Below are 137,630 nucleotides of genomic sequence, written 5' to 3' on the forward strand. Positions count from 1 at the left end.
GTTACATTGTTTTTCATCTCAGTTGTTTACATAAATCGCTGCTGCATCTTTATCCTGAAAAATAGTGTAATCTACTGTGATTTTTCGAGTGATTTCTAGAGTGATTTTTTCAAGCTGTATGCAAACGATACAGCTTGCGTTCTGTACCCAATTTGTGCATACAAAATGACAATAAAGATATCTATCTATCTCCATGCGACGGACCCTCCCCAGCAGGTGTCAACGTTATAGCTGAGGCAGTAATTTTTGGTAACTTTGAGAGCAGCTTTCTATTTTCCTCCTCCTTTCTTCTCTTTTCAGCTCGTAAGGGTAGCTTTTTTTCATCTTTTTTTCTCTCCTCTTCTCGTCTCACCTCTTTGCCCCATTTGTTTTCAAATGGTTTGCTGCCGTCTGCCTGGACATTCTGCACATGTGCAGCAAATGGACTGATCGAATGTAGTGGAGACTCAAGGGGGTGTCCCGAGAAACACTTATTATAATAAGCATTCTGATGGTATTTTAACGAAAGTATTTTAATCAAAAACATAATTAATGTGCACAAATGAGTAATACCTGCATTAACCACATGTGTATAAGGAATTGTATGGGTCCCCAGGAACTTAGGGGCCCTAGGCAACTGCCTAGTTTTGCCTAATGGTAAATCTGCTCCTGGATGGAACTCACACAAATATAACTATTAAAAATTACTGTTTTTATATGGTTTTATGTCTTCTACCCATTGTAAAGCTAATAATATTGCTTGGCTCATTACCTCATTCTCCATTTACATGTTGTCATCCTTCTGCTCCTGCCAGTTCATTGCCCCTCCTTTCCTGCAGCTGATTGTTTTACTCTGTTCACCTGTGCCCAATTATCCGCCCATTGTCCCCCCCCCCCCCCCTCGCATCCTGGGCGAGACAACTACTCAACTCATCAAGCCACAGTTGCCTGCTACCAGGCAACTGTGTGCAGCAGGACACAGTTGCCTGGTAGCAGTTGTCTGCTACCAGGCAACTGTGTGCAGCAAAGCTACCAGATAGCCTGCTGCTGAGCACAGAGCCCTGTTATGTTCCAGTGCTCACGATTATTGTGTCACTTGTCAGGTTCCCCATCCATTTTTACCAACATGTAGAAAAAATGTTTGGAGATAAAAAAAATGTAACCATGTCAGCACAAACTCTTGAGTAGAGGCCTAATAATATGGGCTTGATTTGCATCCACAGGACCTGGGCACCTGGTGCCCAGGTCCAACAAGTTATCCATGACTCAAATATGAAGACATTTATCTAACTTTTGAAGTTTAGATCAGTCAAATGAATAATGAAGGAAGTTGTCAAACTGGAAAGCGAAGGCTGAATTGTTTCTTTGGAAACTGTGACAAAGAGCAGGTGGGGCAGACATGAGAAAATTTTATTTAACACGCACAGGATCCCTTTAACCTTTTTACATTTAGAAGCATTCACTGATTGACACACTAAAATACAGTCATAATTTCTAAAAACCTTACTTTAAATTGAATTTTTGTTTGAAAAACTAAAGAAAAATATATTTGCTGATGTCATGGCGCCTCATCAGAGATGGAAAAGTGTCTTATGATCTGAAAAGGACATACATGCACATGAAGCTGAATTACTTTTACTGACATTTAAAGCAGTAAACAAGCAATCTATCTTTTCTGCCTTCAGTTGAGTGACACAAATCACTCCTTTTCAATTTGACCCAAAGCACAGCAGTAAACATTTTCAAATGTTTCAAAATACACATCAAAAACATGAAAGATTTGTCCTCGCATTTTAATTAGTGAGAGCTAAAAAAACCTGATTTCAGACTGAAAAATGCAAATATAGCAAATATACAGTACATTTTATCATTTCTTCATGATAAAGATTTTATTTTTTTGAATCACAGTTCCTCGTTATTTAAGGAGAAAGTTCTTTAGAGCGATCGGTGAGAGTAGCAGGAAAGAAATCCCTCGAGCTCCTGGAAAGGAATTGTTTCCTGTGTGAAAGTCATCACCTTCTACTTTCTCTTGTGCAATCTCGCAGCGACACTGACAAACCGGGTTGTTCAGGGTGTGACCCGAGTCTGTCTGTATAAAAATAACGCAAAAATCCACATCAGAACAGAATCATTTGGATCATCTGACAAAAAGATAGAACTTGAGTCTACAGAGATTTTCTCTGAAACCAACTAAGACCAACAAACGGTAAGATGGGACATCTTCCTCACATCCATCCAATTTAGTCCACCTCTGTGTTCCAAATTTAAATCTGCATGGGTTCCTGCTAATTCCCTACCTTCTTTTTCTTCTCCTGTGCAGCTTAACTTTTAAAATATTATGTTTATATTTTTAAACAGTCTTGTGTCTATTTTTGCCGCCGTCACACCTGAATTTCCCCGCTGAGACAATAAGGGTATTTATTCCATTCTATTCTATTACTCTAACATGCTGAGTCTGTACACCTAAAGTTGAAAAAATCCAATATCTGTGAATTAAGTTCTACTTTAAACTGAACATGAAATGTTGACAAAAATCCAGAACTTTGGAGTTTGACATAAAAAAGGTATGAGAAACAACAAGATCTCTCAATGATCCAGAATTACTATTATTGTGATAACCAGCACAAATATTTCCAAATTATTATGTCAGCAAAGTTTTTGTCTTTGCTTTTTCACCACACTTGGATGTTTCAGTTTCTCAAAGTAATGTACCAGACGAGTCTAACCTAAAAACAAAATATAGCTTTCAAATATTAATTTCACTAATCAAGGTAATAAATCTCTCCAATGGTTAAGGTAAATAAAGATCTTGGAGTAGCCTAGCCAATGTCTGGAGATAATTTCACTGAGATCCTTTGGCATTAGCTTCAAAAGGCCGTTCATGATGGAAAACCTTTTTATCGGTGCTAATTTAAAACAATTCTGCAGAGCATAGGAAGTCAAAACTAGAAAATCACAGGAATGGGAAAAGACTTGTTGCCAGTTTTGACAAATGTTTGACAGCATGTGTTGCTGCCGATGGTGGAGTCATCATAAGGTTCAGGGGACAAAATCTTTTCCGTGTAGAGCCAGGCTGCTTTCAATAGTTTCCTCCCTTATTGAACACAATTGTTTCTTTAAAACAAATAAATAAAAACAATATATATATATATATATATATATATATATATAAAATATATATATATATATAATATATATATATATATAATGTAATATATATATATATATATATATATATATATATATATATATATATAGAGAGAGAGAGAGAGAGAGAGAGAGAGAGAGAGAGAGAGAGAGAGAGAGAGAGAGAGAGAGAGGTTCTGTCTGCCTGTGAATATTTCTTTTTCAGTGATTAGAAACATTAAGTGTGCCCATAAATGGAAAGTAATATATATTTCTAAGGTGGTAAATACTTTTCACAATGTATGTAGTTTTGTTTGGTTACATCTTTAAAAAGAAGTGAACACACCGCCCCCTCCACACGTTATGCTTTATGATGCTGTCTCTAAGTTGCTTGTTTGTGCTGAGGTTTTTCTTGCATTGCAGTGCAAGAAATGCATCTTTCCCCTCAACCATCCTGATGTATTCTTTTCTCTACGCTGTAAAAAGGTGCCCCCTTGTGGCAGCAGCTGTCTACACATGTTTGTCTTTCTTGATGTGATGTACTGAAATGGAGTTTCCCCACTGGGGAACAAATAAAGCAATTCAATTTAAGCACTCAAGATAATGTTCCCTCTTAACAAAACCTTCACAAAAAAAATTATCAAAACTATATAAAATGTTTGAGGAAGAAATGAGGGATGGTGTGTCCATAGGGAGGTTCAGGAGGACTCCCGACGGGCCTGTTTTTGTTTTTAGGCTTATCCCAAAATAAAAAGCATTATCCGTCTCTGCACAAAATTAACTAACAATTTATTTATTTTTTACTCTGGGACCACAGCTCTTACCTGAAGAAGAGATTCCAGTCAGCCAGACAGCAAGCAACACCAGACCGAGCAGCATGGAAGAAGAAGGTGAGCAAAGACTCCCTACATGGCCCTTCCCAGACTTGGTATACATTATGTTTGTGTTTTGGATTATCCATACTGACTGACCTGGAAAATTAAGACATTACAGGAGAGAGTCTGTGTTCAGATGATATTTAAAAAATTCCAGGCTATATCCTGTTTTCAATTCAATTTAGTTACATTTTATTTATATAGTGCCCATTCACAACACGTCATCTCAAGGCACTTTCCAAAGTCAGACTCCATCAAATCCTCCTGATTGGTCAGAAAGTTTCCTCTCTAAGGAAACCCAGCAGGTTGCATCAAGTCTCTCCAAGCAGCATTCACTCCTCCTGAAAGAGCGTAGAGCCACAGTGGACAGTCGTCTGCATTGTTGATGGCTTTGTTTTCCTGTTGTGCTTCTACATCAACTAGTTTTTAACAAGCCAAAGACAAATAGAAATAATTAGAGTAATTCCGTTACTGTGTTTGTGTGTGTAGCCCTTTCCCTATTTATTTATTTTTATTGTATTTTTGTTCTAACAATGTAATTATAATGTTTGTGATTGTTGCTGTTATTGTTAGTTGTAGCTGAAGACGCCAGTTTCAGTCGTGAAGCTGATGCAGAGGAAGTGAATAATGGCAGTTATAGGAGTGAAGATGAACCAGATGAGGAGGGACAGGAGAACGAGGAGGAGAACGTGATGGAGGAGGAGCAGGAACCACCTATAATAGAGCCTCAGGTACAGGTGCAGGGATGGGTTGGTAGTATGTGTTTTGCATTGAATTAAAATAAACCTCTTGACATCTGAGGATTGCTGTCCAAACCAAGACTTTTTAACACAAAATAAATAACAAGTTATTTATTTTGCACATTTAAGAATAACTGCTTTGACCAAGGTTCTGCACACAAAAAGAAAAACAATCCACGATAATTAAATACAAAAACTGTGTAAATAATGAAAAACTATAGAAAGATTCTCACTGTGTAAACGCCAGTGAGTATAAATGTGTTTTAAGAAGAGATTTAGAAGCATCAAGAGTTGAGTTTTGCCTAATGTGAAGGAGCAGCTGGTTCCACAGTTTAGGAGCTACAACAGAAAAAGCCTGATCACCTCTGTGAGTTTTTGTTCCTTTAGATTTGCTTTGATTTTCATGATAAGCTGCTTGTTTAGTAAACTTTTTATGAACTGTAAACAGTTTTATTTATATCATTGAATACATACACACATCATGTTAATTTTTTAGTGCAAATAAGGTATTCATGTCAACATTATTGTTCCACTTGCATCTGTCATGTAATCGGATGAAAGGCCTCTCCTAACCAGGCTCCTGGGTTAAATCTCAACCCCAGCCGCCGCTGGACAAATGCCTTTTTTCCATTTTCTTGAAAATACAGTTGAAATCTTTTTCCAGATTTCCAAACAACTTATTGGATTACATGCAACCCTCTACACGGAGGGACCCTAAAATACTCTATCATCCAAAATGGGGGTGGCAGAATTATGCTGTGATGTTATGCAAATCAGAAGATAAAACAAACGTAAACCAGATGGGAAAATTCAGCAAGAAAACTGGTAAGACGTGGAAACTGGGAGCAGATGTTCACTCGAGGACCAGAGCTTCAATGTTATTAATTTATCTAGTTTTGTCTAATACCTTGAGATAAAAATCTCTTTTATACAGGAGCCAAAGTAGCCATAAAAATTACAATATAAAATAGACATCTAAAAACAATATAAAGGTTCACACAATAAAAATCAAATAAAAGATTGAAATTAAAACAAGAGTAAACTCTAAGCACAAACATTGAGGCAAATGTTTCTCCTTTACTTAATAAGAGTTTATATTATTCTTATTTATACCATGGTCTGGGTGAAGACTCGGTTCTGATTGGCTGCAGGTTGTCAATTAAAAGGTTATAGGACACCTATAAAAAAGTTCCGGTCAAATTGCCTCTGTTGTGCAATTATACACTGTTTTAAAGTTATTTATTGTTTAATAAATAATCTAATAATCTGATCTAATCTAATAAATAACTCTCTGTTAAGTATTGTCTGGTGACAATCAGCTCTTAAGCTGCTATCAGGACAATGTTTGAAAGGGATGAATTCAAGCACTAGCGATCTTTTAACAGCAAACCCTGCACACACATAAAATAAAGGAGTGAGAACTTCTTTTCAAGTTCAAGAATTTAATAACTAAATAAAATGAACATCCAGAGAACATTACTATGTAATGCTGTTTATCTGAATTAACACAATATTTCGATTAACAAATCCTCTCTACTAGGCTAGTGAAACTTAACTAAACTACTAAGCAAAATGAAGATAAAAAGAAGCTAAGCTAAGGAACTATTTACACGTAAAAACAAACAAAAGACAAAACAAAAGTTGTTGACCATAATCAGACTAATTCCGTGAATCCTTGTTCACTGCAGATCTGATAAAAGAAAACATTTGGCATGTATTTCAATCCATTCACAATGCAAAGCCCAAGTTAAAAAAAACATTAATTGATGAAATAATATTTGTTTAAGTTAAAGAACCAAAGTTCACCTTAGAGAATGTGAATCATGGTTAAATTAGCTTAACTAATTCAGAAAAACATTTGACATGTGTTTCAACTCATTCACAACGCAAAGCACAAGTTAACCACAACATTATTTTGAGAAAATAACATTCTGGTTACTGATTTGCCCAGTAAAATCATTTAAACCCTTACGACCGAGTTTGTTAATGCGATTCTCCCTCCGGGCGTCTGGGGTCGCTGTAGCAAATCGGTGGTTAAGAGGTTACAACATAAAGTTATCCAAATTGCCTTTACCAACATTAATATTCGATATTAATGCAGGGATAAGGCTCATAGCACCATCGAAGGATGGCGGAGCCGAATGATTAAGCTTTGTGCTTTAAACAAACTTCTTTTGAAATGTCCGGGACCAGATGTTAGCGAGGCTAATAGCATTAAGGCTAGCGTGAGCTACCTGTTAGCCCTTTTGTTCTAAACACCATGTGTCCAACAGTTTACAAAACATTTCCCAATAAACCTTTTACTTCACCTTCAGCTCCCTGTCGAAACCTGTCTTTTGTCTCGTGTCAGTTCTGTCCAGTTTGGCCATTCACGGAAGGAGCGTTGAAGGAGGGAAGTTGTTGGCTGGTTGTTGGCGGCCTAGAGTTAGCTCTGCAGCAGCATGTGGGCTAACCACAGCGTGTGGAGGGAATGGAGGCCTGTAGGTCCTCCAGGCAGCCTCTGACCCGGTTGCAGTCCGATTTGAGCAGGGGTTTTTTCTCAGAATTCCACAGCGGGTCATTCTGCTGGCTTTTCAGCGGAATCTGGGGTTCTCTTCCCTGTACAGGCTGAGGAGAAATACAACAAAACTGTTTTTGGCATGCAGGATCCTTCTTCCTGCATCTGATTATGAGGTTAAGACAGACAACTTAACTCTGATCTGCCCGGACATGTTCTCCGGGCGACGAGAGGCTCTCTCCAGATGCTGGATGTGTGTTGGTCAGGCCTGACCAGGGCCTCATGGTCCAGGCCTTCTCCTCTGTCTCAACAGTAAGGAAGGTCCAGGGAGGTGAGTTCCACAGAACGGCTGTTGTGGGGAGCATGTTTCTGATGTGGGTTCTGGTTGCCTGGCCTGTTAAGTTCATGTTGGCCCCTTCTCTGGGTGGATGAGCCCGTGGGTCATCTGGGCTCGGATTGGGTGGGGTTTGGGGTTCGGAGTATGGCCCCTGGTAGGTTGAGTTATGGTCGGGTGCTCCTTGTCCTCAGGTCCCTGTGGCCTATGGCTGGAGCTCCAGTATAGTTGGCTGCCGGCGGAGCCTATTGTCCTGTCCCCGCAGCTCCAGGGGGGCTTCAGCGTTGTAGCTGAAAGTCTCCCACAATAATTAAACAGTCATAATCAACGCATATCACAGACAGGAGGTCACTAAAATCCTTAAAAAAGTTTGATGTGGACTTAGGAGGCCAGTAAACATTCAAAAACATAGTTTTTATCGGGCTCTTTACCTGGAGAGCCACATGTTCAAAAGAGTCAAATTTTCCCAAAAACACCTTTTTACCCAGATTCAGTCTTACTGTAGTAAGACTGAATCTGGGGGGGAGGAAGACAGGATAAATTAGAAAACCGGGACAACAACAGGAGAACTAATGCTCAGACGCCTTCCTTCCGTCTCTGGTCGCCTTAAGTCTTCCTCCAATTAGGCTGATGAGGAGAAACAGTCGCACCCGGCTTGAGACAGGAGAGAACTCCACACCTGCCCTGAACCACATACCTGTATGGTGAAAAAAACAACATAAAAATTAAAGATGAAGATGTAAATAAGTTACTTGCAAACATTTTGATGCATTGTGACAATTATTTAGTTTACTAAATTCACCACCATGACACACATTTCTTAATCCAGCCCAGTTGGTTAATTTCTCTCCTTTGGTTACTCGGAGTACATTTGTGTGTTTTTTTTTTCCTCTGTAATTTTTAAATATAATTCTACCAGTTGCATCTCTTAAAAGACAGCATCACAACTAACAATAGAGTCAACTACACCTTCTCACTGAAAAAAAAATTCTGTCATCTCTTTAATGAATCTTAGGACCTGGAAATTCCCACAACTAAAAGGGAAAGTGTAGCCGAACTGAAGAAACTCTGGGAGCAGCCCAGTGGACGAGAGAGCCAGGTAAGTGGCTGGGAGTTTGCACAGGAAACTTTTAACTACACTGAAGGGTCAGGAGATGTGGGATAACACAGAGGTAGTCCAAGGTCATGCACAGGAGATCGAGAAAAGACTGAGGCACAAAAGGGGAAATCCAGCAGGTCAATCCAAGTCCGTATCCAAAATCCAGTATACGACAGGCTGAGGTACAGAAAGGACAGGGGAAAGTCCAGAGACTGAGAACCACAGGAGTAATCCGACACGGGAATGCTGTGACAGTGACAACAGGACAATAATTACAGCAAAAGCTTTGATCATTACAGTCTCCTTACTCAGAGTCTGTAATGTACTATCAGAATCTGGAGACTAATAATTGAGCCGACACAGAATGAACATTTAAAAGAGTTTATTAGAATTCATTCTAGAATCGTGACGCTGAGGGTGGCAGCATGTGAAAGTAGCTCTTTAACTTTGATTGAGATTTTTATTTTTTTTATTTCACTCCTGCTTTTCTTGGAAATAATTATTTCTTTGGACAGCCGTTTCCTCTTGTATTGGATGCTGTGCAGCTGGATTGACTTTTCTGAATACTTTTCTACATTTTGATCTTTTTTGTTAAGATGCATAACCATAGCAACAGGATAGTATTACAACAGGGAGCAGCTGATTGACATCGCAAAGGCAGAAGTTATATGACAACCAAAGCCAGAAATCCTACAGGAGTTGAAAAGGAGGCCTCGTGGTTGCAGAGCAGGAGCAAAGAGGAGAATGAAAAGGAGAAAGTTCAAACCATCTGGGCCATCCATCGTCATGGGCAGAGTGAGATCATTATCTGACAAGATGGATGACCTTCAAGGCCTGACAAGGACTCAGCTAGAGTATCAGGAGTGTGTGTTTTACTGTACTTGTTGTGGAAGCTTAGATCCTTCAAGGTTTCAAGCAACATGTTGCATGCCTTCTATAATCTGCTGGTGAGAGCGTCATCTCCTCTGCCATCATCTGTTGGGGCAGCAGCATCAGAGCCAGGGACCTAAAAGGCTCAACAACCTGATAGAGAAGGCTGGTTCTGTTCTGGGGACGACTGTGGAACCTCTGGAGACGATGATGCAAAGAAGGATTTTTGCTTATGCTATATGAATCACTAATAAGCTAAGACTTCTGGCTAGGAATCTTTAGGCTATGATAGGAGCTCTCTGAGAGGAGTCTGAGAATCCTTGTGAATACAGGTACAGGGATTTTTATTGATTTTATTTACCCAGGTAAAAGGAATTCTGGGTTATTTATGTTCTGTTTCCATAAAAGCTGCAGAAGGTTTATTTGTCATAGTTTGTTCTGATGAACCCGAACACAACCACACACTAAGTTTCGTTAAATGAGTTTTATTGAATGAGATGAGTTGTGGAAGAAGGAAATCAGGGAGGCTGTAATAGACTGGAACTGGAGGTTGAAGATGGGTGCAGGAGCTGGAGGACTGGAGGGCTGCTGTAGATCCAGAGGTGGGGCAGAGAGAGTTATTGGGGGTGCAGGAAATCTAGCAACAAAGCAGAGAGCAAACTGGGCTGACAGACGTGGAGTGAGTGGAGACTGATGACAAACCGGCGACGAGGAGCAAACTGAAGTGAGCTTATATAGAGAGGCTGGCAGGTGGAGTGAGTCTCGACTGATTGCTGAGGAAGTGGAGGGTGAGCTGGAAAAATAATAGAGGGAGATAGCCAGGAAAAAACTGAACCATGACATTATTTAGATAAGTTTAATGGCCTGTGGTAAAGTTAGAAGGAAACTTTACTGCCCCTCAGTCTAAGAAACAAATGAATGACAGAAATCAATAAGTTGAAAAACGGAAGGAAGGAAACAATGAAGACAAAAAACCTGTAAACTTGAGACTGTAGCAAAAGTAGAGAGCAGAAATAAAGGGCAAAAGAAAAGAGATCTCAGAGACTGATGAAGGAAAATGAGAAAGCTTTCATATGTTCATCATCGTTTCTCTTTCAGATCCACACGTCCACCAACACGACCTCAGAAAAATCCTCTACTACACACAAAACATCCTGTGAGGAAATCACTACTTCCTCTAAATCGGAGAAACATGTCACTGGTTCGAGCATCGACAAATCAGAGGTCTATAGATTAAAACAGCTGAATGATCGCCTTTACAAAACGATAACTTCCCTGAAAAAGCAGAACGACTCTCTGAAGTTTACGGTGGAGCGTCTGACAAGAAAGGAGAGCAGGATAAGTTCCATATCATTGGACGAGGAGAAAAGGGTTCTTGAGGAGAAGAACAAAAGTTTGCAGGAGATGTTAACAGACCAAAGAGAAAGGTAGGGCAACAATAAAAGCTTTTTACTTTCACCAGAGATAATACAATATTTCCAAAAGTATTCACAAAATTTAAACTTCTTACACATCTTACATTACAAACACAAAATCTAATTAGGAATGCAAGCAGGGACATAAAAACTGTTCTTGACTCTCCTCCTGTGGACCAATTTTATCATTTACCTTTACAGGTTTACTTTGACAATCATGCAAAATAAAGTGTTGCACTTTTAGCTTCAGCAGTATTGACATAGGATCACAGTTTTTCATCTGCTAGATCAGCCTGAAATTCCAGAGCTGCAAGTGGCTCAGGCTCACTTAATATATGAAGTGATACGATTTTAACATATTAGTTTGTTTTTGTTTCATTCTGTTGTTCTGTGCCCCCATGAAAAGACGCTGGGCCACCCTGGCCCCCTGCTGAAATTTAATGAATGATAAATGTAAATGCCTTTCTTCTGTTTCTGTATCTAGCCTGGAGAAGGAGAGGAAAATTAGAATCCAAGCAGAGGACAAACTTTGGACTTTGGAAAGGGTAAGTGCAGTATAGCTTCTATTAAACATATTTTGTTCACTGTGATTAGTGGGTTTTTCTTTCATGTTATTTTGATGTGTGAATTTTTAGTAATAGTTTCAGCCTTCGTTTCTAAATATGGAGAAAGAAAAAAACACTGAACTGAGCTGTTTATCTTAATATGAAATTCATATTTTCTAGCCTAAACTCAAAGCTTTTTTTTTTTTTTTTTTTTAAAACGAAAGCTCCATGTGAATTGTCTCTGTTCTGGGTCATCCGTCTGGTATTTCTTTGGCTGTAAAAGCTGGAATGCTAAGAATAGAGACTGGAAAAAAAAACTTTTTTAATATATTGTCATTATTTGAGATGAGTGGTTCAATGACTGAAGATCAATAAAATGTATTTTCATGTAGAAATTTGCTGATCTTGTGAATTATGAAGATAAAAACAGCTTAAGTTGGGCCTTTTAAATCAAATCATAACAGCAGATTTTTCTTTTATTGTCAAGTTATTGCTGTAAATTTACCTGAGTTTGATTATTTGTACACTGAGCTAGTTTTACTCATTACAGGAGCAAAAAGAGCTCAAGCTGGAAAACGAAGAACTGAAAAACAAAATTACCATAAAGGAGAAGACGATTTCTCAATTAACAGAGATGCATGAAAGGGTCTGTATCCTGTTCTTCCTTCTCTCCTCTCCCTCTTGCTTTCATCAGGCTGAAGTACTTTATATACTGTATATAAACAGTGGAAGAAAATGAGACACAGTTGGGTAACCTTAAGGTGTAGCAGAGACTCATTACTGGGAAGAAATGTAAAAAGGTCAAGTTACATGATAGAATATGAAAACTTGTGCAAAGAATGCTAAAGCAGAATGTACTACATAAAACTACATCCATCCAACGATCATGGGAGCAACAGGTATAAGAGAATGTCCAGCTTTTTGTTCCCATGCAGCACTCTCTAGCTCAGTCTGGGGAGCCCAAGATGTTCCCAGGTACAAATATATACACTATGTACACAATTATTAGGCAACTTCTATTTTTGGGGATTGATTATCACTGTCACTCAAAAATAATAAACGTCTCCCCCAAATTCTTTAGAAAGATAAAGTGAGGTTTATAAGGGAGTCAACTTTAAGTGTGCAGATTTTAACAATCAAAAATTGTTTCCATATCACTTTTTGATTTTTACATTAAAAGGTAGAACAATATACAGACAACTTAAACTATGTAAAACTGCCTACATTTCTGACACACAAAACATTGACAAACATGAAAATCCTTTCATACTCAGCAACCTTGGGCTGCAACTCAGTAGATGAGCTAGTAGATAACTTTCATTCTAAAGTCTCAGACATCATTGACTGCAATGCTCCAGTTAAATTGAAAGTTGTTTCTGGGAAGAAAAAATCTCCTTGGATAAATGCTCCTGCAGTTAGAAGTGAAAAAAAGGAATGTGGAAAAGCTGAACACAGACTTCTTTGGCTTCATGGACCTCATTTTGGTGTGTAAAATGCTTTTTAAATTAAGTCAGACTTATTGATTGATATCTGCAACTTGAACCAAGGACCTTGTTGCTAATGACTAAACAACGTACAGCCCTGCTGTGAATCCAGTCTTTTTTAAACTAAGATGTGTAAAGCAAGGAAGGATGTCTCTAATATGTTTCCCAAGTTAAATTAGTAACACTAATATAAAAATATATATTCATTCATCGTTTCCTGCCTCATTGTCCTTCTGCATAACCAGGAAGAGGAACAGACATTGGAGACAATGGAAATCACTAGGAAAGGGGGCTTCAATGTCGACACTGTTGATGGTGTCGGGATTGACGTGGAGGAATTAAGGAAGAGGATCTTCAAAAGTGCTGAAGAGAAATTCACTGACATTGAAAGGAAATACAAAACCAAGGTAAGAGATGGGGAGAATAGATTATCTCATTGATTGTCAAATGTATGGTAGGAGAGTGGAAGCAAAGAGAGGCAAACCAGCGAGTGCAATTCCCTTGAACTTGCAAAATGTTAAAGTAATGTTCTGATTGATGTTCTTAACTAGCATGAAGACTTTCTCTTTTTAAATAAAGAGAATAATGTTAGCTGCAGTAGCCTGGCGACCTGTCCAGGGTATTCCCCACCTCTCCCCCATTGACAGCTGGAGATAGGCAGCAGCACCCCTCGCGACCCCATGAGGGATAAGAAAATGGATGGATGGATCCATTTTCTTACTAGTTTATCCGTAAGTAAATGGACGCTGGTGCCTATCTCCAGCGTGCAATGGGCGAGAGACGAGGTACACCCTGGACAGGTCACCAGGCTACCAGACAGCACAGAGACAGACAACCATTCACACACACACTCACACCTAAGGACAATTTAGAGAGAACAGTTAACCTAACAGTCATGTTTTTGGACTGTGGGAGGAAGCCGGAGTACCCGGAGAGAACCCACGCATGCACAGGGAGAACATGCAAACTCCATGCAGAAAGACCCAGGGCTGGACCTGAACCCTGAATCGTCTTGCTACAAGGAAACAGTGCTACCCACTGCCCCACTGTGCAGCCCTGGATGGAGAATATTGTTAGTCAATTTCATCAGATTTTTGAGAAGATGGGAGATTAAATATATGCAATTACATTTATAATATGTCGGACCAAGAGTAGTCACTTTAAATAATGGTCCTATTACAGCAATCTTAAAATCTTGTGATTGTTATGATCTTTGAGATGGATGCTGGAGCAAAACCGACAAGAGCTTGGAACTTAGACAACTTTGGACAACTTTATTTGTCATTTTGTATGCACAGAGTGCATACAGACAGAAATTTCGTTGCATACAGCTTTGTAAATTGCAGTGATAGTTAAATTACAGTTTTAGGTGCAGCAGAGATTTAAAAGTAAACAATAGATTTAAAATACAACATAAAAGCAATTGAAATGTAAACAGTGCAGGGGAAGGTCACAGTATACAAACCATTGTATGAACAGAATTGGGTTGTGCAAGGGCATTTGTGCAAGAATGCATTTAAGGACTAAGAGTTCAGTAGCATTTATAATGCTAGATGGAGATGCAATGATGCAAAATGTGCAAATATGCAAATTTTGTGCAGAGTTTGTGGGTTGTAGTTCAGCCGTCCAACAGCTGTTCAACAGTCTGATGGCGACAGGGAAAAAGCTTTTGCAGAACCTGGTGGACTTGCAGCGGATGCTGCGGAACTTCTTCCCAGAAGGCAGCAGGGACAACAGTCCATGATGATGTTACGGGCTCGGGACACACAGCGCTGAGATGAAATGTCTTTTATGGAGGGAAGAGCAGCCCCGATGATCCCTTCTGCTGTCCTCACCATTCTCCTCACGTTCTTCCAGTCTGAGGCACTGCAGCCTCCACACCACACAGAGACAGCTGGTCAGAATGCTCTCTATGGTGCTTCTGTAGAAGGTTGTGAGGATGGGCGGGGGCAGGTGGGCTCTCCTCATCCTCCGCAGGAAGTACAAGCGTTTTTGTGCCCTCTTCACCAGTGACATGGTGTTCACAGACCAGCTGAGGTTGTCCGTGATGTGCACCCCCAGGAACTTGGTGCTGCTGACCACCTCCACAGCTGAGCTGTAGCTGAGTTGTTGATGAGCAGTGGAGCGTGGTGAGGCTGGTTCTTCCTGAAGTCGACGATGATCTCCTTCATCTTCTCCACGTTCAGGATCAGGCTGTTGTCTCTGCACCAGCCCACCAGCTGCTCCACCTCCCCTCTGTAGTCCTGGTCGTTGTCGTCTCTGATCAGGCCCACCACCGTTGTGTCGTCCGCAAACTTCACGATGTGATTGGTGGTGAACCTGGGGACACAGTCGTGTGTCATCAGGGTGAACAGCGGGGGGCTCAGGACGCAGCCCTGAGGGGAGCCCGTGCTGAGGGTGATGACATCAGAGGTGTTCTGTTTGACCCGGACTGACTGAGGTCTGTTGGTGAGGAAGTCTAGCAGCCAGTTGCGAAGGGGTGTGCTGAAGCCCAGATGTTCCAGTTTTCCCACCAGGTGTTGTGGGATGATGGTGTTGAACGCTGAACTGAAGTCCAGGTACAGCATCCGCACATGCATGTTCTTCTCCTCCAGGTGTGCCAAGCTCAGGTGAAGAGCAGAGGAGATGGTGTCCTCAGTGGAGCGGTTCCGCCAGTAGGCAAACTGGAACGGGTCAAGTGTTGAGGGGAGACTGGAGACGATATGTTCCTTTACCAGCCTTTCAAAGCACTTCATCATGATGGGAGTCAGTGCAACAGACCGGTAGTCATTGAAGCAGGTGACTTGAGGTTTCTTCTGCACCAGAATGATGGAGGCAGACTTAAAGCACACTGGCACTGTTGCCTGCTCCAGCGAGGTGTTAAAAATGTCTCTGAGGACACCAGCCAGCTGACCTGCACACTCCTTGAGCACCCGCCCAGGTATGTTGTCGGGGCCTGGGGCCTTCTGCGGGTTGACTCTCCTCAGAGTCTTCCACACGTCGGCAGTGTCAAGGCGGAGGACCTCCTCTTCCTGATGGGGAACAGCTTTCACTGCTGGAGTGCTGTTTAGTGCCTCAAACCTTCCAACAAAGTTATTTAGTCTGTTAAGGAAGTCAGCATCAACTTCACCCACTGGGGGTGAGGGTGTGTTGTATTCAGTGATCGCCCGTATGCCTTTCCACATGCTCCTGGTGTTGCTGGCATCATGGAAAAGCTCCTGGATTTTCTTAGTGTGGTTCCGCTTCGCTAACCTGATGGCACGGTTCAGGTTGGCTCTTGATGTTCTCAGTGCCTCCTTGACACCAGACTTGAAGGCTGAGTTTCGTGCTTTTAGCGCCTTGACGGACCTCCACAGTAAACCAGGGTCGTTGGTTGGCTCGGGCGATGATGGTCTTGGTGGTGCTGACGTCCTCAATCCATTAGTTGATGTAGGCTGACATGGTCATGGCGTGCTCATCAATGTCGATCTTGTCCTCATAAGTTGCAGCAGCTTTGAACATGTCCCAGTCAGAGCACTCAAAACAGTCCTGGAGCGCCTCCATTGCTCCCTCAGTCCACACCCTCATCTGCCTCACTGTAGGTTTAGCTCTGATCAGCAGGGGCCTGTATGCAGGAATTAGCATCACAGAAAGGTGGTCTGAAGAGCCCAGGTGGGGGCGGGAGGCTGCCCTGAATGCTCCTTTTATATTTGTGTAAACTAAATCTAGAGTTCTCTCCCCGAGTTGCAAAATCCACATGTTGGTAGAAATGAGGGAGAACAGTTTTCATATTTGCCTGGTCAAAATCCCCAGCAATGATGAAAACCCCCTCTGTGTGTGCAGATTGCAGCTCAGAGATTGTCCGATAGAGAACACCCATAGCCTCTTTTGTGTTTGCGCTAGGAGGCGCATAAACCGCTGTGATGATAACAACAGTGAACTCTCTAGGCAGATAAAAAGGTCTGCAGCTAATAATAATCAGCTCGATGTCCGGAGAGCAAAAACTTGTGATTAATCTAGCATTTTTACACCACATGAAGCCACATGATGAGATGATAATGTAGATTAATAAATAACACACAGGTGTGGATAAACACAAGAGAGGGCAAATAGGTGGGCAACACAACACAACAGAGAGAGAGAGAGATTAAATAGGATGAAAGAACAGAGAGGAAACCAGGGGTTCGTTCTTCGCACGACGCTAACTCAGTTAGCTGGATTTGATTGTTGACGATTTAGCATGATCTTGGATCGTTTGATTCTTCGAAAGCCTTCTTGGATTTGCTGTCATAGCAACATGTGTGTTACCGGCACCAGCCCTAGGGGTAAGCTGGGTGGTAGCAAGTGGCACACAGCTAGCGTAGGCTGTGTTGCCTAAAATAGAGTCTATGACTGTAGGCCTGTAGACAGACGAGGGAGACACGTTATCAGACCATAGCTCATTTACTTCTGACGTTTAACACAATTATCAAATTCACACATTCATACAATAGACAATAATCCATAAAATAACAACACAAGAAATAATAGTAATTAAATAAAAACCAATACACATAGTTGACAAAATGAAAAAAAGTACAAATAATAACATATAGACTTTAAATTAAATACAATTCACACTAATCAATAATAAAATGTATCAAAAAGATAATACAAAAACATTAAACACCTTTCCTCACTTTTATGTCACTATATCCTTACAGCAAAAGTGCTTAATTTACTCGTTGGTGCCAAAAACACTATTATCCTGTCACTTCCGTTCTCACTCACATATACACATAGAAGTACTGGGCTAGATCAAAAGAAAAGCGCCTCCAAATGGCGGGCTGAACAACTGAAGCACACCTAACATGAAGATCTCAACAGCTTGAACATGGACTCTCATTTCTGCTAATATTACACTCAAGCTTATGTGGGCATGCTAGAAACCTAGTTACAAAGCATATACTGGCTTCATATATCTGTTTCATACTACGACTTATCTGTAATCAACAAAAGCGATCATACAAAATGGCGGAGGCACATGCACATTATAAAACACACTGATACCTCGTCATTAAGTATTTAGAGACAGTAAACGTTTCACCACAGTGTTTCTACATTAATATACACTCGTTTACATGTTATCAGGACCGAGTTTAAGTTCACATATTTATGTTTTATCGACATACCTGTGGACAGACGAGGGAGACACGTTATCAGACCATAGCTCATTTACTTCTGAGCTGCGCCTGCGCGAGAGCCCTCTATGCCCACAGCAGCGCTAATGCACCCTCTGCTGGTGTGGATGAGCACAGCAACCTTAACTATATAGAGTACACATTAGTATTACAATACAAAAAAATAGAGGGGGTGTCTGTTTTCATAAAAACTTAGAATATAGCGGGTTTTTTTTCAACCTACTACATGTGCACAAACTTAAGCCTGCAGGTTTATTTTATGTAAACAGGATCAGATCACAGCTTTATAAGCGGAGGAGATAGGGAAGTCTGTCCAGCCAGCGCACTTAGACCACCTAGTGGCAGAGGACGAGACAGAATTGTGGAACACCATTTTTTTAATTTTTAATAAAAGACGAAACAAATAATACTTAGTTATTGTCGTTTTATTTAAAAAAAAAAATGTATAAAGAAAAGACAGCCATTCATCTTTTGCCTGCAATAAGAGATATTTATGTAAAGTCAGCATTACTACTGTCACATGGTGTATTAGAACTTACTCTGAAGGTCCTTTTGTAGCAATTCGATCTCTAGTGCAATTTTTCTCTTTTTTAAGTTGTGGAGTTCAATTTCTCCTCTTTGTGTTTTTTTCAGGTCAAAATACTATTTTTTTGTTGAAGATGCCGTTTATATAGGGAACGGATGGCACTATGCGTCATTGTGTGAAAGAAAAAGAAAGGGTGAAACATGCCTCACGCAACAAAAGTAAAAATAAGCAGTTTTTTTTAGCATTTTTCTTGCTGGCTGTTATAAACAGACAAACACATCATTTAACAGTGGCTTTTAAAAAAAGAGGAAGAAGTTGCTTTTAAAAATACAGTATAATATTTAAAGGCCACCATTTTGTAGAATATTCTTGTACTTCACTTTTTTCGCCATGTTTTAGTGTGTCCCGTAGAGGCTCTGACATAAAAGAATGTGATAGAAACATCTACCATGGACAGTATTTACGCATTTCATTTGTCTGCTGCTTTTTACCAGCCCTCTATCCTGGCTTTATCAGATTTTGAGGTGTTCCCTGTCGTTTTAATGAATGACTTAAATTCGGCATAACCTTCCATTAAAAGCTCTTGTTCTGCTTGGGAGAAAAACTGTGGGCGTTCTTTGGCCATGCTGAACAGCCAATAGCAGCGCTGCTGATCATTGTTTCTAATATGGATAGATTTCCCCTTTTAAACCAACGCATGAACGCGCAGTTATCTCAGATTACTCAATCCAGCCATACTAATCGTAAACAACAGGTGTGTTTGAAGAACCCAATTAGCCGGATCATGATTAGCCGGATGAAATCATCTTGGATGTGTCATTTGATCTCGGATGTTTTAAGCAACGTACGAAGAACGGACCACAAGAATGATACAACTAAAACATTCAGCAACAGGAGAAAAAGTCACTAAGTTTCTCTTGAAATGGGAACTGCATGTTTTGATGCAGTCATTCTGTGTCTTGGTCTGACCTTTCAATGACTGTAACGTCCAACCAATGACTTTTGTTCCTGCAGGTGGAGAAATTGACAAAGACAGTTACTGAGAAAGAAGCAGAACTCACTAAGGCCCGTGAGGAGAACTCTGATCACACTCGTCTGATTGAGGATTATGAAATGCAGATCTCGTTCCTCAATGAAAGAGTACGTGAGACACAATCCTGCAGTTTACTTCTTCCCTCCTAAATTTAATAACAATTCACCTCTTATTCTCTCTCTAACCCTGGTAACCCCCCTCCACCACACACACACACACACACACACAAATGTCCAGTTAGCGAAAGCAAAGACACAACATTCGAAGGAAATATCACGTTTAAATAAAGAAATCCAAAAAAGTAAAGAAGAGATAAAGGCCATGGAGGAAAAGATAGAGTTTAATTCTCAAACTGTTGAGGAAACCACCAAGGTGGAGATGAAGTTGGACACAGAACTGAATATCTACGAGGAATATCTAGATCTTATGGAGGGCAGGTAATGTTCTGAAAGATCAAACATGTCATTCTATTGTCCTACACCAAGTTTAATGTTTTACTTGTTTGTCTTTTACAGGATTAAGTCACATGAGACAGAAAAATCCGCTGGTGGAGGTAAGTGTCCTGCTTAAAACCAAAACACCACACCTAAACTCTGACCCCACGAACAAACAAATCAGTCCTTAAGGTGTTTTAAATAACAGTTTAAAAAAATGCAAACCACTATTAAAGCAAAATAACCCTCACCAAAATCCTAGACGTGTTGTGATTGTTGGCTCATCTATGGTGCGACACTTCGTGGTGTCCAGGGGCCCGTTCTTCGTTGCTTAAAACATCCGAGATCAAATGAGACATCCAAGATGATTTCATCCGGCTAATCATGATCCGGCTAATTGGGTTCTTCAAACACACCTGTTGTTTACGATTAGTATCACTGGATTGAGTTATCTGAGACAACTGCGCGTTCATGCGTTTGTTTAAAAGGGGAAATGTATCGATAGTAGAAACAATGATCAGCAACGCTGCTATCGGCTGTTCAGCATGGCCAAAGAACGCCCACAGTTTTTCTCCCAAGCAGAACACAAGCTTTTAATGGAAGGTTATGCTGAATTTAAGTCATTAATTAAAACGACAGGGAACACCTCAAAGTCTGCTAAAGCCAGGAGAGAGGGCTGGCAAACAGCAGCAGACAAATTAAATGCATAAATACTGTCCATGGTAGATGTTTCTATCACTTTCTACAGTATGAATTTTTGCATTTTAATAATTTCATATTTATTTTGTTCTTTTATGTCAGAGCCTCCACGGGACCCACTAGAACATGGGGACAAGTAAAAGTGAAATACAAGAATATTCTACAAAATGGTAGCCTTTAATTATTATACTTTATTTTAAAAAGGCACTTGTTATGTCAGGAGATCCAAATTTCAGTGTCATTCCTTAGACACGGGAAGTAAAGGACGCGTGCAAACTAGGAATTTTAACAACAAAAAAAAAATCTTAATCTGGAAAAAATTAAATTCTTCCTTTTCCAAGTCATCCACAGTTTACACGGTAAAACTGTATTGTTCCGTGGCTAGATAATCCATCCATAGTTTTTTATAATGCAATATACGGCTCGACAGGAAGCAAGCCTTTCAAAGTAAAACTAAACTTCCCGATAAAATCGCCTGAACAAATCTTCTTACTGAATATGATAAAAATAAAAAGCAAACCATCATACAAATAACTTGAATATTTTCTATTTATGGCTCTAACATCACTTTATCCTCTTTAAAAGCCACTGTTAAATGATGTGTTTGTCTGTTTATAACAGCCACCAAGAGAAATCTCTCTACAATTACACTGTCGCGCTGCGCTAAAGGATCCTGTCTATTGCGCAATACGCGATTAATTAGAAAAACTCTGCAAATTATTCTTGCACCTTCCGCAACAGCTTGCCGTCGTAAAAATGGACATGGCTACCACAGACTTCCCATCTCCTCCGCTTATAAATCTAATCCTGTTTACATGAAATAAGCCTGCTCTCGAGCAGGTTTAAACTGGCGCACATGTTGCTATGACAACAAGTGCAGGATGTCTTTTGAAGAACCAAACGATCCAAGATCATGCCAAATCGTCAACAATGAAATCCTGCTAACTGAGTTAGCGACGTACGAAGAACGGACCCCTGGTTTGGGGTATTGAAGTTAAATGCTGAATCAGACAAATCTGATATTTCTGGTCTGAGACTCTTAATTTTAAGAGGAGCCACATAATGTCCGCCTTCACCAAGGGCCGGTTCCTTTTATTGTCTGAAAACTGTGAGCGTGTGAAACCCAAGTTTTCTCATGTTATCTTAGTATTCTATAGTTTTTAATGTAACAACCAGTCACAGCGTCTGGATTTGTTAAATCTGTGGAGTCATAGGAAAACCTCTGGAGTTCAGAGGGGGATTGTTTTTTTTTTTTTTAACCTCACTCAAATGTTTGGAGTGTTTAAAATTTATTATATATTAGAAATATGACATTCACTCTGATGTTTTCATGGTTGTTTTGTATCAGAGGAAATCTTGAAAACCACAAAAAAGACTGAGATGGAAACCAAATATTCCGAAGCCTACAGCCATCAGGAGGTAAAACATTTTCTGTTGAATTTTTGGACAAATTTTGATGCAAATGTATAAATTGGACAACTTAGTTTTATTAGAGCTTCATATTTAGTAATCATAGCTTAACCTATGCAAGGTGAATTAAAAAACGTTTTTAATTTAATAAAATTGGAGTAGATTTGTAAGATTAGCAATTTCCACTCAGATTTACTGTTAATGTTCCCACTATTTAAAAAATATTTTGATTTCTTTTTAACATGGACACGCCTTTGAAGAGCCATGAACATCAGCATACTCAGACAAGGTAATGTTAGCGCAATTAAACAAATTATTGCCAATCATTTTATGTAAAATGTTTAACACATCTTGGTCTGATATTTGTTTGCAGTGTTTCCCAACATGAAGAAGCAGAGAAGCAAGGTATGAGTTCCCCTGCTGGGGATGCAGCTGAATACTGAGTTAAAATGATAGAATATGTCAGTCTCCTCCCTCAATAATGTTTAGGTTTTCATTTGTAAGTAGATTTAGATTTTCATGTTCACTCTTGAAAACTATCAGTACGTTATAGATGCTTAGGTAGAGGAGGATGATATTAACTCAGCTTTTGTTTCCTGTTTGTGAAGAACTTGGAGGAAGCCCTGGAACTATGGCACATGATCCGTCACTCCAGGTACTGATGGAAAGACGTTGGAGAATATAAATGGAAAAAAAAAATACTTATTACAGTGCTTCCACACTTTCATATTGGTGAATATTTACTTTTTAAATAAACTTAAACCTACACCACTGGACCAGTCTCAAAAATCTCTAAAAGGACAGAAACCAAAAAGCTGCTTGGTCTAGTTAACCTCCTGAACAATCTACAAACTATAACAGAATGCTGAAATGTATTATATTTTTATAGCCATGTACTCATCACATCAATAAAAAGTCACTCTGGGGGTTCCCAAGCAGTTCCAGGGTCCAAATGGACATTTTAGCTCTCCAGTAATTTCTGGATGTTTCTCTCAGTGAAACAATCCTGGAAAACCTCCAGAGGATGGAGTCTGTAGGACACCAAAGACACCCAAGCCTTGCTGATTTCTTACATCAGTAATCTACAAAGAGTTGCCAAGATAAACATGTTAAACTGGTGATTAGCATCAATAAGTCCAAAGGTTTAGCTTGTGAACAGATCATTTGTTTCTGAGAATATACTGGCTGTTCCAGCATTTAGTCAGTTTCACACTGGAGTTTTCTCCAGAAGAAACCATCATCCACCAGATGCTCTGTACTGACCGTGTAAATAATTCATACTCGCTAGAGGAGAGATTTAGAAATGTAATATTTCAGCAATCAACTGTTTCATATGGAGAATAAAACAACAATTAATGGAAAACAAGATACATTAAATATTCTCAATACAACATATGATTACAGTCATGTTCAATAAATTAGAATGTGATTGAAAAGTTGACTAACTTCAGTAATTCAATTCATTAAGGGAAACACATTACAGAGATTATCACAGGTTGATGTTTTAAAGCCTTTTTTCTGTTACTTGGGATTTTCTTCTCCTCCTCCAGCTAATAAAAAGCCAGAATTTAGGTTTAAAAATTGGCATCAGATCAAAAAAAGCTCAAATTCTCATGCAAAAATGGAGGCTTAATGAAAGGTATGTTTAACACAGGTTTAAAGGTCGCTTTTTTTTCAAAAGGTACTTTTAATCTGACAGACGAGCCTCTTTGAAATGTATATTTTAATTTATTGAATATGGCTGTTTATCTGACTTTTAAACGATTTTTAGACTTAACTCAGTGATTCAGGACCACAGCAATAATTAAACTGACATCTAGTAGTCAGGCACATAAATATGAAAAGGTTTGTTTACATCTATGAGAGAAAGCAGAAGGGTCAAAGGTTACGTATGAAACAGTAAAGGAGCTCAATGACTGCAGCAGTCCTGCTCTCTTCATGCAGTTTTGTTCAACAAACCTTTTATTTTCTTCTTACCCAGAACTCTGATTCAACAGAGAAGGGCCAGTCTGAAAGGTAATGTTGGTCAAGTCCAGCACACGTCAGGATCAACCTTTTCTGAACTAGTTTAACAAGTCTCTGCCTGATATTTGTTTTCAGTGATCCTAAATCAGACAACGAAAAAGATGACCAAGGTAAGAACTTCCTTGTTGTTACCTGAACACATCAGAAGATAAACAGACAGAGAATGTCAGTGTTCTCCTGTAATAATGCACATGTTCAGTTTTTAAGTGATAGGTAGATTTAGATTTCCATGTTCAGTCTTAAAAAACTATCAGCACTTTATTGGTCTCCACCCTTTAAAAATAGAAGCTTAGGTAGAGGAGGATGATATTAACTCAGCTTTTCTTTCCTGTTTGTGAAGGACAAGGAGGAAGCCCTGGAACTGTGGGAGACAAGCCATCACTCCAGGTACTGATGGAAAGGCGTTGGAGACTATAAATGGAAACAAACTTTCTTGTTACAGTGCTTGCACACTTTCATATTGGTGAATATTTACTTACTAAATAAACTTAAACCTACACCCTTGGACCAGTCCCAATAATCTCTAAAGGACAAAAACTAAAAGGCTACTGGGTTTAGTTAACCTCCTGAACAATCTACAAACTATAACAGAATGCTGAAATTTAGACAGAGAGGAAAAGAGGCAAGGCATGGTTGTTGAAGATTAAAATGTTTAAAGGACAGATTGTGATTGATATTTCTATAGACTATGTACTCATCACATCAAGAAAAAGTCACTCTGAACCTCCACAGCAGCAACATTCAGCGCAGCAACTCAGAATATCTCGTCAAAAATGGAAACTTAAGAACTGAAAGGAGAAATATAGAGAAAAGTGAGAAAGAATGACGCTTGAAGGAATTGATCAGATGACCACAGTATACTGGCATCTTTATAAAAATTGTTAAATCATGTTTTCTATACATTACTTAGTTGGAGGAACACACAGCAGGCTTCCATAAGCCAACAGAGCAGCTAGCAGAGCAGGGAAGGAAACTCCAACATCTTTCTCTCCAGATCTCTTCTCCAGTCTCCCTGAAGGTTTCCAAGCAGCTCCAGGGTCCAAAGGGACATTTTGGATCTCCAGTAAGTTCTGGATGTTTCTCTCAGTGAAACAATCCTGGAAAACCTCCAGAGGATGGAGTCTGGAGGACACCAAAGACAGCCAAGCCTTGCTGATTTCTTACATCAGTAATCTACAAAGAGTTGCCAAGATAAACATGTTAAACTGGTGATTAGCACCAATAAGTCCAAAGGTTTATCTTGTGAACAGATGATTTAATGTCTCTGAGAATATACTGGCTGTTCCAGCATTTAGTCAGTTTCACACTGGAGTTTTCTCCAATAGAAACCATCATCCACCAGATGCTCTGTACTGATAATGTGCAAATAATTCATACCCACTAGAGGAGAGATTTAGACAAGGTTTGATAAGTGAAGGCTTGTCATGATCCTTCATTGTTTGTGTTTTCATTTTGTTACATTCCAGGGTCATGCCATCTTTAGTTAATCATTTTTGTGTGTGTTTGTACGTTAAGTAAGTAGATTCTGTTTGTTTCTTTATGCTCTTTTGTCTACTTCAGATGATAATCCTCCCCAAGCCAGCGGTTGATCAGCAGATCCCACTCACCTGTGTTGTGGGCAGTTTCTCTAAATACCCAGTTGTATTTAAGTTCAGAGTTTTCATCCCTTCATTGTCACATTAACCATTTTTCCTCTCTGTTCCTGATATCCTGTGGTTTTTCTAACTACATTAAAATATTATAGTCTCCATTATGGACCTGCCGATGTCTTGCTGCTGCTTAGGTCCTTCACCACAAACCGTGAAAATGTTTAAAGTAACTTTTCACAGTCTGCTCATCATCTTTCGTAAGGATTGTTAACTTAAACAATAAATCAGAGTTATTTCTATTAGATCCAGGAGTGTTTTCTGTAATATTTCAGCAGTCAACTGTTTCACATGGAGAATAAAACCACAATTAATGGAAAACAAGGTGTGCAGTAAATATTCTCAAAACAATATATAATTACAGTCATGCTCAATAATTAGAATATTATTGAAAAGTTGACTAATTTCAGTAACTCAAGTCATTAAGGGAAACATTACAGAGATTATCACATTTTGATGTTTTAAAGCCTTTTTTCTGACAATTGTGATTTTTTTCCCCCTCTACTCCAGCTAATAAAAACCCAGCATTTAAGTTTAAAATGTCACATCAGATCAAAAAAAGCTCAACTTTTTATGCAGAAATGGGGGCTTGATAAAATGCATGTTTAACACTGGCTTAAAGGTTGGTTTTTTTCAATACGTACTTTTAATCTGACAAGCAAGCCTCTTATGAATGTATAATCTAATTCATTGAATATGACTATATATCTGACTTTGGAGGATTTTTAGACTTATCTCAGTGATTCAGGACCCCGGCAATAATTAAACTAACATCTAGTAGTCAGGCACATAAATATGAAAAGGTTTGTTTACATCTAGCAGACAGAAACCAGAAGGGTCAAAGGTTACGTATGAAACAGTAAAGGAGTTAAATGACTGCAGCAGTCCTGCTCTCTTCATGCAGTTTTGTTCAACAAACCTTTTATTTCTTTTTACCCAGAACTCTGATTCAGCATTGGTGGGGCAGACTGAAAGGTAATGTTGGTCAACTCCAGCTGCACATCAGGATCAACCTTTTCTGAACTAGTTTAACAAGTCTCTGCCTGATATTTGTTTGCAGTGATCCTGAAGCAGACAACGAAGAAGATGACCAAGGTATGAACTTTCTTGTTGTTACCTGAACGCATCAGAAGATAAACTGACAGAGAATGTCAGCGTCCTCCTTTAATAACACAGATGTTTATTGTTGTTAATTCATAAGCAGATTTAGATGGTCATGTTCAGGCTTAAAAACCATCACTACTTTCTTAGTTACTATGCTTTAAAAAATAAAAACTTAGGTTGAGGAGGATGATATTAACTCTGTTTTTGTTTCCTGTTTGTGAAGGACCTAAAGACAGCGATGAAGATGATGACAGTGATGAAGATAGCTTTAATGAAGGACAGGTAAACATGCTGCAGCTATTCTCCAGTATCACTTTTTTTAATCAAATGTTATTAATTTTTAACTTCTACCAAGACTATATTGGCTGTTTAGTTGGTTTCAGACTGGATTGTTTTTTCAGTTATCAGAAGAAATCATCTTTCAGCGGATGTTCTGTACTGGCCATGCAAACATTTATGCGATTTGCAACTGGTTTGAAAACCAGAGGCTTAAAGTAACTTTTCACAGTCTGGTCATCATCTGTTGTAAGGAATTTGTTAAAATAAGCAATAAATTAAATTTCTTTCCATTAGATCCAGGGGATCCATTTTTCATCAGTCAACTGGTTCTCATTGAGATTAGAGCCACAATCAATGGAAAACAGGATGTATAGTGAAATCATCTTAATAAAATATATAAACATATCTAACGTTGGGGGATATTTAGATTTGTCTCAATAATTCAGGATTACTATAAATTAAACTGACATCCAGTGGTTATGTTAAGAACGTGAATCAGGCAGATTATTCAAACCAACGCAAGCGAAATAGGGAAAAAACAAAAAGGATTTAATGAACAGATAGTGAAAGTACAGGCAGGCTCAATGGTCAGATGGCTTGTCCCCATGTTCTAGTGGTTTCCGTGGAGGCTCTGATATAAAAGAACAAAATAAATATGAAATTATTAAAATGCAAAAATTCATACTGTAGAAAGTGATAGAAACATCTATCATGGACAGCATTTACGCATTAATTTGTCTATTTTTCTATATAATCGAATGCTGGAATTTGGACAGATCTGTTAATCAGATCATGTATTGAGGACTTTTCTGTTGATGATGACAACATTATCACTTGGCACCTTTTTTTTTCCCCCAATTTCTTTGTTTTTGAATGAAGAGAATCCTAATTTGTGATTGCTTTTCCTTCACAATCAGCTGGATTAGGAAGTTACGGGCTAAACACCAGCAGGACATCTTCCCACAGCCACTAGGAGACAAGAAGAGACGGGAAAACCTGTGTCCTCATCTGAGAAGCTCAACGAAAGCTAAATATAATGAGATAACATTTATTAAGCTAAATAATCAAGTCTTCTTATAACCTGTAGTGTTACTGTTATTTGGTGTTTTCTTTATAGTATTTGCTGAATGAGTCCAACAAGCATGAAATTCACAAAGCATCTCAGATGACCTGCTTTGTAAATCACGCTGCAGCCTTCATGGGGGAAATTGGTTGAATCAATGTTTTTTTTGGGATATTCTGTTTTATTATTTCTGACTAAATCAATCATGCTTTCAACATAGAAACGTGTTGTGCTTTTTTAAAGATGTTCTGTAGGCGGTATAAGGAGCTGATACATGGAGTGGAGAGGTCAGATCATCAGCGTAGAAACAAACACAAACCTGGTCAGAAACCTTAGATTTTTTAAAATAGTAAATTTTAGACATGATGGACAGATCAATGCAGCAGTGAAATACAGCTTTTTTCATCGGAGGCTAAAATAAAAGCATCCGGCAGAAAGATTTAAAACAGAAACCCATGCCTTTGTTACAACTCGGCTGAATTACTGTAATAATTTGCACCTTGGAGTGAGTAAATCATCACAGCTTCACTTGGTTGCTACACAGCTTTTAACAGGAGCATGTAGGAGAGAGCATTTTAAAACTGATCATTTTTAACCCATTTGTTTTTATTTCTTTAAATGGTCTTGCTCCTCCCCATTTTTCTGAGCTACAACACCTGCCCTCCATGTCTCGGTCCCTCGGATCAGACGCTGCTGGAGGTACCGAGGACACGGTGAAGCTCAGGGCAGATCAGTAAAGTGGTCTCTCCACTAAAAAAACTCTCCACTAAACCTTTTTAAATCTGCTCTAAAGGCCGACCTTTTCTCCTTGGATTTGGACATGGTATAAGTTGGTAATTGATTTTTTTTTTCTTTCTTTCTTTGTTGTATTTTGATGTTGCCACATTTACTTTGATTTTATTTCTACATTTAATTCATTTTGTTTTAAATTCCAATGTTTCATTCATTTACTTTAACCTTTTTGTTCAGCACTTTGGACAGTGCTTGCTGTTTAAAAAGTGCTTTATAAATAAAGTTGTCTCTGCTTTTAATACACACACTAGCAACCGGGGCTCCATCCAAATACCCGTAATATTTGCTCCTAGCCCTGGTTAAGAGCTTGTTGTAGAGACAACTTACTCATCACCTTATTAAACTGCTTTCACACAGGAATAAAGTGGAAAGATCAAACAAGAAATTAGATAATGTTACCAGTTTGATACATAAAGCTTAGTCTTTTCAAATTGTTACCTTGATATAATTATCTGCATGTTTTACCAGCATGAGGAAATTTACCAAGATAAGAACTCTCCTACTGTCACCATAGCATTATCAATGATAAGTTCCTTCTCTTTCAGCTTCCATTGTCTGAGACATTCACTGAGTGCTTCAACCCTTGGGACCATCTTCCTTCATTTTCCGCCCATAGGCTTCATACTACTTAAATTTACCTTTCTCTGTAAAGGTGTCATGTTCACTTCAAGCATTCGCCCAACAGTTGTTTTTTGCTTCTAAAGTGAAGTTTATATCTTGACCTTGTCCTTTTAAGTTTTAGGCAGTTGTGCTTTCTGTACATTATTTCTAAGCAACTATCCGGATATAATTATATCCCCTAATTGTATTTATACTAATGCAATCGGACTGGACTTTATGTAATAAATCGGTCATTTAAATAAATTGATGAGACCATTTTAAGTCTTTGATTATTTAGGACTATACTGCCCCCTTGTGGATTTGGTGTTTTCTCTTTCACAATGTAGCAACTAGACAAAGGTGGGTGTACAAACTATATAAAAGGTGTACATTCCACATAAGGGGGCTATATTTTAACATTTCGTGTTAAGAGTTTCTTATTTTATCCCAGTGCAGTTTGTAAGTGGAGACTCTTCAACACTGTAACAATTTATTTCCATATTTTCACCTCTATATTGATGCTATATTTACTGATATTTAAATATTATTAAATCTGGCTATGGTCATATTCTTTATCAAGTTTGTTTTATACTTCCTTTACATAAATTATTATTGCAGTGGGTAATATTTAATATATATTGTACATACTTCATCATATAAAATCATCTTCATGATTTATATATTATTCTCGCCCAGTGAACGCTGGAGATAAGCACCAGCAACCCCTGTGACCCCATGAGGGACTAAGCGGGTTAGAAAATGGATGGATGGATGGATGGATAATTTTGTACTGAGTTTTATTTTAGGTGTTTCCTTATCCTTTTTTTTTTAAATATACACTTAGCAGATCACTTCTTAGCTATGTGTCCATGCTACATTTTATCATTGTGTGGCATAAACATTTCGTTTTGACACTTTTCTGTCTCTCAGCACCGCCTTGCTTTGGCCACCCCGCCCACATGGGTGGTTTTCTGCTACAGCACATTCTGTTGTAGCAGAAAACCACCCAAAATTAAATCAATCAGTCAGACCCCTAGTGAACCGCTCAAAGTTGGTACAACAGGAAAAGGGCCATAACCCGTAAGTCAGCCTCTGCTCAACCATCTGCACTATCCCCTCATTATTTACAGTCAGATGCCTCCCAGTCACTCCCAGCTCCAGGAGCCCCTCATCATTCCACTACTCAAACCCTCAATAAAGAACTATTTTCTCTCACTCCCAGTCTCTGTGTTTACTGCTCCAGGGTCAAAATAGAAACAGTCAATTGAATTAAATTTTATTTATATAGCGCCAATTCACAACACGTGTCACCCCAAGGCACTTTACAAAGTCAAACCATGAACATGATATGGAGGAATTTACTTTTTCACATTTTAAATAGCTTTTTCCCTTAATAAATTGAGACATTACTTGACAACAGTTTATTGTATATACTGAGGTTATACTTGAAAATACATATTTTTATTGATCTGACACATTTAGATGTGGCCATAAATCAAAACATATTGCTCAAAAAACAAAGGGAACACCTAAACAACACAATGTAACTCCTTTTATTTTTTTTAGCAGTATACATCTTGGTTTGTTTATAGCTTTTTGAAACTGATTGAAGCACTTAAGATTAAGTTTACCTTTTTGTTTTGGAGACATTTCAATTAATTGTCACAATAAGTCAGCTAGGAACATGACCATATCATGAATGGGAGTCTGGAAGCAACAAAATTGAAATAAAGTTTTTTTTTTACCACAATAGTTTTCTTTAAAGGAGTCATAACCTGGTATTTTACCTATACTATCCCTCTGAAAATGTCTTTAAATTCATGTTTTAGTCCTTTTTAGGAGAAAAATGTTTTAAAACAGAGCTCATTCTGACATTTTTCATATCCCTTTTTATTTATCGTAAAAAAATAAATTTACTTATTTATTTTATTGTTCGCTTGAGGATTTTTACTTGCGTGTGCACGCCTTCATCTTACATTGCAGACCAGGAACTTAAAAGGAGGCTGAGAGGAACAAGGAAGCAGGAGGAAAAAAAACACAAATGTTGTCAGACATTCCAACACTGGGTTGGATAAAACAGGAAGTTTAAATATTGAAAAGCAGATTGGAGAGATAAGTCAGAGGACAGGTAAATATAATCTGATGGATAAGAAACAACCCCAAGAAAAAGCCTGATCATGTTGGGTGGAGGGGGTCATAGAAGGATGGGTAAACCCAGAGTTCAAGAGGGCGACTGGACAGTCATCCATGTATGGAGCCATTTTATATTAGAACATGTTGCCTTCTGAAATAATAATAATAATAATAGTGACCAGTAATCATAAGAAGTTTAACAATAATCTTGAATGAGTGAGAGAATCTTCTCAGCCAGCCAGGCCACACCAAAGAAATGTTTGTTATGTGAACACAACGAAGAATAGTCTCTACTAATTGTAGGAATTAATTGGGATCCTTAAATAAACTGGATTTACTAAACCGGATTAAAGCATTGATCTTTTTAATACATTTAAAATCAGAGTCAGGATCACCCCCAGATTCTCAACAGACACACATTACTTCTGTCTTTTTAAATTTGAACCAGTGGTCTTTAACACGAGTATTCGGGACATGCTATCCTACATGTTTCAGGTGTCTACCTGACTCCAAACACCTGCCTTACATAAATGGATGAATAGCAGGTATCTGCAACCCATACCGGCTGCTGAGGAAATAATTCAATAATTCGATTCAGGTGTGCTGGAACAGAGACACATAAAACATGCTGGTCATTGGGTCTTGAGGACCAGAATTGAAGGCATCTGATTTAAAATAAGGAAGTTCAGCTCCATCCATTTTCTCAAATTCACCAAACATTTAAGCGGACTCTCCACTGAGTCGGATCCGCTGGATTTTATTGGCAGGTAGACCTGAATGTCATCTGCATAAAACTGGAATAAGACGTATTTCTGGAAAATGGAACCCAGAGGGAGCAGGTACAGTAGAAACTAAACAGAACCTAATATGGAGCCTTGAGGTACCCCATTATTAATTGGAGCAATGGAGGATGAGAGCTGTCCCAAATAGGCAGAGAAACTTCTGTTGGATAGGTAGGACTTAAACCACTTTATGACTGAGCCATAATATAATACCAACAAACCTCTCCAGCCTTGATATTAAAACATCATGATCTACTGGAACAAACACATGCAGCAGTAAGATCATGGAGAACTACAACACTTGAATCATCAGTTGAAAATAAAATGTTGTACACCCTGAACGGTGCAGTTTCAGTATCATAATAAGTTTTAAAACTGGACTGGAACCTTGTAGAAATATCAACTTTTCCAAAAATTTAGAGCAATTTGGGGATTGAGGGCTATGCCTGCTGGCTGAGCACGCAAGATATTCTGACAGTGAGTGGATGACTGAGGCAGGTGTGAGTAGCCATGTGAACAGGTGAGCAGAGTTGACTCTAATTAGTGCTGCGGGTGGATCTGATCAAGAGCAGAGTGGTGGCTGGAAAGAGACAGAATTGATTGGATGATAACTGAGTTCTGAGGAGTGGACAGAGCTGATTCTAGAAAAAGGCCAAAACAAATAAACAAAAACCCTAAATCATGATATGTGAAGAACTGGAGGAAAACAAACCATTAAGGATTGTCTGATGCTTTGAGGTTGCTTTCTGGTGAAAGTGCCGATAGCAGCAAATCCCAGTGGAAATGCACATAAAAAATAATTACAAGTTAGAGTTTTAATGATGCAGCCATCTGTTAGCTACGCTGCAGTTATAATACTAAATGGCAAAACTGACGGTTCAAGGCTCTAGGTAAATTTATTTATTTATAAAGCACTTTTCAGAAACAAGATGATTCAAAGTTTTTCAAGATAAAATTAGTACAATGTCACATTTGTAACTTGGTAATCAGAATAAAAACCTTGAGTTGTTTTGGTTTTACTGAATTGGTACAAGAAACATCTTCATTTGTACCAAGAATAAACTACATCTAATGATACAGTCTAGGTTAAGGTTAAAGAGATATTCTAAGCTTCTTAAATAATAACTATTAAGTTCCTTACTAGTGTCTTAGCTATTCAGGAACACAAATGGTAGGGCACACCTACATGTTTATACCCTTTGCCACAAATAAAGTAAACTTTTTGGGCTACCACATAAATTCCTTAAGATATTGTTATGCTTTTGGTTGATGTAGCCATCTGTGGGGGTTAAACCTGTTTTATATAACTTGTTTTCTGCCATTGTTTCTTAGTGAAGTTCAAATGCCTTCAGACGTTTAATGTAAGTCGTTTGCCTTTCTCTTAAATCACCATGGACAAATTTCAGCTTGTTTTTCCTCATTTTGTTTCTTCATTGCTTGCATACCTCAGTTTGTGCATTGAGTGAGTTGTCAGTCAGACAGCCTCACATTTGACACCACAAGACACTTTGCTATATGGAGGAGTTCCTGGTCGACACAATGTCCTAAAGCTGTAAAACAAAGTCTAGACCTGAAACTAACAATCACAGTGAACTCAGAACCAAACTGATTAAAAAATTAAATAAGGAAAACTATCTTTGTGAGGTCTGCACAGACCAGTGACCATGTCTAGAATAATGTCTCTAAATTTTATAATTGTTTCTTTCCTTTTTTTCTTTGGATGAGTGGATAATATCTGGCCTCGATGGAGAGGGTGAGGAGGGCAGGGCTGAGCACACAAGTATGCTGTACCATTGTTCACAGTTATGGTGTCAGAAGTCGGGTTCCCCGTCTATGTGGATCAAGATGCAGAGTAACAGGATTGGAGTAAAAAAACAAAAACTATAAAAACAGAGCATATCAGCAAAATCTCTTTACCCTAAATAAAGCATGATGGTTGTGGGCTGATAATCTGGGCTTACTTTCCATCCAGAGAACCTGGGAACCTTAGATCTGTTGAGTCAACACAAATCATTCTGGAGTCAAATATGAAGACATCTAAGATTGGAAGTTTAGATCACTCAAACAAGCAATGAAGCAATACTTTAATAAAGAATGGGCAAAAAAACATTTGATAAAGATAAATGTGACCTTGCGTACAGTTTGTTATATGTTGATAACCTTACGTCCTCTTTTTACCAGATCACAGATAAATTTGCAAGAATTACCAGAGGCACTGTTGCAAGTGGAATACAGTTTTATTTAATTCTTAAGTTCCTATGGACAAATCAGTTTATTTCATTATATAAAAGGTACCTCATTAAAAGTAAAGGGTCCATGCTGGCCCTGGAATCCTTTTAGCTGAGAAACAGTTAAAACCTAATTAAGTTAGACTGCTTGGGGAGGAATAATAAAGAAAAAAAAAACACAAATACAACTAAAAACACCCAAGAGGCCCCCAACAAAAATGCACTAACACCACAAGCCCTGGTGAATACAACAAAGAAAATGAAAAGAAACTCCCCTTCCACTAGTCTCCTCCTTCAATCTACATAAAAACAGCTTAGGACCCAGGGACAGCGTAGATCCTATATATTTAGTATAGAATCTTTGTTATACTGTACATAAGACAAAGAAAGATTCTATACTGAAACCAAAACTGAACGGGAAGAGAAACTGAAACAGTAGCAGGCCAACCTACAGACAAAAGAGATCAAGTTAGATCAGCGTCTTAAGTAGCCAGGTAATAATAAACTGTCTATACCTTCTCTAAAGTGAAACCAATCCACGGCGCTCTGTACGTCACTCTAGAAATGCGATAATAAGGAGGAAGGATCAGAAATAATTCTTGAGCGACCTCACGCTCAATGTAAGACATACCTCTGCAGGAATCTGATCTCAGCGATCTACCTGCTTTTAAATGTAAATGCTCATTACCTGTCCCACTAACAACCAGCTCTGCTCTGTCACAGCGTCTTCCATATATGGGCAAGAGGAAGAGTGCTCAACACCACACTTCGGGGGCAGAATGCCCTGGCTACTAAAAGATAAAGATAAAAGATAAAGATTTGGTTGGTAAGATACACGCTATCATTGCAGGAAACCAAGGTTTACTCAGGAACATTTTGGTTATAAAAGTTGTCAACAAACTTGAATACCAAGGCCGAATGGTGTCTTCAAAACGCCGGTGAAGATTCTCAGTCATCCAGGTCATGGTCATTCCAAAAAAAGTAAAAAACAAAGCAACTGGACTTGTTTTTCGTAGTTGAAGACGTTTCGCTTCCTCTCCAGGAAGATTTCTCAATTCAAAAAGACTGAATTGAGAAATCTTCCTGGAGAGGAAGCGAAACGTCTTCAACTATGAAAAACAAGTCCAGTTGCTTTGTCTTCAAAACGTTCTTGTGGCAAAGAGAAAACAGGGTTTCTTTTTTGTTACTCAAGTATCTGCACTTCCTGCTGTACGTGAGAAACCGGCTAAACATATCATGTTGTACACATTCAGGATTCCTTTGACTTTTTTTTTTACATCTATGTGTTGGATTCATTAATCCTTTACCATTTTATATACTTATAGTCAGTGATGGGAATAACGGCGTTGAAATAAACAGCGTTACTAACGCCGTTACGTTTTTCAGTAACGAGTAATCTGACTAATTACTTTGACTGTCACTATAACGCCGTTATCATTGCCGACACCCCGTTACTGCACGTTACTCAAGTCGCACAATGAACTTTTTTTTTCACTTCATGATAGGACTCGTGCGCATGTTGTCATGAGAGAAGGGAGGATGAGATAACCTCTCAGCAATTATTGGCTGATGCATAGTAAGATTACGTCTTCAGCCAATCAGAGAAATTGGGTAGGCGGGTGTTTAGTGCTTGTCACTACCTGATCCGTAAACGAAAAAGTAACGCAATAGTTACCTTTAATGGTAACTAGTTACTTTTATAGTGGAGTAACTCAGTTTATAAATCTGTTAAATTTTGGGAGAAGTAACTAGTAACTATAACTAATTACTTTTTCAAAGTAACGTGCCCAACACTGCTTATAGTCTTGCTGCTCTCTGCTTGTGGACATGTTTGTGTGGAGATAAAATGTGTACAATTGACCCTTGGGGAGAGGAGGTGGCTCATTACTGCTTCATCCACAAAGGAGCATCATGCGCTAGCCAGAAAAGGTCGATTGACTATGTTTGGAAGACAGTCTAAGGTCTAATCAGAGGGTAACAAGCAGTGAAGGAAAAGCAACTAGTGGAGATGTCGAACAGCTGAGGCAGAATAACAGAGTAATTAAAATCAATTTTATTCATATAGTGCCATTTCATAACACATGTCATCTCAAGACTCTTCAATCATTTCTTGTTGCATAAAGCTAAAGCTTCAGGAATGATAAAAAAGGAGGCTCCACTCTCACATTTTCTGTCAGTCATCATTTATGAAGAAAACTGTTGTCCTCAACTGGTTTTGGTTTTCATTTCTCATTCCTCTCCACTGTTGCTTCATGCTTGCTCAGTATGAGGGATTGCTGCAAAGCCATCAACAATGCAGACGACTGTCCACTGTATAAATAAAACTGAATTAAACTGAATTGAATACCGTATGTGAAAATCCAGATGTAAAAGTCAGCATTGCTCAACCTCTACCTGTTACTGCATCCCAGATCAAACACTGCTGCCAGAGCACTATTTCTGGGAAGCTGCATGGTCTCCGGTTTGATCTTGTTCTTGATTTTTTGCTCTGAGGCTGATTTCAGAATGGTCATATTTCCATAGTTTTAGAAACCCATACAGAATTGATAGATGAACCAGAATTGAAACTATAAACTGCATCTAATGGTACAGTCTACCTATAAGTTAGATGTAAAAAGGTTGAGGAGATTCTATTATTTTTGAGTCGATGAATGCTAAAAGAAGTGCCCTATGCCACAAATAAAGCAAACTTTCTTTGAAGCTCCCCTGTACGTCCTACACATGCATTCCTGAACATAATGTTCTCGTGTATATATATATATATATATATATATATATATATATATATATATATATATATATATATATATATATATATAAAGTGTTTAAGCAGCTTTCCCGTAAAATTGCGCTGGTATTTGTTTAGCATCAAAGTTTAACATCATCTCTGCCCCTAAATGAAAATAGACGTGGAAACATAAATAAAGAAGGGGAACCAGCAATTTCATATTTCGTTCACTATTATCTTAATATACGTAAACAATCTTTTTTACCATTATTACACTACATCCATGTTATTTTTAAACAGTTGAAATAAAGTTGTCTCCTCCTCTCCTCTCCCTCACCTCCTCTGTCGGCATCCAAGGCCGTAACGCTCTCTGACATATACGTCTACGTATATGATGTCTATGGTTCCTGCTCTGCTGCTGTCTGATGTTTTTCCTCATCACTGTCCTCTACTAATTCTGGCTCTGTGTCCTCATCATGCTGCTCTATCTGTTCCTCTCCTCCATCCACCTCCTCCTCCTGCCTCGTTCTCTGTTGCTCCCCTGTCATCTCTTTATCTCCTTCTGCAGTTATTTTCTTCTTAAAATAAGAGGACATGCCTGTGGACTTGACAAACCATACACAAGCACCAGCTAATAATAGACCCTGATGTCTTCCAGCAACCTAAGCCTATAGCAGCATAACTATAGCGGTAGCTCAGGGTAACAGAAGCTACTCCAACTAGAAGCTTTGTAAAAAAGGAAAGTTTTAAGCCTAGTCTTAAAAGCAGGGCTTTGAACCGGTTCAAGAAACAAAAACGAAAACCAGGAACTTTTTGTATTTTACAGGGAACAAAAACGAAACCGGAAACGTTATTATTTTTTATGTTCTGGAACTGGAACACTTATTTAAAAATAATGGTAACCGGTTAGTACCGGTTTTATTTCGTTCCTCAAAGTTTTCGTTGCCTAATTAACTAAATAAAAAAAAGTAATTATTTTCCTGCGCACGTTACCATGACGGCTGAGGTTCACTTCCTGTGTGACATCACATCACACATTCGCTGACTGAATGGAGAGAGAGCGGTGTCTCCAGTAGAGCTACACATCTTAAATAAGAGGTAAATTACGATCCATCTTTAAGTAAAACGCTCATTCCAAACACAATATCAATAGCTATATTTGTCAAATCCACGTTAATGATGGACTAGCGAACATTTGGCTAAATGGCGCCAGCACCTCTGTTTGCCTAATGCACAGATAGCTAGCTATTCTTGGTAACACACAGGCATATTTTTTGCATCGTGGCAATTTAGCCTACTCTCGTTAGGCCTAATGTCAGTCACAAATCTTTTTTGTTGTTTGTTTAAAAATTGCAGGTTGGAATTTGTTGTTTTAACAATAAACTACACATTTAAAATAAATGTAGTCCTTTTTAATTATTATTATTATTAATAATATAATTACATTTGGTTTAAGCCGGATGAGAAAGATGTGACATAATTCAATAGCATTAAACAGCTGACAGGAACGAAATTAACCGTTCCGGGAACAGTATTTTTTTGTTCTAACCGGTTCGGGAACGTCAATTTATTGGTGGAACTCATAACCGGAAACGTTATAATTCCGTTTCTGTTCGGAACCGATTGGGAAAAAAAATCGGTTCAAAGCCCTGCTTAAAAGTAGACAGGGTGTCTGCTTCACAAACCAAATCTGTCTCATCTGTCCTACTGTCATGGCCCCAGAAGGCTGCTGGTTCAGACACAGGTTTGCGAAGATGACTAATTATGTTGTAGTATTTCCTATTAAAAAAGAAAACCTCAAATCTTAATCCAGCCCTGGGTAGGAGGAAAACGGCATGTATATGTATAGAAAGGTAGCGTGGAGAGATGAATCAGAAGACAGGTGATGGTAATCAGATGGACAATGAGTGACAGCTGATCACAATGATAGCAGAGAACTGGGTGAGAGGGAGAATGAGAAAAGAAAGAGAGAAGAAATCAACCCTAACAGGCCGGGTGGAGGAGGACTTAGACAGAAGGCAAAACCCAGGGTTCATGTGAATGGGAGGTCTGAAAGTTTGTTGGCATGCAATTAAAATGGGTATTAATAATTATCAATTAAGTGAGCACACCACTCATGAAAACAATTGATGCATCGTTTGTCTTTAGGTTATTTATTCAAACGCATGAGCGTTTCAATGTCTCTGTCCCTCAACACAGTCAGAAAACAGAGCAACGAGAAAAATAACTCACTAAACTTTTATACATTCTGGGTTGACAAAGAAACTGGGAGTAAACTTCAGAGGAGTGTAGCCACTGGTACGACCCAGTTCCTATCTAATTCAACTCCTCTCTGTGTCCTTGGATGTGGAAACACAGTAAATCTGTAAACATGAGAGATTCTTTCACACGGCAAAGTTATGCAGGAGCATCCAGAGAAGATATGATCAGAGTTACATACATTAATAAAATTTTCCACAACACAACCTTCCCTATTCTTTACATAAAATCTGGATTATGAATGACACTTCCCTGAATTAATGTCTTCCTTTAAAAGATATTTTAAAAACTTTAAACCTAAGCCAGATATAGGCACTAGCACCCCTCACAATCCTACAAGGGATAGGAGTGTTAGAAAATGGACAGATTGATGCAATGAATTACTTTTATACTACATCTGCCCCAAACTAGTGCACCAAGAAAAATAACTCAGTATGGAGCCATTTTATATTACATGCTGCCTCCTTCAATAATACTGATGGGTGATCATGAAAACTTTAAAGAGAATCAATATCAAATTTAATGGATATGTTGACATACTGTAGGAACATTTTGTTTAAATTTCTGAAATAGTTGCAGTTATTAACATACTTATGGTTTTTAGTTTCTTTTGGTGTGTTTTAGGTCTTCTGTGTCATTAAGGACTATCCGATGCTTTCCAGTTGCTCGTTGGTGAAAGTGGCTTTAGCAGCAAAACAGTGGAAATGCAAATAAAAAATAAAATATCAGAAAATGTAATGAGGAAGCCATCTGCAAGCTACAGTTGTAGTTCTAAATGACAAAAATTACCGTTAAGGAATAAATTGGGACAGTGTATCATGTGTTAATTGGTGATGATTACTAAAACCTATTAAATAAAGCTTTTAAATTTAAAAAGGCTGCTTAAAAACATTACCGTAGCTGTTCTGGGTTCTGTCTGAACTTGATTCTGGAGAACAGGATCTGTACAAGTAATATTTTCATTTGGCTTAAATATGAACTAAATCTAATGATACAGTTTAATTATAAATCTAATGCCACAGTCTACCTATAAATCAGATGTAAGAAGATTAAAGAAAGATTCTGAGTTTCTGAACTAATAATTAATATTAAGTTTCTATTCTCTCAAGTGTACAGGAATGCCAACAATCAGGGCCAACAATCAGGGCCCACCTTTCTCTGACACTCACCTGTACGATTTCATTAGTGAAGTTTAAATACCTACCATTACTTACAGGCTTAAAAACTTCCCGAAGCCATTTACTGTAACATTTTAAAAATGTCTCTAACATCATTGTGTAAGAGTTCTAACTGGCTCTGTTATTTTGTTTCTTCATTGCAGTCTGGGCGTAGTCTTAGCTGTCAAACAGGGGGCCTAACATGTTTCTCTAGAATATTGTCTGATACACAGAAAATGTTGTTGACTTATGGATGTAAAACAAGGTCTAAAGCACAACTTATCAAGGTCCTGATGAGGCGGCCTCTTGATCTTCCTGTCTCATTCACTGAGCTCCGCATCACCCGGTTCGTAAATTTGGCAGCAAAAGAAGAAAACAATCCAAAACACTTGGAATACACATATATTTAATTACAATTGGAATTCCAAAGGGAGACTGACACAATTCTATCCTAAAGCTCCAATGCACGTTTCTGAAAAACCGCCCTGGGGCACATCCATTAATAGCCGGCCCCTCACTGAGTAAGTGAATGAATGATGTGGGGGGTTGCTTACACACTTATTCTGTGTTTGTCTCCGACATTAACAAAATAGATCCACATTCCAGTGTCAAAAAAGGAGTTGGCTTTGTGATACATTTGCCAGATGTTTCTAGGAGTCTACCAAGATAAACATTCTAAAACAATGTAAAGCTTTCAAACCATAAACCTTCGTGAAGCTTACCAACCATAAAACATCATGTGACCCTTACTATCCCAGGTATCCCACAAGAAGGTTGGGTGACTTTATAGTCTGTGGTTACCCTGCAGACTCCATACTATGTGCACTGCCAGGCCACCACTGTACAAAAGATAATCCCCACAAATGCAAATTCATACACTGACCGAGGTTCTTGAATGCACCACATGCGCAGCATTCGATCCAGAGCCGACATTGCTCAGGTGATCTGCGGGTGTTCTGACCCGACACCCTGAAATAATTGCAGCCACCTAAAATCCATATACAGTCAATCTAACAACGATACAATACAATACAACACAACAATAAACAATAGTAGTTAAAAGTTAGGTAACACTTACTGCTTAATAAAAATACATGATCAATACAAAAACTGATTATATATTCTATAACAATCCTCAAGGTCCAAACCTAAAACTAACAAAAGAAACAGAAAACTCAAAACCAAAGATATAAAAAAAATTGAAGTTTGAAAAGAAAAGTTTTAATAGGTGTAAACAAATGAAAACATTTCCAGATATTTGTTTTGAAAGATGCTTATTCCTATTTTGTTTTCTGAATAAATGGAAGATGTCATAGTCCTGAGCAAAGAGGGTGAAGACTCTTTGCTCAGACAGGACTGAGTGACAGTGTTGGGATAAAGAACAAGGCCATAAGTAACTTATTTTTTCATTAATAAAGTAATCTAACTAATAACTTTACTACTTTCTGGATTGCCATTGTGTCATGTAAAATGTTAATACATCTTGATCAATTAAGGTAATGTTTTATGAGCGAGCTCTGCTTTTTTTCTAGTGCAATATTAAAGCAGACCTTGCGGAGGGTGAAAAAGAAGAGGGATTCAGATACAGGCATACCGATTGGTTGAGAAGGCTCAAGTTGTGCTGGTCTTAACTCGGCTTTGCCCACAGAGACAGAATAGACCAACAGCAAGGCACACAACGATGCAGGAGAGCCTTTACCATTTCAGAAAGCATAGGAAGCTGAACGTTTAGGCATTATAACCTTCGTTCACGTCAAAGGTAAAAGTGTGCTGTATGGAAAGATAAACAAATACTCTGTTAGCTGTTACTATTCAGTGTTGTTTTAGATTTTTATTGAATGGTGAGAAGTAGGCCAAAGCTTTCTATGCTACTTGTTTGTTTTAGGTTGTGTTTACAAACCGGTCTCTTAGTTTTCACTTCACTTTAAGAACATTCTACCCTTCCAGTTGTCAGGATTGTTATGACCCCTGATGTTAATTTTCCTGTAGAGTATTTTATTGTGTTATAGTTTTTGAAAAGACAAAGAAGGATGTACTGGACTACAGGAGATCCTGGAAGACTGAATACGCTCCTCTCTGCATACAGAAGGAAGCGGTAGAGCATGTGGACAGCATTAAGCTCCTGGGCATTCCCATCTCATTTGACCTTTCCTGGACCTCCCACCTAGTGAAGACGGTCCAACAAGACTCTTCTTCAGGAAATTTAAATGAACTGCACTTTTCACTAAGCTGTAAAAATGTTTACATACCAAAAATATAAAGCATTTTAAGTCTCAGCATAACTGTGTGGTATTGAAGCTAAACAGTGCAGGAACGGAAGGATTTTGCACGGGTGGTGAGGACAGTACAGGGGATTGTGGGATGTCGTCTATAAGATCAAGACTCAGTTTAAGGCCCATTCATAACTCACGTAAAAGACGGATACGGATACGTGTGGAGTGTTTCATACGTTCTAACCGTCGATTTCGTCCGTATTTTGACACGAAAATTGGGAGCTTACGATTACTGACGAAACGGATCAATACGGAGCAATACTACCGGAAACGGTGGGGGCGCTATTGAGTTTGTAGTACAAAATGTCAACAAAATCACGAAGAAGATTATAATTCTGGGCTTTAAACAATGGCGGGATTCGATGAACGACTTGCGGAGCTTGTCCGCAACTACCCACACATATGATATGTCGTGTCCGGGGCACAGGGACAAACAAAAAGTTTACTTACGGAACAAATACAACAAAATCACGTCTTGGACCGTCGCCATATTAGATCAGCGACGAATCATTGTCGCCCAGCACTGCCACCTAGAGGAAATATTGGTTATTGCGCACCTCAACGGACGGAGGTATGAAGGAGTCAACAGATAGAACGTACGGACAGAAATACGGACGTGTAGGCCAAACGTAGGGTATGAATGGGCCTTTATGCAGCACAAGTGTCAGGACCAGAAACAGGGGACCAAGAATTCAACCGAGACAAGCAGCAGACGTTAAAGGACGGTTTATTTGTAGTAAAACTGCAGTGGGTCGCGGGATAATCGTCAGCGTCAAAGGCATGAACCTCTGGAAGCGGAGAAAACAGGTTAGTGACCACACATGTTTCACTGGGCGGAACAGTTACAGATTTTGCCGTTACTAATCTTCTCACGATCCGGGGATTTACTCAGTGGTCAGGGGACAGGCAGAGGGTCAGAACCATGATAACAACAACAGGCAGGATGTTCAGGGGGAATTTCCAGAATGCAGCATCCAAGAGGATGTCCAGTGTCCAAGCCGTGTCTGGTTTGAGGACTGGTTATATAGTCAGTGGTGCAGGTGAATTTGATGAGCGTTGATGAGAACAGGGCAGAGCTTCACAGGTGTGTCAGATGGTAATCAGACCATTATTAGTGAAGAGATCATGACGAGTCCAGAAAAGCGGCAGAATCATCTCCACTAAAGCCATCCACTCGGGCAATGCGCTGTTTGGCTTAGTTTCAACAGGTTAAACCTTCAGAGACATTAAATCAAAAACTAATAGTCTCAAAAACAGCTTATTTCCAAAAGCTGTAAGGGCTATAGACCCCTGCTGAGAACTTTCTGGTCTCCTACAAGTTACAGTCACAATACTGGTAATTCCCATTTGCACACTCCATTTTCAGTCAACTACCCAGGCCCACAAAAGAGGGTGGCCCAGGCTGGTGTTCTGATCATTAAAGTACAGGCATGAATAACTTTTCAAAAATTCTCTAGCCTTGATATTAAAACATCATGATCTACTAGATAAACCAAATACAGCAGTAAAATCAAGGAGAACTACAACACTTGAAAACAGAACGTTGTACACCCTGAACAGTGCAGTTTTAGTACCATAATAAGACTTAAAACTGGACTGTAACCTTTTAAAAATATCATCAAGCTGCAGGTACTGTAATACTTATATAAAAAGCACCTTCTCTAAAAGTTTAAAAAGTGCAATTTGGAAATTGAGGGCTACACTAGCTGGCTGAGCACACAGGAGCTGGTAGAGGCAGAACACATCCAACAAGGCACGATTCTGAATTATTAACTAATAGGAAGTTGCTTACTAGTGTTTTAGCTGTTCAGGAACACAAACTTGAGGGTGCACCTACATGCTTATGCCCTTTGCCACAAATAAACTGTCTGTGCTACCACATAAATTCCTGAAGATATTGTTATGCTTTTGGGTCTTGTAGCTAACATTCGGGGTTAAACTGATTTTATATAATTTGTTTTCTGCCATAGTTTCTGAGAGAAGTTCAAATGTCTTCATACATTTACTGTAAGACGTTTGCCTTTCTCTTAAATCACCTTGGGTAAATTTCAGCTCGCTTTTCCTCATTTGTTTCTTCATTGCTTGCATACCTCAGTTTGTGCGTTGGGTGAGCTGTCAGTCAGACAGCCTCACATTTGACACCACAATACACTTTGCTATATGGAGGAGTTGCTGGTAGACACAACGTCCTAAAGCTGTGAAGCAAAGTCTAGAGCTGAAACTAACAATCACAGTGAACTCAAAACCAAAGTGGTTAAAAAATGAAATAAGGAAAACTATCTTTGTGAGGTCTGCACAGATCAGTGACCATGTCTAGAATAAAGTCTCTAATTATTATTTTTTTTTTGTTTCTTTCTTTTTTTTCTTTGGAGGAGTGGATAATATCCGGCCTCGGTGGAGAGGGTGAGGAGGGCAGGGCTGTGCACACATTTATGCTGTACCATTGTTCACACTTATGCTGTCCCAGTGTTCACAGTTATGGTGTCAGAAGTCAGGTTCCCCACCCATGTGGATCAAGATGCAGAGTAACAGGATTGGAGTAAAAAAACAAAAACAAAAAAAAAAAACAGAGCATATAAGCAAAATCTCTTTACCCTAAAAAAGCATGATGGTTGTGGGCTGATAATCTGGGTTTGCTTTGCATCCAGAGGACCTAATATCTGCTGAGTCAATACAAATCATTCTGGAGTCAAATATAAAGACATCTAAGATTGGAAGTTTAGATCAGTCAAAGAAGCAATGAAGCAATACTTTAATAAACAACGGACAAAAAACATTTTTGGAAGAAAGAGAAAGATTTGGTTGCTAAGATACACGCTATCATTACAGCAAATCAAAGTTTACTCAGGAACGCTTTGGTTGGAAAAGTTGTCAACAAAGTTGTCAAAACGTTTTTGTGGCAAAGAAAAGATGGGGTTTCTTTTTTGTTACTCAAGTATCTGCACTTCCTGCTATACGTGAGAAACTGGCTAAACATATCATCTCTTACACATTTAGGATTTCTTTGACTTTTTTACATCTATGAGTATGCAGTAATTCACACACCAACATGCTTTCTCTTTCCCTTGTGCTTATAGAAAACAACGAAAGGTGCATTTACATCTAATGTTGATGGAAAGTGTATGGAGGACCAGCTCTACCATATTTAAAAATAAATACAGAAATAAATAAATGCTCAGTAAATAAATAAGCATACATTTAATTGCCACCAAAAACACATATAATACATATATAATATAATAAACAAATAAATGTAGGTAGAAATTAAATTATACAGTGAGACTTAAATGTATATATCTCTTTTAATTTGCTTCTTTATTTATTCGCCTTTGTAATAATTACCTTATTTATTTATTGTCCATTATAATCTTCAACTTTATTTATTAATTACTTATTTTTTTGAGTATTTATTTATGTGCATGTTATAATATTTTTGTCTGTTTTATCCTTCCTTTGTATTTTTTTACCCTAATTATTTCTTTGATGCTATTTATTTCTGCCTGTCGTTTTTACATTTCTTTATGCATTTCTGCCTCATTATGCAAATGAGGAGGGGCTGTGTCGTAAGGGGCCAGTCCCTAACAATTTTTCCCTTCCATTGCAGGAGGTAGAATATGTTAGATACTGTGGTAATTTTCTGCCCTCTGAATCTCTGAGAAAGGCTTCCTTTTTGCCATTAAACGCACAACATTCATTCAATCAGAATAAGTCCGTTTTGTTGGCCATAACACGGGATCATTGAAATTAATGCTGTGATCCATCTCTGAGCGACTATGCTTAGACTATCCAATCGGGCAGCAAGCCCCCCCACCTGCACTGTCTCTGTTATCGCTAGGGATGGCTCGCTCTGTCTCCTCCTCAAACACATGCTGGGCCCCCCAGTATCATGAAACTGTTGACCTTTCGGGTTTTGTGATTTTTATTTAATATTACATTTAAATAATGACAATAATAATGTTATCTTCACAGTGGGTTTTTTTTCTAATCCACATCTTATATCTTTCAATCCTTTTTTAATTTTGTGTGTTGTGTGCAGCTGCCTGTTGCTTTAATCCTATAAATTTCCCAGTTGTGGGATAAATAAAGGATTAGCTAATGTTATCTTCTCTTAAATCACACTTTTTAATAGGATATATGTACTGTGTTATTTTAAGGTCTTAATTACATTTTCTGTGCAGGCTCCAGCAACATATCATAGATAGTATCTACTTTAAAAGTTAACAAGAAGTGCTGCTGAAGATGACCACTCTGATCTACCTGGATGTTCTCTGGAGGACTGAAACGCCTCAGTCAGTGACGTCAGTCTGTGGGTCTGAGTCTGTCGGGGCAATCAGAGAAGTTTTGCCTCCTCTCTCCGTTTCTGTCGCTCCACGTTTTCTTGCTCATGGTTTTTCACGTGCTTAAATAAATGTATTGTGTTTCCACTGAATTTAACCGGCTTTTTACAAAACATACACCTTGATTTGATTTACGGTATAAAACAATAGCCAAACGGCGCTTCTTTTCCTCTTCATGTTTCTGAGAGAGCTTAGTGGGCGGGACATGCTAGGCCTGCGTGCTGATTGGCTGGCGCCGCTGAGCCATGTACCAGAGGGGAGGAGGAGCAGCAGAGTGCCATGACACAGACACCGCTCGTGCTGACTGCAGCAGACACTCTGACCATTTGTCAGAGTGTCAAATCTGGGCCCCTCCCCCTGTCCTGGGCCCGGGACAACTGACCCGTTTGCCCACCCGGCGGGCGTGCTCACGGTTATTATGTCACATGTCAGGTTCCCGTCCTTTTTTACCAACATGTAGAGAAAAATGTTTGGAGATAAATAAATAAAAAAACATGTCTGCACAAACTCTTGAGTTGAGGCCAAAAAAATATGGGCTTGATTTGAATCCACAGGACCTGAGCACCTTGCATTCACGGAGTCGACCATGAATCCTCGGCATAATGAATCATTCACGACTCAATATGAAGACATTTATCTCACTTTTGAAGTATACATTAGTCATATGAGTCATGAAACAAGACTTTAACATAGAATAGGAAAAAAAATCACCAGAAAAAAACGTATGAGTTTTATTAAGACTTACTCAGAGAATAGACATTAAAATCCTTCTTTTAGTTTATAAATCCCTGAATGGCTTAGCACCTAAATACATCACAGCCTTGCTATCAGTGTATCAACCATCCAGACCACTAAGGTCTTCTGGCTCCAGCCTACTCTGCATACCTAGAACCAGAACCAAACAAGGAGAAACAGCATTTAGTTCCTATGCTCCACTGATCTGGAACAAACTTCCAGAAAACTGTGTAAGTGCTGAAAGCCTGAGTTCCTTTAAATCAAGATTAAAAACATATTTGTTTAGGATTGCCTTCGACTGTTCTAATTGAACTGTATTACTGAAATATAATTTGTTTACTTTGTATTCCAACTGTTTTTACTTGTTTGCTTTTAATTTTTATTTTTCCATGTTCTATTTTGTTTCTACATTTTATTCCTGCTTGCTTTTATTCCGTTTTATTTTCCTATATTTTAATCATGTAAAGCACTTTGCATTGGCTTTGTACTGAAATGTGCTATATAAATAAATTTGCCTTACACGGCAGTGCAGAAACCTACCACTGGAGGTGCCCTGATTTTTATGTTTGTCTTCATGTTGTTTGTCTAATCGTGAAAACAAAATCAAAGGAAATTTCACCATGGAAACACGTGGTAATAATACAAGTGTAAAAAAGCGTCACATTTCGCAACTTTAATTTTGTTCACTATTTTGTCCACCTTAAGTTGGAAAACTTGTTTTTAAACTTGAAAGTGAAAGCTGATTTTTTTTCTTTGGAATCTATCTGTGACAAAAAGCAGGTGGGGCAGACATGAGCATTTTTTCTCTTACACGCACGGGATTACTTTAACCTTTTTACATTTAGAAGCATTCACTGATTGACACGCTAAAATACAGTCACAATTTCTAAAAACCAGGATTAAAACGAAAACAGAAAATAAAACAGAATTCAGTCTGAAAAATGCAAATATAGAAAATAATTTTGAAAAAGAAAATTTCTTTATTATATAGATTTTACTTTTTTGAATCACAGTTCCACCAGCACCCCTCGGACCCCATGAGGGATAAGCGTGGCAGAAAATGGATGGATGAATGAATCACAGTTCCTCATTATTTAAAGAGAATCTTTTGAGGAATCAGTGAGAGCAGCAGGAAAGAAATCCCCCGGGGCACCTGGTAAGGAATTGTTTCCTGTTTGACAGTCATCACCTTTTACTTTCTGTTGTGAAATCGTGCAGCGACACTGACAAACCAGGTTGTTCAGGGTGTGACCTGAGTCTGTCTGTATAAAATAACGCAGAAATCCACATCAGGACAGAATCATTCGCATCATCTGACAAAAAGATAGAACTTGAGTCTACAGAGATTTTCTCTAAAACCAACTGAGACCAACAAACGGTAAGATGGGCCATTTTCCTCACATCCATCCAATTTAGTCCAGCTCTGTGTTCCAAATTTAAATCTGCATAGGTTCCTGCTAATTCCCAACTTCCTTTTTTCTTCTGCTATACAGCTTTACTTTTAAAATAATGTCATTTTTATATTTTTAATGCTGTGTGTAAGTCTTGGGTCTTTTACCAATTTTTGCCACCGTCACACCCGAATTTCCCTGCTGAGACAATAAGGGTATTTATTCCATTCTATTCTATTACTCTAACATGCTGAGTCTGTACACCTAAAGTTGAAAAACTCCAATATCTGTGAATTAAGTTCTACTTTAAACTGAACATGAAATGTTGACAAAAATCCAGAAATTTGCAGTTTGACATAAAAAACGTCTGAGAAACAACAAGATCTCTCAATGGTCCAGAATTACTATTATTCACAAATATTTCCAAATATTTCCAAATTATTATGTCAGCAAACTGCAGTGGGGTTGAAATATTTATAATTAAGGGATGAAAAACAGAGGAAGGAATCAGTAGCCTTTTATTAAAAAAAGAAAAAAAAGCTTAATATAAGCAATTTTACATTTTTCTCCATCCATATGTTTAATTTCCATATAGAAAGAACTCAAACATATATTTTCAATAAATTCACAGTTCATGTCCTAATCAATGTTGTAGTTACACAAACCTGTGTAAAGTAAATGAAAAGACAATTGCTAAGCAATATTTGTACTGTGCAGGACATTTTGTTGATTTTATTTTAGCTGTTGTTGTGCCATTACACATTGTTTTAATTTAGTTAATGTTTAATAAATAACTCTCAGTCTGTTAGGTATCGTCAGGTGAATATCAGCTGATATTAGGACAATGATTCGAGCACTGGCGTTCTTTTGACAGAAAACTGGCACACATATAGAATAAATGAGTGACAACTTCTCTTCAAGTTCAAGAATTTATTAACAGAAATAAAATGAACATCTATATAATGCTGTTTATCTGAATTAAAACTATATTTCAATCAACAAATCTTCTCTATGAGGCCAGTGAAGCTTAACTAAAACTATTAAGTAAAATTAAGATAAAAAGGAGCCAAGGAAGTATGTATGTACAAAAAGAAACAAAAAGATGAAAGAAAGTGCTTCACTGCAGATCTAAGTTAAAGACCAAAGTTCATCTTAAAGAAAGTGGAATGCGGTAAAATTGGCTGAACTAATTTAGAAACCCCCCCCCCCCCCCGTGAGGGGCAGTCTCAAATTTCTTTGCTTACAACTCAGTCTGAATTTTCCTCATGGCTTGATTGCACAACACTGTCAATAGTGAGGCAACCATTAGGATCCTGGGGCAGTTAATCTTTTAGACGGGGCCATTTTGGTTTGGATAGCAGCTTCCTTTCGTTAAATGTTTCTTTAAAACAGCAGCCCAACATGTCAGACCTGCTGCTGCTCTTCCACTGCAATGTGCTTGCCTCTGCAAAGTTTTTTCCTGTCTCTAATACTTTATTTCCTCTGTTTCTTTTATTGTTTTGTTCATGTAAAGCACTTTACTTTTCTTATTAATGAAAAATTAATAATTATAAATAAACTTGTCTTATCTTGCCTTACTGTGCAGGATTGTTTGGTTACTTCCAGAATTTTTGTTTTTGTTTTTTATCTTTGCTCTTTCACCACACTTAGATGTTTCAGTTTCTCAAGGTAATGTACCAGATGAGTCTTACCTGAAAACAAAACAGAGCTTTCAAATATTGATTTCATTAATCAAGGTAATAAATCTCTTTAATGCTTAAGGTAAATAAAGATCTTGCCAATGTCTGGAGATAATTTGATTGAGATTCTTTGGCATTAGCTTCAAAAGGCCGTTCATTCTGGAAAAACTTTTTATCAGGGCTAATTTAAAACAATTCTGTAAATCACAGGAAGTCAAAATTACAAAATCATAGGGATGGAAAAGACTCATTGCCAGTTTTGACAAATGTTTGACAGTATTTGTTGCTGCCGATGGTGGAGCCATCATAAGGTTCAGGGGACAAATGCTTTTTCCTGTAGAGCCAGGCTGCTTTGAATAGTTTCCTCCCTTAAGGAATACAATTGTTCCTTTAAAAATAAATAAAATGAAAAAAAAAAAAAAAATATATATATATATATATATATATATATATATATATATATATATATATATATATATATATCCAAGGTATGTAGTTTACACGTTCTGCTTTATGATGCTGTCTCTAAGTTGCTTTTTTTGTGCTGAGGTTTTTCTTGCATTGCATTCTTGTGTCCCTGTTGAGAGACAGTGCATGAAACCCATTTTCCCCCTTCAACCATCCTGATGTATTCTTTTCTCTGCCTTGCTAAAAGGTGCCGCCTTGTGGCAGCAGGTGTCTACACACGTTTCTCTTTCTGGATGGGATGTACTAAGATGGAGTTTCCCCACTGGGGGACAAATATACATTCAATTCAATTAAATTCAATTTAAGCACTCAAGATTAAGTCCCCTCTTGTGTTTTGAAGAACCTTCACAAAAAAGTTGTCCAAACTATATAAAATGTTTGAGGGAGAAATTCGGGGTGGGGTGTCCACAGGGAGGTTCAGGAGGACTCCCGACGGGCCTGTTTGTTTTTAGGTTTACCCCAAAAAAAAAAAAGCCTTCAAGGCCGCAGGTGACACAGTACAACGTCAGACTGGGTTAATCGAATATTTTGCAAGAAATATCTACTCCACTCATCAAGAAATGAGTGGAGTAGAGAACATGTGTGCAGGATCATTCTCTGCAAAAAATCAACCAACAATATTTTTTTTTACTCTTGGACCACAGCTCTTTACTGAAGAAGTGATTCCAGTCAGCCAGACAGGAAGCAACACCAGACCGAGCAATATGGACCCATGTAAGCAAAGACTCCTTAGATGGCCCTTTCCAGACTTAGCAAATGTTATGTTTGTGTTTTGGATGTTTTCAGGGAGCACAGGACCCTAAAGGTAACACCATTTGTGTATAAATAATTACTCTGTTTTATCAATTAAAATGCATGTTGACAGGAAGACATTACAGGAGAGAGTCTGTGTTCAGATCATATTTTAACAATTGCAGGCCATGTCCTTTTCCATTCAGTTTAGTTAAATCTTATTTATATAGTGCCCATTCACAACACATCATCTCAAGACACTTTCCAAAGTGAAATTCCATCAGATCCTCCAGGTTGGTCAGAAAGTTTCCTCTCTAAGGAAACCCAGCAGGTTGCATCAAGTCTCTCCAAGCAGCATTCACTCCTCCTGAAAGAGCGTAGAGCCACAGTGGACAGTCGTCTGCATTGTTGATGGCTTTGTTTTCCTGTTGTGCCTCTACATCAAATATTAACAAGCCAAAGACAAATATAAATAATTAGATTAATTCCATTACTGTGTTTTTGTGTGTGTAGCCCTTTCCCTATTTACTTATTTTTTTGTATTTGTGTTCTAACAATGTATTTATTAAAATGTTCATTATTGTTGCTGTCATTGTTACCTTTAGCTAATATTTTCCATATGAATCCTGAAGCTCAGGAGAAAGATGGTAATCCCAGTCACAGCAATGAGAATAAACCAGAAGAGAAGGAACTGGAGAATAATGAGGTGAGCAGGAACCACCTATAATAGAGCGACAGGTACAGGTGCAGTGATGGGTTGGTAAAATGTGTTTGCACTGAATTAAGATAAACCTGAGGATTGCAGTTCAACCAAAACTTTTTAACATCTTATAGCAAATTGGCTGAAAAGGCGGATTAATTTGATAAATTGCACACAAAAGGAAAAACAATTAACCATAATTCAATACAAAAACTGTACAAATAAAGAAAAAAATAGAGAAAATCTATTACGCTGTGTTAAAAGCCAGTCAGTATAAATGTGTTTTAATAAGAGATTGAGTTCTGCCTAATGTGAAGTAGCAGCTGTTTCCACAGTTTAGGAGCTACAACAGAAAAAGCCCGATCACCTCTGAGGGTTTTTGTTCTTTTAGATTTGCTTTGATTTTCATGATAAACTGCTTGTTTAGCAAACTTTTATAAACCGAAGTTTATCAAAGTTTAGTGCAAATAAGGTATTCATATCAACATTATTGTTCCACTTCCATCTGTCATGTGATCGGAGGAAAGGCATCTCCTAACCAGGCTCCTGGGTTAAATCTCAACCCCAGCAGCTGGCCAGATGCCTTTTACCGTTATGTTACTGCTGCAGCAGGGATTATCCTTTGAGCTTGATGGGAAAATGACATTTGACCCAAGACTGACCAAACCTGGGAATCCATATTGCCAGGTTCTCATAGGATGACACCCTGTCAGTCAATGTACTATCAGCTGGGAGAAATGTTACATTTTCAGGATCTCAACAGTGAGTCCTCTGAGTTGGTGCGCCAGGTTAAGTCTGACAGGTTGCAGCAGGAAGGGCACAATTATGTGAAGGTTGTAATGACTTGCAGGGGGCAGATTTTGCAAATGTGCCTTTGATAAAAATATAAATTTAGTTTTCTGTGCAGTCAAAACCAGTTTTACTCTTCAAAGTCACCTGTAAAACCTGAAATGCTGTTGGAGTCATTTTACTGCTTGTGCTGCATAGTGAGTTATTGTGGTGTCAGCATAAAAGATGCAGTTTAGCCTGAATATTTTATTTTATAAAAATAAAAAGAGGATGGGAACCAAAATGAAGCCTTTTGGCACACCTGTAATGATCAAGTAAGTCTGATTTATGGTGTTCTGTTTGAATGCACTTTAAAATGATAAACCATTTAAGAGCCTTTGAACTGATTCCCATATTTATATAGAATGCTTAGACTAAAAGTAGCTCTTCATTTTACGAAATATCTTGGATATTTCCAGAATTCTAAGATCTTTCTTAGAATTTTACTTTCATATGATAAAAGTTATTCACAAAGCATAACAAGAGAGCTCCTAAAGTGGCCAAAACGATAGGAGTAGTGAGGAGGACTGTCAGCGATCCTAAGAGGGTCTGCAGCAGGGAAGAGGACAGAAATAGAGTGAGCTGATTGGCTGAAATAAAAAAGATCAAACAATTAATAATATGTCAATAAGATTAAATTTATCATCCCCAAAAAAGGAAGTTAATTAGTTTCAGCAGCGTGAAGGTTTAAATGTGCGACTTTTGTAACAAAACTTTATTGAAGACAAATAAATGATACTAAAGATAATGAATGACCATGAACAAAAAAATTGAGAAATATACAGAGAATTTACTGGATACTTTTACTGCCATATTTTTCAAAATATAAGGTGAACTTAAAATCTTTAATTTCTTTCAAATGGTGTGCCATATAATCCGGTGCGCCCTATATAAGATTACCGTTGTGCTTACTGACTGATATTATGTGGGACATTGCACTCAAAAATTTGTTAGAATTACGACTTTGGTAAAGCTATGAAACTTCTCTGCTCAATGGATATTCGGAGCATTATGGTACACTGTGTCACTATCTGATAGTACCCCTGAGCTGTCTACAAGACTGCCTGACTGTAATGTCTAAACTAGAAGTGCATTCATGTAAAGGCCCCGACATATTCGAGTGTAGTTAACCCTACTGAGTTCTGCGCATACAGATACGGGCGGAGCTTAATTTTTACAACCACATATGCACTGTCACACTACAAACTACACTGAGCTGCTCCAAGCAGGCTGTATCGAGGACGCAGCATCACAGTCCCTCTCTATTCTCACTGACAGGTGGGAGCCTGCTGGAAAAGAAACTGTTCTAGGTGCTCAGCTAGATAATCACACATTTTACCATAGGTTCCCCCGCTGAGAAAATCCTAAAGATCAGAGGATCAGTTTGTACATTCATATCAACTCCAGAACCAAAAATTTATCCAACTAGACAAAATGTCTCAATTCAGCCAAATAAACTACAAAAGCTCGGAGCAGATCATTCAGCAGCTAAGTTCCTCCTCCTGCTGCCTTGATGTTCTCCCCACAACTTTCTTTAAGAACGTTTTGCCTTGCATAGCGTCTGATTTGACTCAGATAATAAACACGTCCCTTCTGTCAGGTGTTTTCCTCCAGTCCCTAAAAACAGCAAATATCAAACCACTGCTGAAAAATAACAATTTAGACAAACTTCTACTCCAGAACTACAGGCCCATCTCAAACCTCCCCTTTATCAGTAAGATCATTGAAAAAGCTGTGTTTCAACAATTAAACACCTTCTTAACTACGACCAGCCACTTTGATGTTTTCCAGTCAGGTTTCCGTGCTCACCACAGTACAGAGACCACCCTTATCAAGGTGTTTAATGACATCCATATAAATACAGACTGTGGAAGAACCACCGTGCTGGTTCTATTGGACCTCAGTGCAGCATTTGATACTGTCGATCACTCCATTCTGTTAGAACGCCTGGAGAACTGGGTCGGCCTCTCTGGTACAGCTCTCCACTGGTTTAAATCCTGCTTTAAGGTGCTAGGACTACGGGTCCGTTCCTACTCCATTTCACCACGGCCCGTCTCACACATCAGATTCGAGGATTTGGCAGCAAGGGAAGAAACAATTATCAGAGTCCAAACACTTAGAACATACATATATTTATTACAATTCGGAATTCCGGAACAGGGAGACAGCAATTACAAATTTTATCAGCGACCGCACATAGCCTATTTTACCCCGACGTGCCTTCCATGGATTGCAAGCTGTTGTCTCATCTTACAGACCACAAACATGTCTTTTTAACAACACTTCACGGACTCCAGAGGGGGTTTGGCTAACCCCCTCTGGAGACAGTCTCCAGTAGACATGTGCTTGTTTACACTTCAGACATTAGTTGTAAGTAAGCCCCAGCCTGTTCCTGGGAGTTAACTAAGATACCATTGAGAGCCATGGGAAAGTTTTAAAAACCGTTTACTCTTTGCAAACCCTCATATATATCTCCCGTGATGTTTTGCACCTGGCACCATTACTGAAGCTTGAATTCCGAAGTCATTGTTCTGCAAAAAAAAAAAAAAAAAAACATCCCAGGTCACTGTTTTAAAGGTCAACTTTGTATAACTTTAAAAAATACACTATTATCATATAAATTATTATATATTTTTATAACAATGGACAGGGATTTTTTTGTATCAGTAGGTATCTTTACATCAGGGAAGACGAAAATCACATGTGGGGTTCCCCAAGGGTCCATTCTGGGTCCCCTTCTCTTCAATATCTACATGCTCCCTCTTACTCAGATAATAAAAAAAAAAACAACATCAGCTACCATAACTATGCAGACGACACACAGCTCTACATCAACATGTCACCAGGTGACTATGAACCAATTCAGGCACTGAGTAAATGCCTAGAAGAAATCAATGCCTGGATGTGCCAACATTTTCTTCAGTTGTATAAAAACAAAACTGAAGTAATAATCTTTGGACCAATAGAGGAGAGATCAGAAGTTAGCACGCAGCTTCAGCTGCTTCAGCTGCTTCAGCTAAAAACCACCAATCAGGCCCGAAATCTGGGAGTAGTGATGGACTCAGACCTGAACCTCCAAAAGCACCTAAAGACAGTTACAAGGTCAGCTTTCTATCACCTGAAGAACATTTCTAGGATTAAAGGACTGATGTCTCAGCAGGATCTGGAAAAACTAATCCATGCGTTTATTTTTAGTAGAATTGATTACTGCAACGGTGTCTTCACAGGTCTGCCTAAAAAGTGGATCAGACAGCTGCAGCTGATCCAGAACGCTGCTGCCCGCGTCCTCACTAAGACTAAGAAAGTAGAGCACATAACCCCAGTTCTAAAGTCCTTACACTGGCTCCCTATATCTCAGAGGATAGACTTTAAAATACTTCTGTTAGTCTATAAATCCCTAAATGGCTTAGCACCTAAATACATCACAGACTTGTTATCAGTGCATCAACCATCCAGACCACTCAAGTCTTCTGGCTCCAGCCTACTCTGCATACCTAGAACCAGAACCAAACATGAAGAAGCAGCATTTAGTTCCTATGCTCCGCTTATCTGGAACAAACTTCCAAAAAACTGTAAAAGTGCTGAAAGCCTGAGTTCTTTTAAATCAAGATTAAAAACACATTTCGTCATGTAAAGCACTTTGCATCGTCTCTGTACTGAAATGTGCTATACAAATAAATTTGCCTTTGCCTTGCCTTCGTCCCAGTGGCAGAAAGTCTGGGAATTGTAGGAACTTGCAAAGAGACAGACTCAGAAAATGTCATGGTTATCCGACAAGATGGATGACCTTCAAGGCCTGACAAGGACTCAGCAAGAGTATCAGGAGTGTGTGTTTTACTGTACTTGTTGTGGAAGCTTAGATCCTTCAAGCTTTCAAGCAACATGTTGCATGTCTTAAAACCTGTAAACTTGAGACTGTAGGAAAAGTAGAGAGAGAATAATAAAGGAGGGCATAAGAAAAGAGATATCAGAGGCTGATGAGGAAAAATGAGAAAGCTTTTATATGTTTATCATAATTTTCTCTTTCAGATCGACACGTCCACCACCATGACCTCAGAAAAATCCTTTATTACAGACAAAACTTCCTGTGAGCAATCCACTAGTTTCTCTAAATCTGAGAAACATGAGACTAGTTCGAGCATCGACAAATCAGAGGTTGATAGATTGAGAGAGCTGAATGAACGCCTTGGTAAAACGATAACTTTCCTGACGAGCCAGAACGAATCTCTGACGGTTGAGGTGGAGCGTCTGACAAAAAAGGAGAGAGAGATAAGTTCCATTTCATGGGAGGAGGAAAAATCCAACAGAGCTGAGGAGATTGAGGTGCTTGAGGAGAAGAACAAAAGTTTGAAGGAGACAATAACAGGCCTAGAAGAAAGGTAGGGCAACAATAAAAGCTTTTTTTCTTTTTCCTAAGTTAGTACAGTATTTCCAAAAGTATTCACAAAATGTAAACTTCTTACACATCTTACATTACAAACACAAAATCTAATTAGAAATGCAAGCAAGGAAATAAAAACTGTTCTTGACTCTCCTCCTGTGGACCAATTTTATCATTTACCTTTACAGGTTTACTTTGACAATCATGCAAAATAAACTGTTGCACTTTTAGCTTCAGCAGTATTGACATAGGATCACAGTTTTCCATCCATTAGATCAGCCTGAATTTCCAGAGCTGCAAGTGGCTCAGGCTCACTTAATATATGAAGTGATACGATTTTAACATATTAGTTTGTTTTTGTTTCATTCTGTTGTTCTGTGCCCCCATGAAAAGACACTGGCCCACCCTGGCCCCCTGCTGAATTGTAATGAATGATAAATGTAAATGCCTTTCTTCTGTTTCTCTGTTATCCAGCCTGGAGAAGGAGAAGAGCATTAGTTTCGAAGCAGAGAAAAAACTTAGGACTTTGCGAACGGTAAATGCAGTACAGCTTCTATAAACGCATTTTGTTCACTGTGATTAGTGGGTTTTTATTTCACTTTATTTTGATGTGTGAATTTTTAGTAATAGCTGTAGCTTTCGTTTTTAAATATGGAGAAAGAAAAAACACACTGAGATTGTTACGAGCCTGCTAAAGATATTTTTCCAACTTTAATGCATGAACTGTTCCTCTTAATATGAAATTCATATTTTGTAGCCTAAATTTAAAGCTTTTTTAAAAAAAAAAAAAAAAAAAAAACAAAACCTTCATCTGACTTGTCCAGTTGTCTAGTATTTCTTTGGCTGTAAAACCCGTAATACTAAGAATAGAAACTGAAAACAATATTTTTAATATATTGTCTATTGTCTATTTGAGATGAATGGTCTAATAACAGGTTAATTCTGAAGATCAATAAAATGTATTTTCATGTAGAAATTTGCTGATCTTGTGAATTATGGAGATCACAACAGCTTAAGTTGGGCCTTTTAAATAAAATCATAACAGCAGATTTTTATGTTTGTGTCAAATTATTGCTGTAAATTTACCTGAGTTTGATTATTTGTACACTAAGCTAATTTTACTCATTACAGGAGAAAGAAGAACTCAAGCTGGAAATCCAGAAACTGGGAAAGAAAATTAGCAGAAAGGAGGAGACGATTTCTAAATTTAAGAAAATGAATGAAACGGTCTGTATCCTGCTCTTCCTTCTCTTGTCTCTCTCTTGCTTTCATCAGGCTGAAGTACTTTATATACTGTATATAAACAGTGGAAGAAAATGAGACACAGTTGGGTAACCTTAAGGTGTAGAAGAGACTCATTACTGTGAGGAAATGTAAACATGTAAAGTTACATGATAGAATATGAAAATTAGTGCAATGAAAAAGCAGAATGTACTGCATAAAACTACATCCATCCAACGATCATGGGAGCAACAGGTATATGAGAACGTCCAGCTTTTCGTTCCCATGCAACACTCTCCAGCTCAGTCTGGGCAGCCCAAGATGTTCCTAGGCACAAATATATTCATTGTGTACACAATTGTTAGGCAACCTCTATTTTTGGGGGTTGATTTTGTTGGAGCTACAGAGATCACTGTCACTCCAAAATAATAAACTTCACACCCAAATTCTTTAGAAAGGCAAAGTGAGGATTAAAAGGGAGTCAACTTTTAGTGTGCAGATCATAAAAATCAAAAAATGTTTCCATATCGTTTGTTGATTTTTACAGCAAATGGTACAACAATATACGTACAACTTAAACTAAATACAACTGCTTACATTTCTGACACACACAAAACATTGACAAACATGAAAACCCTTTTATACTCCAGTCACAAACCTGCTTTTCTACACTGTTTTAAACTGTTAAACAGTGTTAACAGTGTAAACACTGTTCTACACTCCTGTTTAAGAAGAATCAACATGGGGGAGAGAGGGGCGGTTGGTCTCGGGTTACGCTTGGCTCTTGAGCCTCGCTGCTTATCTTTAGCCTTATACCTCTCTGGGTGGATTTTTGGAGAACAGGGTGGCTATTGAAGCTGACTTCCTGGGAGGTTGTTTTGCTCCCCAGTCCTTCCTCCCCATCCCCAGACAACTCCCTCTGCCTGTTCCATCACGCTGACACACGTAGGACCTTGGTAGCTCTCTCTCTCTCTCTCTCTCTCTCTCTCTCTCTCTCTCTCGCTCTCTCTCTCTCTCTCTCTCTCTCTCTCTCTCTCTCTCTCTCTCTCTCTCTCTCTCTCTCTCTCTCTCTCTCTCTCTCTCTCTCTCTCTCTCTCTCTCTCTCTCTCTCTCTCTCTCTCTCTCTCTCTCTCTCTCTCTCTCTCTCAAAAATCTAATTAAAGTTCTCTGTGTTTGTATTTTGCTATGTATATTGTGAGTGAGGCTCAGATTAAGAAGCTGGTGCACAAAATAAAAAAATTGAGAACACAAACAGATAGAACATCCGAGTTTAGTCCTTTGCTTCAAACAGGTTTCAGGTTGTGGAGGTGTGGCCGATCTGAGCGTCTCTTTCTTTCTCTGAGCCACCTGAAAATCCTCAGGATTCTGTTGAGGATGTTGCAACTTTATAGCAGTTTAATTCAAATTATGTTCTGATTTTATCCCCACTACTTTTGTTATGATGGTTGTATAGATGTAACTGCAACAGATTTTTTTCTTTTTTCTTTTTTTTGGTGGGGGGGAGGGGGACGGAGTGCACCAAGCTGGTTGGGACACTGTGTGTGGCTAAAAAAGTTTGGGAACCCCTGCTCTGGGGGACTCTCCGCCCGCTTTTTTCAGTGCCCCTGACTTGCTTGCATTTTCCTGCATTTCACCTTTTATCTCTTAGCCAAAACTATAGTATGGTGGATTTAGTTATTTTTATTCATTTTATTTTTTATTTTTTTTTCCCTGTGTGGACTACTTTAGTTTTCAGCTAATCCACAAAAGATTCCTTTTTACAACCCAGAGGAGTCAGTTCTCAGGAAAAACACTGTTATGGAAATAATTCAACATGAAGTGGATATGGAGAAGGACCACCCGATTCAAAAGAAGCCTGCCTTCACCACAGAGGACTTTGACACGCTTCTACAGAAAATAGCTGATATGGAGCAGAAAATCCGCCAACTTGAATTGAATTATGATGTAAACACTGCATATGGAAATGAAACAACCTTGCCTGTGATTCAAAACGGTGACCAGCAGCCCAGTGATCCAGTGAACAAACAGTTCCCTGAGGAAAATGAGAATCCCTGGACCACTCTGGGGGCAAGACCAAAAGCTCAAGGATCCACACACCTAGACAAAGAAAACCGTCCGATACTACAGAGAAGTGTCCCAAGAAAAGTGAAACAACAACAGGCTGTTCTCACAACAAATGATAGGAGTAAACCTGCTGGAAATGTTGGAATTCCGTTACAAAACAGATTCGCTCCACTTCAAGATGTGACCCAGGAGGATCATGACAACAATCAAAGGTATGTCAACAATCTTCGCTCTAAGCTACCAGAGATAAAACAAGCCACAGGGCCAAGGACCCTGATATTATGCAATGTATCTGTAAGTGAGATTAAACACTTCTGCAACAAGAACAGCGCAAAAGTGTTGATTTATAACTCTTTGAACTATGGCCTGGTGTCTAATGTTACAGAGATCCAAGGATCATGAAAGAACGCCCAACCCTGGAAAAACTCATCCTGCAAGCAGAAGCCTTGGGCGACGCCACCCAGATAAATTCAGCAGTATTGGAAGAGGATTACATTCGTCTGCTGAATTTAGTTGATGGACTTAATGTCAACGTGTTTCTCAGCGGCCCTTACGTGTCCAGTAATTTTGGAGAGGAGTTTTTTTCAAAAGTTCGGAAGCTAAACATATGGCTGAAAAAAACATGCAAACAAAAAGTTGTAACCTTCAAAGACAACTTTAACATCTTTTGGGAGAGGACACATCTGTTCAACGCAGACAGTTTCTCTCCAAATAGGTCAGCACCATCAGCTTTGTCCCAAAACAAAGTTCATCCAGTGCCAAAACAAATGATAAGCCCAGTACAGCCTGAACAAGCCAAGATAAAGATATCCAGAAAGATGACACAGAAGGAGGCTACATCAGAATTACTGCAGGATTCATCCCAGATCTCAGCAGGACAAAAAGAGGACCCCTCTTTAACTTCCAAAGAGAACCAAAAACCTCCATCCCTATGAACACCGGTCCAGACTGCATCCACCTCCCCTTCTTCTCAACAAAGCCCAGAAGTTCCTTTTCTGGAATTTTCTCACAACATGAACAAAGTTTTTAAGATTGGCCTACAGCTGATATCTTCTTTTCTTGACTTCATTATTGACAATAATCTTGATGTCATGTTTTTAACAGAAACATGGTTGCATGAATTTAATCAAGCAGCCATTCTGATGGAGTCAACTTCTCTAAACTACAGTTTTCTTTGTGAGAGCAGACAGCAAAGGAAAGATGGAGTGGCAACATTGTTTAAGGATTCATTAAGGTTTAAAAATGTGTTTTTGGGAAAATGTGACTCTTTTGAACATTTGGCTCTCCAGGTAAAGAGCCCGGCACGAACTATGTTTCTCAGTGTTTTCAGGCCTCCTAAGTCCACATCAAACTTTGTGGAAGACTTCAACTTTCACGCTGACAACCCTGAAGACAGAGGTGCAAAAGAACTGTGTGACACACTTAGAAACATGTCAAACAGCCAACGCACAAACAGGGACATATTTTAGACTTGATCATCCCTAAAGGTATCATTTAGTGAAAGAATCATTTCCAAAACGCATCTTTAAGGGCTATACCACAGAAATATTTACCCAACCTTAGTCTGCTACTTCAACCTTTACTGTAACTCAGTAGATGAGCTAGTAGATAACTTTCATCCTAAAGTCTCAAACATCATTGACTGAATTGCTACAGTTAAAGTGAAGGTTGTTTCTGGTAAGAAAAAATCTCCTTTGAGAAATGCTCAAGCAGTTAGAACTGAATAAATGGAATGTGGAAAAGCTTAACGCATGCTTCTTTGGCTTCATGGACCTCACTTTGATGTGTAAAATGCTTTTTAAATAAAGTCAGACTTATTGATTGATATCCACAAGGGCCAACCAAGGACCTTGTTACAGCGAGGCAACATTGCTAATGACTAACCAACGTACAGCCCTGCTGTAAATCCAGTTTTTTTTTAACTAAGGTGTTTAAACCAAGGAAGGATGTCTCTAATTTGTTTCCAAGGTTTAATTGGTAACACCAACAAAATATATCTATTCATTCATCTTTTCCTTCCCCATTGTCCTTCTGCATAACCAGGAAAAGGAACAGATATTGAAGACAACACAAATCACTAGGAAAGGGGGCTTCAGTGTTGACACTGTTGATGGTGTCGGGTTTAACCTGGAGGAATTAGAGAAGAGGATCTTCAAAAGTGCTGAAGAGAAATTCACTAACATTAAAGTTTATTACAAAACCAAGGTAAGAGATGACGGGAATAGATTATCTCATTGATTGTCAAATGTATGGTAGGAGAGTGGAAGCAAAGAGAGGCAAACCAGTGAGTGCAATTCCCTTGAACTTGCAAAATGTTAAAGTAATGTTCTAATTTATGTTCTTAACGAGCAGGAAGACTTTCTCTGTTTAAATAAAGAGAATAATGTTGGCTAGTAGACTGGCAACCTGTCCAGGGTGTTCCCCGCCTCTCCCCCTTTGACTGCTGGAGATAGGCAGCAGCACCCCTCGCGACCCCATGAGGGATAAACTAGTAAGAAAATGGATGGATCCATTTTCTTACTAGTTTATCCGTAAGTAAATGGATGCTGGTGCCTATCTCCAGCGTGCAATGGGTGAGAGACGAGGTACACCCTGGACAGGTTGCCAGTCTATTGCAGGGCAGCACAGTGACGGACAACCATTCACGCACACCTAACGACAATTTAGAGAGAACAGTTAACCTAACAGTCATGTTTTTGGACTGTGGGAGGAAGCCGGAGTACCCAGAGAGAATATGCAAACTCCATGCATAAAGACCCAGGGCTGGACTTGAACCCTGAACCAGGTGAAAATAACGAAGGTGATGAGCTGAGGGAGAAAGAGACTAAAGACAGGGAAACAGAGATTTAACAGAAACAGGGTACCAGGAACTAATATAATGACAGGGATAAACGCTAAAGGAAAAATAACTAGAGACATGATCAAAAAATAACAAAATCCAAACGCAAACAAAGGATCCTGTCAGTGATTAAACAAACAGACACCAATGTTCTCCAAGGCTGATACAACTAAAACATTCAGCAGCTGCATAAAAAAGTCACTAAGTTTCTCTTGAAATGGGAACTGCATGTTTTGATGCAGTCATTCTGTGTCTTGGTCTGACCTTTCAATGACTGTAACGTCCAACCAATGACTTTTGTTCCTGCAGGTGGAGGAATTGGAAAAGACAGTGGATGAGAAAGAAGCAGAACTCGTTAAGGCCCGTAGGGAGAACTCAGAGCACACTCGTCTGATTGAGGATTATAAATTGCAGATCTCGTCCTTCAATGAAAGAGTACGTGAGACACAATTCTGAAGTTTACTTCTTCTCTCCTAAATTTAATAACAATTCACCTCTTATTCTTTCTCTAACCCTGGTAACCCCCCCCCCCCCCCACCACCACCACACACACACACACACACACACACACACACACACACACACACACACACACAAAATGTCCAGATAAAGAAAGCAGAGACACTACATTCGAAGGAAATATCACGTTTAAATAAAGAAATCCAAAAAAGTAAAGCAGAGATAAAGGCCATGGAGGAAAAGATAGAGTTTCATTCTCAAACTGTTAAGGAAACCACCAAGGTGGAGTTGGACGCACAACTGATTATCTACAAGGAATATCTAGATCATTTGGAGGGCAGGTAATGTTCTGAAAGATCAAACATGTCATTCTATTGTCCTACAACAAGTTTAATTGTTTTACTTGTTCGTCTTTTACAGGTTCAAGATACATGAGACAGACGAATCCGCTGGTGGAGGTAAGCGTCCTGCTTAAAACCAAAACACCACACTTAAACTCTGACCCCACAGAGAAACAAATCAGTCATTAACATGTTCCAAATACCAGTTTAAAAAAATACGAACCACTATTTATGCAAAGTAACCCCCACCAAAATCCTAGATGTTGATTATCTTCTGGGTGACTCCCTCTGTTGTGATTGTTGGGTCATCTACGGTGCGACACGTCATGGTGAACAGGTTTAGGGTATTGAAGTTAAATTCCCACAGATGCTGAATCAGACAAATCTGATATTTCCCTCCTGTGACTCTTAATTTCAAGAGGAGCAACAAAGTGTCCGCCTTCACCAAGAGCCGGTTCCTTTTACTGTCTAAAAACGTTGTGTGTGTGAAACCTAAGTTTTCGTTATCTTAGATTTCTATTGTTTTTAATGGAACAGTCACAGTGTTACATTAAAAACATGACTCCGGCGATTTGTTAAACCTGTGGAGTCATGGGAAAACCTTTGGAGTTCAGAGGGGGATTGTCATTGTTTTTTTTTTATTTAAATTTCACTCAAATGCTTGGAGTACTTAAAATGTAATATATATAATAAATATTATATTCCCTCTGATGTTTTCAGGATATGTTGTATCAGAGAAAAGCACAGAAACCACGGAAAAGACCAAGACAAAGACTAAAATTGTCCAAGCTGACACTCGTCAAAAGGTAAAATGTTTTCTGTTGAATTTTTGGATTTTTGACAGATTTTCATGCAAATGTATAAAATGGACAACTTTGTTTTATTAGAGCTTCATATTTAGTAATATAAGCTTAACCTATGCTATTTGAATTAAAAACTGTTTTTAAATTAATAAAATTTGATTAGATTTGTTAGATTAGCAATTTCCACTCAGATTTACCGTTAATGTTTCCACTATTTAAATGTTTTTTTTTTGAGAAACTTTGATTTCTTTCTAATTTGGACACACATTAGAAGATTCATCACAGTCAGGAAACAGAAAGGAGGTAACATTAGCGCAATTAAACATTATATTGCCAGTCATTTTATGTAAAACCTTTAACACGTCTTGATCTGATATTTGTTTGCAGTGTTTCCCAACAAGAGGAAGCAGAGAAGCAAGGTATGAGTTAACCTTCTGGGGATGCAGCTGAATACTGAGTTAAAATGAATATGTCAGCGTCCTCCTTCAATAATGTTTAGGTTTTCATTTATAAGCATATTAAGATTTTCATCTTAATACCCTTTAAAAAATAAAAGTTTAGGTTAAGGAGGATGATATAAACTCAGCTTTTGTTTCCTGTTTGTACAGAAACTAAAGACAGCGATGGAGATGATGACAGTGATGAAGATACATCTGATGACGGACAGGTAAACATGCCGCAGGTTTTCTCAAGCATCACTTTTTCCCTGAAGGTTAACCATTTTGAGAATTTCTTGATACAAATTAACAGCTTCTCATACCTTAAAGAAAGTGAAGGGGTCCATCTTCACTCTGTAGTTCAGAAGAACACAGAAGTAAAACGTTTAAAGTGGGGTTTAGCTAACAGAGTAGGGAAGGAAACTCCAACATCCTTCTCTCCAGATCTCTTCTCCAGTCTCCCTAAAGGTTTCCAAGCAGCTCCAGGGTCCAAAGGGACATTTTAGCTCTCCAGTAAGTTCTGGATGTTTCTCTCAGTGAAACAATCCTGGAAAACCTCCAGAGGATGGAGTCTGGAGGACACCAAAGACACCCAAGCCTTACTGATTTCTTACATCAGTAATCTACAAAGAGTTACCAAGATAAACATGTTAAACTGGTGATTAGCATCAATAAGTCCAAAAGTTTATCTTGTGAACAGATCATTAATGTCTCTGAGAATATACTGGCTGTTCCAGCATTTAGTCAGTTTCACACTGGATTGTTCTCCAATAGAAACCATCATCCACCAGATGCTCTGTACTGACTGTGTAAATAATTCATACTCGCTAGAGGAGAGATTTAGAACTGAAGGTTTAAAGTAACTTTCCACAGTCTGGTCGTCATCTGTTGTAAGGAAATGTAACTTCAGCAATAAATCAGAGTTATGTTACATTAGATTATGGGTACTTCCTGTTATATTTCATCAGTCAACTGGTTCATATGGAGAATAAAACCACAGTCAATGGAAAACAAGGTGTACAGTAAAATCATCATAAACTATATATAATTACAGTCATTTGCAATATATTGGAATAGAATATTTCATATTATTGAAAATGTCATTTATTTCACCAGCTAAATTTATTAAGGAAATAATTTATATTGGTTAAAACATACTGATAAGGTTTTAAGGCCTTTTTCTGTTAATTGTGTTTTTTCACCTCCATAAATGTTCTATCAGACCAAAGAAAAAGCTAAAATGTTCATGCAGAAATGGGGATTAATGAAAAGTATGTTTAACACTGGCTTAAAAATTGTGTTTTCAAAAGTTACTTTTAATCTGACAAACAAGCTTCGTAGAAATGTGTGTTTTTATTTATTGAATACGACTGTATTAATGACTCTGGAGAATTTTTAAAGTCATCTTAGTAATTCAGAACTAATGAAATAATTAAACTAACATCAAGAAATCAAGCACATAAATATGAAAAGGTTTGTTTACATCTATGAGAGAAACCAGAAGGGTCAAAGGTTACGTATGAAACAGTGAAGGAGTTAAATGACTGCAGCAGTCCTGCTCTTTTCATGCAGTTTTGTTCAACAAACCTTTTCTTTCTTCTCACCCAGATCCCTGATTTACCAGAGGAGGGCCAGCCTGAAAGGTAATGTTGGTCAACTTCAGCTGCACGTCAGGGTCAACCTTTTCTGAACTAGTTTAACAAGTCTCTGCCTGATATTTGTTTGCAGTGATCCTCAAGGAGAGAACAAAGATAATAACCAAGGTATGAACTTTCTCGTTGTTACCTGAACGCATCAGAAGATAAACAGACAGAGAATGTCAGTGTTCTCCTGTAATGATGCACATGATCAGTCTTTCATTTAGAAGCAGATTTAGATTTTCATGCTCTGTCTTAGAACCTATCAGCACTTTATTGGTCTCCACCCTTTAAAAATAGAAGCTTAGGTAGAGGAGGATGATATTAACTCAGCTTTTCTTTCCTGTTTGTGAAGGACAAGAAGGAAGCCTTGGAACTGTGGAGGACGATCCATCACTCCAGGTACTGATGGAAAGGAGTTGGAGACTATAAATGGAAACAAACTTTCTTGGGACAGTGCTTGCACACTTTCATATTGGTGAATATTTACTTACTAAATAAACTTAAACCTACACCCCTGGACCAGTCCCAACAATCTCTAAAGGACAGAAACTAAAACGCTGCTTGGTCTAGTTAACCTCCTGAACAATCTACAAACTATAACAGAATGCTGAAATTTAGACAGAGAGGAATAGAGGCAAGGCATGGTCGTTGAAGATTAAAATGTATAAAGGACCGATTGTAAGTGATATTTTTATAGCTATGTTCTCATCACATCAAGAAAAAGTCACTCTAAACCTCCACAGCAGCAACATTCAGCGCAGCAACTCAGAATATCTCGTCAAAAATGGAAACTTAAGAAGTGAAAGGAGAAATCTAGAGAAAAGTGAGAAAGAATGATGCTTGATGGACTTCATCAGATGACCACAGTATACTGGCATCTTTATAAAAATAGTTAAATCATGTTTTCTATACATTACTTACTTGGAGGAACACACAGCAGGCTTCCATAAGCCAGCAGAGCAGCTAGCAGAGCAGGGAAGGAAACTCCAACGTCATTCTCTCCAGATCCCTTCTCCAGTCTCCCTGAAGGTTTCCAAGCAGCTCCAGGGTCCAAAGGGACATTTTAGCTCTCCAGTAATTTCTGGATGTTTCTCTCAGTAAAACAATCCTGGAAAACCTCCAGAGAATGGAGTCTGGAGGACACCAAAGACACCCAAGCCTTGCTGATTTCTTACATCAGTAATCTACAAAGAGTTGCCAAGATAAACATGTTAAACTGGTGATTAGCATCAATAAGTCCAAAGGTTTATCTTGTGAACAGATAATTAATGTCTCTGAGAATAAACTGGCTGTTCCAGCATTTAGTCAGTTTCACACTGGAGTTTTCTCCAATAGAAACCATCATCCACCAGATGCTCTGTACTGACCGTGTAAATAATTCATACTCGCTAGAGGAGAGATTTAGAAATGTAATATTTCAGCAATCAACTGTTTCATATGGAGAATAAAACAACAATTAATGGAAAACAAGATACATTAAATATTCTCAATACAACATATGATTACAATCATGTTCAATAAATTAGAATGTGATTGAAAAGTTGACTAGCTTCAGTAATTCAATTCATTAAGGGAAACACATTACAGAGATTATCACAGACTGATGTTTTTAAAGCCTTTTTTCTGGTGCTTGGGATTTTCTTCTCCTCCTCCAGCTAATAAAAAGCCAGAATTTAGGTTTAAAAATTGACATCAGATCAAAAAAAGCTCCAATTCTCATGCAAAAATGGAGGCTTAATGAAAGTTATGTTTAACACAGGTTTAAAGGTCGCTTTTTTTTCAAAAGGTACTTTTAATCTGACAGACGAGCCTCTTTGAAATGTGTGTTTTTATTTATTGAATATGGCTGTTTATCTGACTTTTAAAATATTTTTAGACTTATCTCAGTGATTCAGGACCACAGCAATAATTAAACTGACATCTAGTAGTCAGGCACATAAATATGAAAAGGTTTGTTTACATCTATGAGAGAAAGCAGAAGGGTCAAAGGTTACGCATTAAACAGTAGAGGAGCTAAATGACTGCAGCAGTCCTGCTCTCTTCATGCAGTTTTGTTCAACAAACCTTTTATTTTCTTCTTACCCAGAACTCTGGTTCACCAGAGGATGAGGAGCCTAAAAGGTAATGTTGGTCAACTTCAGCTGCACGTCAGGATCAAGCTTTTCTGAACTAGTTTAACAAGTCTCTGCCTGATATTTGTTTGCAGTGATCCTGAACCAGACAGCGGAGATAATAACCAAGGTATGAACTTTCTCGTTGTTACCTGAACACATCAGAAGATAAACAGAGAATGTCAGTGTTCTCCTGTAATAATGCACATGTTCAGTTTTTAAGTGATAAGTAGATTTAGATTTTCATGCTCTGTCTTAGAACCTATCAGCAGTTTATTGGTCTCCACCCTTTAGAAAATAGAAGCTTAGGTAGAGGAGGATGATATTAACTCAGCTTTTCTTTCCTGTTTGTGAAGGACAAGAAGGAAGCCTTGGAACTGTGGAGGACAATCCATCACTCCAGGTACTGATGGAAAGGAGTTGGAGACTATAAATGGAAACAAACTTTCTTGGGACAGTGCTTGCACACTTTCATATTGGTGAAAATTTACTTTTTAAATAAACTTAAACCTACACCCCTGGACCAGTCCCAACAATCTCTAAAGGACAAAAACTAAAACGCTGCTTGGTCTAGTTAACCTCCTGAACAATCTACAAACTATAACAGAATGCTGAAATTTAGACAGAGAGGAATAGAGGCAAGGCATGGTCGTTGAAGATTAAAATGTATAAAGGACAGATTGTAAGTGATATTTTTATAGCTATGTTCTCATCACATCAAGAAAAAGTCACTCTGAACCTCCACAGCAGCAACATTCAGCGCAGCAACTCAGAATATCTCGTCAAAAATAGAAACTTTTAAGTAGTGAAAGGAGAAATCTAGAGAAAAGTGAGAAAGAATGATGCTTGATGGACTTGCTCAGATGACCACAGTATACTGGCATCTTTATAAAAATTGTTTAAATCATGTTTTCTATACATTACTTACTTGGAGGAAGACACAGCAGGCTTCCATAAGCTAACAGAGCAGCTAGCAGAGCAGGGAAGGAAACTCCAACGTCCTTCTCTCCAGATCCCTTCTCCAGTCTCCCTGAAGGTTCCCAAGCAGCTCCAGGGTCCAAAGGAACATTTTAGCTCTCCAGTAAGTTCTGGATGTTTCTCTCAGTAAAACAATCCTGGAAAACCTCCAGAGAATGGAGTCTGTAGGACACCAAAGACACCCAAGCCTTGCTGATTTCTTACATCAGTAATCTACAAAGAGTTGCCAAGATAAACATGTTAAACTGGTGATTAGCATCAATAAGTCCAAAGGTTTATCTTGTGAACAGATAATTAATGTCTCTGAGAATAAACTGGCTGTTCCAGCATTTAGTCAGTTTCACACTGGAGTTTTCTCCAATAGAAACCATCATCCACCAGATGCTCTGTACTGACCGTGTAAATAATTCATACTCGCTAGAGGAGAGATTTAGAAATGTAATATTTCAGCAATCAACTGTTTCATATGGAGAATAAAACAACAATTAATGGAAAACAAGATACATTAAATATTCTCAATACAACATATGATTACAATCATGTTCAATAAATTAGAATGTGATTGAAAAGTTGACTAGCTTCAGTAATTCAATTCATTAAGGGAAACACATTACAGAGATTATCACAGACTGATGTTTTAAAGCCTTTTTTCTGGTGCTTGGGATTTTCTTCTCCTCCTCCAGCTAATAAAAAGCCAGAATTTAGGTTTAAAAATTGACATCAGATCAAAAAAAGCTCCAATTCTCATGCAAAAATGGAGGCTTAATGAAAGTTATGTTTAACACAGGTTTAAAGGTCGCTTTTTTTTCAAAAGGTACTTTTAATCTGACAGACGAGCCTCTTTGAAATGTGTGTTTTTATTTATTGAATATGGCTGTTTATCTGACTTTTAAAATATTTTTAGACTTATCTCAGTGATTCAGGACCACAGCAATAATTAAACTGACATCTAGTAGTCAGGCACATAAATATGAAAAGGTTTGTTTACATCTATGAGAGAAAGCAGAAGGGTCAAAGGTTACGCATTAAACAGTAAAGGAGCTAAATGACTGCAGCAGTCCTGCTCTCTTCATGCAGTTTTGTTCAACAAACCTTTTATTTTCTTCTTACCCAGAACTCTGGTTCACCAGAGGATGAGGAGCCTAAAAGGTAATGTTGGTCAACTTCAGCTGCACGTCAGGATCAACCTTTTCTGAACTAGTTTAACAAGTCTCTGCCTGATATTTGTTTGCAGTGATCCTGAACCAGACAGCGGAGATAATAACCAAGGTATGAACTTTCTCGTTGTTACCTGAACACATCAGAAGATAAACAGAGAATGTCAGTGTTCTCCTGTAATAATGCACATGTTCAGTTTTTAAGTGATAAGTAGATTTAGATTTTCATGCTCTGTCTTAGAACCTATCAGCACTTTATTGGTCTCCACCCTTTAAAAATAGAAGCTTAGGTAGAGGAGGATGATATTAACTCAGCTTTTCTTTCCTGTTTGTGAAGGACAAGAAGGAAGCCTTGGAACTGTGGAGGACAATCTATCACTCCAGGTACTGATGGAAAGGAGTTGGAGACTATAAATGGAAACAAACTTTCTTGGGACAGTGCTTGCACACTTTCATATTGGTGAAAATTTACTTTTTAAATAAACTTAAACCTACACCCCTGGACCAGTCCCAACAATCTCTAAAGGACAGAAACTAAAACGCTGCTTGGTCTAGTTAACCTCCTGAACAATCTACAAACTATAACAGAATGCTGAAATTTAGACAGAGAGGAATAGAGGCAAGGCATGGTCGTTGAAGATTAAAATGTATAAAGGACAGATTGTAAGTGATATTTTTATAGCTATGTTCTCATCACATCAAGAAAAAGTCACTCTAAACCTCCACAGCAGCAACATTCAGCGCAGCAACTCAGAATATCTCGTCAAAATGGAAACTTAAGAAGTGAAAGGAGAAATCTAGAGAAAGGTGAGAAAGAATGACGCTTGATGGACTTGATCAGATGACCACAGTATACTGGAATCTTTATAAAAATAGTTAAATCATGTTTTCTATACATTACTTACTTGGAGGAACACACAGCAGGCTTCCATAAGCCAACAGAGCAGCTAGCAGAGCAGGGAAGGAAACTCCAACGTCCTTCTCTCCAGATCCCTTCTCCAGTCTCCCTGAAGGTTCCCAAGCAGCTCCAGGGTCCAAAGGAACATTTTAGCTCTCCAGTAATTTCTGGATGTTTCTCTCAGTAAAACAATCCTGGAAAACCTCCAGAGAATGGAGTCTGTAGGACACCAAAGACACCCAAGCCTTGCTGATTTCTTACATCAGTAATCTACAAAGAGTTGCCAAGATAAACATGTTAAACTGGTGATTAGCATCAATAAGTCCAAAGGTTTATCTTGTGAACAGATAATTAATGTCTCTGAGAATAAACTGGCTGTTCCAGCATTTAGTCAGTTTCACACTGGAGTTTTCTCCAATAGAAACCATCATCCACCAGATGCTCTGTACTGACCGTGTAAATAATTCATACTCGCTAGAGGAGAGATTTAGAAATGTAATATTTCAGCAATCAACTGTTTCATATGGAGAATAAAACAACAATTAATGGAAAACAAGATACATTAAATATTCTCAATACAACATATGATTACAATCATGTTCAATAAATTAGAATGTGATTGAAAAGTTGACTAGCTTCAGTAATTCAATTCATTAAGGGAAACACATTACAGAGATTATCACAGACTGATGTTTTTAAAGCCTTTTTTCTGGTGCTTGGGATTTTCTTCTCCTCCTCCAGCTAATAAAAAGCCAGAATTTAGGTTTAAAAATTGACATCAGATCAAAAAAAGCTCCAATTCTCATGCAAAAATGGAGGCTTAATGAAAGTTATGTTTAACACAGGTTTAAAGGTCGCTTTTTTTTCAAAAGGTACTTTTAATCTGACAGACGAGCCTCTTTGAAATGTGTGTTTTTATTTATTGAATATGGCTGTTTATCTGACTTTTAAAATATTTTTAGACTTATCTCAGTGATTCAGGACCACAGCAATAATTAAACTGACATCTAGTAGTCAGGCACATAAATATGAAAAGGTTTGTTTACATCTATGAGAGAAAGCAGAAGGGTCAAAGGTTACGCATTAAACAGTAGAGGAGCTAAATGACTGCAGCAGTCCTGCTCTCTTCATGCAGTTTTGTTCAACAAACCTTTTATTTTCTTCTTACCCAGAACTCTGGTTCACCAGAGGATGAGGAGCCTAAAAGGTAATGTTGGTCAACTTCAGCTGCACGTCAGGATCAAGCTTTTCTGAACTAGTTTAACAAGTCTCTGCCTGATATTTGTTTGCAGTGATCCTGAACCAGACAGCGGAGATAATAACCAAGGTATGAACTTTCTCGTTGTTACCTGAACACATCAGAAGATAAACAGAGAATGTCAGTGTTCTCCTGTAATAATGCACATGTTCAGTTTTTAAGTGATAAGTAGATTTAGATTTTCATGCTCTGTCTTAGAACCTATCAGCAGTTTATTGGTCTCCACCCTTTAGAAAATAGAAGCTTAGGTAGAGGAGGATGATATTAACTCAGCTTTTCTTTCCTGTTTGTGAAGGACAAGAAGGAAGCCTTGGAACTGTGGAGGACAATCCATCACTCCAGGTACTGATGGAAAGGAGTTGGAGACTATAAATGGAAACAAACTTTCTTGGGACAGTGCTTGCACACTTTCATATTGGTGAAAATTTACTTTTTAAATAAACTTAAACCTACACCCCTGGACCAGTCCCAACAATCTCTAAAGGACAAAAACTAAAACGCTGCTTGGTCTAGTTAACCTCCTGAACAATCTACAAACTATAACAGAATGCTGAAATTTAGACAGAGAGGAATAGAGGCAAGGCATGGTCGTTGAAGATTAAAATGTATAAAGGACAGATTGTAAGTGATATTTTTATAGCTATGTTCTCATCACATCAAGAAAAAGTCACTCTGAACCTCCACAGCAGCAACATTCAGCGCAGCAACTCAGAATATCTCGTCAAAAATAGAAACTTTTAAGTAGTGAAAGGAGAAATCTAGAGAAAAGTGAGAAAGAATGATGCTTGATGGACTTGCTCAGATGACCACAGTATACTGGCATCTTTATAAAAATTGTTAAATCATGTTTTCTATACATTACTTACTTGGAGGAAGACACAGCAGGCTTCCATAAGCTAACAGAGCAGCTAGCAGAGCAGGGAAGGAAACTCCAACGTCCTTCTCTCCAGATCCCTTCTCCAGTCTCCCTGAAGGTTCCCAAGCAGCTCCAGGGTCCAAAGGAACATTTTAGCTCTCCAGTAAGTTCTGGATGTTTCTCTCAGTAAAACAATCCTGGAAAACCTCCAGAGAATGGAGTCTGTAGGACACCAAAGACACCCAAGCCTTGCTGATTTCTTACATCAGTAATCTACAAAGAGTTGCCAAGATAAACATGTTAAACTGGTGATTAGCATCAATAAGTCCAAAGGTTTATCTTGTGAACAGATAATTAATGTCTCTGAGAATAAACTGGCTGTTCCAGCATTTAGTCAGTTTCACACTGGAGTTTTCTCCAATAGAAACCATCATCCACCAGATGCTCTGTACTGACCGTGTAAATAATTCATACTCGCTAGAGGAGAGATTTAGAAATGTAATATTTCAGCAATCAACTGTTTCATATGGAGAATAAAACAACAATTAATGGAAAACAAGATACATTAAATATTCTCAATACAACATATGATTACAATCATGTTCAATAAATTAGAATGTGATTGAAAAGTTGACTAGCTTCAGTAATTCAATTCATTAAGGGAAACACATTACAGAGATTATCACAGACTGATGTTTTAAAGCCTTTTTTCTGGTGCTTGGGATTTTCTTCTCCTCCTCCAGCTAATAAAAAGCCAGAATTTAGGTTTAAAAATTGACATCAGATCAAAAAAAGCTCCAATTCTCATGCAAAAATGGAGGCTTAATGAAAGTTATGTTTAACACAGGTTTAAAGGTCGCTTTTTTTTCAAAAGGTACTTTTAATCTGACAGACGAGCCTCTTTGAAATGTGTGTTTTTATTTATTGAATATGGCTGTTTATCTGACTTTTAAAATATTTTTAGACTTATCTCAGTGATTCAGGACCACAGCAATAATTAAACTGACATCTAGTAGTCAGGCACATAAATATGAAAAGGTTTGTTTACATCTATGAGAGAAAGCAGAAGGGTCAAAGGTTACGCATTAAACAGTAAAGGAGCTAAATGACTGCAGCAGTCCTGCTCTCTTCATGCAGTTTTGTTCAACAAACCTTTTATTTTCTTCTTACCCAGAACTCTGGTTCACCAGAGGATGAGGAGCCTAAAAGGTAATGTTGGTCAACTTCAGCTGCACGTCAGGATCAACCTTTTCTGAACTAGTTTAACAAGTCTCTGCCTGATATTTGTTTGCAGTGATCCTGAACCAGACAGCGGAGATAATAACCAAGGTATGAACTTTCTCGTTGTTACCTGAACACATCAGAAGATAAACAGAGAATGTCAGTGTTCTCCTGTAATAATGCACATGTTCAGTTTTTAAGTGATAAGTAGATTTAGATTTTCATGCTCTGTCTTAGAACCTATCAGCACTTTATTGGTCTCCACCCTTTAAAAATAGAAGCTTAGGTAGAGGAGGATGATATTAACTCAGCTTTTCTTTCCTGTTTGTGAAGGACAAGAAGGAAGCCTTGGAACTGTGGAGGACAATCTATCACTCCAGGTACTGATGGAAAGGAGTTGGAGACTATAAATGGAAACAAACTTTCTTGGGACAGTGCTTGCACACTTTCATATTGGTGAAAATTTACTTTTTAAATAAACTTAAACCTACACCCCTGGACCAGTCCCAACAATCTCTAAAGGACAGAAACTAAAACGCTGCTTGGTCTAGTTAACCTCCTGAACAATCTACAAACTATAACAGAATGCTGAAATTTAGACAGAGAGGAATAGAGGCAAGGCATGGTCGTTGAAGATTAAAATGTATAAAGGACAGATTGTAAGTGATATTTTTATAGCTATGTTCTCATCACATCAAGAAAAAGTCACTCTAAACCTCCACAGCAGCAACATTCAGCGCAGCAACTCAGAATATCTCGTCAAAAATGGAAACTTAAGAAGTGAAAGGAGAAATCTAGAGAAAGGTGAGAAAGAATGACGCTTGATGGACTTGATCAGATGACCACAGTATACTGGAATCTTTATAAAAATAGTTAAATCATGTTTTCTATACATTACTTACTTGGAGGAACACACAGCAGGCTTCCATAAGCCAACAGAGCAGCTAGCAGAGCAGGGAAGGAAACTCCAACGTCCTTCTCTCCAGATCCCTTCTCCAGTCTCCCTGAAGGTTCCCAAGCAGCTCCAGGGTCCAAAGGAACATTTTAGCTCTCCAGTAATTTCTGGATGTTTCTCTCAGTAAAACAATCCTGGAAAACCTCCAGAGAATGGAGTCTGTAGGACACCAAAGACACCCAAGCCTTGCTGATTTCTTACATCAGTAATCTACAAAGAGTTGCCAAGATAAACATGTTAAACTGGTGATTAGCATCAATAAGTCCAAAGGTTTATCTTGTGAACAGATAATTAATGTCTCTGAGAATAAACTGGCTGTTCCAGCATTTAGTCAGTTTCACACTGGAGTTTTCTCCAATAGAAACCATCATCCACCAGATGCTCTGTACTGACCGTGTAAATAATTCATACTCGCTAGAGGAGAGATTTAGAAATGTAATATTTCAGCAATCAACTGTTTCATATGGAGAATAAAACAACAATTAATGGAAAACAAGATACATTAAATATTCTCAATACAACATATGATTACAATCATGTTCAATAAATTAGAATGTGATTGAAAAGTTGACTAGCTTCAGTAATTCAATTCATTAAGGGAAACACATTACAGAGATTATCACAGACTGATGTTTTAAAGCCTTTTTTCTGGTGCTTGGGATTTTCTTCTCCTCCTCCAGCTAATAAAAAGCCAGAATTTAGGTTTAAAAATTGACATCAGATCAAAAAAAGCTCCAATTCTCATGCAAAAATGGAGGCTTAATGAAAGTTATGTTTAACACAGGTTTAAAGGTCGCTTTTTTTTCAAAAGGTACTTTTAATCTGACAGACGAGCCTCTTTGAAATGTGTGTTTTTATTTATTGAATATGGCTGTTTATCTGACTTTTAAAATATTTTTAGACTTATCTCAGTGATTCAGGACCACAGCAATAATTAAACTGACATCTAGTAGTCAGGCACATAAATATGAAAAGGTTTGTTTACATCTATGAGAGAAAGCAGAAGGGTCAAAGGTTACGCATTAAACAGTAGAGGAGCTAAATGACTGCAGCAGTCCTGCTCTCTTCATGCAGTTTTGTTCAACAAACCTTTTATTTTCTTCTTACCCAGAACTCTGGTTCACCAGAGGATGAGGAGCCTAAAAGGTAATGTTGGTCAACTTCAGCTGCACGTCAGGATCAAGCTTTTCTGAACTAGTTTAACAAGTCTCTGCCTGATATTTGTTTGCAGTGATCCTGAACCAGACAGCGGAGATAATAACCAAGGTATGAACTTTCTCGTTGTTACCTGAACACATCAGAAGATAAACAGAGAATGTCAGTGTTCTCCTGTAATAATGCACATGTTCAGTTTTTAAGTGATAAGTAGATTTAGATTTTCATGCTCTGTCTTAGAACCTATCAGCAGTTTATTGGTCTCCACCCTTTAGAAAATAGAAGCTTAGGTAGAGGAGGATGATATTAACTCAGCTTTTCTTTCCTGTTTGTGAAGGACAAGAAGGAAGCCTTGGAACTGTGGAGGACAATCCATCACTCCAGGTACTGATGGAAAGGAGTTGGAGACTATAAATGGAAACAAACTTTCTTGGGACAGTGCTTGCACACTTTCATATTGGTGAAAATTTACTTTTTAAATAAACTTAAACCTACACCCCTGGACCAGTCCCAACAATCTCTAAAGGACAAAAACTAAAACGCTGCTTGGTCTAGTTAACCTCCTGAACAATCTACAAACTATAACAGAATGCTGAAATTTAGACAGAGAGGAATAGAGGCAAGGCATGGTCGTTGAAGATTAAAATGTATAAAGGACAGATTGTAAGTGATATTTTTATAGCTATGTTCTCATCACATCAAGAAAAAGTCACTCTGAACCTCCACAGCAGCAACATTCAGCGCAGCAACTCAGAATATCTCGTCAAAAATAGAAACTTTTAAGTAGTGAAAGGAGAAATCTAGAGAAAAGTGAGAAAGAATGATGCTTGATGGACTTGCTCAGATGACCACAGTATACTGGCATCTTTATAAAAATTGTTAAATCATGTTTTCTATACATTACTTACTTGGAGGAAGACACAGCAGGCTTCCATAAGCTAACAGAGCAGCTAGCAGAGCAGGGAAGGAAACTCCAACGTCCTTCTCTCCAGATCCCTTCTCCAGTCTCCCTGAAGGTTCCCAAGCAGCTCCAGGGTCCAAAGGAACATTTTAGCTCTCCAGTAAGTTCTGGATGTTTCTCTCAGTAAAACAATCCTGGAAAACCTCCAGAGAATGGAGTCTGTAGGACACCAAAGACACCCAAGCCTTGCTGATTTCTTACATCAGTAATCTACAAAGAGTTGCCAAGATAAACATGTTAAACTGGTGATTAGCATCAATAAGTCCAAAGGTTTATCTTGTGAACAGATAATTAATGTCTCTGAGAATAAACTGGCTGTTCCAGCATTTAGTCAGTTTCACACTGGAGTTTTCTCCAATAGAAACCATCATCCACCAGATGCTCTGTACTGACCGTGTAAATAATTCATACTCGCTAGAGGAGAGATTTAGAAATGTAATATTTCAGCAATCAACTGTTTCATATGGAGAATAAAACAACAATTAATGGAAAACAAGATACATTAAATATTCTCAATACAACATATGATTACAATCATGTTCAATAAATTAGAATGTGATTGAAAAGTTGACTAGCTTCAGTAATTCAATTCATTAAGGGAAACACATTACAGAGATTATCACAGACTGATGTTTTAAAGCCTTTTTTCTGGTGCTTGGGATTTTCTTCTCCTCCTCCAGCTAATAAAAAGCCAGAATTTAGGTTTAAAAATTGACATCAGATCAAAAAAAGCTCCAATTCTCATGCAAAAATGGAGGCTTAATGAAAGTTATGTTTAACACAGGTTTAAAGGTCGCTTTTTTTTCAAAAGGTACTTTTAATCTGACAGACGAGCCTCTTTGAAATGTGTGTTTTTATTTATTGAATATGGCTGTTTATCTGACTTTTAAAATATTTTTAGACTTATCTCAGTGATTCAGGACCACAGCAATAATTAAACTGACATCTAGTAGTCAGGCACATAAATATGAAAAGGTTTGTTTACATCTATGAGAGAAAGCAGAAGGGTCAAAGGTTACGCATTAAACAGTAAAGGAGCTAAATGACTGCAGCAGTCCTGCTCTCTTCATGCAGTTTTGTTCAACAAACCTTTTATTTTCTTCTTACCCAGAACTCTGGTTCACCAGAGGATGAGGAGCCTAAAAGGTAATGTTGGTCAACTTCAGCTGCACGTCAGGATCAACCTTTTCTGAACTAGTTTAACAAGTCTCTGCCTGATATTTGTTTGCAGTGATCCTGAACCAGACAGCGGAGATAATAACCAAGGTATGAACTTTCTCGTTGTTACCTGAACACATCAGAAGATAAACAGAGAATGTCAGTGTTCTCCTGTAATAATGCACATGTTCAGTTTTTAAGTGATAAGTAGATTTAGATTTTCATGCTCTGTCTTAGAACCTATCAGCACTTTATTGGTCTCCACCCTTTAAAAATAGAAGCTTAGGTAGAGGAGGATGATATTAACTCAGCTTTTCTTTCCTGTTTGTGAAGGACAAGAAGGAAGCCTTGGAACTGTGGAGGACAATCTATCACTCCAGGTACTGATGGAAAGGAGTTGGAGACTATAAATGGAAACAAACTTTCTTGGGACAGTGCTTGCACACTTTCATATTGGTGAAAATTTACTTTTTAAATAAACTTAAACCTACACCCCTGGACCAGTCCCAACAATCTCTAAAGGACAGAAACTAAAACGCTGCTTGGTCTAGTTAACCTCCTGAACAATCTACAAACTATAACAGAATGCTGAAATTTAGACAGAGAGGAATAGAGGCAAGGCATGGTCGTTGAAGATTAAAATGTATAAAGGACAGATTGTAAGTGATATTTTTATAGCTATGTTCTCATCACATCAAGAAAAAGTCACTCTAAACCTCCACAGCAGCAACATTCAGCGCAGCAACTCAGAATATCTCGTCAAAAATGGAAACTTAAGAAGTGAAAGGAGAAATCTAGAGAAAGGTGAGAAAGAATGACGCTTGATGGACTTGATCAGATGACCACAGTATACTGGAATCTTTATAAAAATAGTTAAATCATGTTTTCTATACATTACTTACTTGGAGGAACACACAGCAGGCTTCCATAAGCCAACAGAGCAGCTAGCAGAGCAGGGAAGGAAACTCCAACGTCCTTCTCTCCAGATCCCTTCTCCAGTCTCCCTGAAGGTTCCCAAGCAGCTCCAGGGTCCAAAGGAACATTTTAGCTCTCCAGTAATTTCTGGATGTTTCTCTCAGTAAAACAATCCTGGAAAACCTCCAGAGAATGGAGTCTGTAGGACACCAAAGACACCCAAGCCTTGCTGATTTCTTACATCAGTAATCTACAAAGAGTTGCCAAGATAAACATGTTAAACTGGTGATTAGCATCAATAAGTCCAAAGGTTTATCTTGTGAACAGATAATTAATGTCTCTGAGAATAAACTGGCTGTTCCAGCATTTAGTCAGTTTCACACTGGAGTTTTCTCCAATAGAAACCATCATCCACCAGATGCTCTGTACTGACCGTGTAAATAATTCATACTCGCTAGAGGAGAGATTTAGAAATGTAATATTTCAGCAATCAACTGTTTCATATGGAGAATAAAACAACAATTAATGGAAAACAAGATACATTAAATATTCTCAATACAACATATGATTACAATCATGTTCAATAAATTAGAATGTGATTGAAAAGTTGACTAGCTTCAGTAATTCAATTCATTAAGGGAAACACATTACAGAGATTATCACAGACTGATGTTTTAAAGCCTTTTTTCTGGTGCTTGGGATTTTCTTCTCCTCCTCCAGCTAATAAAAAGCCAGAATTTAGGTTTAAAAATTGACATCAGATCAAAAAAAGCTCCAATTCTCATGCAAAAATGGAGGCTTAATGAAAGTTATGTTTAACACAGGTTTAAAGGTCGCTTTTTTTTTCAAAAGGTACTTTTAATCTGACAGACGAGCCTCTTTGAAATGTGTGTTTTTATTTATTGAATATGGCTGTTTATCTGACTTTTAAAATATTTTTAGACTTATCTCAGTGATTCAGGACCACAGCAATAATTAAACTGACATCTAGTAGTCAGGCACATAAATATGAAAAGGTTTGTTTACATCTATGAGAGAAAGCAGAAGGGTCAAAGGTTACGCATTAAACAGTAGAGGAGCTAAATGACTGCAGCAGTCCTGCTCTCTTCATGCAGTTTTGTTCAACAAACCTTTTATTTTCTTCTTACCCAGAACTCTGGTTCACCAGAGGATGAGGAGCCTAAAAGGTAATGTTGGTCAACTTCAGCTGCACGTCAGGATCAACCTTTTCTGAACTAGTTTAACAAGTCTCTGCCTGATATTTGTTTGCAGTGATCCTGAACCAGACAGCGGAGATAATAACCAAGGTATGAACTTTCTCGTTGTTACCTGAACACATCAGAAGATAAACAGAGAATGTCAGTGTTCTCCTGTAATAATGCACATGTTCAGTTTTTAAGTGATAAGTAGATTTAGATTTTCATGCTCTGTCTTAGAACCTATCAGCAGTTTATTGGTCTCCACCCTTTAGAAAATAGAAGCTTAGGTAGAGGAGGATGATATTAACTCAGCTTTTCTTTCCTGTTTGTGAAGGACAAGAAGGAAGCCTTGGAACTGTGGAGGACAATCCATCACTCCAGGTACTGATGGAAAGGAGTTGGAGACTATAAATGGAAACAAACTTTCTTGGGACAGTGCTTGCACACTTTCATATTGGTGAAAATTTACTTTTTAAATAAACTTAAACCTACACCCCTGGACCAGTCCCAACAATCTCTAAAGGACAAAAACTAAAACGCTGCTTGGTCTAGTTAACCTCCTGAACAATCTACAAACTATAACAGAATGCTGAAATTTAGACAGAGAGGAATAGAGGCAAGGCATGGTCGTTGAAGATTAAAATGTATAAAGGACAGATTGTAAGTGATATTTTTATAGCTATGTTCTCATCACATCAAGAAAAAGTCACTCTAAACCTCCACAGCAGCAACATTCAGCGCAGCAACTCAGAATATCTCGTCAAAAATAGAAACTTTTAAGTAGTGAAAGGAGAAATCTAGAGAAAAGTGAGAAAGAATGATGCTTGATGGACTTGCTCAGATGACCACAGTATACTGGCATCTTTATAAAAATTGTTAAATCATGTTTTCTATACATTACTTACTTGGAGGAAGACACAGCAGGCTTCCATAAGCTAACAGAGCAGCTAGCAGAGCAGGGAAGGAAACTCCAACGTCCTTCTCTCCAGATCCCTTCTCCAGTCTCCCTGAAGGTTCCCAAGCAGCTCCAGGGTCCAAAGGAACATTTTAGCTCTCCAGTAAGTTCTGGATGTTTCTCTCAGTAAAACAATCCTGGAAAACCTCCAGAGAATGGAGTCTGTAGGACACCAAAGACACCCAAGCCTTGCTGATTTCTTACATCAGTAATCTACAAAGAGTTGCCAAGATAAACATGTTAAACTGGTGATTAGCATCAATAAGTCCAAAGGTTTATCTTGTGAACAGATAATTAATGTCTCTGAGAATAAACTGGCTGTTCCAGCATTTAGTCAGTTTCACACTGGAGTTTTCTCCAATAGAAACCATCATCCACCAGATGCTCTGTACTGACCGTGTAAATAATTCATACTCGCTAGAGGAGAGATTTAGAAATGTAATATTTCAGCAATCAACTGTTTCATATGGAGAATAAAACAACAATTAATGGAAAACAAGATACATTAAATATTCTCAATACAACATATGATTACAATCATGTTCAATAAATTAGAATGTGATTGAAAAGTTGACTAGCTTCAGTAATTCAATTCATTAAGGGAAACACATTACAGAGATTATCACAGACTGATGTTTTAAAGCCTTTTTTTCTGGTGCTTGGGATTTTCTTCTCCTCCTCCAGCTAATAAAAAGCCAGAATTTAGGTTTAAAAATTGACATCAGATCAAAAAAAGCTCCAATTCTCATGCAAAAATGGAGGCTTAATGAAAGTTATGTTTAACACAGGTTTAAAGGTCGCTTTTTTTTCAAAAGGTACTTTTAATCTGACAGACGAGCCTCTTTGAAATGTGTGTTTTTTATTTATTGAATATGGCTGTTTATCTGACTTTTAAAATATTTTTAGACTTATCTCAGTGATTCAGGACCACAGCAATAATTAAACTGACATCTAGTAGTCAGGCACATAAATATGAAAAGGTTTGTTTACATCTATGAGAGAAAGCAGAAGGGTCAAAGGTTACGCATTAAACAGTAAAGGAGCTAAATGACTGCAGCAGTCCTGCTCTCTTCATGCAGTTTTGTTCAACAAACCTTTTATTTTCTTCTTACCCAGAACTCTGGTTCACCAGAGGATGAGGAGCCTAAAAGGTAATGTTGGTCAACTTCAGCTGCACGTCAGGATCAACCTTTTCTGAACTAGTTTAACAAGTCTCTGCCTGATATTTGTTTGCAGTGATCCTGAACCAGACAGCGGAGATAATAACCAAGGTATGAACTTTCTCGTTGTTACCTGAACACATCAGAAGATAAACAGAGAATGTCAGTGTTCTCCTGTAATAATGCACATGTTCAGTTTTTAAGTGATAAGTAGATTTAGATTTTCATGCTCTGTCTTAGAACCTATCAGCACTTTATTGGCCTTCACCCTTTAAAAATAGAAGCTTAGGTAGAGGAGGATGATATTAACTCAGCTTTTCTTTCCTGTTTGTGAAGGACAAGAAGGAAGCCTTGGAACTGTGGAGGACAATCTATCACTCCAGGTACTGATGGAAAGGAGTTGGAGACTATAAATGGAAACAAACTTTCTTGTGACAGTGCTTGCACACTTTCATATTGGTGAATATTTACTTTTTAAATAAACCTAAACCTACACCCCTGGACGAGTCCCAACAATCTCTAAAGGACAGGAACCAAAACGCTGCTTGGTCTAGTTAACCTCCTGAACAATCTACAAACTATAACAGAATGCTGAAATTTAGACAGAGAGGAATAGAGGCAAGGCATGGTTGTTGAAGATTAAAATGTTTAAAGGACAGATTGTGAGTGATTGATATTTTTATAGCTATGTACTCATCATATCAATAAAAAGTCATTCTAAACCTCCACAGCAACAACACTCAGCACAGCAACTCAGAATATTTAGTCAAAAATAGAAACTTTTAAGTAGTGAAAGGAGACAGAGAAAAGTGAGAAAGAATGACGCTTGATGGCCTTGCTCAGATGACCACAGTATACTGGCATCTTTATAAAAATAGTTAAATCATGTTTTCTATACATTACTTACTTGGAGGAACACACAGCAGGTTTCCATAAGCCAGCAGAGCAGCTAGCAGAGCAGGGAAGGAAACTCCAACATCCTTCTCTCCAGATCTCTTCTCCAGTCTCCCTGAAGGTTTCCAAGCAGTTCCAGGGTCCAAAGGGACATTTTGGTTCTCCAGTAAGTTCTGGATGTTTCTCTCAGTGAGACAATCCTAGAAAACCTCCAGAGGATGGAGTCTGTAGGACACCAAAGACAGCCAAGCCTTGCTGATTTCTTACATCAGTAATCTACAAAGAGTTACCAAGATAAACATGTTAAACTGGTGATTAGCATCAATAAGTCCAAAGGTTTATCTTGTGAACAGATAATTAATGTCTCTGAGAATAAACTGGCTGTTCCAGCATTTAGTCAGTTTCACACTGGATTGTTCTCCAATAGAAACCATCATCCACCAGATTCTCTGTACTGACCGTGTAAATAATTCATACTCACTGGAGGAGAGATTTACAGTGAACACTGGAGATAGGCACCAGCAACCCCCGCGACCCCATGAGGGATTAAGCGGTTTGGAAAATGGATGGATGGATGGATGGTTTAAAGTAACTTTTCACAGTCTGGTCGTCATCTGTTGTAAGGAAATGTTAACTTCAGCAATAAATCAGAGTTATGTTACATTAGATCAGGGATACATCCTGTTAAATTTCATAATTCAACTGGTTCATATGGAGAATAAAAACACAGTCAATGGAAAACAAGCTGTACAGTAAAATCATCATAAACTATATATAATTAAAATAATGTGCAATAGATTAGAATATAATATTTCAAATTATTGAATAAGTCATTTATTTCACTAACTAAATTTATTATGGGGAAAAAAACATATTTATTAACAAAGACTAATGATTTTTTAAAGCCTTTTTTCTGTTAATTAGGTTTTTTCATCTCCAAAAAAACAGCATTTAAGTTTAGAATATCATATCATACCAGAAAATAACATTTTCATGCAGAAATGGAGTTAATGAAAAGTTTTACATCAGTTTAAAGGTACTTTTAATCTGACAAACGAAATGTATAATCTAATTTATTGAATTTGGGTGTATATCCAACTTTTGAAGGATTTTTAAAGTTATCTCAATAATTCAGTATTATATACTGAATATAAACTATATATAGTTTTTGTTTTCATTTTGTTATACTCCAGGGTCATGCCGTATTAGGTTACGGAGGATGATATTAACTCTGTTTTTGTTTCCTGTTTGTGAAGGACCTAACAACAATGATGGAAGAGTGGACGGAAAAATTTACAGCGATTGAGGAGGTAAACACACTGCAGGTTTTCTTAAGTGAAATCATTAATTTCAGGTCTCCACTTAAATGATGGAGTCCTGTAGAAAATCCAAAAATTCCCAAGCCCTACTGATTTCTTACATCAGTAATCTACAAACAGTGTCCAAGATAAACATGGTCAGACTGCCTATGTTCAACCAGTGATTAACATCAATAAATCAAAAGGTTTAGCTTGTGAACAGATCATTTAATATCTCTGAGAATATACTGACTGTTTCAGCATTTAGTCAGTTTCACACTGGATTTCAATTCAGGTGTCAAAAGAAGTTTCTTCTGACACACTGGAGAAACTGTTTACACACTTCCAGCGGGTGTTCTGTACTGACCAGGCAAATAATTCGTACCAACTAAAGGGGAAATTTATAACTGATTTGATAACTGAAGGTTTAAAGTAACTTATGACAGCCTGGTAGTCATCTTTGTAGGGAAATGGTTAACATAAGCAATAAATTAGCCTGATTTTGATCAGATCCTTTGGTAATTTCTGTCATATTTCATCAGTCAACTGGTTCATATGGGAAAAAAAGGCCATAATCAATGGAAAACAGTTAAACAGTAGGTGTAAAGTAAAATCATCTCAAAACATATTTTATTATCTGACTTTGGAGGATTTTTAGATTTATCTCAATAATTTCGGATTGCTTAAACTGACATCAAATGGTTAAATACATGAATATGAAAAGGTTTGGTTACGTCTAAGAGACCTAAAAAATATTTTTGACAAATCAGATGTTTGTCATTCAGTCTTAGAGCAAAGCCTCAATTTGTGTGAAAGGTTATTAACACAGATTCATCCACTTGCCACCTTGCAAAAAAGAGCCTGTTTCTTATAAGAAAAAAAATTGTATTTTGTGTTTGAATGAAGAAAATCCTAATTTGTGATTGTTTTTTCTTCTTAAAGAGATCTCGGAGTGAATTTTTTTGAACAGTAGCAGGACATCTTCCTACAGTCGGTAGGAGACAAGAAGAGACGGGAAAACCTGTGTTCTCATCTCAGAAGCTCAACGAAAGCTAAATATATTGAGATAAAATTTATCAAGCTAAATAATCAAATCTTCTTGTAACCTGTAGTGATTTTTATTTACTGTTTGGTGTTTTTCTAGACTTTTGGGATATTCGGTTTAATATTTTTGACTAAATGAATTATGCTTTCAACATAGAAACGTGTTGTGCTTGTTTAAAGATGTTCTGTAGGCGGTATAAGGAGCTGATACATGGAGTGAAGAGGTCAGATCATCAGCGTAGAAACAAACACAAACCTTGTCAGAAACCTTAGCTTTAAAATAGTAAATTTTAGACTTGATGGACTGATTAGCCCAGCAGTGAAATCCAGCTTTTTTCACCCGAGACCAAAAATAAAAAGCATCTAGCAGAAAGATTTAAAACAGAAACCCATGCCTTTGTTATGACTCAGCTGAATTACTGTAATTCTTTCTACCTTGGAGCGACTAAATCATCACAGCTTCACTTGGTTGCTGCACAGCTTTTAACAGGAGCATGGAGGAGATAATATTTCACTCCAGACCATTTTAAAACCCTGATTTGTTTTCAAGTCTTTAAATGGTATTAACTTTCCCCACGTTTCTGAGCTACAACACCTGCTCTTCATGTGTCGGTCAGATCAGCCGCTGCTGGAGGTACCGAGGACACGGTGAAGCTCGGGGCAGATCGGGCTTTTGCTCTTGAATTATGGACCATTTCGCTGATGCAAACTAAAAAAAAACTAAACCTTTTTAAATCTGTTCTAATGACCGACTTCTTCTCCTTGCATTTAGACCTGGTATAAGTTGTACAAGATAAGCTTTTTATTTCTTTTCTCTGTGGTATTTAGATGTTATCGCCTTTACTTTGATTTTATTTCTACATTTAATCAATTCATTTGGTTTTAAATTCTGTTTCATTCATTTACATTAACCAGTCTTTTTGTTCAGCACTTTGTTCAGTGCTTGCTGTTTTAAGGGCTTTATAAATAAAGTTGGCTCTGCTTTTAATACACACACTTGCAACCAGGGCTCCATCCAAATACCCCTAATATTCACTCCTAGTCTCGGTTCCTTAACTCTACTGTGGAGAGGAAAAGAGCTTGGGAGTGCTGTCCCATACAGTCTTTAACTCCAACGTCATTACATGATGTGAGTCAAATCCGGGCCTAAAGCCTTCCAAAAATTAACTACAGAGAGCGTGCTCTTCTCTGGGGACATTTCCTTAATTTGCGGCAGTGGGCTGTGCCTAATCGTCATGTCACATGAAGAATTGTGGATTCCTTATATCTCGTTAGTGCCAGTAAGGGATATCATGAGGTTCCTATGCTAAATTGAGCCTGTATGCATAAGGAAGCATACAGGTACAGACTCCTTTTCCCACCTCCTTCCTTACTGACTGCACTATTCAGACAGCACTAATCATGGCGTCTGCTGATGCACTTCTGCTTTGGCTAGCAGGGGTGTCAAAGTCCAGTCCTGAAGGGCTGGTGTCCTAAAACTTTTAGAGGTTTCCCTGGTCCCACACACCTGAATCAAATAGCACAATTAGCTCCTCAATTTGCAGTCAGGTTCTTCAGAGTCCTGCTAATTACCTGCTTATTTGACTCAGGCGTGGTGGACCATGGACACATCTAAAAGTCGCAGGACACCGGCCTTTCAGGACTGAACTTTGACACCTGTGGGCTAAAGAGTCCTTTGGTCTGTAAGGGTATTCAGATGGACTCCGTCTCCCTGCACAAACGCCAGCAGCAGAGGCAAGCAGGGTGGAGTCAGCTGAGGGTAACATAAGGTGGAGTGTGATTCTTTCTTTCAGCCTGCTGGCTGTGATTGTTCTGAACAGAAATGTACAAGCTCATAATGATCTACACTTGAGAGAAGTAATTTGTCTTCTGTTTCATATCAACTCTGACACCAATCTGAATAAAGACTGTCTACCTGTGACTGGACTGACTGAGTGAATTTATTCTTTGTTTCAATCGCTTTAAGCCTGCCTTTAAACTCAGAAGGATTTAATTTATTTTGCCAGAAGGAAAAATTAAGCCATGAACAGATGTTAATGTCAAATTGCAAACACCTGAAGGCTCCACCTTTTAGCAGAATGATGGCTGAATGCATGAATGCTTTACTGGAGCTACAGAAAGTAGTAACACGTGGAACCTCATTTCTAACATTCCTAAAGAACTGAGCTCAGCATCCTGATCCACTATTCAAGTCAGGATTACCTCGGCGTTTTCACTGAAACAGACAAAGGGTCATGTTTTATATTTGAATGAAGGCTTGTTGCTCTAGAGAGATACAGAGAGAAACTCCATAAAACTTCCCCAAAGATTACTTTCAAGCAGACTAAATGTGTTTATTAGTTTAGACACTGAGTAGAGTCACCTGAAAAAAAGCTAAAAAACTTTTTTTATAGAGACAATATCTGTATGCCAGTGGTTTCTGATCAAGTCCAGATCAGAAACCAGTGGCAAAAAAGTCTTGATAGCCCCCACCCACTTCATTCATGTAGGAGACACAGCCTACGGGACTGGACACAAAGACTGAAGACCGATTCTATCCCTATAGTCTTTGGCTTTTTTCGGGAAGGAGTGGGGGCACTAGTGGCATTTATTTAACAGAAGGCTTACAGTTAATGAGGTTGAAAGAGGGAGGACATGTAGTAAAGGTCAATGACCCGGGACTCGAGGCTTCTGAACATAGCCCACATGCTCTAACCGTCCGGCACCACAGCACTGAGTTGTTGGCTTTTTAAAGTAAGAATATATGAATACCTCATTCACTCCAGGAGTGAATGCTGCTTGTCGAGACTTTGATGCAATCAACTGGTTCCCTTATATAGGACATTTTTTGACCAATCTGTATAATCTGATTGAACTTGACCTTGTAAAGTGCCTTGAGTTGACATGTTTCATGATTTGGCGCTATATAAATAAAATTGAATTGAATCAATCCCAGATGGGTGACAGGACAGCTGGGCCAGCAAATCATGAAGTTTCAGCTGCACAGCATCATGGAAATCAAACATGGCCTCTGCCCATAACACCCACTGAATGTTTACTTACACAGTATAAGTATATGATTTACTGCAGAGAATGGAGTGCAAAGTCAGTCACCATGGAAATTACAGATAAACGGACTCTGGAGACACAGAGTCTGACATGCTTAGATTGGACAGAATGACTGATTAGGGGAAGACATGTCAGCTAGGTCATGTCTGCATTATAGTATGATCTTCTCCACCAATGTGATGAAGGGAACACTGATATCATACTGGGCACGCTCCTGAATGGGTGTACACAATGGGTCCTACTTAATGTCTGTGTGAGGAATGAACAGGGCTCTCTGCTGTTTGGAAATCTACCCATTGCGTTGTTGTGTGTGAGAGCCACTGATCTCTTTTTATTTACTGGATTGCTGATTCGCTGTTGGTAGTACACGTCGCTGTGAAGCCACCAGCCGCCATATTGGTACTCCCTATTTTCCCCCAGTAACTAGGGAATATGTGCACTACAGCATCGAATAACGAGGATTTTCTCATGTTCAGGGTGGCTTAAGACTTTTAAAATGTTAACTGCCATATACTTTCATGCTGTGTCTGTGCGTTAGCCTTTAAATCTGACATAGATTTACAATAGAGGTAAATTAATTAACCAATTTAAGCACTCTAAACAGCTTCAGTTTCTACACTAGAAAAATCACATAAATTTGCAATATACACACTCAATTGTACATGTATATCTATACATTACATACACAGCGTGTGCATGCACACACATTTCTGCATAATAATAATATTGCAAAAAGCACTAAACAAATTACCAAAAACATGTTTTTTTTTCTCTCTCTCTCTCTCTCTCTCTCTCTCTCTCTCTCTCTCTCTCTCTCTCTCTCTCTCTCTCTCTATATATATATATATATATATATATATATATATATATATATATATATATATGCAAAATATTTCAGCACCTAATTTCCTAGTAGTTGATAGTGTTAGAACATCCACTGACTGTAAAATTACCTATGAAATGTTTTCACAAAGCCAGAAAACTGCTTGTTGTTGCAACCAAATCCTATGGGATTCTGTGAGAGTAGGGAGTAGCAAGATGGCGGCCAGTGACTTCAGTTTTTTGGGCCAATCAGCACTCCAGTGAATAAATAGAGCCCAGTACTGAAGCTATAAACATCCCTCTGACTTTTAGACTAAATATGGTAAAATACAGTTTCGGTCTCAAGAGTATTTTTATTACTACGGAAGTCTACAATAGAAACACCACATTGTTCAGCAAAAGAATCTGGGGTGACGGCAGCCAGGTCAATATTTCTTTACATAATGTTATATTCTGCTCTATTTCTGGTCCACTTCTCTTACTGGCTTCCATGTTTACAGCGGCCATATTATTGCATGATATATACAAGGACTGGGCTGTGCTAAGGTTTGCAGTCCCACACATGAATGAGAACTTTCAATCTTTGTACACCCAGCTGACCAATGAACTGAAAGTCATTAAGCAATTAATTTCATATCGGCACCAATGATTCTCAAATTTATGTGGCGACAAATCAGAGGGAGAATAAAGTGCGTAAACCAGTGAAAAAAACATCAGACTAAAATGTTGTCTTCTGTTGTCAGTGACGCATGCTCACACCTTCCCCTTGTAAAGCTCAATATAGATATTTGTCTAAAACAAATTTAGATGAATTGAGGAGAAGACATTTTAAAACATGACAATGATTCTGATATTTTTTGATTGTGTTGGAACAGGGGAAGCCTACCTTGATTTAAGAGATATGCTGCTGAATTATGTACCTATCAAACTGTCTGTGATGTAACTGACAAGTTTCTGTTTCAGCCTTTTGACTCGTTACCATGGCCCGGAACGCACCGATCGTCATGAAGCAGCGGAAGTGTTGGCTACTCTCCCATCACAACTATGGGCAGAAAAATCACACAGAGGTGAGATTAATTTCATGTGCTCCGGTTTCGTTTCAGGTCACTACGGACTCTCCTGTCTGGGTGAACCACTACCCACATAAATCTTAAGCAGAGGAAGGGATTGCTGATACCATTGCAGGCCTCCTGGCGGCTGGAGTTTTAGCACCCTCTGCCTCAGCCTGGAACACACCTATTCTTCCAGTGGAAAAGAAAACACCAATGGGTGATCATGAAAACTTTAAAAAGAATCTTACACATTTGATAATCAATAATTCATTAATGTTAAATTTAATGGATGTGTTGACATAATTGGGGAATATTTTTTTCAAATAGTTGCAGTTACTGACATACTTATGGTTTTTAGTTTCTATTGGTGTGTTTTTAGGTCTTCTGTGACATTGTGGACTGTCCGATGCGTTACGGTTGCTCGCTGGTGAAAGTGGCTATAGCAGCAAAACAGTGGAAATGCACATGAAAGATAAATTATCAGCAAATGTTATGAGGAAGCCATCTGCAAGCTACAGTTGTAGTTCTGAATGACAAAAATGACTGTTCAGGAATAAATGAGGACATTGTATCATCTGTAAATTGGTGATCATTATAAAAACCTATAAAACAAAGCTTTTAAATAAAAATAGGTTCTTTACAACATTACCGAAGCTGTTCTGGTTTCTGTCTGAACATGATTCCAGAGAACAGGATCTGGACATATTTTCATATGACCTAAATATGAACTAAATCTAATGATACAGTCTAATTATAAATCTAATGCTACAGTCTACCTATAAATCAGATGTAAGAAGGTTAAAAAAAGATTCTGAGTTTCTGAGCTAATTATTAATATAAAGTTTCTACTCTCTCGTGTGTTCAGGAATGCCAACAATCAGGGCCCACCTTTCTCTGACACTCACCCGTACGGCCCACACATGCATTTCTGAAGATAATGTTCTGTTATGCCTTAGGCTCTTCTGGCTTTAGGAGTTTAGGTTGTTTTTAACCTGTGTGACAGTTTCGCCATCAAAGATTTCATTAGTGAAGTTTAAATACCTACCATGACTCACAAGCTTTAAAACTTCCCGCAGCCATTTACTATAACATTTTAAAAATGTCTCTAACATCATTGTGTAAGAGTTCTAACTGCCTCTGTTATTTTGTTTCTTCATTGCACTCTGGGCGTAGTCCTAGCTGTCAAACAGGAGGCCTAACATGTTTCTCTAGAATATTGTCCGATACGCAGATAAATGTTGTTGACTTATGGATGTAAAACAAGGTCTAAAGCAACACTTATCAAGGTCCTCAAGGTCCTCACACCTAAAACTAACAAAAGTGACAGGAAACTCAAAACCAAAGATATAAAAAGAATTAAGAAAAGTTTGGAAAGCAAAGTTTTAAGACGTGTACACAAATTACAACATTTCTAGAAATGTGTTTGTAAAGAACAAGGCCATAAGTAACTGTCATTTTTTCATTGATAAAGTAATCTGACTAATAAACTTTTCTAATTTCTGGAATGAGGTTATGTCACTTAAATTTTTTCTACAACTTGAGGCAACTTTTTATGAGCGAGCTCTCATTTTTTTGTAGTGCAATGGGAAAGCAGACCGAAAGAGGAAGAGGGATTCAGATATAGGAATACCGATTGGTTCAGAAGGCTTAAGTTGTGCTGGTCTTAACTCTGATTCGCCCACAGAAATAATAGATCAACAGCAAGGCACACAACGATGCAGGAGAGCCTTTAGCAATTCAGAAAGCATAGGAAGCTGAACGTTTAGGCACTATTATGTTCGCTCAAGTCAAAAGTAAAAGGGTGCCGTATGGAAAGATGAACAAACGCACTGTTAGTTGTGTTGAGTGTTGTTTTAGATTTATATTGAATGGTCAGAAGTAGGTCAAAGCTTTCTTTGCTACTTGTTGTTTTAGGTTGTGTTTACAACTCGGTCTCTTAGTTTTCACTTCACCAGCGGTAACTTGAAGTACATTCTACCTGCCAGTTGTCAGGACTGCTATGGCCCCTAATTTAAATTTTTGTTACAGTTTTTGAAAAGACCAAGGAGGTAACATTAGACTACAGGAGGTCCAGGAAAACTAAATATGCTCCTCTCTGCATACAGGGGGAGGCGGTAGAGCATGTGGACAGCATTAGGATCTGGGGCATTCCCATCTCCTCTGACCTCTCCTGGACTGTGAACACCTCCCACCTGGTGAAGAAGGCCAACGACTCTTCTTCCTCAGGAAAATGAAACGAACTGTACTTTCCTCTAAGCTGTAAAAACTTTTACATAGCTACACATTGAGCGTTTTAAGTCAGCATATTTGTGTGGTATTGCAGCTCTAGTGCAGGAGAGGAAAGATTTTGTACGGGTGGTGAGGACAGCACAGGGGATTGTGAGATGGAGCTTAAGCGAAAATTCAAACTGAAGAAACTCTATTGCCTACCTCCATCAATCAGAGACTCATCCGCCTCCGACACAAGCCAATCAGCTTTGAACTGCTCCTCCTCGAAGCCAATCAGCATCCTGGGTTCATCTTAAAAGAACTCCACATCCTCGTCTCGGCCTTCTGCTCAGCGAGCAAGCGGTGGCTGCGCCGTGTCCGGTTTGGACTCTGTTGACCGGTTTCAACCCACCTCCATCCCCTTCTCCACCATTGTAGCAAGCTTCGCCTGGCTTTCCTACGGTCCTCCTTCAACCTCGTCCCTATCAGAGTGTAATTCTTCCTGGACTCTTATGGAATTCCCTGTCACTCCTTAAAACAGTCCGGCAGAAGACCGCCATGCTGAGCCTGGTTCTGCCAGAGGTTTCTTCCCATAGGGGAGTTTTTCCTCTCCACAGTCGCTTCATGCTTGCTCATCATGGACAGTTCATGCAAACCTGTGTTTATCAAGTTGGACATCTAGCTCAAACAGATCATCATATGGACTGAACAAACTTTATTTATCTCCACTCTACCACCAGTTTCAGGCCCGGGGGGAAATATCCCTATTCTCATACGCCTGCTTATGCATATTGAAGTATAATTCAGCGTGAATTTTCCCTAAAAATATTGTTTCAATAAAATTCTTCTAATTGCCTTTTCTTTCTGTGTGAGTTTTTCAGATTGAAATATTGTCGAGAGGATCTAGACGTGGTCTGTGCAGCAGGAGCCCAGAGAAGGACCAGACGTATTGTCACAGATCCCATCCACCCGGGCAATGCACTGTTTGCCCCACTTCCATCAGGTAACAGCTTCAAAAATATTAGTTTAAAACTAATAGACTCAGAAACAGCTTCTTTCCAAAAGCTGTAGGGGCTTTAGCCCCCTGCTGACAAGTTTCTGGTCTGTCACATGTTAAAACATCCATCCATCCATCCATCCATCCATCCATCCCTAGGCTAGGTAGGCACCAATGTTCACGGTTATAGTGTCAGAAGTCAGGTTCCCCATCCATTTTGACCAGAATGGAGAGGAACATGTTTGAAGATAAAAAAAAAATCATGTCAGCACAAACTCTTATACTATTATAGCCTAAAAGTCCACAGGACTGGCAGCAGCTGTTTTTGGCTCTGGCGAACCGGCTTTATTCAGTGACACATATGGAGACGCATGAGCAGTTAAAAAAAAAAAAAAAAGATTTTAAATCAGCGCCCCAAAAGCAGTTTCCTATAATCTATCATATCATTGAAGAATGTGCGCCCCTTCAAGCTGCAGGCGCCCTGCTTGCTGTGAGAAGGTGCTGCAGTCCTGCACACTGCACAGAGGCTGACAGGCTGGAGGCCAAATGAGACGAGTAAAGGCCCTGAGGAGGAACGGTTCACCTCTGGGCCTCTCAAATGTACCGCCGGCAACAGTTCTGCGGGGATCCACTCTACAGTGCAGCTGTCTAATGAAATTAATGCAGCTTTTCAAGACTAGCAGTGGCTAAAGTCAGTCACACCAAGGCAAGGGATGGCCAGGGAGGATCCCCAACTGGCCGGTCTGTTTCAGGCTGAACTGGTCGATGGTGGAACTTTTTTTCTTCTTCTTCTTTCTACCCAATGATAAAACGCAGCCGTGGTGATGCAGTAGGGTTCTCACCCCGGGAGTAATTTGATGTAGAACTGGGCACCTTGAATTCATGCAGTCAGCAATGAACTCCTAGGCATAAGAAACTATTATTGAGTCAATTATGAAGACGTGCATCTCATTTTTGTATAGATCAGTCATGTGAGCAATGAAACAACACTTTAATGTAGAATAGACAACAAAAAAAACACATAAAAAATAGATACGAGACAGATAAGACCTATATTTTGTTTGCTTAGGGCAATTCTATAGGCTGTTTGTGTCGTAACATGCAACTGCTTTTTACTTAGGCAACCTTTAGTAGGAAAAGCTGTTGTCAAACTGGAAAACAAAGCCTGAATCATTTCTCTGGAAACTGAGACAAAGAGGAGGTGAGGCAGACGTGAGAAACCAACTTAACGCATTTTATGTTGTGCACTCAGGATCACTTTAACCGTTTTCACTTAGTGACACGTCAAAATGCAGTCACGCTTTCTAATAACCCTACTTTCAATTGAACTCAAGCCAGAACCAGGATTTTCACCAGTTGTATGCAATTTAATAAAAGTCTTTTCTTTAAAGAAAAATCATATATTTGCTTCTGTAATGGTTCCTTGTCATAAGTGTCTCATGATCTGAAGATGCAATAAATGCATGGAGCTGAATTAGTTTTAATGAAGTTTACAGCATGAAACAAACAATCTACGTTCGTTGTTTTTAGTTGGGTGACATAAATCAGTGCTTCTCACTTTGACCCAATATTGCTGTAGCAAATATTTTCAAATGTTTCAAAATTCTAAACAAAGACATGAATAATCTTTGCTCACATTTCCTTAATAACAGCTAAAGAACTGATTAATATGAATATATGGGAGATTTTATTATTCATTATGTAGGTTTTATTTGCTTTAAGTAACAGTTCCCCATAACTGAGGAGAAAGTTCTTTATAGGGATCAGTGAGAGCAGCAGGAAAGAAGTCCCTCAATTTCCTGTAAAGGAGCTATTTCCTGTGTGAACGTCATCACCCTCTACTTTCTCTTGTGCAATATTCCAGTGAAACTGACAACCTGACAATGTTCGGGGGTGTGACCACCGTCTGTCTGCATAAAAGGAAGCAGAATTCATCCATCAGGACAGGATCATTTGGATCAGCTGATAGAAAGATGGATCTTCAGCCTGCAGAGTCTCTCTCTGAAATCAGCTTTGACCACAAAACGGTAAGATTGGGGCATTTTCTTCCCAACCATCCACTTTATTCCAACTCTGTGGTCTTAATATGAATTATTAATAATGAATTAACAACAAATCAATTGTTGTAAAATGGAGAAGATAAAGCTGCTTTATGAATTGCTTTCTTCTAAATGTGATCATGACTGGAACATGCTAAGTCTGTAAACGTACAGTTGGAAAAACCCACATATCTCTCTATGAATTCTGTTCAATTTATAAATTAAACAGGTAAAGTTGCCGCGAACACAGAATGTTGCAGGTTAACATAAAAAGGTCTGAAAAATAACAAAAATCACTCAATGCTCCAAATGTATTATTATCATGACTGACGGTTTACATGTTTCTATATCGCTGTGTCAGCAAACTGCACTTAAGCTGAAATATTTATAACTAAAGGATAAAAAAAACGGAGGAAGAAGTCAAAATCCTTTGGTAAAGAAAAGCATATTGTAAGCAATTTGACGTGTTTTTTCCCCATTCATATACACTTCTCAAAAATATAAACGAAACACTAAAATAATACATCTTAGATCTGAATAAATGAAATATTCTCATTAAATACTTTGTTCTTTACATAGTTGAATGTACTGACAACCATATCGCATAATGGAGATCAGGATTTTGAGCCACACTTAAAATTAAAGTGGAAAGACACACTACAGGTGGCTCCACCTTTGATGTAAAGTCAAAATGAGGCTCAGTAGCGTGTGTGTCCTCCACCTGCCTGTATGACCTCCCTACAACACCTGGGCATGCTCCTGATGAGGTGGAGGATGGTCTCCTGAGGAATCTCGTCCCAGACCTGAACTAAAGCATCCTCCAACTCCTGGACGGTCTGTGGTGCAACTTGGTGTTGGTGGATGGAGTGACACATGATGTCCCAGATGTGCTCAGCTGGATTTAGGTGTGGGGAACGGGCGGACCGGTCCATAGCATCAATGCCTTCCTCTTACAGGAATTACTGACACACACCAGCCACGTGAGGTCTAGCGATGTCTTGCATTAGGAGGAACCTAATTCTGTTCCTCCCTGCACAAAGGCGGAGGTAGCGGTCCTGCTGCAGGGTTGTTGCCCTCCTACGGTCTCCTGGTAGTGCCTCCATGCTCTGGATGCTACACAGACAAACAGCAAACCTTCTTGCCACAGCTGGCATTGATGTGCCATCCTGGATGAGCTGCACTACCTGAGCCACTTGTCTAGGTTGTAGACTTTGCTTTTTAAATCACACAAGATTGTTTGAAACATAAAAAGCCTAACCTAAAATCAAAAGGCAGTTTTCAACTGATTTAGTTCATTAAGGGAATAAATATCTCCAACAATGGATTGCTTAAAAAAATAAATAAATAAAAGATTTTGAAGTAGCTTAGTCAAAGTCTGAAGTAAATTAGAGATTCTCATGATGGGAAACCCTTAATTGTGGCTAAATAAAACAAATCATGCCAAGCAGAATGGGTGAAAGTTCCTCCACAGTGATAGAAAAGACTTATTGCCATTCATCACATTTTGACAGCATTTGTTGCTGCTGATGGTGGAACAACCATTTGGTTCAGGGGCAATTACTGTCAGGATGCCCAGGGGTTTGATTGCTTGTTGTAGCTCCCTAGGGATTCTGCTTATGTTTGCACCTTAATATTGTTTATTCTTAGATCCCGGTTTCTGTTGTTAGTTTAGTTCCTGTTCAGCATTTGTTCATCATGAGACATTATTGTGATTAATAGATTCAGCTCCTGTTTTAGCGTCTGTTCTTTAATATTTTCTGTTGTCTGTTAGATCTGCACCTTTGTAATTTCGTAGTTTTTTTTCCGCCCCATGTCTGGCCATAATCTTGTTCCCTGTTAGATTCAGTCTTCCTCCTGCTTCTGCTCGTTCTCTGCCCTCCTTACAGATGTGTAACAGTGTCTCATGATCTGAAAATGCAATACATGCACATGGAGCTAAATTAGTTGAAATGAAATTTACGGTATGAAACAAAGAATGTTTACGAATTTATGTGGAAACGTTACACAGGGTTTGAAGAGCTCCAGGCTTTTGAGTGGCAATGGAAAAGGAGCTCTTGTTAAACCTGTCTTTTATGGGGCAATGAAGTCAAGGCTCCACATTTCTCTGTAACCTGCATGTGTCTCACTAACAACAAAAATGACGCCGTTATGTGTTGTGTTCAAGATAAACATTGACCTGGTTCTGTGTGTTTCTGTGGCAACGTCTCAGTGCCCCCAATGGGCCTGGCACACCTACTACAGTGTTTCCAGTGGTGCTGCGTCCCGTCTTGTGTGGACGCACATTGACGTTTAACATTGTTCCTCTTTCAGGTCGACATGTCCTCAAACATGGACGTTAGGAATGGCTTTTCTTCTGAGGAGTACAATATTTACTCCAGAATTGAGATGGACTATGACAAGTATTCAAGCATCCACAGCTCAGAAACCGATAGCATAAAGGAGCTGAATAATCGCCTTGCCAATTTTGTCAAAATCAACCAGACCCTGGAGGAGGAGAACCGATCGCTGAGGATTTCCCTGGAGAGTTTTAAGACCATTAACCATGAAAGCAGTTATGTCGGGTTCAAGCAGGAGAGAAAATGTATAGCTGAGAACGACATGCTGGAAATTGAAAATTCTAATTTAAAGCAAAAGATCAAGAGACTGGAGACAAGGTGGGGTAGCAGTAAAAGGTTGTTTCTTGTTTTATAATAGATGAGCTCAAAGTTTTTCATTATTGTGAAGCGGAACTTAAGCAGTAAAAGGTTTCTAATCATTTCTGCAAATACAAATGTGAGAACCGTGCGGTATTTGTATCAGGGTCACCAACTGTTTTTCCACACACCTTTAACCGTAATTCCAGCTGCATGGAGTTTTTGAGTATCTCTCAATAAGCCTTAAACATCCGAAGACGGAGGTTTTAGCTCAAAATTTGCAAATACCTCGATTTCAATCAGACTGAAGGAACTCTTGACACAGTATTAGTTGCTCTTTCAGCCAAAGGGACACTTTGATCAAGCTCATTGTGGGTGTTTTACCCTACTGCCACGCAGAGAAGTCATTATTTCTTCACTGAACTTTTTGGCTGCAGAACAAGAATCTGCTAGCTGATTGATTTCTCTCCTTGTAGCCATAATCTTAGCTTCTGGCCTCTACGTCTATGTTTCCCTAAAGTAACAAAGTAAGCTCACTTACTTTACTTTGCGCACTCGGGGTTGGAGAGCAGCTTTGTGGCCCAACTGAGACTTGACTTTTGGGACACTTTTCGGAAGTGAATTTTGACACAGGATGTTGTTTTCCCATTTATTCCCTGCCAAACAGGAGCGTATACACGTCTAAAATTAGAACTTCAATCTGATTTAGATGTCACATTATTATTGTGAAGCCTTACCAGACTGACTTTCGCTCTATGTAATTCAGTTTGGCTGGCCACGCTACCGCTGCACACCAGTTCAGTTTCAACTGGAGTGTTGGAAAGAAATTTCCAACACTCCAGCCATGAAAGCCATGAATGACAAAAAAGTGGTTTTATCTCCAGGAAAGGAAAAGAGTAGCTCAGACGTTCAGGTGTCCCATCGATATATACAGGGGTTGGACAATGAAACTGAAACACCTCTCATTTTAGTGTGGGAGGTTTCATGGCTAAATTGGACCAGCCTGGTGGCCAATCCTCATTAATTGCATATTAAACCAATAAGAGCAGAGTGTGAAGGTCCAATTAGCAGGGTAGAAGATCAGTTTTGCTCAAAATATTGCAATGCACACAACATTATGGGTGACATACCAGAGTTCAAAAGAGGACAAATTGTTGGTGGACGTCTTGCTGGTGCATCTGTGACCAAGACAGCAAGTCTTTGTGATGTATCAAGAGCCACGGTATCCAGGGTAATGTCAGCATACCACCAAGAAGGACAAACCACATCCAACAGGATTAACTGTGGACGCAAGAGGAAGCTGTCTGAAAGGGATGTTCGGGTGCTAACCCGGATTGTATCCAAAAAACATAAAACCACGGCTCCCCAAATCACGGCAGAATTAAATGTGCACCTCAACTCTCCTATTTCCACCAAAATTGTCCGTCGGGAGCTCCACAGGGTCAATATCCACGGCCGGGCTGCTATAGCCAAACCTTTGGTCACTCGTGTCAATGCCAAACGTCGGTTTTAATGGTGCAAGGAGAGCAAATCTTGGGCTGTGGACAATTTGAAACATGTATTGTTCTCTGATGAGTCCACCTTTACTGTTTTCCCCACATCCAGGAGAGTTACGGTGTGGAGAAGCCCCAAAGAAGCGTACCACCCAGACTGTTGCATGCCCAGAGTGAAGCATGGGGGTGGATCAGTGATGGTTTGGGCTGCCATATCATGGCATTCCCTTGGCCCCATACTTGTGCTAGATGGGCGCGTCACTGCCAAGGACTACTGAACCATTCTGGAGGACCATGTGCATCCAATGGTTCAAACATTGTATCCTGAAGGAGGTGCCGTGTATCAGGAGGACAATGCACCAACACACACAACAAGACTGGTGAAAGATTGGTTTGATGAACATGAAAGTGAAATTGAACATGGCCTGCACAGTCACCAGATCTAAATACTATTGAGCCACTTTGGGGTGTTTTGGAGGAGCGAGTCAGGAAACATTTTCCTCCACCAGCATCACGTTGTGACCTGGCCACTATCCTGCAAGAAGAATGGCTTAAAATCCATCTGACCACTGTGCAGGACTTGTAGATGTCATTCCCAAGACGAATTGACGCTGTATTGGCAGCAAAAGGAGGCCCTACACCATACTAATAAATTATTGTGGTCTAAAACCAGGTGTTTCAGTTTCATTGTCCAACCCCTGTATATACGTTTCAGTTTGAAGGAGCATAGTGAAACTGCCAAAGTTTTTGCCCGAGTTTGCCCCTACTGGCGACACCGGTGTTGTGCACGTATGTAGGACTTGAGAAAAAGCATCAGCCGCTGCAACTTCACATGTCTTTTGTTTAGAGATGTAATGTCACCTAAGGTAAGAAAGCTATAAATATTGAAGTTAGCCCATGTTCTCTTGCTAAGGCATCTTATTAGGGTAATGTACATGAGTGAATGATAAATGTAAATGCATTTTTACTTTTTCTGTTATCCAGGCTGGACATGGAGACCAAAATGAATGTGGAGGCAAAGAAACAAATTGAGATTTTGCTAGATGTAAGTCCAGGGCAGCTGGTGTTAAACCCGTTGTGTCTGTTGAGAATGCCCGTATCTACACTGCTCTTGTTTGTTGTGCCATGTATTTTTATGTTATTCCGACGTGTAAAATTAAAATCACATTTATATCCTTCATGTAAAAATATGAAGAAACATTCATTAGTCTGCTGGAAATCGTTTTTTAACTTTAGTGCATGAACTATTTCTGTTAAAATTAACTTAATGTTGTCTAGCCTAAATGTTAAGCTTAATGCATCTCAACATGAGCTGTTCTGGGTCATACGTCTTGTAATCCTTTCCCAGTTTGGCTGTAAAAGCTGGTAAGCTAAGGATATAAATTGGGGGAAAAAAAGATGCTTTTATGTAATGTCACTATTTGGGTGGTCCATTATTAAAAAGGCTAATTCCCTAAATGTATTTTCATGTAGACATTCATTGTCTTGAGAATAATTCTAAACGAAGTAACAACTGCAAAAGTTTGTCCTTTTAAACCCAATCATAGCAACATTTTTCCGTTAGTGTCAAGTTAATGTTGTGAGTTTGATCATTTGTACACTGAGCTAGTTTTCCTCTCGTTACAGGACAATGAGGCTCGATCTCTGGAAATCCAGAAACTGAAACAAAATATCAAGAGACTGAGCGAGACAACTACTGTATGGCAGACGTGGTCGAAGGTCTTTATCCTGCTCTTCTTTGTTTTCCTCTAACTCCTGCTTTAATCAGGCTGAAGTACTTTATATATAAGCAGTGGAAGAAAATGACACAATTGGGTAACATTTGGGTGACCACTGGGCAGAAATGTAAACAGGAGGTCAAGCTACCTGATATATTACGAGAACTTAGTGCACAAACTACAAAAGCAGAATGCAGTACGTAAAACTACATCCGTCCATGGATCATGGGATCAACAGGCACATGAGGAGACCCAGACTTTTCTTTCCCATGCAACACTCTCCAGCTCAGTCTCGGGAACTCCAAGATGTTCCAAGGGAAACTAAAAAAAAAAGATAAAAAAATTTGCACGATTGTTAGGCAACTTGTATTTTTAAGGATTATTACTGAACTAGAGAGCTCACAGTCACTCCCAAAAAATAAACCTGAGAAAGGAAGAGAAAGGAAAAAATGAGGCAACTTTTAGTGTGCAGAAATATTATACAACTATAATATAAATATTTTCCCATCTCAGTTGTTGTTTTTTATGTTATAGGGGAAACTTTGTAGCCTCGTGAGACCATCCTGATCTCGCGAGCTTTCAAGGTTTCACTCGCAGATCAGTCTGGCTACTTTCCGTTAAAGAAAATTTGGAGCCGTTCACCAAACAAACGTCCAATCAGCGTTGGCTTTGATGCGGGTTGAGGTGTGACGCAATGAGAAGCGCGACAGTTCAGTCTAAAGAACATGGCGGCTTCAGCCGATGAAACTAGCGTTAGCGTGGCTATCGAGCAAGTTTTATCGGAATTACAGAGTATTTCTTTGCTGAGCTAACGAGCCTTTACCTGCAGCAGCAAGAGTAGCTTGGCTTGTGGTTGTGTTTTCGTCGTCGCTCTGTTACGAGCGACGACGAAGCATGTTGACGAGTACGTCATATGCTTCGTTGATCTGATTGGTTCATTTGGCCCGTCTATCACCAACATAGGCCAATCAGCTAACCAGTATTTTCGCCCCTTCCCAAAATTACTTCAACGGAAGGTTTCCAGATGGATATGCGAAGCAAATCTATCTGGCGGCGTCAGGTTAGAAACTTTGTACCTAAAACTCAAAATATATAACAAAAAAATCTATATATTTATGACAGCGAACAAAATAGCCGCCCTTTTACTCTACCCGAGTCACAATAAACCTCCATTCCATTTAGTTCACACACAATCAACTTTTTGTGTGGAAGCAATCACAGCCCTCCATGAGGACTGTTTTTCTTCGCCATAAATCTTCCGTTTAAGAAGGCCAACATGTTCTCAATAGGTCTTAGGTCAGATGAGGAGGGTCCATGTCATTATTTAGTCATCAATGGAGGATTGAGATTTAAAACTCGGAATGGTCTGAGCCGTAAACGTCAAGTAACGTTGCATGCATATTTCTGGCCAGCGTTTGCAGAGAGAACTCATACATGCATGGAGAGAACATGCATTCAGAAACGTCCACACCTGGGATTTCAACCTAGGAGCTTGTGGCTGCAAGGCAACATTGCTAACATCTAACTAACCGGTACTGCTGTAAATCCAATTGATTCAGACAACTTACTGCATCATTGTTCTTCTGCATACTCAGAGACAGGACGAATGGAGGAAGATCACTGGCATCGCTGGCGACACTGTTGATGGACCAGGGATTGACTTGAAGAAACTAAGGGATGAAATCTTTGCTGGTGCCGAAAGGAAAGTCACTAAGATTGAAGCGTTCTACAAATACAAGGTAAGAGATTAAGGTTTATATCACTGATATAAAAATGTGAGGTTTTACAGTAGAAACACAGAGGGACAAGTCAGATAGTGTGGTTCCCTTGAACTCTGCAAAATGGGATTTAAAACTGCTTAAAAACTGCAGATTTTTAATCTAAAAATATGAGACAAATTTATGTATTTACATTTATGTAATTGCTGGACCAAGAGTAGTCTCTTTAAACACAGGTTCTATTTCAGCCACCTTAAAATCTCTTGGTACAAATCCAGTCACTAAGGATGGACTAATTAGAGATAAAATAAAATGTAATGCTCTCCCAGGCAGATACAACAAAGAGATTCAACAGAAACAGAAAGTCACAAATAAGGTTCTCTTGAGATATAAACTGTACGTTTCTGTGTGGTCATTCTGGTGTGTCTTGGTCTGACCTGTCATTGATTGTAACGTTTAATCAATGATGCTTCTTCCTGCAGATGGAGGAATGGCAGAAGAAAATTAACGATAAAGAAACAGAACTTGTTGAAGCCCGTCAGCAGAACGAAAAGTTCTATTTACAGAACCAGAAGTACATCTGCAAGATCAAGTCCCTCACTGCCGAAGTTCGTAAGACACATTTCTGAAGTTCACTCCTCCCCTGCTGAGTTTACTAACTATTTATCTCTTATTCTTTCTCCAAACACCCAGATTGATGCCCTAAATGCCCGTATACACAATTTAGAGGAATTCCGCGGGGTTGAGCTAATAAGTTCTCAGGACAAAATCAAAAATCTTGAAAAACAAATAAAGACTCTTGAGAATGAGGTGCAGTGTTATTTCCAATCTGTCGAGGGTCTGAAAAGCACCAAGGCGGCGTTGGAAGCAGAAATTACTACCTACAGGAATCTTCTGGAAGTTCTGGAGAGCAGGTAATGGTTTAGAAAGATCGAACAAATCATTTTAGTTTCCTACAAGTTTTACTATTGTACTTGTGTTGTTTTACAGAATCAAGTCATCTGGGCTGAGAAAATCCCTTTACATTTCGGAAGGTAAAATGCTTGAAACCGGAACACAATGCTGAAAAGCCCCTGACCCAACAGACTAAAAAATTAGTCATTAACCTCATTCAGAAGACAGTTTTCTAATACACGCACTAACAGGAACTCCTTTCTATGCAAAGTAAATCATCAAAAGTCCTAGATGTCGCTCCTCTTCCATTATGACTCAACTTGTGCTTTCTGGGTCATCCATGGTACGACACATCACTTCTACAACAAAACATTTTGTTGTCCTGGTGTCCATGGCTGGCATATTCAAGTTAAATTCTCCAATTTGCTCAGTCACACACCATAATGAATTAACCATGGGTTATCCACGAAACACAATAAAGAACACAAAAAACTGAACAGCTAGAAAAATGTGACTCAAACTGAATATGAAGATATCCACATAAAAAAACTATATTAAAAGCTACATTAATATTGTATGCACTCTAAGTACACAGCAAAAGGTACTTAAGGGCTAAAAAATAAAGTGTATTTTGTATTATGTGTCCCCTTTAATGTCTGAAAACTGAGCTTTCTTATGTTATCTTACTATTCTATTTTTTTTTTAATATAACAACCAGTCAGTGACAAACTGCTGGAGTTCAGAGGGGGATCGTCATTGTTGCTTTTTCCAATTTCACTCAAATGTTTGGGGGTTTTAAAAGGTAATTTTTAAAAGCAATATATATTATTCAAACTGATGTTTTCAGGTTCTTTTGTATCAGAGATGAAGACCGAGATAAAGACTGAACAGTACCAAGCCTACAGTTCTCAGGAGGTAAATCATTTTCTATTGAACTATTGGACTAATGACAAGTTTTATGAACATTTTAAGTGTAAGCAGGACAGATTTGTTTTATTAGATATAGCTTTATATTTAGAAATAATAGCCCAAGCTTATGCTAGTTGAATTATCAAGATGATCAAAAGTTTTAAAACTTTAAGATTTAATACAATTAGACCAGATTCGTTAGATGAGCCATTTCCACTTATACTGATTGATGATGTTCTAACCCTTTTAATATTTTTGACAAAACTTTCTTTCAAAGGAGAAAATACTTTTGAAGAGCAGTCCAATTCTGCCAGGGGAAATTAGGTAATGTTAGTGCAAACAAACATAATATTGTGAGCCATTTTATGAAAAAGATTTAATAATCCTCTGCCTGATAATTGTTTGCAGTGGTTCCCAACTTGAGGAAACAGAGAACCAAGGTATGAGTTCCCCCTGCTGGTAATGTATGGAGTAAGGAAGCTGTCAAAAGGATGTGTACAGATTTTAACTATTTGTTTTGGTATTTTGGAAGTCAGAAAAATACTGTACACTAAATTCTGCTGTCATAGATGTGAGTCTAAAAGATATGGGTTAGGATTGTTTTTTTGTGAGTATGAATCTGAAAGCTTTGACTCCAAAGTCTTGTGAATACAACTCTAATTTCTACAACTGCAGGTCTTCACTGCTGTGTACACAAATTCAAGTTTGTGGGTATGAGTAGAAAAGTATTGAAATTACGTCACAAGGAGCCGTTATCAAACAAGGAGGAAGTCTCTGCAGCAGTCGTCACAGGGCATTTTAACATAAAATTACTTAATATACATTCCAGAAATCTGAAATTAATTTATAACTAGACATAGGTAATTGAAATATCTCTAATTGCATTCTGCAAAGTATATGTAAATGTCTGATTTACCATTGAGTTGTATTGAAGCTCCAATTCAACGTATCTACAAGAAATAACTTATTATCTAAAACGTATATTTCAGATATCAACAAGTAAATTATGACTAGTCATAAAGTAAATTTGAGGTAGTTTGCTTTTGTTTTGACTTGTCATGATTCTAATCAAAGATATCTCCAATTATCTTATTATTCAAGATAGCTCAAATGTATTTTTAGATCTTTGAAACCAAGATTCAGCTAGTGCATATTAAGTTGCAGATAGCTTGAAAGCAATTAACTAAGTTAGAGATATGTCTGTATGGTTTTATTTGTCTTTGTAGAGTGCCTTGAGATGACATGTGTTGTGAGTTGGGAAATTAAAATTTAATTAAATAGAATATCTTGAACACCTTTTATTCCTGATTTATTTTGTATATAATATATCTTTAATCATAATTCTGACCTCATAGAACTGCAGGGAACAGTTTGGACAGCTTAACGGTAGCATCAGGAGGTTTAACGCAGATATATATATATATATATATATATATATATATATATATATATATATATATATATATATATATATATATATATATATAGATAACTAAAGTCTGAGATATGCTGAATTGTAATGAGGCATTCCTCTAATTACGTCAGATTACTAAATTTAGAACAGGCAGTGCACCTGCGTTGCGGCCATCTTGTGGTTGGACAAGCTGTAGAGTGGTGAAGCAGACAGCTCTGTTCTGGATATTGCATCAGCAAATATAATGGTAACAATAAAACACTGCGGCTTCGGTGTCTGCCAGAGTGGCTCTCCATATGGCCATGGTGACCATATGAAAGGAGTTTTATTCATTCCCTTTCCTGAACCCTGAAAGAATGCAGTGAAATGCCATGATTAGGGTTAAGGTTAATCCTAACCCTCCTCAAAACTGTAAGCACGTCCCACACCGCAACACAGGATATTCAGACTACATTTAACGGTGTAGGCCATTGGCGCTTAGATGTGTGTACATATTTTTAATGAAATTATCAGGAGTAGGTGTTCTTACTTGTTGTTTCTTAAGATAGACTGTGACCACAGCAACAAAACGTACACGAACAAGCGGACAGCTGTGACGGACTCAGGAAGGGGGAGTTTTGGTTTCAACAGACAGACAGGTGACAATCTCATAACCCAAAGCAAATCTTATTTTCGTGAGGCATCTGCAAATGACCACAGAGCCGTTTGCTTTCTGAGAACGGGTTTAAAGGTATATTATGCAACCGGGGTTGATTTTCCAGCGAGGCTCCCCCCAGAGGGCGAAAGTAAAAGTGCACTGTCGTAAAGATGCTCAGCTGTTCTGGTTTCTCCATCAAGCCAGGCGCGGTTGTTTTGAGCTTAGCAGACAGGTGAACGCAACGAAAAGTGGAAAAAACGGCAGTACAAACAATGACTAACACAGTGAAAGTATGAACATCAGGGTTTCCCGCAGCGTTATCTTGGCGAGGCCGGAACATTCAAAAAAAAAAAAAAAAATTTTAAAAAAATTTTAAAAAACTCGATATGCTTGCATGTTTATTTGACGTTAACACGCGGTTCTTTGTTGCTTTTGCGCGTGCATATAGTGAATGGCAGGGCAAAAACACATGGAGTTCTCCCCGTAAAGCGAGACCGACTCTCGCGGTCTAGCACGAGACTTCTGAGCCTGTGGGTTCGGGGCGAGAGCTCCTGCAATTGCAAGTGCGGTATTTCCCCCACAGACCACCAGGGCGGCCGAGAAAACCTTTGTTCGACCTGAAATGACTCATTTAATCATCCAAAACGGTATGGAACACATTAATTAACTGAAAAATGTTGCATAGTATGCCTTTAATATTGGGTCAATCGACGTGACAGACGTGATTATCCATTAGCCAAATGTCCTCGATCTGTTCAAACAGCCCCGTGCCGACGTGTTAAATCTTCAGCTTAAACCCACAAACTGAGCGATAACGTAACGAGCCTCCTCTTTTTCTCCGCTAACAAAAATAAAACATCTCTATTTTCACATGTAGATGGTTGGAAATGAGACGGAGCGGACTGGATTCGCTCTCCTTGCTGCATGTGCGCTCCCCGACGCGGGGGGGGGGGAAATTCTCTTTGGCACAAGTGTCGTAGATACACAAACGCGGAGAACCAGCGCGATGAATCCACGGAGCTGATTAACATTAGGTCGAATGTTTGTCTATATTTTTGCCCGGGGGAGAACACTGCAAGTGGCTTGGCTAGGCCTAGCTCACATAATGACTACCACACAGCCCAATCATACTTCTCACAAAAGGAAACCCTACCTTTCCACTAATCCAGCTTTCTTTCCGCTGGTTAAGAACTTGCCCGTATCATCACTCTAACCCCAACGTTTCATTACATCACCAATGTCCTCCCACAGCTCCACTTGCTTCCACTTCAGTTCAAAATCCTTCTGTTAACATTCAAGGCCATTCATAACCTCACCCCTCCATATTTGTCTGACCTCCTCCCATCTCACTGCCATAGGTGAAAAGTGGAAAGGGAAAAGTGTTGCCATACCAACTGAAAAGTATCGTATCCCCCATTTCAAATCACAGCTCAAAACACAGGTGTTTTTTGACCACCTATTCTGAGAAAAGAGCCTTCAAATTAAATGTAATATTAGCATATTATTGAAACTTTGGACTCAGCTTTAGATTTATACTTACATAAAAACTATTCTAAGGCATACCATTTTTCAGACTCACATCAGAGCAGAATTACGTATTTGAATTTTTCCAAAAAAAAATTATTGAGATACAAATATGAATTATTAAAAGCATGTACGCATCTTTTTGACAGCTTTCTTATTCCGTAGTGATGCAGCTGAATACTGAGTTTAAATGACAGAACATGTCAACGTCCTCCTTGAACAACTAGCCGATTTTTTTTTTAGTTATTATTTACATGGTTTAGATCTGAGATGCAGATGAACTCATCCAGTCTTTTAAACAGGCAGTCCTAATTAATCTTCTAGGTAAAGACAAGAACAGCTAATATAAATGATTGTAATTTAGATTTTTGTTTTCTTATTATGATGGACCAGAAGGTGACCTGTCCGAGGGAAAACTGAAGGACAAACCTGAAACTGCCTCTGAAGATTCACAAGAGAAAAATCAGCCATTAGAGGTAAAACATGCTGCAGAAATATTAGACATATTGACTTGTAAAAATTAAGCATTAGAATTATAAAGATAAATGTTTGTGGTGACTGAAGGACAACAGCAACAACCTTTCCTCACAACTTTATGGATTAAATAAGCAACAGAAATTTAAAGAAAACTGGAATTCTTCACACATTTTTGTTTTTAAAGGCTGTTGATTTCCTTTTACCTAGAAATCTGAATTACAAGCGATGGAGGAGACTGAAAGGTAATGGTTCATTCAAGCCCACATCAGAATCAGTCTTTTCTTATCTAGTTTAACAAGTCTTTGCCTAAAATTTGTTTGCAGCAGTCCTGAACCAAACGCAGCCGAAGAACCTTTTAACAACGGTATGAACTTTCTTGCTGTTACCTGAATGCTTCAAAAGATAAGTTGACAGACCATGACAGAGTCCTCCGTTAATGTTTCGTTTTTTATTTATAAACAGATTTCAATTTTCATGTTCAGTCCTAAAAGCAATCAGCCTCCATACTATAAAAAAATTAATTGAGGAGGATGATATTAATCCAGTTTTTGTTTCCTGGTTGTGAAGGATCTGAGGACAGCTCTGAAAGTGAGGCTGAAGAAGATGAACCTGAACCTGATGATGCAGAGGGTCCAGAGGTAAACATGCTGCAGGTTTTCTTAAGTAACACTTTTGCCCAGAAGCCAGACAAATGTGTGAGACAATTTTATGTTGGACATCAACACCTTCACATAACTTAATATTAAGGTCTTACATCATTGCTCTGTAGTTGAGAAGAACACAAAAGGTTTGATTTAGGTTTAGCTAGCAGAGCAGGAAAGGAGCTTAATATCTCCTCAGATCCCTTCTCCAGTCCCCTGGGGGTCCCAAAGCAGTTTAAAATGATGTCAGTAATCTACAAAATAAACATGGACTTACACCCAAGACTATATTGGTTGGTTTCACACCAGATATTTGTCCAGTTATCAGAAGAAACCTTCTTCCAGTGGATGTTCTGTGCTGGCCATGCAAACAATTTATACCCGCTAGAGGGGCGATTTGTAGCTGGTTTAAAAATTTAAGGTTTGAAGTAACTTTTTACATTCTGGTCATCATCGGTTGTAAGGAAATGGTTACATTAAGCAATAAACTAGATTTATTTCAATTAGATCCAGGGATATTTTGTCATATTTCATCAGTCGGCTGGGATTTGAATGCAGAAAATCCTAATTTCTGTTTGTTTTCTGTTTACAATCAGGTGGATTAGCTCCAGGCTCCAGGCTAAACACCAGCAGGACATCTTCCCACAGTTGGTAGGAGACAAGAAGAGACGGGAAAACCTGCGTCCTCATCTGGGAAGCTCAACGAAAGCTAAATATAATGAGATGAAATTTATCAAGCTAAATAATCAAGTCTTCTATAATCTCTAGTGGTTTTTATTTACTGTTATTTGGTGTTTTCTTTATAGTGTTTGCTGAATGAGTCCAAAAAGCATGAAATTCACAAAGCATCTCAGATGACGTGCTTTGTGAATCACGCTGCAGCCTTCATGGGGAAAATTGGTTGAATCAATGTTTTGTTTGGGATATTCTGTTTATTATTTCTGACTAAACCAATCATGCTTTCAACATAGAAACGTGTTGTGCTTTTTTAAAGATGTTCTGTAGGGGGTATAAGGAGCTAATGCAAGAAGTGAAGAGGTCAGATCATCAGCGTAGAAACAAACACAAACCTTGTCAGGAACCTTAGTTTTAAAATAGTACATTTTAGACATGATGGACAGATCAATGCATCAGTGAAATCCAGCTTTTTTCATCGGAGGCTAAAATAAAAGCATCCAGCAGAAAGATTTAAAACAGTAACCCATGCCTTTGTTACAACTCAGCTGAATTACTGTAATAATTTGCACCTTGGAGTGAGTAAATCATCACGGCTTCACTTGGTTGCTACACAGCTTTTAACAGGAGCATGGAGGAGAGAGCATTTTAAAACTGATCATTTTAAACCCATTTGTTTTTAAGTCTTTAAATGGTGTTGCTCCTCCCCATTTTTCTGAGCTACAACACCTGCCCTCCATGTCTCGGTCCCTCGGATCAGACGCTGCTGGAGGTACCGAGGACACGGCTGAAGCTCAGGGCAGATCGGGCTTTTGCTCTTGAATTATGGACCACTTTACTGCTGCAAACTAAAACAAAAAAAACAAAAAAACAAAAAACAAAAAAAAAACTCTCCTCTAAACCTTTTTAAATTTGCTCTAAAGGCTGACATTTTCTCCTTGGATTTGGACATGGTATAAGTTGGTAATTGATTTTTATTTTCTTTCTTTCTTTGTTGTATTTTGATGTTGCCACATTTACTTTGATTTTATTTCTACATTTAATTCATTTTGTTTTAAATTCCAATGTTTCATTCATTTACTTTAACCATTTTGTTCAGCACTTTGGACAGTGCTTGCTGTTTTAAAAGTGCTTTATAAATAAAGTTGGCTCTGCTTTTAATACACACACTAGCAACCGGGGCTCCATCCAAATATCCTTAATATTTGCTCCTAGCCCTGGTTAAGAGCTTGTTGTAGCAACAACTTACTCATCACCTTATTAAACTGCTTTCACACAGGAATAAAGTGGAAAGATCAAACAAGAAATTAGATAATGTTACCACAGTTTGATACATAAAGCTTAGTCTTTTCAAATTGTTACCTTGATATAATTATCTGCATGTTTTACCAGCATGAGGAAATTTACCAAGGTAAGAACTCTCCTACTTTCCTTCTCTTTCAGCTTTCATTGTCTGAGACATTCACTGAGTGCTTCAACCCTTGGGACCATCTTCCTTCATTTTCCGCCCACAGGCTTCATATTACTTAATTTTACTTTTTTTTCTCTGTAAAGGTGTCATGTTCACTTCAACCATTCACCCAACAGTTGTTTTTTGCTTCTAAAGTGAAGTTTATATGTTGACCTTGTCCTTTTAAGTTTTAGGCAGTTGTGCTTTCTGTACATTATTTCTAAGCAACTATCCAGATATAATTATATCCCCTAATTGTATTTATACTAATGCAATCGGACTGGACTTTATGTAATAAATCGGTCATTTAAATAAATTGATGAGACCATTTTAAGTCTTTGATTATTTAGGACTATACTGCCCCCTTGTGGATTTGGTGTTTTCTCTTTCACAATGTAGCAACTAGACAAAGGTGGGTGTACATATTATATAAAAGGTGTACATTCTACATAAGGGGGCTATATTTTAACATTTCGTGTTAAGAGTTTCTTATTTTATCCCAGTGCAGTTTGTAAGTGGAGACTCTTCAACACTGTAACAATTTATTTCCATACTTTCACCTCTATATTGATGCTATAATTACTGATATTTAAATATTATTAAATCTGGCTATTGTCATATTCTTTATCAAGTTTGTTTTATACTTCCTTTACATAAATTATTATTGCAGTGGGTAATATTTAATATATATTGTACATACTGTCATCTTCATGATTTATATATTATTCTCGCCCAGTGAACGCTGGAGATAGGCACCAGCAACCCCTGTGACCCCATGAGGGACTAAGCGGGTTAGAAAATGGATGGATGGATGGATAATTTTGTACTGAGTTTTATTTTAGGTGTTTCCTTATACTTTTTTTTTTTTAAATATACACTTAGCAGATCACTTCTTAGCTATGTGTCCATGCTACATTGTATCATTGTGTGGCATAAACATTTCGTTATGACACTTTTCTGTCTCTCAGCACCGCCTTGCTTTGGCCACCCCTCCCACATGGGTGGTTTTCTGCTACAGCACATTTTGTTGTAGCAGAAAACCACCCAAAATTAAATCAATCAGTCAGACCCCTAGTGAACAGCTCAAAGTTGGTACAACAGGAAAAGGGCCATAACCCGTAAGTCAGCCGCTGCTCAATCATCTGCACTATCCCCTCATTATTTACAGTCAGATGCCTCCCAGTCACCCGGTCCCCAGCTCCAGGAGCCCCTCATCATTTCACTACTCAAAACCTCAATAAAGAACTATTTTCTCTCACTCCCAGTCTCTGTGTTTGCTGCTCCAGGGTCAAAATGGAAAACATTCAATTGAATTAAATTTTATTTATATAGCGCCAATTCACAACACATGTCACCTCAAGGCACTTTACAAAGTCAAACCATGAACATGATATGGAGGGATTTACTTTTTTACACAGGGCCAGGTTGGGTTAGAGAGCTTTTTCCCTTAATAAATTGAAGCATTACTTGACAACAGTTTATTGTATATATTGAGGTTATACTTGAAAATACATATTTCTGTTGCTCTGACACATTCAGGTGTCAGGTTCAAACACCTAAAACATTCATTAAACAAACACAAGGAGGAGAGACAACAGAAGAGTTAATTCTCAAAAATCTTGCAAGGAGATGCTTAATACATTCGATCTGAAGTAAATCCATCGCCTTCTCTCTATTTATTAGGAAAAGGAATCCCTGGTTCCATTGTCAAGCTAAGTGGTAAGGATAAGCAAAACAACTGTGACCTTCGAGATAAAACCAAGCAGTTCACACAGTACAGTTATGTGTAAGCAGTCCAGATGGCTGAATAGAGTTCATAAAAACACTTATTATAGTCACAACATATTCCTCTGCTATCTGCAGGCCTTTTGCAATGATAAGAGAGAGATCTAAAACCTTAAAACTTCTTAGTAGTAAAGAGTAAATATATATGATAAATGCAAATAGTAAATAACATAAAATATGTAGAAAATAGTACGAATAATTCTATCATTAGGTGTGGCCATTAATAAAAACATACTGCTCAAAAAAACAAAGGAAACACTTAAACAACACAATGTAACTCCCTTTATTTTTTGAGCAGTATACATCTTGGTTTGTTTATAGCTTTTTGAAACTGATTGAAGCACTTAAGATTAAGTTTTCCTTTTTGTTTTGGAGACATTTCAATTAATTGTCACAATGATCAGCTAGGAACATGACCTTATCATGAATGGGAGTCTGGAAGCAACAAAATTGAAATAAAGTTTTTATTTTACCACAATAGTTTTCTTTAAAGGAGTCATAACCTGGTATTTTACGTATACTACCCTTCTGAAAATGTATTTAAATTCATGTTTAGTCATTTTTAGGATAAAAATGTTTTAAAACAGAGCTCATTCTGACATTTTTCATATCCCTTTTTATTTATCGCGAGTGTTCGCTTGAGGATTTTTACTTGCGTGTGCACCCCTTAATCTTACATTGCAGACCAGGAACTTAAAAGGAGGCTGAGAGGAACAAGGAAGCAGGAGGAAAAAAAACACAAATGTTGTCAGACATTCCAACACTGGGTTGGATGAAGGAAGGAAGTTTAAATATTGAAAAGCAGATTGGAGAGATAAGTCAGAAGACAGGTAAAAGTAATATGATGGATAAGAAACAACCCCAAGAAAAAGCCAGATCATGTTGGGTGGAGGGGGGCATAGAAGGATGGGTAAACCCAGAGTTCAAGAGGGCGACTGGACAGTCATCCATGTATGGAGCCATTTTATATTAGAACATGTTGCCTTCTGAAATAATAATAATAATAATAGTGACCAGTAATCATAAGAAGTTTAACAATAATCTTGAATGAGTGAGAGAATCTTCTCAGCCAGCCAGGCCACACCAAAGAAATGTTTGTTATGTGAACACAACGAAGAATAGTCTCTACTAATTGTAGGAATTAATTGGGATCCTTAAATAAACTGGATTTACTAAACCGGATTAAAGCATTGATCTTTTTAATACATTTAAAATCAGAGTCAGGATCACCCCCAGATTCTCAACAGACACACATTACTTCTGTCTTTTTAAATTTGAACCAGTGGTCTTTAACACGAGTATTCGGGACATGCTATCCTACATGTTTCAGGTCTACCTGACTCCAAACACCTGCCTTACATAAATGGATGAATAGCAGGTATCTGCAACCCATACCGGCTGCTGAGGAAATAATTCAATAATTCGATTCAGGTGTGCTGGAACAGAGACACATAAAACATGCTGGTCATTGGGTCTTGAGGACCAGAATTGAAGGCATCTGATTTAAAATAAGGAAGTTCAGCTCCATCCATTTTCTCAAATTCACCAAACATTTAAGCGGACTCTCCACTGAGTCGGATCCGCTGGATTTTATTGGCAGGTAGACCTGAATGTCATCTGCATCAAAATGGAATAAGATGTATTTCTGGAAAATGGATACCAGAGGGAGCAGGTACAGTAGAAACTAAACAGAACCTAATATGGAGCCTTGAGGTACCCCATAATTAATTGGAGCAATGAATGATGAGAGCTGTGCCAAATAGGCAGAGAAACTTCTGTTGGATGGGTAGGACTTAAACCACTTTATGGCTGAGCCATAATACCAACAAACCTCTCCAGCCTTGATATTAAAACATCATGATCTACTGGAAAAAACACATGCACCAGTAAGATCAAGGAGAACTACAACACTGGAATCACCAGAATCATCAGTTGAAAATAAAATGTTGTACACCCTGAACGGTGCAGTTTCAGCACCATAATAAGTCTTAAAACTGGACTGGAACCTTTTAGAAATATCAACTTTTCCAAAAATTTTGAGCAATTTGGGGATTGAGGGCTACGCCTGCTGGCTGAGCACGCAAGATATTCTGGCAGTGAGTGGATGAGGCAGGTGTGAGTGGCCATGTGAACAGGTGAGCAGAGTTGACTCTAATTAGTGCTGCAGGTGGATCTGATCAAGAGCAGAGTGGTGGCTGGAAAGAGACAGAACTGATTGGTTAATAACTGATGGCTGAGGAGTGGACAGAGCTGATTCTAGAAAAAGGCCAAAACAAATAAACAAAAACCCTAAATCACGATCTGTGAAGAACTGGAGGAAAACAAACCATTAAGGATTGTCTGATGCTTTGAGGTGGCTCTCTGGTGAAAGTGCCTATAGCAGCAAATCCCAGTGGAAATGCACATAAAAAATAATTACAAGTTAGAGTTTTAATGATGCAGCCATCTGTCAGCTACGCTGCAGTTATAATACTAAATGGCAAAACTGACGGTTCAAGGCTCTAGGTAAATTTATTTATTTATTTATAAAGCACTTTTCAGTAACAAGATGATTCAAAGTTTTTCAAGATAAAATTAGTACAATGTCACATCTGTAACTTGCTAATCAGAATAAAAACCTTAAGTTGTTTTGGTTTCTGTCTGAACTTGATTCTGGAGTACTGAATTGGTACAAGAAACATCTTCATTTGTACCAAGAATAAACTAAATCTAATGATACAGTCTAGGTTAAGGTTAATGAGATATTCTAAGCTTCTTAAATAATAACTATTAAGTTGCTTACTAGTGTCTTAGCTGTTCAGGAACACAAATGGTAGGGCACACCTACATGTTTATACCCTTTGCCACAAATAAAGTAAACTTTTTGGGCTACCACATAAATTCCTGAAGATATTGTTATGCTTTTGCGTCTTGTAGCTAACATTGGGGGTTAAACTGGTTTTATATAAATTGTTTTCTGCCATCGTTTCTTATTGAAGTTCAAATGCCTTCAGACGTTTAATGTAAGACGTTTGCCTTTCTCTTAAATCACTGTGGACAAATTTCAGCTTTTTTTTCCTCATTTTGTTTCTTCATTGCTTGCATACCTCAGTTTGTGCGTTGAGTGAGTTGTCAGTCAGACGGCCTCACATTTGACACCACAAGACACTTTGCTATATGGAGGAGTTCCTGGTCGATACAATGTCCTAAAGCTGTAAAGCAATTTCTAGAGCTGAAACTAACAATCACAGTGAACTCAAAACCAAACTGATTAAAAAATGAAATGTGGAAAACTATCTTCGTGAGGTCTGCACAGACCAGTGACCATGTCTAGAATAATGTCTCTAAATTTCATAATTGTTTCTTTCCTTTTTTTCTTTGGATGAGTGGATAATATCTGGCCTCGATGGAGAGGGTGAAGAGGGCAGGGCTGTGCACACAGTTATGCTGTACCAGTGTTCACAATTATGGTGTCAGAAGTCGGGTTCCCCGTCTATGTGGATCAAGATGCAGAGTAACAGGATTGGAGTAAAAAAACAAAAACTATAAAAACAGAGCATATCAGCAAAATCTCTTTACCCTAAATAAAGCATGATGGTTGTGGGCAGATAATCTGGGTTTGCTTTGCATCCAGAGAACCTGGGAACCTTAGATCTGTTGAGTCAACACAAATCATTCTGGAGTCAAATATGAAGACATCTAACACTGGAAGGTTAGATCAGTCAAACAAGCAATGAAGCAATACTTTAATAAAGAATGGGCAAAAAACATTTGATAAAGATAAATGTGACCTTGCGTACAGTTTGTTATATGTTGATAACCTTACATCCTCTTTTTACCAGATCACAGATAAGTTTGCAAGAATTACCAGAGGCACTGTTGCAAGTGGAATACAGTTTTATTTAATTCTTAAGTTCCTATGGACAAATCAGTTTATTTCATTATACAAAAAGTACCACAGTACCATGCTGGCCCTGGAATCCTTTTAGCTGAGAAACAGTTAAAACCCAATTAAGTTAGACTGCTTGGGCAGGAATAATAAAGAAAAAAAAAAAAATACAACTAAATACACCCAAGTGGCCCCCAACAAAAATGCACTCACACCAGAAGCCCTGGAGAATACAACAAAGAAAAAGAAAAGAAACTCCCCTTCCACTAGTCTCCTCCTTCAACCTAAATAAAAACAGCTTAGGACCCAGGGACAGCGTAGATCCAATATATTTAGTATAGAATCTTTGTTATACTGTACATAAGACAAAGAAAGATTCTATACTGAAACCAAAACTGAATGGGAAGAGAAACTGAAACAGTAGCAGGCCAACCTACACGCAAAAGAGATCGAGTTAGATCAGCGTCTTAAGTAGCCAGGTAATAATAAACTGTCTATACCTTCTCTAAAGTGAAACCAATCCACGGCGCTTTGTACGTCACTCTAGAAATGCGATAATAAGGAGGAAGGATCAGAAATAATTCTTGAGCGACCTCACGCTCATTGTAAGACATACCTCTGCAGGAATCTCTGCAGCGATCTACCTGCTTTTAAATGTAAATGCTCATTACCTGTCCCACTAACAACCAGCTCTGCTCTGTCACAGCGTCTTCCATATATGGGCATGAGGATGAGTGCTCAGCATCACACTTCGGGGCCAGAATGCCTCGGCTACAAAAAGATAAAGATAAAAAATAAAGATTTGGTTGGTAAGATACACGCTATCATTGCAGGAAACCAAGGTGTACTCAGGAACACTTTGGTTGTAAAAGTTGTCAACAAACTTGAATACCAAGGCCGAATGGTGTGTTCAATACGCCGGTGAAGATTCTCAGTCAACCAGGTCATGGTCATTCCAAAAAAAGTAAAAAACAAAGCAACTGGACTTGTTTTTCGTAGTTGAAGACGTTTCGCTTCCTCTCCAGGAAGATTTCTCAATTCAAAAAGACTGAATTGAGAAATCTTCCTGGAGAGGAAGCGAAACGTCTTCAACTACGAAAAACAAGTCCAGTTGCTTTGTCTTCAAAACGTTCTTGTGGCAAAGAGAAAACCGGGTTTCTTTTTTGTTACTCAAGTATCTGCACTTCCTGCTGTACGTGAGAAACCGGCTAAACATATCATGTCGTACACATTCAGGATTCCTTTGACTTTTTTTTTACATCTATGTGTTGGATTCATTAATCCTTTACCATTTTATATACTTATAGTCAGTGATGGGAATAACGGCGTTGAAATAAACGGCGTTACTAACCCCATTACGTTTTTCAGTAACGAGTAATCTAACTAATTACTTTGACTGTCACTATAACGCCGTTATCATTGCCGACACCCCGTTACTGCACGTTACTCAAGTCGCACAGTGAACTTTTTTTTTTACTTCATGATAGGACTCGTGCGCATGTTGTCATGAGAGAAGGGAGGATGAGATAACCTCTCAGCAATTATTGGCTGATGAATAGTAAGATTACGTCTTCAGCCAATCAGAGAAATTGGGTAGGTGGGTGCTTCCGCATTCACAGTGTCGGGTGTTTAGTGCTTGTCACTACCCGATCCGTAGACGAAAAAGTAACGCAATAGTTACCTTTACTGGTAACTAGTTACTTTTATAGTGGAGTAAATCAGTTACTTTTTGTGAGAAGTAACTAGTAACTATAACTAATTACTTTTTCAAAGTAACGTGCCCAACACTGCTTATAGTCTTGGAGTTGAGCAGAGAAACCTTGGAAAGATACCTCGGTGTTCTGTTCGATTTTTAACGGTTCTCTCTCTCCCCCTTTTGCAAAAGCCTGTAAACTTGCACTGTCTGTCCGGTCTTTCTCTTTGTAGGTTAGGGGAATAAAATAAACCTATCACTATGAGTATGCAGTAATTCACACACCACCATGCTTTCTCTTTCCCTTGTGCAATTTTGAAGTAAGAGTAAAAATCTGACTTGTTTTTTTTGACAAAAAAAGTACCTAAAGCTTTGTTTCACATTGAGGCCCGTTAAATCAACAATTTAACAGGGTTTGCTTCCTGCTTTGTGTAATAGGAGAACTTTGCTTTCATTTTGTCTGGGAGTTTACCTGTTCTGAATGATAGTTTACATCTGTTCTTAGAGACAAGATTCTGACAATTACGTCATTCACTATTGTCATATCAATGTCATCACACCTGGTTGAAAGTTTATTTTTATATTTATAAACTGTACTTCTTTTACAAATTCCAAAAAGAAATTTTCCAGTCCACATTTCCTTCCTGAAATGATTGGCGCAATGTTTTTCTCATAAGGTGTTTCTACGTGGTTCCAAGAGCTGGTTAACTATAAGGCAGATGGGTAAATTGAAATGATATTTAATATATTGCAAAAAATTAGAAAACGAATAAAACTGGGGTAGTTATATCAGTGGTCTCAAACTCCAGTCCTTCAGCACCAGTGTCCTGCAACTTTTAGCCGTGTCCCTGCTTCAAGACATCTGAACCAATTATGAGCTCATCAGCAGAGTTCTGTAGAGCTTGACTGCAGGTTACTAAAGTAGTTTAGCCATTTGGTTCAGGCGTGTGGGTACACATCTAAATGTTGCAGGACACCAGTCCTCAAGGATTTGGTTTATATTCTTAGGCAGGAGTAGGGAAATGACAGGAAGGTCTAATCAGAGGGTAACAAGCAGTGAAGGAAAAGCAACTAGTGGAGATGTGGAACAGCTGAGGCAGAATAACAGAGTAATTAAAATCAATTTTATTTATATAGTGCCATTTCATAACACGTCATCTCAAGACTCTTCAATCATTTATTGTTGCATAAAGCTAAAGCTTCAGGAATGATAAAAAAGGAGGCTCCACTCTGACATTTCCTGTTAGTCATCATTTATGTAGAAAACTGTTCTCCTCAACTGGTTTTGGTTTTCATTTCTCATTCCTCTCCACTGTCGCTTCATGCTTGCTCAGTATGAGGGATTGCTGCAAAGCCATCAACAATGCAGACGACTGTCCACTGTATAAATAAAACTGAATTAAACCGAATTGAATACAGTACTTGAAAATCCAGATGTAAAAGTCAGCATTGCTCAACGTCTTACCTGTTACTGCATCCCAGATCAAACACTGCTGCCAGAGCACTATTTCTGGGAAGCTGCATGGTCTCCGGTTTGATCTTGTTCTTGATCTTTTGCTCTGAGGCTGATTTCAGAATGGTCATATTTCCATAGTTTTAGAAACCCATATAGAATTGATAGATGAACCACAATTGAAACTATAAACTGCATCTAATAGTACAGTCTACCTATAAGTTAGATGTAAAAAGGTTGAGGAGATTCTATTATTTTTGAGTCAATGAATGCTAAAAGAAGTGCCCTATGCCACAAATAAAGAAAACTTTCTTTGAAGCTCCCCTGTACGTCCTACACATGCATTCCTGAACATAATGTTCTCGTATATATATATATATATATATATATATATATATATATATATATATATATATATATATATATATATATATAGTGTATTAGCAGCTTTCCCGTAAAATTGCGCTGGTATTTGTTTAGCATCAAAGTTTAACATCATCTCTGCCCCTAAATGAAAATAGACGTGGAAACATAAATAAAGAAGGGGAACCAGCAATTTCATATTTCGTTCACTATTATCTTAATATACGTAAACAATCTTTTTTACTATTATTACACTACATCAATGTTATTTTTAAACAGTTGAAATAAAGTTGTCTCCTCCTCTCCTCTCTCTCACCTCCTCTGTCGGCATCCAAAGCCGTAACGCTCTCTGACATATACGTCTACGTATATGATGTCTATGGTTCCTGCTCTGCTGCTGTCTGATGTTTTTCCTCATCACTGTCCTCTACTAATTCTGGCTCTGTGTCCTCATCATGCTGCTCTATCTGTTCCTCTCCTTCATCCACCTCCTCCTCCTGCCTCGTTCTCTGTTGCTCCCCTGTCATCTCTTTATCTCCTTCTGCAGTTATTTTCTTCTTAAAATAAGAAGACATGCCTGTGGACTTGACAAACCATACATAAGCACCAGCTAATAATAGACCCTGATGTCTTCCAGCAACCTAAGCCTATAGCAGCATAACTATAGCGGTAGCTCAGGGTAACAGAAGCTACTCCAACTAGAAGCTTTGTAAAAAAGTAAAGTTTTAAGCCTAGTCTTAAAAGTAGACAGGGTGTCTGCTTCACAAACCAAATCTGTCTCATCTGTCCTACTGTCATGGCCCCAGGAGGCTGCTGGTTCAGACACAGGTTTGTGAAGATGACTAATTATGTTGTAGTATTTCCTATTAAAAAAGAAAACCTCAAATCTTAATCCAGCCCTGGGTAGGAGGAAAACGGCATGTATATGTATAGAAAGGTAGAGTGGAGAGATGAATCAGAAGACAGGTGATGGTAATCAGATGGACAATGAACTGGGTGAGAGGGAGAATGAGAAAAGAAAGAGAGAAGATATCAACCCTAACAGGCCGGGTGGAGGAGGACTTAGACAGAAGGCAAAACCCAGGGTTCATGTGACTGGGAGGTCTGAAAGTTTGTTGGCATGCAATTAAAATGGGTATTAATAATTATCAATTAAGTGAGCACACCACTCATGAAAACAATTGATGCATCGTTTGTCTTTAGGTTATTTATTCAAAGGCATGAGCGTTTCAATGTCTCTGTCCCTCAACACAGTCAGGAAACAGAGCAATGAGAAAAAGAACTCACTAAACTTTTATACATTCTGGGTTGACAAAGAAAGTGGGAGTCATCTTCAGAGGAGTGTAGCCACTGGTACGATCCAGTTCCTATCTAATTCAACTCCTCTCTGTGTCCTTGGATGTGGAAACACAGTAAATCTGTAAACACGAGAGATTCTTTCACACGGCAAAGTTATGCAGGTGCATCCAGAGAAGATATGATCAGAGTTACATACATTAATAACATTTTCCACAACACAACCTTCACTACTCTTTACATAAAATCTGGATTATGAATGACACTTCCCTCAATTAATGCCTACCTTTAAAAGATATTTATTTTAAAAACTTTAAAACTAAGCCAGATAAGCACTAGCACCCCTCACAATCCTACAAGGGATAGGAGTGTTAGAAAATGGACAGATTGATGCAATGAATTACTTTTATACTACATCTGCCCCAAACTAGTGCACCAAGAAAAATAACTCAGTGTGGAGCCATTTTATATTACATGCTGCCTCCTGCAATAATACTGATGGGTGATCATGAAAACTTTAAAGAGAATTTTGAAAATTTTATAATATTGAATCAATATCAAATTTAATGGATATGTTGACATACTATAGGATTTTTTTTTTAAATTTATGAACAGTTGCAGTTGTTTACATACTTATGGTTTTTAGTTTCTTTTGGTGTGTTTTAGGTCTTCTGTGTCATTGAGGACTATCCGATGCTTTCCAGTTGCTCGTTGGTGAAAGTGGCTTTAGCAGCAAAACAGTGGAAATGCAAATAAAAGGTAAAATATCAGAAAATGTTATTAGGAAGCCGTCAAAAATTGAGTTGGCTTCGTGATACATTTGCCAGATGTTTCTAGGAGTCTACCAAGATAAACATTCCAAAACAATGTAAAGCTTTTAAACCATAAACCTCCGTGAAGCTTACCAACCGTAAAACATCTTGTGACCCTTACTATCCCTGGTATCCCACTGCAAGCTACAGTTGTAGTTCTAATTAACAAAATTTACTGTTAAGGAATAAATGGGGACAGTGTATCATGTGTTAATTGGTGATCATTATAAAAACCTATTAAACAAAGCTTTTAAATTTAAAAAGGCTGGTTAAAAACATTACCGTAGCTGTTCTGGTTTCTGTCTGAACTTGATTCTGGAGAACAGGATCTGTACAAGTAATATTTTCATTTGGCTTAAATATGAACTAAATCTAATGATACAGTCTAATTATAAATCTAATGCTACAGTCTACCTATAAATCATATGTAAGAAGGTTAAAGAAAGATTCTGAGTTTCTGAACTATTAATTAATATTAAGTTCCTATTCTCTCAAGTGTTCAGGAATGCAATCAGGGCCGACCTAAATCCACATGAGCTGTGCCATGAATAAATCAAACTTTCTTTGACGCTTCACCATCAAAGATTTCATTAGTGAAGTTTAAATACCTACCATGACTCACAAGCTTTAAAACTTCCCACAGCCATTTACTGTAACATTTTAAAAATGTCTCTAACATCATTGTGTAAGAGTTCTAACTGGCTCTGTTTGTTTCTTCATTGCACTCTGGGCGTAGTCTTAGCTGTCAAACAGGAGGCCTAACATGTTTCTCTAGAAGATTGTCTGATACACAGAAAAATGTTGATTTATGGATGTAAAACAAGGTCTAAAGCTCCACGCATCAAGGTCCTGATGAGGCAAAAACTGATTATATATTCTATAACAATCCTCAAGGTCCAAACCTAAAACTAAAAGAAATAGAAAACTCAAAACCAAAGATATAAAAAATTTTAAAGTTTGAAAAGAAAAGTTTTAATAGGTGTAAACAAATGAAAACATTTCCAGATATGTTTTGAAAGATGCTTATTCCTATTTTGTTGTCTGAATAAATGGAAGTCCTGAACAAAGAAGGTGAAGACTCTTTGCTCAGACAGGACTGAGCCATAAGTAACAATGCCATAGGTAACTGTTATTTTTTCATTAATAAAGTAATCCAACTAATAACTTTACTACTTTCTGGATTGCCGTTGTGTCATGTAAAATGTTAATACATCTTGATCAATTAAGGCAACGTTTTATGAGCGTGCTCTCCTTTTTTCTAGTGCAATATTAAAGCAGACCCTGCGGAGGGTGAAAAAGAAGAGGGATTCAGATACAGGCATACCGATTGGTTGAGAAGGCTCAAGTTGTGCTGGTCTTAACTCGGTTTCGCCCACAGAGACAGAATAGATCAACAGCAAGGCACACAACGATGCAGGAGAGCCTTTACCAATTCACAAAGCATAGGAAGCTGAACGTTTAGGCATTATAACCTTCGCTCACGTCAAAGGTAAAAGTTTGCTGTATGGAAAGATAAACAAATACTCTGTTAGCTGTTACTATTGAGTGTTGTTTTAGATTTTTATTGGATGGTCAGAAGTAGGCCAAAGCTTTCTATGCTACTCGTTTGTTTTAGGTTGTGTTTACAAACCGGTCTTAGTTTTCACTTCACTTTAAGAACATTCTACCCTTCCAGTTGTCAGGATTGTTATGACCCCTGATGTTACTTTTCCTGTAGAGTATTTTATTGTGTTATAGTTTTTCAAAAGACAAAGAAGGATGTACTGGACTACAGGAGATCCTGGAAGACTGAATACGCTCCTCTCTGCATACAGGGGGAGGCGGTAGAGCATGTGGACAGCATTAGGCTCCTGGGCATTCCCATCTCCTCTGACCTTTCCTGGACCTCCCACCTAGTGAAGAAGGCCCAACAAGACTCTTTTTCGGAAAATTTAAATGAACTGTACTTTCCACTAAGCTGTAAAAATGTTTACAGACCAAAAATATAAAGCATTTTAAGTCTCAGCAAAACTGTGTGGTATTGAAGCTAAACAGTGCAGTAATGCAAGGATTTCGCACGGGTGGTGAGGACAGTACAGGGGATTGTGGGATGTCATCTATAAGATCTAGACCCAGTTTATGCAGCACAAGTGTCAAGACCAGAAACAGGGGACCAAGAATTCAACCAAGACAAGCAGTAGACGTTTAAAGACGGTTTATTTGTAGTAAAACTGCAGTGGGTCGCGGAATAATCGTCAGCGTCAAAGGCAGGAACCTCCGGAAGCGAAGACAACAGGTTTGTGACCACACAGGTTTTACTGGGCAGAGCAGTTACAGATTTTGCCGTTACTAACCTTCTCACGATCCAGGGATTTACTCGGTGATCAGGGGACAGGCAGAGGGTCAGAACTAGTGATGTTACGTGATGTGCCGAGGCTTCGAGGCGTGTGTCGAGTAATGGAGGAGGCGTTTCCGCAATGCGCGTATCGAGGCTTGCTTCATTTAGGGGAGGAGCCGAAAACAATGACGGCCGAAGCCTCGCTGCCCGGCTGTACCACGTGACTGCTTCGGGAAGTGGCTCAGAGTTTGCCAGATGACGCTGGATCATAAAACAGTTCTGCTATCCAGATGCAGTTTAAAACGCCACTTAGTCTGTTTATAAGTTTAGTTTTTATTAATTCTGCATTTTTTAACTACATGCACCGTATTTCTGTGCCTCCGCGCTTGCTCCTCTCCCCCTCCTTTCCCTCGGAGCAGGTGCCTTTATCACCGTTCACCATTCAAAACGTGAATCACTACATTTAATGTCCTCACATCGGTAGCAACGTGTGCCAGTTAAAGTCAATAGGAGAGTTACTAGCTGTGTTTCAGGCTCTTTTATTTTTAACAACATAGAATCAGTGGCGCTTCGGTGAGCTCCTGCCTCGCGCTTTAATTCAGGTGCGCACTTTTAAGGATCATTTTAAAGAACTTGTAACATCAGGGGCGTGCACATGAAGCTCCAAGAAATGAACCCTTTCTCGAACCAGTTGGCTCAAGTGGTTCAATACCTCATGAGGCTTCATCTCACCATCACTAGTCAGAACCATGATAACGACAGGCAGGATGTTCAGGGGGAATTTCCAGAATGCAGCATCCAAGAGGAAGTCCAGTCTCCGCGCCGTGTCTGGTCTGAGGACTGGTTGTATAGTCAGTGGTGCAGGTGAATCTGATGAGCGTTGACGAGAACAGGGCAGAGCTTCACAGGTGTGTCAGATGGTAATCAGACCATTATTAGTGAGGAGATCATGACGAGTCCAAAAAAGCGGCAGAATCATCTCCACTAATCCCATCCACTCGGGCAATGCGCTGTTTGGCTTAGTTTCAACAGGTTAAACCTTCAGAGACATCCAATCAAAAACTAATAGTCTCAAAAACAGCTTATTTCCAAAAGCTGTAAGGGCTATAGCCCCCTGCTGAGAACTTTCTGGTCTGTTACAAGTTACAGTCACAATACTGGTAATTCCCATTTGCACACTCCATTTTCAGTCAACTACCCAGGCCCACGAAAGAGGGTGGCCCAGGCTGGTGTTCTGATCATTAAAGTACAGGCATGAATAACTTTTCAAAAATTCTCTAGCCTTGATATTAAAACATCATGATCTACTGGATAAACCAAATGCAGCAGTAAAATCAAGGAGAACTACAACTCTTGAAAACAGAACGTTGTACACCCTGAACAGTGCCGTTTTAGTACCATAACAGTGCAGTTTTAGTACCATAATAAGACTTAAAACTGGACTGTAACCTTTTATAAATATCATCAAGCTGCAGGTACTGAATAAAAAGCACCTTCTCTAAAAGTTTAGAAAGTGCAATTTGGAAATTGAGGGCTACACTAGCTGGCTGAGCACACAGGAGCTGGTAGAGGCAGAGGACATCACACAAGGCACGATTCTGAATTAATAACTAATAGGAAGTTGCTTACTAGTGTCTTAGCTGTTCAGGAACACAAAACTGAGGCCACACCTACATGTTTATAGCCTTTGCCATAAATAAACTTTCTGTGCTACCACATAAATTCCTGAAGATATTGTTATGCTTTTTGGTCTTGTAGCTAACATTGGGGGTTAAACTGGTTTTATATAACTTGTTTTCTGCCATGGTTTCTTAGTGAAGTTCAAATGCCTTCATGCATTTACTGTAAGACGTTTGCCTTTCTCTTAAATCACCTTGGGTAAATTTCAGCTTGCTTTTTTTTTCATTTTGTTTCTTCATTGCTTGCATACCTCAGTTTGTGCCTAGAGTGAGCTGTCAGTCAGACGGCCTCACATTTGACACCACAAGACACTTTGCTATATGGAGGAGTTCCTGGTGGACACAACGTCCTAAAGCTGTGAAGCAAAGTCTAGAGCTGAAACTAACAATCACAGTGAACTCAAAACCAAAGTGGTTAAAAAATGAAATAAGGAAAATTATCTTTGTGAGGTCTACACAGATCAGTGACCATGTCTAAAATAAAGTCTTTAATTATTTTATTTATTTTTTTTGTCTCTTTTTTTTCTTTGGAGGAGTGCATAATATCTGGCCTCGGTGGAGAGGGTGAGGAGGGCAGGGCTGAGCACACAGTTATGCTTATCAGTGTTCACAGTTATGGTGTCAAAAGTCAGGTTCCCCACCCATATAGACCAAAATGCAGAGTAACAGAATTAGAGTAAAAAAACAAAAACAAAAACAGAGCATATCAGCAAAATCTCTTTACCCTACAAAAGCATGATGGTTGAGGTCTGATAATCTGGGCTTACTTTGCATCCAGAGGACCTGAGAACCTTTATTCTTCTGAGTCAACACAAATCATTCAGGAGTCAACTATAAAGACATCTAAGACTGGAAGTTTAAATCAGTCAAACAAGCAATGAAGCAATACTTTAATAAACAATGGACAAAAACATTTTTGGAAGAAAGAGAAAGATTTGTTTGCTAAGATACAGGCTATCATTACAGGAAACCAAGGTTTACTCAGGAACGCTTTGGTTGGAAAAGTTGTCAAGAAACTAGGATGCCAAGGCTGAGTGGTGTCTTCAAAACATTTTTGTGGCAAAGAGAAGATGGGGTTTCTTTTTTGTTACTCAAGTATCTGCACTTCCTGCTGTACGTGAGAAACCGGCTAAACATATCATGTGTTATACATTTAGGATTCCTTTGACTTTTTTTACATCTATGAGTATGCAGTAATTCACACACCAACATGCTTTCTCTTTCCCTTGTCTGAATCTGAATTGTTCTGTCTACAAAAAATTACTTAAAGCTTTGTTTCACATTGAGGCCTTTTAAATCAACGATTACACACCCGCATGTGTGCTTATAGAAAACAATAAAAGGTGCATTTACATCTAATGCCGATGAAAAGTGTATGGAGGACCAGCTCTAACATATTTAAAAATAAATACAGAAATAAATGAATGCTCAATAAATAAATAAATAAGCATACAATTAATTGCCACCAAAAATACAATAAACAAATAAATGTAGGTAGAAATTAAATTATACAGTGAGACATAAATGTATATATCTCGTTTCATTAGCTTCTTTATTTATTCGCCTTTGTAATAATTACCTTATTTATTTATTGTCCATTATAATCTTCAACTTTATTTAATAATTACTTATTTTTTAAAGTATTTATTTATGTGGATGTTATAATATTTTTGTCTGTTTTATTCGTCCTTTGTATTTTTTTACCCTAATTATTTCTTTGATGCTATTTATTTCTGCCTGTCATTTTTACATTTCTGTATGCATTTCTGCCTCATTATGCAAATGAGGAGGGATGTGTCGTAGGGGGTCATCTTCTGCCCATTGGTTGGTTAGCATTTTACTGCATCGGTCGAATCTTCATGGCTTTTCCCACTTCAGTAAAGTTAGAAAGATGTACACAGATTCGGCTTTTCCGGATCAATAACTCGTCGGCGGATGATTATGATTATGTTATGTTCCAGTGCTCATGGTCAGGCCAGCTGACAGCTTTGCTAGGGCCCGGGACAACGCAGTCTTTTTGCCCCCCCCCCCCCCTCTACACCTGCCGCCACCACAGCAACACACACACACACACACACACACACACACCAAAAAAGTCAACTTAGCTGTATACTTCATGCCCTGGAAACCTCTGTATTTTATACTGAATATTTTCAACCCATCTATTGAATTTGGTGCACTAGTTGATCTTTTCTTCATAAGAGAACAGCAAGCACTGCAGCCAAAATATGGCCTTTTTTCACCTGCTGTATATTAGCCAGTCCCTAACAATTTTGTCTGTGTTGTGTGCACCTGCCTGTTGCTTTAATTTTCCCCGTCGTGGGATAAATAAAGGATTAGCTAATCCTTTAAACTAAGAGCTAAGCTAAGAATCACATTTTCTGTGTGGGCTGCAGTAACATATGATAGATAATATCTACTTTGAAAGTTAACACGAACTGCTGCTGAAGATGACCACTCTTATCTACCTGGATGTTCTCTGGAGGACTGAAACGCCTCAGTCAGGGACGTCAGTCTGTGGGTCTTTCGGGGCAATGAGAGAAGTTTTGCCTCCTCTCTCCATTTCTGTCGCTCAACGTTTTCTTGCTCATGGTTTTTCACTTGCTTAGATAAATTTGTTTTGTTTCCCCTGAATTTAACCGGCTTTTTACAAAACATACAGCTTGATTTCATTTACGATATTAAAAAATACCCAAACGGCGCTTCTTTCCCTCTTCAAGTTTTTGAGAGAGAGCTCAGTGGGCGGGACATGCTGAGCCGGCGTGCTGATTGGCTGGCGCCGCAGAGCAATGTACAAGAGGGTAAGGGGAGCAGCAGAGTGCCGTGACACAGACAGCGCGCGTGCTGACTGCAGCAGACACTCTGACTATTTGTCAGAGTGTCAGTTTATTTTTTTTTTTGTTTCTACATTTAATGCCTACTTGCTTTTATTCTGTTTTATTTTCCTATATTTTAATCATGTAAAGCACTTTGCATTGTCTGTGTACTGAAATGTGCTATATAAATAAATTTGAATGTACCTTGCTTTTGCCTTACACGGCAGTGCAGAAACCTGCCACTGGAGGCGCCCTGATTTTTATGTTTGTCTTCATGTTGTTTGTCTAATCGTGAAACTAAAATCAAAGGAAATTTCACCATGGAAACACGTGGTGACAATAAAAAAAATCTTGAATGATTTATTATCTTTTCTAAAGGTAATAATACAAGTGTAAAAAAGCGTCACGTTTCGCAACTTTAATTTTGTCCACTATTTTTGTCCACCTTAAGTTGGAAAACTTGTTTTTAAATTTGAAAGTGAAAGCAGAATTTTTTTTCTTTAGAATCTATCTGTGACAAAAAGCAGGTGGGGCAGACATGAGCATTTTTTCTCTTACACGCACGGGATCACTTGATTGACACGCTAAAATACAGTCACAATTTCTAAAGACCAGGATTTTCGCTGATTGCATGAAATTCAATATGTATATATATATATATATATATATATATATATATATATATATATATATATATATATATATATATATATATATATATATATGAGTGTTTGTATTATATCTTTTTGTGAAAAAAATAAAGAAAAATGTATTCGTTGGTTGGCACCCAATTGACCCAATGGACTGCAGCAACATTTTCATATGTTTCAAAATTTGCATCAAAATCATAAAACACTTTTCCTTGCATTTTAATAAGAAAACAGATTTCAGATTGAAAAAGGCAAATATAGAAAATCATTTTGAAAAAGAAAATAATTTCTTTATTTTATAGATTTTACTAATTTGAATCACAGTTCCACCAGCACCCCTTGGGACCCCATGAGGGATAAATGTGGCAGAAAATGGATGGATGAATGAATCACAGTTCCTCATTATTTAAAGAGAAAGTTCTTTTGAGGAATCAGTGAGAGCAGCAGGAAAGAAATTCCCCGGGGCACCTGGAAAGGAGTTGTTTCCTGTTTGACAGTCATCACCCTCTACTTTCTCTTTAGCAATCATGCAGCGACACTGACAAACCGGGTTGTTCAGGGTGTGACCCGAGTCTGTCTGTATATAAATAACGCAGATATCCACATCAGGACAGAATCATTCGGATCATCTGACAAAAAAATAGAACTTGAGTCTACAGAGATTTTCTTTGAAACCAACTGAGACCAACAAACGGTAAGATGGGCCATTTTTCTCACATCCATCCAATTTAGACCACCTCTGTGGTCCAAATTTAAATCTGCATGGGTTCCTGCTAATTCCCAACCTTCTTTTTTCTTCTGTTGTACAGCTTAACTTTGAAAATATTGTTATTTTTATATTTTTAATGCTGTGTGTAAGTCTTGGGTCTTTTACCTATTTTTGCCACCGTCACACCTGAATTTCCCTGCTGAGACAATAAGGGTATTTATTCCATTCTATTCTATTACTCTAACATGCTGAGTCTGTACACCTAAAGTTGAAAAACTCCAATATCTGTGAATTAAGTTCTACTTTAAACTGAACATGAAATGTTGACAAAAATCCTGAAATTTGCAGTTTGACATAAAAAATGTCTGAGAAACATGATCTCTCAATGGTCCAGAATTATTCTGATAACCAGCACAAATATTTCCAAATTATTATGTCAGCAAACTGCAGTGGGGCTGAAATATTTATAATTAAGGGATGAAAAACAGAGGAAGGAATTAATAGACTTTTTTTTAAAAAAAGAAAAAAAGCTTAATCTAAGCAATATTACATTTTTCTCCATCCATATGTTTAATTTCCATATAGAAAGAACTCAAACATATATTTTCAGTGAATTGACAGTTCATGTCCTAATCGATGTTGTAGTTACACAAACCTGTGAAAAGTAAAGACAATTGCTTAGCAACATTTGTACAGTGCAGGACATTTTGTAGATTTCATTTTAGCTGTTGTTGTGCTATTACACACTGTTTTAAGTTATTTAATGTTTAATAAATAACTCTTCGTCTGTTAGGTATAGTCTGGTGAATATCAGCTGATATTAGGACAATGATTCGAGCACTGGCACAGAAAACTCTGGCACACATATGGAATAAATGAGTGACAACTTCTCTTGAAGTTGAATGATTTATTAACAGAAATAAAATGAACATCACTATATAATGGTGTTTATCTGAATTAAAACTATATTTCAATCAACAAATGTTCTCTACGAGGCAGGTGAAGCTTAACTAAAACTATTAAGTAAAATTAAGATAAAAGGAAGCCAAGGAACTATGTATGTACAAAAAGATGAAAGAAATTGGTTCACTGCAGATCTAAGTTAAAGACCAAAGTTCATCTTAAAGAAAGTGAAATACGGTAAAATTGGCTTAACTAATTTAGCACAACATTTGGCATGTGTTTCAACCCATCCACAATGCAAATTCTGAGTTAAACAAACATTATTTGATAAAATAACATTCGTCAGGCACCTGTCTACACGTTTGTCTTTCTTGATGGGATGTACTATAATGGAGTTTCCCCACTGGGGGACAAATAAAGCAATTCAATTCAGTTCCCCCTTGTGTTTTCAAGGACCTTCACAAAATATTTGTCAAAACTATATAAAATGTTTGAGGAAGAAATTTGGGGTGGTGTGTCCACAGGGAGGTTCAGGAGGACTCCCGACGGGCCTGTTTGTTTTTAGGCTTATCCCAAAATAAAAGGCAGCCAGGGTGATGTAGGGTGCCTTCAAGGCCGCAGGTGGCACAGTACAACGTCAGACTGGGTTAATTGAATATTTATCAAAAAATATCTACTCCACTCATCAAGAAATGAGTGGAGTAGAGAACATGTGTGCAGGATCATTCTCTGCACAAAATCAACCAACAATATGTTTTTTTTTTACTCTGGAACCACAGCTCTTACCTGAAGAAGTGATTCCAGTCAGCCATACAGGAGGCAACACCAGACCGAGCAATATGGAAGCATGTAAGCAAACACTCCCTACATGGCCCTTCCCAGACTTGGTATACATTATGTTTGTGTTTTGGATGTTTTCAGGGAGCACAGGACCCTAAAGGTAACACCATTTGTGTATAAATAATTACTCTGCTTTATCAATTAAAAATAATGTTGACAGGAAGACATTACAGGAGAGAGTCTGTGTTCAGATCATATTTTAACAATTGCAGGCCATGTCCTTTTCCCTTCAGTTTAGTTAAATCTTATTTATATAGCGCCCATTCACAACATATCATCTCAAGGCTCTTTCCAAAGTGAAATTCCATCAGATCCTCCAGATTGGTCAGAAAGTTTCCTCTCTAAGGAAACCCAGCAGGTTGCATCAAGTCTCTCCAAGCAGCATTCACTCCTCCTGAAAGAGCGTAGAGCCACAGTGGACAGTCGTCTGCATTGTTGATGGCTTTGTTTTCCTGTTGTGCCTCTACATCAAATATTTTTAACAAGCCAAAGACAAATATAAATAATTAGAGTAATTCCATTACTGTTTGTGTGTGTAGCCCTTTCCTTATTTCCTTATTTTTATTGTATTTGTGTTCTAACAATGTAATTATTATAATGTTCATTACTGTTGCTGTTATTGTTAGTTTTTGCTGGTCTTACCCGTTTCCACCCTGGAGCTAAGCCCAAAGAGAACAATCCCAGTCACAGCAGTGAGGATGAACCAGAAGAGGAGGAACAGGAGAATAATGAGGTGAGCAGGAACCACCTATGATAGAGCGACAGGTACAGGTGCAGGGATGGGTTGGTAAAATGTGTTTGCACTGAATTAAGATAAACCTCTTAAGATCTGAGGATTGCCGTTCAACCAAAACTTTTTAACATCTTATAGCAAATTGGCTGAAAAGGCGGATTAATTTAATAAATTGCACACAAAAAGAAAAACAATCAACAATAATTCAATACAAAAACTCTACAAACAAAGAAAGAATAGTGACAAACTCTCAGGCTGTGTTAAAAGCCAGTCAGTATAAATGTGTTTAATAAGAGATTGAGTTATGTCTAATGTGAAGGAGCAGCTGGTTCCACAGTTTAGGAGCTACAACAGAAAAAGCCTGATCACCTCTGGGAGTTTTTGTTCCTTTAGATTTGCTTTGATTTTCATGATAAGCTGCTTATTTAGCAAACTTCTATAAACCAAAGTTTATAAAAGTTTAGTTTAAATAAGGTATTCATGTCAACATTATTGTTCCACTTCCATCTGTCATGCCGGGTTAAATCTCAACCCCAGCAGCTGGCCAGATGCCTTTTACCATTATGTTACTGCTGCAGCAGGGATTATCCTTTAAGCTTGATGGGAAAATGATGTTTGACCAAAGACTGACCAAACCTGGGAATCCATATTGCCAGGTTCTCATAGGATGACACCCTGTCAGTCAATGTACTATCAGCTGGGAGAAATGTTGCATTTTCAGGATCTCAACAGTGAGTCCTCTGAGGTGGTGCACCAGGTTAAGTCTGATAGGTTGCAGCAGGAAGGGCACAATTCTGTGCAGGTTATAATGACTTACAGGGGGCAGATTTTGCAAATGTGCCTTTGATAAAATTATAAATTTA

General features: G+C 38.3%; 3 protein-coding genes and 1 non-coding gene across 6 annotated transcripts; all 4 read left to right on the forward strand.

The window, feature by feature from the left end:
• The first annotated feature begins 2,029 nt into the window (after positions 1 to 2,029).
• LOC118557975 (early endosome antigen 1-like) lies at positions 2,030 to 22,647 on the forward strand. The gene is made up of 14 exons (XM_036128514.1): positions 2,030 to 2,185; positions 3,923 to 3,995; positions 4,554 to 4,711; positions 8,567 to 8,650; positions 10,619 to 10,947; positions 11,420 to 11,480; positions 12,031 to 12,126; positions 13,210 to 13,371; positions 19,643 to 19,768; positions 19,899 to 20,098; positions 20,177 to 20,214; positions 22,143 to 22,213; positions 22,465 to 22,493; positions 22,578 to 22,647. The coding sequence occupies exons 2-14, from the start codon at positions 3,983 to 3,985 to the stop codon at positions 22,645 to 22,647; spliced, it is 1,437 nt and encodes a 478-aa protein (XP_035984407.1). The 5' UTR covers positions 2,030 to 2,185; positions 3,923 to 3,982.
• Positions 22,648 to 22,833: 186 nt separating this feature from the next.
• Positions 22,834 to 85,655, forward strand: LOC118557976. Its single transcript, XM_036128515.1, has 28 exons — positions 22,834 to 22,859; positions 26,816 to 26,850; positions 68,417 to 68,451; positions 68,681 to 68,727; positions 70,415 to 70,449; positions 70,535 to 70,569; positions 70,796 to 70,842; positions 72,532 to 72,566; positions 72,652 to 72,686; positions 72,912 to 72,958; positions 74,645 to 74,679; positions 74,765 to 74,799; positions 75,026 to 75,072; positions 76,761 to 76,795; positions 76,881 to 76,915; positions 77,141 to 77,187; positions 78,874 to 78,908; positions 78,994 to 79,028; positions 79,255 to 79,301; positions 80,990 to 81,024; positions 81,110 to 81,144; positions 81,370 to 81,416; positions 83,104 to 83,138; positions 83,224 to 83,258; positions 83,485 to 83,531; positions 85,222 to 85,256; positions 85,342 to 85,376; positions 85,602 to 85,655. The coding sequence occupies exons 1-28, from the start codon at positions 22,843 to 22,845 to the stop codon at positions 85,653 to 85,655; spliced, it is 1,077 nt and encodes a 358-aa protein (XP_035984408.1). The 5' UTR covers positions 22,834 to 22,842.
• On the forward strand, positions 66,342 to 66,927 carry LOC110367664. The gene is made up of 3 exons (XR_004928047.1): positions 66,342 to 66,554; positions 66,639 to 66,670; positions 66,860 to 66,927. It is a non-coding gene; the product is annotated as an uncharacterized LOC110367664 (transcript).
• A 10,814-nt stretch (positions 85,656 to 96,469) lies between the features above and the next one.
• LOC110367665 (vimentin) lies at positions 96,470 to 113,622 on the forward strand. Of its 3 annotated transcripts, none has more exons than XM_036128246.1 (17): positions 96,470 to 96,634; positions 98,493 to 98,655; positions 100,978 to 101,321; positions 103,778 to 103,838; positions 104,420 to 104,512; positions 106,107 to 106,250; positions 106,712 to 106,837; positions 106,923 to 107,143; positions 107,220 to 107,263; positions 107,971 to 108,038; positions 108,310 to 108,356; positions 108,441 to 108,472; positions 112,001 to 112,083; positions 112,292 to 112,326; positions 112,408 to 112,448; positions 112,652 to 112,722; positions 113,322 to 113,622. In XM_036128246.1, exons 2-17 carry the CDS (start codon positions 98,512 to 98,514, stop codon positions 113,328 to 113,330), a joined length of 1,563 nt encoding a protein of 520 aa, XP_035984139.1. In that variant the 5' UTR covers positions 96,470 to 96,634; positions 98,493 to 98,511; the 3' UTR covers positions 113,331 to 113,622. The 3 variants fall into 3 exon arrangements, with proteins under 3 accessions (XP_035984139.1, XP_035984141.1, XP_035984140.1); XM_036128248.1 differs by having other exon boundaries at positions 112,411 to 112,448; XM_036128247.1 differs by having other exon boundaries at positions 112,004 to 112,083.
• Positions 113,623 to 137,630: the final 24,008 nt, after the last annotated feature.

The sequence above is a fragment of the Fundulus heteroclitus genome, chromosome 24 (assembly GCF_011125445.2).
Source record: "Fundulus heteroclitus isolate FHET01 chromosome 24, MU-UCD_Fhet_4.1, whole genome shotgun sequence".
Lineage (NCBI taxonomy): Eukaryota > Metazoa > Chordata > Actinopteri > Cyprinodontiformes > Fundulidae > Fundulus > Fundulus heteroclitus.

Excerpts from the sequence above, each read along its gene's own strand:
- LOC118557975 (XM_036128514.1), top strand. Across the intron at positions 8,651-10,618 it reads CCAGTGGACGAGAGAGCCAG|ATCCACACGTCCACCAACAC; the intron begins GTAAGTGGCTGG and ends TTTCTCTTTCAG. Across the intron at positions 20,215-22,142 it reads AGAAAAATCCGCTGGTGGAG|AGGAAATCTTGAAAACCACA; the intron begins GTAAGTGTCCTG and ends GTTTTGTATCAG.
- LOC118557976 (XM_036128515.1), top strand. Across the intron at positions 72,687-72,911 it reads CAGCGGAGATAATAACCAAG|GACAAGAAGGAAGCCTTGGA; the intron begins GTATGAACTTTC and ends CTGTTTGTGAAG. Across the intron at positions 74,800-75,025 it reads CAGCGGAGATAATAACCAAG|GACAAGAAGGAAGCCTTGGA; the intron begins GTATGAACTTTC and ends CTGTTTGTGAAG.
- LOC110367665 (XM_036128246.1), top strand. The coding sequence starts at position 98,512 with ATGTTCGGGGGTGTGACCACCGTCTGTCTGCATAAAAGGAAGCAGAAT. Across the intron at positions 108,357-108,440 it reads ATTCTGCCAGGGGAAATTAG|TGGTTCCCAACTTGAGGAAA; the intron begins GTAATGTTAGTG and ends AATTGTTTGCAG. Across the intron at positions 112,084-112,291 it reads AGAAAAATCAGCCATTAGAG|AAATCTGAATTACAAGCGAT; the intron begins GTAAAACATGCT and ends CCTTTTACCTAG.